Source organism: Budorcas taxicolor, chromosome 3, assembly GCF_023091745.1.
Source record: "Budorcas taxicolor isolate Tak-1 chromosome 3, Takin1.1, whole genome shotgun sequence".
Taxonomy (NCBI): Eukaryota; Metazoa; Chordata; class Mammalia; order Artiodactyla; family Bovidae; genus Budorcas; species Budorcas taxicolor.
The window spans coordinates 43,805,157-43,949,335 of NC_068912.1; the positions used below are offsets into that span (position 1 = coordinate 43,805,157).

The 144,179-nt window shown below is 38.4% G+C and overlaps 2 protein-coding genes across 2 annotated transcripts; one reads left to right on the plus strand and one right to left on the minus strand.

The window, feature by feature from the left end:
* Nucleotides 1–4,956: 4,956 nt before the first annotated feature.
* Nucleotides 4,957–44,181, plus strand: FRRS1 (ferric chelate reductase 1). Its single transcript, XM_052637867.1, has 15 exons — nt 4,957–5,152; nt 6,162–6,298; nt 7,571–7,665; nt 9,735–9,882; nt 13,120–13,302; nt 18,816–18,914; nt 20,318–20,465; nt 31,510–31,623; nt 33,762–33,874; nt 36,616–36,702; nt 41,150–41,247; nt 41,493–41,551; nt 42,684–42,827; nt 43,943–44,004; nt 44,089–44,181. Exons 1-15 carry the CDS (start codon nt 4,957–4,959, stop codon nt 44,179–44,181), a joined length of 1,776 nt encoding a protein of 591 aa, XP_052493827.1.
* Nucleotides 44,182–57,417: 13,236 nt separating this feature from the next.
* On the minus strand, nt 57,418–116,706 carry PALMD (palmdelphin). The gene is made up of 8 exons (XM_052637419.1): nt 116,438–116,706; nt 91,397–91,477; nt 85,676–85,800; nt 65,467–65,581; nt 65,295–65,328; nt 65,063–65,176; nt 62,204–63,298; nt 57,418–57,793 (listed from the first exon to the last, which is right to left on the minus strand). The coding sequence occupies exons 1-8, from the start codon at nt 116,480–116,482 to the stop codon at nt 57,750–57,752; spliced, it is 1,653 nt and encodes a 550-aa protein (XP_052493379.1). The 5' UTR covers nt 116,483–116,706; the 3' UTR covers nt 57,418–57,749.
* Between the last annotated feature and the right edge of the window lie 27,473 nt (nt 116,707–144,179).

Genomic DNA, 144,179 nt, shown 5'->3' on the forward strand with positions numbered 1-144,179 from the left:
TTTTACTTCATATCTAGGCTTTAATTAAGACTCTCAGTGCCTGCACTCATTTCCTGTTTGATGTGGAGTAGGTGTTACTGGCGACTTCCCACAATTTTTTGTGTCTGTGTTAACTTTTGAACTCCTTTGATGCTTTCATTGAAAATAAGTGACTGGTAATAAAAGCTAGAGCTTTAATGAAATATAACTAGGCTTGATTAGTTATTTGCTAGCTTACTCATCTCACATGGTTTTCAAAGATGTGCTTTCCTCCCTATTTCTTTTTTCTCACATGTTCTTGGAGTAACACAATTAAAAGATGTTTAATGACTGCTTTATTTAAAAGTATCCTTAATTAACACATAATACTTTTTTTACATGTATTTTCAAATGAATTCTCATTTTATCTGAATTTTACTTTGTTGTAATAAATATGTTGTCTTGATTAATCTCTGTAGTTCACAGTCACAATAATAATAATTACATATTCATCCAGGTACAAGAGCTTAGTATTTAAATAATAAAGTTTATTTTCATGTGAGATGTACGTAGAGTGTGGTAAGTGTTAGCTGCTCAGTCATGTCCAACTCTTTGCAGCCCCATGAACTGTAGCCTGCTGGGCTCCTTTGTTCATGGAATTCTTCAGGCAGAGATGCTAGAGTGGGTAGCCAGTCCCTTCTCCAGGGGATCTTCCTGACCCAGGGATCAAACCCAGGTTTCCTGCACACTAGACAGATTCTTTACTGCTGAGCCAACTGAGAAGCCCAGAGCATGTAAAGGCAGTCATTATACCTTTTTACTAAGTACCTGTCTTCCGGGCAAGAAAGAAAACTGTATAAATCTCATCAGGTTTGGTAATTTTGCAGTTAGAGAATCAGGATAATCTCTCTTTTAACCTTTTAAACGAAGAGGTCTGTCGTCTTGGGATGACAAGATCCAAGCTCTGGTATCTTTCCTTTTGTTCTCTATATCATACTTATGGTAGAATGTGAATATTAAAAACCTGTAAGAATCGTACAAAATTGGTGGGAGTTTTTCCAGTGCTTGAAGGGCGGTCTTGTAATATTATCCACCTTCCACAGTTTTAGCTTAAATGTTTCCACGTATAACTCTTTATTCTTTTTCATAACTATGCAGTCTTGTTAGCATAGATTGGTTAATGAATTAACATTATTTTTAAAAGCTGTTCCTTAAATCATTAATTGGAAAATTATCATTGCCCATTGGAATGAAAATAGACTTTACCTTGAATGGTCAGTATCTGACCAAGGACAAAGAAATTGTTGTTTTCTATTCCTGTCTGACCTTGTTATATTTTCCAAATGAATGACAGTAGTGAATGGTGTCTTAGTCACTTCCCTTTCTCATCTTATATAGCGTGCTCTGATAATTCCTAGTATGCTTTTCCACTTTGCTTTCCTAAAATTGTAATGTTAGGATTGGACCTGGATTTATCCCAGTTCACTTGTTGTGTTTTGCAAATGAAGAAACTGGAACAGAGATTAAATGAACTGATTGATGTTATTCAGCTACTAAACGCATGTGTGCTGTTGCTCAGTCATGTCTGACCGTTTGCGACCCCAGGGACTGTAGCCTGCCAGACTCCTCTGTCCATGGAATTTTCCAGGAAAGGATATTGGAGTGGGTTGCCATTTCCTCTTCCAGGAGATCTTCTCCACCAAGGGATCAAACCTGAGTCTCTTAGGTCTCCTGCACTGACAGGTGGATTCACAGCAGAGACTAAAAGTCTTGTTTCCACTTTCACCTGACACAAAATCAATGACAAATAAATATTAGTTAGATCAAACGATTCACTATAGCGAATATATTCACAATATTCACAAACTTTTCACTATACTATTCTTTAGGTGAGGCACATTTCTGCATTTAATTTTCATAATAACTTGGCCAAGATCACATGGTTAAAATAATGACCTTGATCCTCTCCAGTAAATCTTGTATGGCCTTAAAAGGTGGTCTGCCCTAAAAAAGGATCTGGAAGCCATGTTTGAATATAAAATTTTTCTATTGCTCCAGCAGTTATTTTCTTAAATATTGCTTCCTATAGTAATTAACTATTTTCAGAGTTACTGCAGAGGATGACTGTAGCCATGAAATTAACAGACTCTTGCTCCTTGGAAGGAAAGCTATGACCAACCTAGAGAATATATTAAAAACCAGAGACATTACTTTGCCAACAAAGGTCTGTCTAGTCAAAGCTATGGTTTTTCCAGTAGTCATGTATGGATGTGAGAGCTGGATCATAAAGAAAGCTGAGCACCAAAGAATTGATGCTTTGGAACTGTGGTGTTGAAGACTCTTGAGTATCCCTTGAACTGCAAGGAGATCAAACCAGTCAATTCTAAAGGAAATCAATCCTGAATATTCATTGGAAGGCCTGACGCTAAAGCTGAAACTCCAATACTTTGGCTACCTGATATGAAAAACTGACTCATTAGAAATGACCCTGATGCTGGGAAAGATTGAAGACAGAGGAGAAGGGGATGACGGAAGATGAGATGGCTGGATGGCATTACTGACTTGATGGACATGAGTTTGAACAAGCTCCGGGAGTTGGTGATGGACAGAAAAGCCTGGTGTGCTGCAGTCCATGTGGTCGCAGAGTCGAACATGACTGAGCGACTGAACTGAACTGATTTTCAGAGTTATGCTTTTCCTCTGAGTCTACAGAGAAATCTTTGCTGTTGTTGTTTAGTTGTTAAGTCGTGTCTGACTCTTTGCAACCCCATGGACTGCAGCATGTCAGGCTTCTCTGTCCTTCATTATCTCCCGGAGTTTTCTCAAATTCATATCCATTGAGTCAGTGATGCTACCTAACCATCTCATACTTTGCTGTCCCCTTCCCCTTTTGGCTTCAATCTTTCCCAGCATCAGGGTCTTTTCCAGTGAGTCAGCTTGTCACATCAGGTGGCCAAAGTATTGGAGCTTCAGCATCAGTCCTTCCAGTGAATATTCAGGGATGATTTTCTTTAAGATTGACTGGTTTGCTCTCCTTGCGGTCCAAGGAGCTCTCAAGTGTCTTCTCCAGTGCCACAATTTGAAAGCATAAATTCTTCAGCACTCAGCCTTCTTTATGGTCCAGCTCTCACATCTGTGCATGCCTATGGGAAAAACCATGGCTTTGACTATTTGGACCTTTGTGGGCAAAGAGGTGTCTCTGCTTTTTAATATGCAGTCTAGGTATATACTTCTCTTATGATACAGAATTTTTCAGAAGCTTTTGATTGGTTCATTTGTCCTTTTAGCTTATCTTCAAATGAGAATAATTCTACCTAGCTTGAATGTGTGATAAAAGATAGGGGTATAGAATTGGTTGCCAAGCTACCTAGTTGGTTGCCACTGGTGTAACATGTAGGGCCAGTTAAAGAGTGTAGCTCCAACACGATTTCTTGTGTCTAGTAGGAATTTCTGTAGTTTAGCTCTGGTCCAGCGTGTGGTTGTAATTTACGTGATTATAAAAGGAGAATTTGTTCTAGTGATTGTAAGGGAGTTTTTATTTTATGACCAAAGTTACCGTATAGAAAGCTCCCATTTCTATGGAGGATGCACTGTGTCTTGAGCGCTTTTCATCTGTAGCCTGTCTACTCTGTGCACTTGGCTGCCCTATAACATTTCCTACCCATTTACCTCTGTTGTGTTGTGCTGTGCTTAGTCGCTCAGTCATGTCTGACTCACTGGGATCCCATGGACTGCAGTCTGCCAGGCTCCTTTGTCCATGGGGATTCTGCAGGTAAGAACACTAGAGTGGGTTGCCATGCCCTCCTCTAGGGGATTTTCCCAATCCAGGGATCGAACCCAGGTCTCCCACATTACAGGTGGTTTCTTTACTGACTGAGACATCCAGGGAAGCCTAAGAATACTGGAGTGGGTAGCCTATCCCTTCTCCAGGGGATCTTCCTGACCCAGGAATCGAACAGGGTCTCCTGCATTGCAGGTGGATTCTTTACCAGCTGGGCTACCAGAGAAGCCCCCCTGTCTACCTCTAGTCTTATTAAATACTTGGATTTGCAGGTTCTGAATGTATGCACAAAGTGAGTGATTGCTGTGGACTAGACAAGGATGGGACTGGTTTTCTGTTAAGCAGGTGGTAAGAGGCAGATAAATTGGATGAGAGAAGAAAATTTCGTTGGCTAACAATTCAGAAGTATCTGGACTATTGTTTAGTTGCTAAGCTGTTTACTGCTCTTTTGTGACCCCATGGACTGTAGCCTGCCAGGCATCTCTATCTATGGAATTTACCAAGCAAGAATACTGGAGTGGGTTGCCATTTCCTTCTCCAGGAGATCTTCCCAATCCAGGGACTGAACCTGAGTCTCCTGCATTGGCAGGTGGATTCTTTCCCACTGACTCACCAGGGAAGCCCATTTGAGGGATAGGTAATAGAAACACTGTCTCTTGCAATTGGTTGTTATCCTCAGTTTTCAGTGCTACAAATAAAATTCCCATTATGAGTAGCTTAATGGGAAGTTAGGAGAACTCATATCAAAGATTTATTCAGATTATGATATTTAAATTCAGAAGAAACAGTTCTTTATTGTTTAAATTTTCTAGTATGAAATGGAGCAAAACCTTTTGCTTTTATAGGATTATTTTATTATTTCCCGGTCATGCTAATGAAAGCTAATATTTATTATCTTCCTTTTCAGACTTTTGGTTGTATCTATTATAGATTTTATTAAAATAGTTTTGAAACGAGAGTTTTCATTTCCGTATTTTTCAGGTAAGAAAGGAGGCTTAAGTGATTGACCTTAAGTTTCACAGTTAGTAATTAGAAAAGCTGAGATTCAAATCCAGGTCAAGCTTCATACATCCCATTCTTTATATTACATACTTTTGAGAATGTGGTTAAATGATTATTGAAAGCAAATAGTTGTCTAGAACTTACTGTCCTGTGATATGAAAGCTCTTGTATTTAGTTACCTTTGAAAATAATGTACTTTTAATCTTCTTTTTAAGATGACAGCTCCTGGATTTACCGTCAGTGCCTTCATCCTTCTGTTGCATGTTAGTTTTGTGGCTAATTATCCCAGCGGAAAAGTAACAAAGTCATGCCGTGGAATGATTCCTGAGCATGGTCATACCCCACAGTATCATCCTGTTCACCACATTTCAGTGAGTCAGGTGACATTCAGGCCAGGAGATCAAATCAAAGGTATTGTGCTGGTATTAACAGTTTGCATTTTTCATTTTGCCTTTTTTTTTTACTGTACATTGAATCTTTATTACTGTTGGATTGATATAGTTTCATTTAATCTGTTCATCTGCTTTCATTAGATACCATGATCTTACACTTCTCATTTTTGTGTTTAACTACTACTGATGACTATATTACATAAGCAGTATATTTACTATCCATTCAGACTAGGCTTTTTTTTTTTTTTTTTTGACCACACTACAAAGCTTGCAGGGTCTTAGTTCACCAACCAGGAACTGAACCCAGAGCTGCAGTGAAAGTGCTAAATGCTAACCGCTGGACCTCCAGGGAATTCCGCAGAATAGATTTTAAAATATTTTTGTCATTATTTAATATATCTTCATTAACAGTACTATTTACTCAGTAGAAGAGGAAAATAAAGCTTATTTTATCCGGCTTAAGGTATTAAACCCTTATCCTACTTAATATTGTTTAATTTCATATGTTTCCCTAATTCTTCTGGCACAAAGTAGGCTGAAACTTAAGGATGTTTCTATAATAGCATTTTACAAACTCTATTTTCTGTAATGTTAGAAATGCAAAATATTAATAGATATTTTCTAACAAAAAGAGTTTATGGAAAAAATAAATTTAGAACACTCTATGCATTACATGGATTCTATTTCTTAGAGCTTTATAGGATACAGTAGGTTGTTAAAACCCTGAGGGATCTGCAATCAAGACACAAGTGTACTTTTAATCAGCATTTTTCAAGCTACTTTGGCCCCGTGAACCACACTCTGACCATAACCAACCTTGTCTTGCCTGTGGAATAACTATTACACCTCATGGAATAATGTCCTGTGCAACATGGTTTAGAATTTCTTTGACTATGAGATGACTTCTACTGTTTTCTCTCCTAGAGTAGTTTTGTATGTGTACACCTGATTTTGTGACATGTTTCCTCTAACAGTCTTTTTGGGGGATGTTGCTAAACTCTTAACTTACCTTTTAATTTGTTTCTCAGTTACTTTGTCAGGGCCACCATTTAAAGGCTTTCTCTTAGAAGCACGTGACGCTGAGAATTTGAGTGGCCCTCCTGTTGGCTCCTTCACATTGATTGACAGTCACGTGTCACAGCTTCTGACTTGTGAAGATGTACAGGTTTGTGTTTCATTTGAAACTGATTTCTATCAGTTTCCATGGGTCTTTTCACTGGAGTGGTGTTTGCAAGATAAACGATGATATTACCTATGTATTGCAAACATCTGAATAGAGTCACAATGAGCAAAGTTTCCACCTAATTTTTCTACTGGCAATATGTTTTTATACATCAACATCCTAGAAAAGGTAAGGCTCATAGTTTTAAGAGTTAATAGCTTTTGATATTTTATCAAAATATTGTTTCTTACTGTACTGAATTTTGAAGGGTGTTGATATTGAAGATAGAGCTCTAGAGTGAAACAGAGGTCTGACTTTTGTAATTAATTAATTAATTAAATGAACATTTACTATACCAGGAACTTTCCTGCAAGGGATATAGTGATGAACAAGATTTGTTATTTGATGAGTTCAGAGCCTTACCCATAAGCAAAGCATATGGACACATGCTATATGACACATAAGCAGAACAAATGGATATAGGACAGACGCATTAGTAGAATAGTATGATGGCTCAGATTAGAACCATACACAGGGTGGGTGAGAAGCATGGCAGAAATGCCACACTGACTGGAGGGAATTGAGTGAGTGCATTTTGAAAGAGCTTATCTAAGCTAGCCTTCAAAGGATGAATATCCAGATAAATGAAAGTGGGAAACAAGATTGTTCAAGAGAAAGGAATTACTAAAAGATAATACTACATATTTGGAGGCAGGAATTTTTTCTTTTGATGAATATTCTGCATTCTGTTTGTAGATATTAATAGAGAACCAGAAGCTTACAGTATAAATGAAATAATGCTTCTGCTGCTGCTTAGTCACTTACTTCAGTCATGTCCTACTCTGTGCAACCCTATGGGCTGCAGCCTGCCAGGGTCCTCTGTCCATGGGATTCTCTAGGCAAGAGTACTGGAGTGGGTTGCCACGTCCTCCTTCAGGGGATCTTCCCGACCCAGGGATCGAACCCAGGTCTCCTGCATTGCAGGCAGATTCTTTACCACTAAGCCACCAGGAAAGCCCCACATAAATGAAATAATGAGCAGACTCTATACAGCATCAACACACCCAATATTTGTAACTCTCTTCAGTTCTTACATTTCAGCTGACTCTAGGGCCAGCTACTAATTTGGTGTCAACCAATCAACATGTATTTATTGAGCACCCGAGTCCTCGTGTTTAACAGAATACCAGGGTTGTACAGTGATAAATGGTTGTAGTTCCAGCTATATTGAGCTATTGAGTAACTGAATGGTAGTTCTTTTCCATTTTCTTTCAGGGATCAGCTGTAAGTCATAGAAGTCCATCAAAGAAAACAGAAATCAAGGTCTATTGGGATGCTCCAAGCAGTGCCCCAAATCACATAATCTTCCTGTGAGTAGAAGAATTTGCAACTCTATAACTAGTATAATTGAAATAATGAGAGACTGCATCATTTTTTTATAACTACTGAACATTTACCAGTATGTCAGAGGTTTGGTATAGAAACGACACCAGTTCACTGATGTAAGTGGTGGTTTTATTTGTTTTTTCCAGCAGTATATACTGAGTACCTAGCACAGGACCGAGGACCTAATAGACACTTAATGGACATTTGTTGAGTGAATGAAGAATGGTAGTGCCTTCAAACTAATAAGAGCCATCAGTTAATAACTTGAGTCTGTATAGTGTATGGATGAATACTTTTTAAAGTTTTGTTCCTGCATTAGTATGAGAATATGAAAAAAAGCAGTCCTGAAATTTGAATGACTTTTCTTTCCATGGTTACTACTTGCAGATTAGATTGTCAGAAAAGTAAGATCTTGTGTGTTCCTCAGAATTATGAAATTCAGTAGAATTAGAACAGTACTTCTCTCTTAATCTTACATGCAGTGAGGAAATGGCATGTCATAAAGGGGGATGCCATGAATGCCATTTAAGGGGAGAATTGCTCTCCTACCCCGTCTCTATTTTCTGCTTCACTTCGTACACAGTGTACACTTTGTACATTGATCTACGTATACCTGTGTGTTGAGCAGAATGTGAAAAAGGATATTTGACCCCAGTAAGAGCTGATGGTTGCTTGTGCAGCCTCTGTATAGCTTTTCTCTGAAGCTACTTATTGCTGCTGCTAAGTCCCTTCAGCCGTGTCCGACTCTGTGCGACCCCGTAGACGGCAGGCCACCAGGCTCCCCCGTCCCTGGGATTCTCCAGACAAGAACACTGGAGTGGGTTGCCATTTCCTTCTCCAAAGCATGAAAGTGAAAAGTGAAAGTGAAGTCGCTCAATCGTGTCCGACTCTTAGCGACCCCATGGACTGCAGCCTACCAGGCTCCTCTGTCCATGGGATTTTCCAGGCAAGAATACTGGAGTGGGGTGCCATCGCCTTCTCCATAAGCTGCTTATTACACATGCCTTTTGGAATAATTTTAATGACCACTGTGAAAAGTGTAGTAGTAATATGTCATGTACATGTCAGGAGTAGAAGTCTGTGTACTTCAGTCCCCGGGTCTGGCATTCATAGCTGCTGTGAATACGCCAAAAGAACAGATAAGACAAGAGAGAGAGAACAGTCAAAGTTCATTTAGCAATGAGGTTGAAGAGAGTCATTAGAGATTTGCCTCCTACAAAATTCTGTCAGGTAGTATAGGCATTGTTGTTTTATTGCACTTTGCTTTATTTGACTTCACAGATAGTTTGTTTTGTACAAATTGGTTTGTGGCAGTCCTGCATTAAATGAGTCTATGGGAGCCATTTTTCCAACACATTTTCTCAGTTTGTGTCTCTGTGCCACATTTTGTTAATTATCGTAACATTTCAAGCTTTTCCATCAATATTATGTTTGTTATGGTGATCATTGATCATTGATCAGTGGTCAGTGATCATTGATGTTGCTACCATAATTTGCTGATGTCTTTGATGATGGTTAGTATTTTTTTAGCAAGAAGGTATTTTAAAATTGGGCTTCCCTGGTGGTTCAGTGGTAAAGAATCTGCCTGCCAATGCAGGAGATATGAGTTTGGTCCCTGGGTCAGGAAGATTCCCTGCAGAAGGAAATGGCAACCCATTCCAGAATTCTTGTCTAGGAAATCCCATGGACAGAGGAGCTGGTGGGTTAGAGTCCATTGGGTCGCAAAAGAGTGAGACACAACTTAGCAAATAAAACAATTTTAAAATTAAGATGCAGATATTGTTTTTAAGATGTAGTGCTATTGCAACACTTAATAGACTACAGTGTAGTGTAAACACAACTTTTATATGCATTTGGAAAGCCCACAGTTCTGTGACTCACTTTATCATAATATGTGCTTCGTTGTGGTTGTCTGGAACTGAACCCTCAATATATCCAGGAAATATCTGTATTAGGTTGTATGTCCCTAGTTAGTTATCTTTTTTTGTTGTTGTTCGCTTTATGATGAGCCACAATCATGGTTCTTTCTAAGCTCGCTGGTACTGCATTTCAGAGCCACAGTTGTTGAGAAGTACAAAATCTATTGGGTGAAGATTCCTGGTCCTATAATTTCACAACCAAATGTACTTCCTTTTACAACACCTGAAGCTACAATAGCACCAATGCCAACGGTACCTTCAGTCTCCCATTTAACAAGATCAGTAAGTAGAGTTTTTATAGTTTCATCAAATACAATCTAAAAGAACAGCTTCCTTAGAAATTGTGGTTCTGTGCTTGAGGATGTTTGTAAAGGAGTAGCTGTCCTGGGTTATGGTAGCAGGTTTTTGAATGCCTGTCAGGAAATCAGGAGGGAGTCTTCACTGCAAATTTTTGACTTATAGGTTAGAATAAGAGGAGTGCAGGACCCTACATGTTCAAGGTGTGGTTGTGACATTCACATGTAGTCTATACTAGCAGCGGATATGCTTTCATTTGAAAATAAATCTAAAGCAGCAGGGTTTAATTTCTTTTTTAAAATACAGCCAAATAGCAAACCTGAAGAGGGAGTTTAAAGCTGAAGCTAAATTTAGGTTTCAGCTAAACTGGGAGGGGTGTGGGGGTAGAATCTTGAAATGGTGATATAATTCATTACTCTTATTTCAACTAAGGCCAATGAGTACTGCAGAATTCTATAGGTTGAACTCTTGCAAGCTCATCATCTAGAATTCTATTTAGGCCCTCTGATTCAAAAGAAGTACAGTTAAAAAAACACATCTTGGTTATTCATGTTACAAACATTGGAAAGGCTTTACTGAAAGCAATTCTGATGAATTAGACTTCTCAGTTCAGAAGTGACTATAACAAAAAATGTCTTAAGGAAGGTTATTACAGTCAGAAGAACAAATTTGGGCCTGAATTCTGATTCGTCTAATTTCTGTTTGAGTTTGGACAAATTACTTAAATCTTAAAGTCTCAGTTTCTTCACCTATAAATGAGAAATAATAATATCTAGTTCTTATAGAATCTTATATTACTGTGAGAACTGAGTAGAATGAATATAAAATTTCTGATTGATTTGTACTTAATAGGTATTTAGTAAATACTAGTTCATTTTTTCTCTTCCTTCCACTTTCTTGTCTCTTTATAGCTCTTTTTTCTCATAGGGAAGGCTAAATCTCCTATGCTCCTATATAGTGTCTTGTTTTATTTACCTTCTTTTCCACATTATGCAATATGTGATGAGCCATTTGATTACATTATTATGAACTTTTGTTTGACCAAACAATTCGATTTGTTGTTTGCAGTAATTCTCAGTTTGTTTAGTCTCAATGTTTATTTATTTTAAAGTTGCTTTAGGGCATTCCCAGTCAGTCTGGATCTGAGCTTCCCAGGAGGAATCTATTAACAATCTAAAAAAAGATTGTTATCTTTTCTCATATTCATATAAAAAGGCATTAGTTCTTGTTGGAGATTTCTTATTGTATCTCTGTACCGAGCTTATCATCTCCAATTATGGAGAGATTCATTCAGAATCACAGGATGTTGGCACTTGTAGAGAGCTAGAGGAGACCCCGAGAGAGAAATTCTTTAGCAAACACAATGGAACGGTGGAATAAAGGAGAGGACGGAGACAAGCTAATCCCATGCTTCCAGGCTTCTAGTGGCTTATTCTCTCCACTCTACTATACTTTCTCTTTAAGTTCCTGTGAAATAATAAGCAAAAATTATATGTATATATAGGCCTCTGCTTGGTTTCTGTTAATAGTTGGCCTTTTGACCCTAGTTCCTGATACAGAGCTGCTAAATCCTTTGGGATTTCCTGAATGATGGGGTATCTTTTGTTCTAGGTGACTCTTGGTGGCCTCCTATATGGGGGCTGGTCCCCCAAAACACTGATCCATGATTAGAAGCTTGCTGCTTTCAGCCCACTGACCCCATTCTCCAGAGAAGGGAGAGAGGCTGAAAACTGAGCTAATAATCCTTCATCCCACATGATAGTGGTGGTGGTTTAGTCGCTAAGTTATGTCCGACTCTTGTGACCCCATGGACTGTAGCCTGTCAGGCTCCTCTGTCCATGAGATTCTCCAGGCAAGAATACTGGAGTGGGTTACCATTTTCTTCTCCATCCCACATGATGGAGCCTCCATAAAAGTTCCAAAAGTGTAGGTTTCGGAGAGTTTCTGGGTTGCTGACCACACGGAGGTGCGGGGAGGCTGGTGCCTCAGAGGGATCATGGGAGCTCTGCACCTGCCCCTTCCTGCATGCCTTACTCTACACATCTCTTCCATCTGGCCATTTGGGGGTTGTTATCCTTTTATAATATACTGGTAATGTAGTAAGTTAACTATTTTCCCAAGTTCTGTGAGACATCTTTATAAACTACCTAACTCAAGCAGGAGGTGCTGGGAACCTCCAGTTTATGGCCAACAATTCAGAAGTCCAGGTGGCAACCTGGGGCTTGTGATGGGCATCTGTGATGGGCATCTGAAGTGGGTGCAGTCTTGTGGGACTGAACCCTCAGCCTGTGGGATCTGACACCAATTTCAGGCAGATAGTGTCAGAGTAGAGTTGAACTGTAGCACACTAAGTTATGTCATCAGAGAATTGCAGAATTGCTTATTGTGGAAAATGCCCACACCTGTTTGGTGGCCAGAAATATTGCTAGAGTAGAAGAAGAGAGGAGAGTTTTTCTGTACAGTTCCCATTAAATCTAGTTACTTAAACTCATGTTTAGCTCTCTTCTGAAATGTGGTGTCACACCTCATTCTAACTCAGTATGACTGCTTGTTTGCTCTGTCAAATGGTAGAGCTGTCATTTTTCAATAGTCTTTCTTATTTGCAATACCAAGAAGCTCTGAATTAAATCGTCATAGATTGTTTTTGCTTCTTCTCCACTAAATTGTTATTATTATTATTGGAGCGGTGGTATATATGGGAGTAACCATTTTTTCCTTACATTATTTTAATGTCAAACTGAACTTGAATTCTAGAGGCAGAGTCCAGGATCTAAATATAAAAACTTGCTAATGGTTTGTTTGTTTAGTTTTAAAAATTCCATCTTTGAAAGCTAGAGGATATCCTTTAGGCAAGAATGTCAATGTGGACTTAAATATTCCCTAAGAAATTTCTCAAAGTTTACTCAAAACTTTGCTCCAGACATAATTAATGTGAAGTATTCTCTGTATTAAAGGGATCTTAATACTCATGTGTGATTATAGTCCAATTAATGTTGTGTCTTCCAAATTTTAATTAATATTAATTAAATTTAAAAGTTTACAACCTAACTACTGCTTTGATAATTTTTAATTTGGGATGTGGTCTTTTTCCCCTTGTTTGAATCCTTATTATGAAAATATAATCTTGTTAAAACCCATACTTCAAGGTAGCAGCTCTTCTGTCATTGGAGATGAATTGCCTGTTTGATAATTAAGAGTCTTCCCCCCCTGTCATTTTTCTAGTTCAGTGCTTCAGACTGTGGGAACAAGAAGTTCTGTATCAGGAGTCCTTTGAACTGTGACCCAGAGAAGGAGCGTGCCTGTGTCTTCTTGTCCTTCACACGAGATGACCAATCAGTGATGGTTGAAATGAGCGGTCCCAGTAGAGGCTATTTATCCTTCGCATTTTCTCATGACCAATGGATGGTTTGTACCTCTCACTTACATCGGTGGTGGTGAAAGGAGAGTCACTGGAGTGAGTGATAATCAACAGCAGTTTAGCATTTGTTCCAGGGTCAGATTCTCACACTTTAGGGAGGAATGGGAAGGGAGGGCAGAGAAACTAACTTGGATTCTCAGTTAAGCAGCGTTGAGTTGAGCCATCCCATATTAATGTCTCTAAGGACAAGGCTGTCCTGAGGAAAGTCAGGAAAAGCATTTTGTTTCCGTCGGATTTGCCACTTTATCTGTCTACCTCTGTCTCTGCGATAAAGCAGGAAGTGCAGTTAAGAAAAAGTTGCTCTTCATAAAGTCTCATGTTGTTTGTGATGCTCTTCAACTCCTAGTTTCCTCAAGTGACTACAGCCTGGATTGCTGCTCTTGTTGTCCCCATTTTGATGGTCATGGCACATTTCCCTAACAGGGAATTAAACCTAGTGTCTCCAGGCATAAATGGCTTCTTTACTGGGTCTACAAAATGTCCCACTCTCCTTGGATAGTGCTGAACAGATTAAGAGATTCTGTAGGTGGCAGCCTTGTGCTGTGGTGTGGAAGAACAGAGTCCTACACTAGCATTCTGATTTCCCAGGAGAGGAAGAAGGCTATAAAGGCCAGGACATGTGTCTATCCTGTTTCAGCAGAGCTGACTGTGGAGGGGGTTGGCTGCAAATGGAGAAAGCCTCTCTCATTTCCACATTAACAAATGCAAGGAGTCTTTTCTTGAGAGTTTTCTTCCTGTTAGGTTTTAAACTGAACATCACTTTTTAAGGAAATCATTATTTTTTAAAAAAGAAAAGGAACTCTGATTTCCATATTAACAAATGCAAGGAGTCTTTTTTTTTTTTTTTTGGCAAGGAGTCTTTTCTTGAGAGTTTTCTTCCTGTTAGGTTTTAAACATCACTTTTTAAGGAAATCATTATTTTTTTAAGAAAGAAAAGGAACTCTGAGATTCTGTGATAGAAGAACAATTATTTTCCTTCAAAGTGCATGCTAATTGCAGTAATCCTTGTTATGCTGGCTGCAAATATTTCAGGGAGCCAGGTGTGACTTTTTTGGGGGTGGATGACATTGCAACATGTGATATGACCTTTATATTTTAAAATGTAGTTTCACAATGCACTCATTATCTTTTTTCATTCAATACAGGTTGTACCTTAAACCTATGAGATAGAAGATATTTAATAGGCTTCTAAAAATACCATAAAAAAAATTGTGACTCTTTCCCCTTTAAAGTTGCTTTTATGGGAAATTTTGTACTTGATCAAATGATGTTGCAATTCTTCAAAAGATTTTCCCCATTTTTCTTTTTGTGATTACCATTATACGTACAGCATATCCTTTTGTCCTCAATTTTGGCAAAAATGAACCTTATTCATATGGTGCATGAGGAGGCTGGGTTAAAAATAAATGTGACTGTAAAGCTATAAGGAAAGATGGTGATAGTGCCTGTTATGTGAATGGAACTGGCTATGAAGGAAACTCTGAAGATGAGTCCAGCAGGAGTTAACAATGATAGCCTTGTTGGAATAAGTGTAGGTTTATTAAGGTGCATGTGTAAGGTAGAGTACACATTTGGATATGTATTCTAGTCACTTAAATAAAAGAATTCTAGACAAACTCCCTGCTGCTGCTACTGCTAAGTCACTTCAGTCGTGTCCGACTCTGTGTGACCCCATAGACGGCAGCCCAGCAGGCTCCCCCATCCCTGGGATTCTCCAGGCAAGAACACTGGAGTGGGTTGCCATTGCCTTCTCCAATGCATGAAAGTGAAAAGTGAAAGTGAAGTCGCGCAGTCGTGTCCGACTCTTAGCGACCCCATGGGTTGCAGCCTACCAGGCCCCTCTGTCCATGGGATTTTCCAGGCAAGAGTACTGGAGTGGGGTGCCATGGCCTTCTCCGAAACTCCCTGCAGTAGTACACTAACATGTTTCCTTTTCTGGTCACATAAAATCTGTCAGCCAGAGGAAAAGGCACTATTGTTACAGAGACTGTTGTGATGAGGAGCCTACAAGTAGAACAATTAATTCTGTTCTAAGTTGTAGGCGTAGATGACACAAAAATGTTTACCTCTAATTCAAGATATATTTATCTTACTTCGAAATCTTATGTTTCTAGTATAGTACTCATCAAACATGTTTATAAAAAGACTTAATTATACAGGTGCAGTTAATTTATGGAGCAAGCCTATTTGATGATTAAAATCGTCTGTACACCTGTTTGCCTAAATTGGGGGAAATAAATCATCACCAAAAATATTTGTAAAGTGGTTGTTTCTATTTTTGATTAATTTAAAATTCTTAGGATATTTTTATGACCTGCGATTTCTTATCAGTATGTCATATAAGTTCAAATACCAAAAGTATCTGATGTTATGAATACTGATTAGATATGCTAAATTATACCTTTTTTCAATTTGGTTTGTACATTAATGATAGCAGTTCTGTTTTGCTATTAGACCTCATTACTAAAATTGAAAGTACAACTTTCCAAATTTTTTCTAACAGAATTTGCTAATATCTGAATTTTAACTGAAATTCAGAATATACACGTCTCCCTCATCTTAGATTTTTTTTTTGTTCTCTGAGATAAAGCATTCAAGTATACACACTGTACTAGCTGCTGTTCTCTGTTTTCCCTTGCGCAGTATTGTCTTATTCTGTACGTAATTTCTTAACACTCAAATTCCAGAATGCTCCCAGTGCTGGGTGCTCCCTCTCTTGTGTGTCCAGTTTGAAAATTCCAGCTTCTGGGTGGTTACTTCCAGATGAGTGTTCTGGACAACACAGGCCATCATCTACAAACTGAATTTATTATCTACCCTTCTAACATCCTTTTGTGTTTCCCATTCTTGGTGATCAACAACAATAGTAAAAAAGTAACTACTATTATTGATATCTTGCTTCTTTTCAGAAACTGTCTGGGAAACTTATGGGCTGATCATCTCATTCACTGCTGCCACCATCTTCTCTGGTGTTCAAGAAAACTTTTGACTTAGATTCCTCTCTTTTACTCACCTCTCAGGTTCTTTTACCCACCATAACTTTTTGTTTTGAAAAGTTTTAAACCTATGTGAAAGTTTAGAGACTAGTATAATGAACACCAGTAAACCCTTCACCTGCATTTGTCACTCTCTCTCTCTTTCCCTGTATGTGTATGTGTGTGTGTGTGTGTGTGTGTGTAGATTAACTTTTTCACTGTATATTAACACACATTTTTTTCCCTGCACTATTTGAAAATTAATTTACTATCATGACATTTTATGTTTCCTTTTCAGCATGTATCTCCAAAGAAGGATATTCTCCTACAATTATCGTAATATCACCATCAAATATATAATAATTTTATTCAGTATAATGTATATTCAAATTTCCCTAATTGTCCCAATAAAGTCAAGTATACATATATATATAAAATCTCTAATCCAGACTAATCAGTTATCACTCAGTGCATTTAATTGTTATATCTCTTTAATCTCCTTTTCTTTAGAATGTTTACCCTACCTTTTTTCTTGATTTTTTTCCTGGCTGGTTGTTTTGTAGAATGTCTCACAATTTTTACAATAGATTCAGGTTATGATTTTAGACCATATTTGAGGTAACCTCAATCCTAGCTCCCAAAGCATTGGTGAACCTTTAGTAGTTACAGGAAAATATTGTTTTCTTTAACATATTTTCAAAACTTTTCAAAGTCCTTGTTGGTATTTCTGGCCTTGTCCTGTATATGTTTTAGCTTTGTGTTACCTGTTTCCTGAAGTTTCCATATACTTTTTATATTTCTATATCTTTGGTCCTAGAAGTTCCCTTCCCCTTAATTGCAGCTCTACCTTATCCGCGTGTATTTTTTTATTCTCCGAAGCATGGTTAATGCTATCTTTTCTGATAAGCCTTTTCCAATCCTTTGACCCTACCTAATTTGTCTTTCTATAGCACTTTGTTTAAATCTCTATTTTATCATATTTCACATACTATTTTAATTGTCTCCTCTATTAAAACACAGTCTTTGATCATAAGTACTATGTTGTCATCTTTGTTTCTCTCACTTGATATTTTCTTATAGAGTGCATTCTAAATGCTGGAACTGAGAGGAGCAAACAGGGGTAGGAGGTTCTGTCTAATTCTGGGGTTTGGTTGGAACTTCTCATGTGTGTTCTACCATGCTCCAAATTTGGGGTTTCTACAGCTGCCTAGAGCATAAGGTTGTCATAACACCTTCTCTTCCCCTCACTGTAGAGCCATGAAAACCGAGAGTTACCTCTCCTTCATCCTCATGTCCTCACCAGTATTTGAGAGGTTTGCCTTAATGACTTAGTTGACTTACCCTCAGTTTGCCTCAAAATCAACCATTTTGCTGTATTAAATTTTGGTTGAAATAACAAGAAAATTCTATTGTTTCATTGATGATAAACATTCTAGAAAATACACATTGTTTGTTTAAATCAGAGATCAGCCAACTTTTTCTGCAGAAGGTTAGATAGGAATGACTTCAGAATCTGTGGGCCGCATGGTCTCTTTGTAGTTACTCAGCTCTTTTATAGTGCTAAAGCAGCCACAGACTGCTGTAAATTAGTATGTGTGGCTGTGTTCCAGTCAAACTTTATTTATAGGCACTGAAATTTGGATTTAATGTATTTTCACTTATCATGAAATATCATTCTTAAAAAACCATTTAGATATGTAAACACCATCCTCAGCTTGTGGCCTGTACAAGAACAGGCATCAGGCTAAAGTTGGTCTGTGTGCCATAGTGTGTAGTGATTTAAATTATGACAACTCCAAATTTCTTGAGTTGCACCAATTCTGATTTGAGTAGAAGATGTGTAACAGGGAACTGCTTTGCTAATGTTATGTACTTGTATGTAAAAACTGGAACTTTTTACAAGAAATTTAAAATTTTTTGTAAATTTTACAAATGTTAGAAAATCGTATTGGTATTTTTAACAAGACTTTAATTATAGCTTGTTAGTCTTGGGTCTTGTTTAAGGAATTTAGTGACAAAAGCTGATTAAAGACCTTGTTAGATAGTTTATGGAGAACAATTTAGAATAGATGAAAGAACCAAAACTATACACAAGAACTTAAAATCCATATTATTTTTTTGGTGGTGGTAGTGGTGTTTATCGCTAAGTCATGTCCAACTCTTTGTGACCCCATGGACTGTAGCCTACCAGTCTCCTTGTCCATGAGATTCTCCAGGCAAGAATACTGGAGTGGGTTGCTATTTCATTCTCCAGGGGATCTTCCCGACCCAGAGATTGAATCCACGTCTCCTGCATTGGGAGGTGGATTCCTTAACCACTGAACCACGAGAGAAGCCCTGTCATTCATTCGTACCATAACTTAAATGCACTTTAAGGATGCAGTCTGCTGTCTGATAATCACTTTAAGTAAGATTTAATTTTTAGGAATATTGGAGATTAAAGGAAAGATAAGAATTCGACTGACAAAGAATGCTCCCTTGTTGAAATTCCCTTGACCTTTTTTTCATTTGTCATTGTTTTTCAGGGTGACGATGATGCTTATGTGTGTATTCTTGAAGATCAGATTGTCCACATACAACCTTCCCATTTGACAGGGCGAAGTCACCCTATAATGGATTCTGGGGTAGGTATGAAGATTCTGGAACTGTCCACCTGTTGGTCTGTCTTCTGGCTATATGGCTGACAGTGCCATGGCTGTGGTGCAAAATAGCTTCCAAACCTGCAGCTAGCAGCAAAGACCAAACAGGGTTCTGGTAGCAGAGTTCCTATCTTACAGTCTGGGAGATACCTTTTTGCATTTTATTATATATATGTGTAAATTGTTTCATTTTAAGGTGTATAGCATGATGTTTTTATACCCCTCTCCATAGTGAAATGATTGCTAAAATCAGGCTAAACAATATATCCATTGCCTCAGTTACCTTTTTCTTTTTTTGTGATGAGAACAGCTGAAATCTACTCTCTTAGCAGATTTCCAGTATACAGTCCAGTAATGTAAACTACAGTTACCGTACCCCTTTTCTATGCTTTAGAAAGCACAGGAAAGTTTTCTTTTTTAGTAAAAGATGAATTCTTGTTTGTTTCACTTAAATTCTTTTCTATTGCATCTGTTAAAAATATTTTATCATTTGTTAAGAAGGTCAAAAAAGCTTGTAGACAGATTTTTAAGAGGTTTGTTCAGTTCAGTTCAGTTCAGTTCAGTCGCTCAGTCGTGTCTGACTCTTTGCGACCCCATGAATCGTAGCATGCCAGGCCTCCCTGTCCATTACCAACTCCCGGAGTTCACTCAGACTCACGTTCATCGAGTCAGTGATGCCATCCAGCCATCTCATCCTCTGTCGTCCCCTTCTTCTCCTGCCCCCAACCCCTCCCAGCATCAGAGTCTTTTCCAATGAGTCAACTCTTGGCATGAGGTGGCCAAAGTACTGGAGTTTCAGCTTTAGGATCATTAGTGACACAGAATTTCTTGACTGATGAGAAAGAGGTGGATATACGGTAGGTGCTGGTTCAGTGCCTTGGGCAATTGTCTCAAGTGTCCGATGTTGACATCTGTGCCACATGTGGCCTATTTCTGGTAGAGAAGTGTCATTTTGACACGGCAATTGACAAGCAAATGAATTCCGAAGGGGCAGTAGCTACCACCTAGTGACATGTTCTCTGCATAGCTTCCTTGTGAGGTTACAGCTTCTCACAAGTTGCATTTTGGGTACCAGTGTATTACTTGCTAAGTATTTCTTTAGTGTTGTTGATTGTATATTAGGGGCCAGATGGAGTTAGTGCATCTGCCAAAGTTTCTAGCCTCGGTAGTAAAAATACTACTTTTGCCAAGTGGGATAAACACAAATACTGGGAGAATGTGTTTCTTGTACTCTTCAAAGAGGAAGTGGAAAAACAATGACACTGCAGACAAAACATGCACAGAGGATCTTAGAGAAAGGAAATTGAACAGGTCCAGGATTTTGATCACATCTTATTTTTAGCAAATATTTGGAATGTGCTGAGAAGACCCATTGTATGTGTTTGCAGGATCCTCTTGAGGACATGGCTTGGAGGTTGGCGGATGGTGTTATGCAGTGTTCTTTCAGAAGAAACATTACCCTTCCTGGGGTTAAGAATAGATTTGATCTAAATGCAAGCTACTACATATTTATAGCAGATGGTGCAGCTGCTGATGGTAAGTATATTGATAAAAAACTATCTTTTTAAGGTTTGTCTCTCATTTTTTTTTCCTTTCCCTCTTTTTTTTGGAGAGACTATGGTAATTGCTCTTTTTTTGAGATATGCATTTGTGGATAAAGAGTTATCAAACTCGTTTCCATCTTTGCCTGACAGTTTGACTTCAGTTGACCTTCTAGCTTTGTTTCCCTGGAAACTAGGTAAAGGTAGTGTCAACTATGTTATAAGGCAACACAATAAAAGTGATTTCTGGCTGGTAAACTGCATTTGGACCAGGAAAAACTATAAATACCTGATCAACAGCTGGATCTTTGAGCTTCCTTGGATATAGTGACTTTGGCAGTTTCCTTGCAGGGACCCTAAAGGCAGGACTATGTGGGGGTTTTGCAGGAGATATTGGCTCTTGTGGATGACCTGTCCAATATGAATCTCATCTCCTTGGACCTGAGCTTTCTCCAGGGTGGAAGAGAGGGGTAAAGGGAATAACTCCTTAACAGCTGAGTAAGCTTCTACAGGAACTCCCTTTGAAAAAGGATGCCTCATGGTGCCCTGCAGGTGTACTGTGTTTCCTGTCTCACAGCCTTCTAAGTCAGTCTGATGCCAGGTATAGCTCAAGGAAGTTTTATGAGTTTGAATGTTTAGTTTATCTTTAATACAGCCCTGGTAGGTATTGAAACACATTAAAAAGAATAAATAGATTTTGTTTAAGGTCTTAGCTAATGATATTCTGAAGAATTGCAGGAAATGCCAAGGTAATGTTGTAGTTAATGACTCATCTCCCAAACTTAATATCCCCAAACTTGGAGCATATGGCCTACTCTGAAAGTGGTGAGGCACTGAGCGCATAGAATGGAAGAATGGGGGTAAAAGAGGAGGAGGAACAGAAATGTGGTGTGGGCAAAACTGTGAAAAGCCTTGCTTGCATAGTCTATCATGTGGTTATTTATTTTTAATTGAAATACAGTTGATTTACAGTGTTGTGTTAGTTTCTAGTGTACAGCAAAGTGATTCAGATATATATTTGAAACTATACATGTATTTCTGAAAAAAATATATTCTTTTTTAGATTCTTTCCACTATAGTTTATTATAAGATATTAAATATAGTTCCCTGTGCTATACAGTTGGACCTTGTTAATTATCTGTTTTGTATATAGTAGTTTATATTCTATCATGTTGTTTAGACTTTATACTATAGGTAAAGTAGAGGTTCGAAAGGTTTTAAAGCAGGATGAAATATCTACTCAGTGTTAGAGAAAATTTAGGAACATTTGCAGGTTTAGTTGTGGGTGATATGTTTGGTTGTCTTAGGCAAATCGTGTATTCTTACTTGCACCAACAATAGCAAATGTAGCTTGAAAATAACTTTGGTTAAATGATAATAATGGGTAAAATTACCTAGTACTTAATGAGGCCAGTTGTTGGCTTAGCACTACCATTAAGGTTTTCATTTTCTCTTCATAGAAACCTACACAAGATATGCATTATTATTATTCCTGTTTTACCTGGAAAGAGACAGGCTTCGAGAGGTTAGGTCATTTGCCCAGACAAGTAAACAGTGGAGTTGGAATATGAACCTAAACTCTTTGAGCTCACAGCCTCAGTGTTCAATACCTTCTAACATGGGAAATGTAGGAAATGAATTTTTAATGAGGAAAAACTCAAATATTTGCATTTTAAAACATATTACTAAAGTGCAGGTAATTGTATTATTGTTATCCGCAGCTGTCACTTACAATAAATTGTATGTATCTTGTTATTTCTTAGAGAAGTTTTTTTTTAAACTATACAGTTTAAGAAATACAATTTATTAAAACTTTCTTTTAAGGTTTCTGTGTTATTTTAATTTTTGTTTATTTATTTGCTGACTGTGCTGGGTCTTCCTTGCTGCGTGGGCTTTTCTCCAGCTGTGATGAGTGGGGGCTACTCTCCCTTTGTGGTGTGCAGGGTTCTCACTGGGGTGTCTTCTCGGGTTGCAGAGCATGGGCTCAAGGGTGTGAAGGCTTCAGTAGCTGCAGCGCAAGGGCTCAGTAGTTGTGGTCCTGGGCTCTAGAGCACAGGCTCAATAGTTGTGGTGCCCAGGCTTAATTGCCCTGCAGCATGTGAAATCTGGGATTGAAGCCTGCATTGGCAGGTGGATTCTTTACCACTGAGCCACCAGGGAAGCCCTCACAGAGATCTTATGACTAGATATTATATTGCCCGTTTGTAGAGATGAGAGAACTAGAGCCTAGAAAGGTGAAGCGATTTGTTCAAAATCACGCAAGTAGCAGACTCAGGAGTTAAACCCAAGTTGATTCCAATTACAGATGCTGTGCCCTTTTCCTCATATCCAGCTACTTCCTTTGGTGCCCAGAATGTCATAGGTACTCCAAAAATGATTATCAACTTGAATGGGTGCCTTAAATTGCTAGAAGATTTAACAGTTTGCATTTTTTAAAAATTCATACTTTAAAAGAAAAAGTATCATTTATTTTTAAAAATTTCTTTATTTTTAATTGAAGAATAATTGCTTTACAATATTGTGTTGGTTTCTGTCATACATCAGCATGAATCAGTCATAGGTATACGTATTTGCCCTTCCTCTTGAATCTTCCTCCCACCTCCCACCCCTTTAGGTAGTCACAGAGCACCATTTTGAACTTCCTGAGTCATACAACTAATTCTCACTGGCTATTTTACATATTGTAGTGTATATGTTTCCCTGCTACTCTCTCCATTTGTCCCACCCTCTCCTTCCTCCCTGCATCACCCTGTGTCCATAAGTCTGTCCTCTATGTCTGCATCTCCATTGTTGCTTTGCAAATAGATTCAGCAGTACCATCTTTCTAGATTTCACACATATGCACTAATATATGAGTATGTTTTTCTCTTTCTGACTTACTTCACTCTGTATAATAGGCTCTAAATTCACTCACCTCATTAGAACTGACTCACATGCATTCCTTTTTATGGCTGAGTAATATTCCATTGTACACATGTACCACACAAGTGACAGATAGCATACACAAGCGAAGTCGCTCAGTTGTGTCTGACTCTTTGTGACCCCATGGACTATAGCCCACCAGGCTCCTCTATCCATGGGATTCTCCAGGCAAGAATACTGGGGTGGGTTGCCATTTCCTTCTCCAGGGGATCTTCCTGACCCAGGGATTGAACCCAGGTCTCCTGCATTGCAGGCAGACGCTTTAACCTCTGAGCCACCAGGGAAGCAGGTACATTTAAATAGGTGATTCCATTGTACTATAAGTTATGGGTGTTTTTGGGTGTATGGTGATGACAACTGTTTCTTCTTAGTCCAGCATTGTAGAAATTAGAATGCATTTTCTGATAGAAACAGTATTTTAATTAATTAGTATTTTCCTGGAAAAACCGAGTTCATGGATGATACATTTGCAGAATAGAGGATTGTTTTATCTCCCTCTTCTGCTGGTGTTGCTATGGTCATGGCATGGTAGGGAGTCTCTACCATGTTTTGTGGTATTTTCCAAAGTGTGAGGATCAAATAACCTGCTTCAAAACCACCTGGAAGGACTGCTCAAATGCACATTCCTGAGCTCCATCCCAGACTCACTGAATCTCTGTTGTTTATGCTTGGAATCTGCATTTTAACAAGCATTTCACGTGATTGTTCTGTATACCGTGGTTTGATAACTTAGTGCTCTAGGACAGTGTTCTTCCAATGAAGGTGTACATATTGTAAGATAGTCCAGGGGATACAGAAAACAATGTTAGAACTTTCTATTTAGATTTATTTTATCTCACTAAAAATTTCTATTTTAATAGTGTTCACAATGTACAATAGTACAATGAATATGTTTATTAACAAACATATACATAAATCACAGACATTTCTTTTTTTAACTGGTAGAGTGCAAAGCAACCAAACAAAACTGCAAAACTAAACATGTCAACCTGGACATTATCAGTTCAGGGATTTCATTTTTTAGTTCCTTTGTATTGGGGAACAACATACAGTTGCCCCATAGGTCATTGTTGCTTTCATTATTTTTGTTGTTGTTTAGTAGCTCAGTTGTGTCCGACTCTGCGACCCCATGGACTGCAGCACGCCAGGCTTCCCTGTCCTTCAGCATCTCCTGGAGTTTGCGCAAACTCATGTCCATTGAGTCAGTGATGCCATCCAACCATCTCATCCTCTGTCATCCCCTTCTCCTCCTGCCCTCAATCTTTCCCAGCATCAGGGTCTTTTCAAATAAGTCAGTTCTTTGCATCAAGTTGACAAAGTATTGGAGCTTCAGCTTCAGCATCAGTCCTTCCAATAAATATTTAGGGTTGATTTTCTTCAGGACTGACTGGTTGATCTTCATGCTGTCAGGGGACTCTCAGGAGTCTTCTTCAACACCACAATTCGAAAGCATCGGTTCTTTGATGCTCAGCTTTCTTTATGGTCCATCTCTCATCTCCATACATTACTACTGAAAAAACCGTAGCTTTGACTATGTGGACCTTTGTCAGCTAAGTGATGTTTTTGCTTTTTAATATGTTGTCTAGTTTTATCATAGCTTTCCTTCCAACAGGTAAGCATCTTTTAATTTCATGGCTGCAGTCACCGTCCTCAGTGGTCTGGAGTCCAAGAAAATAAAGTCTATCACTTTTTCCACTTTTTCTATATCTGCTTGCCATGAAATGATGGGAGCAGATGCCATGATCTTAGTTTTTTGAATGTTAAGAATGTTAAGCCAGCTTTTTCACTCTCCTCTTTCATCCTTATCAAGAGGCCCTTTAGTTCCTCTTTACTTTCTGCCATTGGAGTGGTATCATCTGCATATCGGAGGTCATTGATATTTCTGATGGCAATCTTGATTCCAGCTTGTGATTCATCCAGCCTGCCATTTTACATAATGTACTCTGCATATAAGTAAAATAATAAGCAGGGTGACAAGATACAGCCTTGATGTTCTCCTTTCCCAATTTTGAACCAGTCCATTGTTCCAGTTCATTTGTTGTCTGGTCATATGTATGTGGATCACTTATATGCTGCACTCTGCTTAAAAACAGTGAGACTTTGTGAGGCTGAAACCATTTTTCAGGGCAATCATATCTCTGTAACCCATGTACACATGAATAGAACAAGGTCATACTGGGCAAATTTGACAAGCTCAGGAGACATTGTTTAGTAATGCAGACTGAAGGTCAGAGGGAATGTGATGCTGAATCAGAAGCTTCTGATGATTTTTACAGACTATGCTAAGCTCCAAAGGATACTATGTTATTAGTAAAAACAGAAAAATTAACCAGTTTCTTCATCCAAATATGCAACAGTGATTCAGCAAAAGTGATCAATATTAATATACAGATGAAATTGCTTAATGTTTTCAGATTTTAGATAAGTTTTCAGATTTTCATTTTCTACTATTTTTTCTTGTTATCCTTATATTTGGTGTTAAGCTGGCATATAGCTATCTTTCTGTTCTTTTTCTAACTGCTGAGTTGTTTTATGTTTTTACCTTTTCACAGGAAATTTAATTCTCTTCTCTGGGTATAAACAGTGATTGTAGATTAGAATTTGAAACATTCAGAAAGCAGATACCTGAATATTGTCACATTTCTTTACATCATGTTGTCCAGTTGCTAAGTCAAACCATAGCTTTGACTATATGGACCTTTGTCAGCCAAATGATGTCTTTGCTTTTTAATACCCCGTCTAGGTTTGTCATAGCTATTCTTCCAAGTTACCAAATCATGATGATTACATGACTATTAAACATTCATGTCTACTAAATGCAGTGAACAAAATGGTATAAATGTTTACCCAATTCACTTGTAAACAAGGTTGTTTTGTACAGTATTAACAAATGGAATTAATGTATAACACAATGCCAGTGAGGAAAAACACCTTCTGTGTAAATAAATTATTCTATTTATATAAATATATTCTGATTTTTTTCAGCACACATTTACAAACTGAATCAATGAAAAGAAACAAGGCACTGGCATGACCCAGAGGGATGGTACGAGGAGGGAGGTGGGAGTGGGATTCAGGATGGGGAACACGTGTACACCCGTGGTGGATTCATGTTGATGTATGGCAAAACCAATACAATATTGTAAAGTAATTAGCCTCCAATTAAAATAAGTAAATTTATATTAAAAAAAGAGAAAAATTTGAGAAATGACCCTCAATGGGAGAAATCACCTAGGAAAAGGGGTCAGAAGCAAACAAAAGATAATTGAGAATTAAAAGCATTGTCATATTTAGTAAAACCCATTTAAAACCTTGTTCCAACTGCTATTTTACCCCCAGAAAGCTTTGTCTTATTGTGAAATAAGCCATCAAGCGAAATGCTGAGTCTGAACTGAAAGACAGAACTCATCTGCGTGAATAAGTTATTCACAATTAGAAAATCTACCAACTTAGATAATTAATGAAGTAGAGACCCCATTATCACGTGACCTGTTATTTTGGCAAGTTAGGAATAACACTGTAGGAAGTGAAGTGAAAGCATTGTATGCATGTGCTCAGTTGCGTCTGTCTCTTTGTGACCCTATGGACTGTGGACCGCCAGGCTCCTCTGTCCATGGGATTATCCAGGCAAGAATTCTCAAGTGAGTTGCCATTTCCTTCTCCAGGGGATCTTCCTGACCCAGGGATTGAACTTGCATCTTCTGCACTGCAGGCAGATTCTTAACCGTTGAGCCATCATGGTGCTAAACATGAACTCAATGTCCCTTAAAGCAAAACACCAAATTTATAATGGAGCCATGCAATGGAACACCAAAATTATATGGATTTCTGCTTTAATGAAGGTTAAGTTCATGTTAGTCCATGGCTCCATGGTACTTCAGTTTAAAAACACTTTTCTTCCAACTTGACTCTTAGGCTGTTAAGAATGTGGTCTGGTTTTTATTACTACCACTGTACTAATGCAATATTTTTAGATTCTTCAAAGCCTTCCTTGTAATTTTCAATGGTTTTTTTTCATTATCTTCTATTTGACATTTTTGTAACTTCTGATAGCTATTGTCTCCTTTTTCTTGACACTAGCCACTAGGTATTCACTATAAAAACTTCTCATTTTCTGCTTTATCTCTAATTTTCTCTGGTATAACAAGACATGATATAATTGTATTCACCAAATGAATAACCAGGTGTCCAAACACTAGTTTTTGAACAGTCCATTTCTTCTCTACTGTTTCTAAAGGCTGTTTATCATACACTAAAATCTGTCAGTAAATCATATTATTTCTAATTTATTCTTCCATTGATTCATTTGTCTATTACTGTACTGTTTGAATAAAACTTACTGGTTGTAAGTTTTGATAAAGCATGATTCCCCTCCTAGCCTTCTTTTTTTTCAGAAATTCTTGCCTCCTCTTTGTGTATCTGCTCTTCTAGATAAAGTTTAGAAATGATTTGTTAAGTTTCATTAAAAATCTTACTGGGTTTATGATTGGAATTGAAATTTTAGATTAATTTGTGGGATAATCAGCATCTTTGAGTCTTCCTATCCAGGAATATATTGAGAAATTGCATTGATTCAGATCCTGAGATTTTCTTCATGTTTTCCTATAGGGCTTACTTATTTTTGTTACCTTGTTCCTAGGCATTTAATAAATTTCTATTACATACTATTGTGAGTAGAATTTTTTTTCTAACGTTTTCTCAATTTGTTTATATTTAGGAAAGTTATTGATATTTGAATGCTTATCTTGAAAGTAGCCAGCTAGTTTTCCAAATGAATATCTTGGATTTTCTAGATAAAACATTGTGTTTTGTGCAAATAATGACATTCAGTTCAGTTCAGTTCATTTCAGTCGCTCGGATGTGTCGGACTCTTTGCGACCCCATGAATTGCAGCACGCCAGGCCTCCCTGTCCATCACCAACTCTTGGAGTTCACTCAGACTCACATCCATCGAGTCGGTGATGCCATCTAGCCATCTCATCCTTGGTCGTCTCCTTCTCCTCCTGCCTCCAATCCCTCCCAGCTTCAGAGTCTTTTCCAATGAGTCAACTCATTGTATGAGGTGGCCAAAGTACTGGAGTTTTAGCTTTAGCACCATTCCTTCCAAAGAACACCGATGACTGATCTTTAGAATGGACTGGTTGGATCTCCTTGAAGTCCAAGGGACTCTCAAGAGTCTTCTCCAACACCATAGTTCAAAAGCATCAATTATTCAGCACTCAGCTTTCTTCACAGTCCAACTCTCACATCCATACATGACTACTGGAAAAACCATAGCCTTGACTAGACGGACCTTTGTTGGCAAAGTAACGTCTCTGCTTTTGAATATACTATCTAGGTTGGTCATAACTTTCCTTCCAAGGAGTAAGCATCTTATAATTTCATGGCTGCAATCACCATCTGCAGTGATTTTGGATCCCAGAAAAATAAAGTCTGACACTGTTTCTACTTTTCCCCATCTATTTCCCATGAAGTGATGGGACCAGATGCTATGATCTTTGTTTTCTGAATGTTGAGCTTAAAGCCAACTTTTTCACTCTTCTTTTTCACTTTCATCAAGAGGCTTTTTAGTTGCTCTTCGGTTTCTGCCATAAGGGTGGTATCATCTGCATATCTGAGGTTATTGATATTTCTCCCTGAAATCTTGATTCCAGCTTGTGCTTCTTCCAGCCCAGCGTTTATCATGATGTACTCTGCATAGAAGTTAAATAAGCAGGGTGACAATATACAGCCTTGATGTACTCCTTTTCCTGTTTGGAACCAGTGTGTTGTTCCATGTCCAGTTCTAACTGTTGCTTCCTGTCCTGCATACAGATTTCTCAAGAGGCAGGACAGGTGGTCTGGTATTCCCATCTCTTTCAGAATTTTCCACAGTTTATTGTGATCCACACAGTCAAAGGCTTTGGCCTAGTCAATAAAGCAGAAATAGATGTTTTTCTGGAACTCTCTTGCTTTTTTGATGATCCAGCAGATGTTGGCAATTTGATCTCTGGTTCTTCTGCTTTTTCTAAAACCAGCTTGAACATCTGGAAGTTCACGGTTCATGTATTGCTGAAGCCTGGCTTGGAGAATTTTGAGCATTACTTTACTAGCGTGTGAGATGAGTGCAATTGTGCGGTAGTTTGGGCATTCTTTGGCATTGCCTTTCTTTGGGATTGGAATGAAAACTGACCTTTTCCAGTCCTGGGGCCACTGCTGAGTTTTCCAAATTTGCTGGCATATTGTAGCCCTCATTTTCTTTCTTTTCTTGTTTCACTGCATTTCTTACTTATCCCAGAAAAGTATGAATGATAGTGTAATATGGCAAATATTCTTGTCTTATTCCTGACTTTTATGGGATTGCTTCTAATATTCAGTGTTGTATCACGTTTATTGTATTTTTCTGGGGAATATATTTTATTGTGTTTAGAAAATATTCTGTTCCTACCTTTACAAAGAGTTCTTGTCATGGGTGTGTGCTGAATTTCATCTACTGTCTTTTAGGCAGCAACTGAGATGATAGTTGATTGTTACTTTTGTATGTTTCTGAACAGTGAACAATTCTCACTTTCCTGGGATGAAAGTGCTTGATCATGTCTTATTATTCCCTTAATGCAGATTAATATAATTCACTAATATTTTATTTAAGCTTTTTGCATCTATATTCATAAATGTTTTTGATGTATGGTTGTGGGATGTGTGTGTTTTTGTGTGTGTGCATGCCTGCCTCATGTTGGTTTCAGTGTTATGCTAATCTTATAGAAAGAACTCAAGAAGAGTTTAAATAAATATGAATTTTTGAAGTTAAAAATTTTTAAAAATTTTATGATAGAACTCATTCACATAACAGCCTGAGACATAGGGATGGAAATATTTGATTAATTCAATAAAATTTTATTGTTACTATTCTCCAGATTTGCTACTACTTTGATCAATTTTTGTAATTCTAGATTTTCTCAGATATTCATCCACTTCAGTTAGATTTTGAAATATTTTTGGCTGACTTAAAGTTGTATATAGCATTTTTATATAATTTTAAGGAATATCTTCATATCAGTAGCTATGTCACTGTTTTCATTTCTAATATTGTTTGTGATTTTTTTTTTATCTTGTGGTCAGATTTACCAAAAACTCAATTTTATTGGCTTTTACAGAATTAATTTTTTCTCATTTTTAGACTTACTAGTTTATTAACTTCATTCGTTTATTTTTAATCCATCTTGTTTTCTGGTGTCCTAGGTTATGTTTTGTAGTTTTAAATGCATCTTTAAATAAATTATTTACTTCAAAGTCTTCTTAAATTTTTTAAAGAAAATGCTTTAGAATGGTTAAAAACTTTTGAATAGTACCTTAATTATATCACCTGTGTTTTGACATAAAGGTCCTTCATTGTTATTTGTTTAAAAAGGTTTGTAATTTTAGTTTTGACTTCCTATGTATCCTAAGGATTATTTAGAAGAGTTTTATAAATATCTAGCTGGACCACTTTTTCCTAGCTTTCTTTTGTTAATTTTTATTTTGCTTAATTTTAGTTAGATAAATAACCTGTATACATATTTTTTTTGGGAAGTCATCGAAATAATGTAGTCTGTGGTCTAATACTTACTTGAGACAAAGATTCACACCATATCAAATTTCTTAATTATTTTTGACACTTCTATTCTAAAATTTATGTATGTTCCATAATTTGTTTACTCATCCTTCTAATGATGGACATTTAGCTTGACTGAATTTGTTTGGCCAGTGTAAAGAAATGTTTCTATGAACATTCTTGTATATATATCTTTGGTTAAAAAGGGAATATTTCTGTAGGATAGATTCCCAGAATGGACACACATGCATTCACAGTGACATAAACAAACTAGCTGGAATAGTTCTATACATTATAGATTTTATTTTATAAGTAATGAATATTATTATAATATATTAAGACTATATATTAATATTATATTAACACATGTTGCATATTTATAATACATGTTGCATTAATATAATGTCAGTATATAATATTATATATCATCTCTACTGAAATTTATTTTTTATTACCTTAAGAAATTTTGTTTTCAAGCCATGTCATTGTGTCTCCATTCCTTCTCTCCTGAGAAAGTAATTCATCTTCATTTAAAAAAAAATTTCAGGTCGAATTCATAAGCATTCTCAGCAACCTTTGATTACATATGAAAGATACAATGTGACAGGTGATCCAAAAAACATAGGAGGATCCCGTTCTTTACTCCTTCTGAAGGTTCATGGTAAGTTACATGTATAATATTATCACTACTTTGTGGAATAAACTTAACTTTGTGGGATAAATTTAATGCTGTTTAGATTGAGAATGATAACAGGCACAATTTAGCAAATATCCATAAATCTTCTAAGTTTAGGCAACAACATTTGCAGGTAGCATTATCTATCTTAATGTTTGCTATTTTTTCACAAAAAGAGAGTAGGGGTATTTCAGTGGTTTTAACCTTGACTTATATTAAAATCACCAGGGGAGCTTTTAAGATATTTATCAATAGAATTTTTAAAAAGTACACTTCACTTCACTTCAGTCGCTCAGTTGCGTCCGACTCTTTGCGACCCCATGAATCGCAGCACGCCAGGCCTCCCTGTCCATCACCAACTCCCGGAGTTCACTCAGATTCACGTCCATCGAGTCCGTGATGCCATCCAGCAATCTCATCCTTGGTTGTCCCCTTCTCCTCCTGCCTCCAATTCCTCCCAGCATCAGAGTCTTTTCCAATGAGTCAACTCTTCGCATGAGGTGGCCAAAGTATTGGAGTTTCAGCTTTAGCATCATTCCTTCCAAAGAAATCCCAGGGCTGATCTCCTTCAGAATGGACTGGTTGGATCTCCTTGAAGTCCAAGGGACTCTCAAGAGTCTTCTCCAACACCACAGTGTTCTTCGGCTCTCAGCCTTCTTCACAGTCCAACTCTCACATCCATACATGGCTACTGGAAAAACCATAGCCTTGACTAGACAGACCTTAGTCGGCAAAGTAATGTCTCTGCATTTGAATATGCTATCTAGGTTGGTCATAACTTTTCTTCCAAGGAGTAAGCGTCTTTTAATTTCATGGCTGCAATCACCATTGGCAGTGATTTTGGAGCCCAAAAAGTTGTTTCTAATTGCAGCCAGGATTGAGTTTTATTGGGTGAATTAACTTTTATGAGACTTTAATTATGCCATTTATTAAAATAAATGGTAATAAATTAGTAGTTTGTGATTGTGATTGTTTAATTATAACAGTAGTTCAGTTTCAAAGCTTCCCTGGTGGCTTATATGATAAATAATTTGTCTGCAATACTGGAGACCCAAGTTTGATTCCTGGGTTGGGAAGACCCCCTGGAGAAGGGAATGGCAACCCACTCCAGTGTTCTTGCCTGGAGAATCCCATGGACAGAGGAGCCTGGTAGGTTATAGTCCGTGGAGTCGTGAAAAGTCAGATACAACTGAGCAACTAACACTTTCACTTGGTTTCAAAGATGTAATTTTTGTTGTTGTTGTTGAAGAACTGGTCAATGTACAAGTATTTGAGGGTATACAAAGTAACTCAGTGCTATCATTATGTATCACATACTTAAAATAAAGGGAATCAAGTAGGAAGAGCAGTAGCCTAGAAATAAGGCTCTGATGTACTCTGGTTGTACAAGTAAAAATTGATTCCATTTGAAAAGCAGTCCAGTTATTGTTGAAAAATGAGGTTAAAAATAGGAGAATAGTATAAGTGTATACTGTACTATACTGTACTTTTATAAAATATTAATACTAGCAGGGAACTTTCCTTAATTGGTGTATTACCTTTATATACTGCAGAATTATCCATTCTAGTGGGAGTTTCAGTAAAACTTGAAAATATCTTTCTTGTTGTTATTTCACTTCTACTAGTAGCTCTAGTTGAGCAGTAATTGGATTCAGAAATAATATGCCAGTTTGTTTTCCATTATTTTTAGGAGTAAAATGTGAGACGATTCTGATAAAGCTATAGGTAGGCTGTATTAATGTAATGATTAACAGCACAATTAATTTAAAAAGACTGGATTCAAATTCTGACTTATAACCTTGGGCAAGTTACTTAACTTCTCTATGCTTTCCTTCAAAACTGGAATAATAATTGTAAATATTTTATAGGAATTGTTGTTAGGATCAGTTAGATTAATATGCATAAAGTACTTGGAGACAGTGCCTGGCATGAAATAAGAGCTTTGAAAGTGTTGGCTATTAGAAGTAGTAGTGGTGGTAAAAGCATTAATATTTAGGTTGTATTAATTATGTTAGCTGAATGTCTTTTGTTGATTGTTTACATTTTCTAAGCATTTGGATTGGTCATTTAAGAAATAGCTTTATTAGACTGTATTGTCAACCATTGCATTTTCTCACCTGTAGGTGCCTTAATGTTTGTGGCATGGATGACCACTGTTAGTGTAGGTGTACTGATTGCCCGGTTCTTCAAACCTGTTTGGTCAAAGGCTTTATTTGGTGATGCAGCTTGGTTTCAGGTAGGTGGAGAAATAGTTTAATGCAGTTTCCATATTACTTGAATGTTGCAACATGAAAACATATGAATTAAGTGGATTTTTGCGTGGTTATAGTTGTAATTTTGGAATCCTTGTAATCTCTTTTTGCCGTTTGGTTTCCTAACCAACTGAGAATAGACACAAGATACTTGATGGAGATAAAAGTAAAGACAGCTTTATGAAGGATCAGGCTGAGTTGGAGCATGTATTATCACCATGTGTATTTCTTTGGAACACAGTCCTTGGGTTCATTTAACATGATCTTGAGTTACATGTCTAGTTGCAAAAGAAGATTAGAAGAGCGTTCACCCACTGCACTGAGTACAGATGGGGCCAAGAAGGCACTGCATGCATGTTCAGTCGTGTCTGACTTTCTGCGACCCCATAGGCTGGTAGCCCACCAGGCTCTTCTGTCCATGGGGATTCTCCAGGCAAGAAAATTGGAGCGGGTTATCATTTCCTTCTCCAGGGGATCTTCTAGACTCAGGGATCAAACCTGCATCTCTTGTGTCTCCTGCATTGACAGCTGAGCAATCAGGAAAGCCCAGGAAGGCAGCAAAGCAGAAGAAAGAAACAGTGGCTGCTCACTATGCTGCAAAGCAGCAGTCTGTCCTCTGGTTGATGGGCTAGTGAATGTTAGGCAATCCCTCACTCATCAGTCAGTTCAGTTCAGTCACTCAGTCATGTCTGACTCTTTGTGACCCCATGGACTGGAGCACACCAGGCCTCCCTGTCCATCACCAACTCCCGGAGTTTACTCAAGCTCATGTCCATCAAGTCGGTGATGCCATCCAACCATCTCATCTTCTGTCGTCCCCTTCTCCTCCCACCTTCAATCTTTCCCAGCATCAGGGTCTTTTCAAATGAGTCAGCTCTTCGCATCAGGTGGGCAAAATATTGGAGTTTCAGCTTCAACATCAGTCCTTCCAATGAACATCCAGGACAGATCTTTAGCATGGACTGGTTGGATCTCCTTGCAGTCCAAGGGACTCTCAAGAGTCTTCTCCAACACCACAGTGCAAAAGCATCAATTCTTCAGCTCTCAGCTTTCTTTATGGTCCAACACTCACATCCATACCTGACTACTGGGAAAACCATAGCTTTGACTAGGTGGGCCTTTGTTGGCAAAGTAATGTCTCTGCATTTTAATATGCTGTCTAGGTTGGTCATAACTTTTCTTCTAAGGAGCAAGCATCTTTTAATTTCATGGCTGCAGTCACCATCTGCAGTGATTTTGGAGCCCCCCAAAAATAAAGTCTATCACTGTTTCTACCGTTTCCCCATCTATTTGCAATGAAGTGATGGGACTAGATGCCAAGATCTTAATTTTCTGAATGTTGAGTTTTAAGCCAACTTTTTCACTTTCTCTTTCACTTTCATCATGAGGCTCTTTAGTTCATTTTCACTTTCTGCCATAAGGGTGGTGTCATCTGCATATCTAAGGTTATTGATACTTCTCCCAGCAATCTTGATTCCAGCTTGTGCTTCATCTGGCCCAGCGTTTCTCATGATGTACTCTGCATATAAGTTAAATAAGCAGAGTCACAATATACAGCCTCGACTTGTCAGTCAAGATTATGTATTTCCTGTGTAGGTAGGAAGAGAAATTGAAAGTGTCCTTTTTCATGCTGTCCTTTCCCTGGCGGATGAGGAGGCAGTCTTTTAATAGAAACACGGGCAAAGGTCAGTAAATACCCCTCAAAACAAAATAAAACAAACCTCACCTTTCATTTGTCATGGAGTATGGATATTTGCGTATACAGTGAAAGATCAACAAATATGTGTTGAGATAGAGTGTGCATGTCTGCTTGTAGAAAAAAATATCGCTATTGTAACAGTTTTGACTTCAGAAGAAGGTTTTCTTGAAACTTCATATAAATTTGTAGCTTTTAAGATTGACTTTGTCTAACATCACTTCTCAGCTTTGGCTGTCAGTGTTAGTCTGTTTTATTTGTTCTCACTACTGATTGTTGTATGCCTTGCTCCTGTCTGTCTCTGCCTTTGATTGTTCGCTCTCTTTTTCCTCTTCTCATGTGGATATTCCCAACTGGAAAACTCTTTGTCTCCCTTTCAACCAATTGAAGTCCTCCACTGTCTTCAAAGCTATAATATCTGCACATATTGCCTGACTATAGGTCCTACTTTCTGGTGACTATATATGTGTGTATATCTATATTATATTTAGTGACCATAGGTCCTACAATCTCTGGGGTAGTTTTGGTTTGCACCAGTTATCCTGGCATAATCCACTATCAGTGCCCATTTTCACTCTCAGTATTCTCCTTGTTTTAATAATGAATTATACATTTCAAATATGTTTCTCTTATCTGTGGAATTAAACCCCAAGCTCCGCAGGAAACAGTATTTTCTATTTCCTTGCAGTTTCATTGTATGTAACCAGTGTGCTTGGTGGTGGAACTTAATAAATGTGTTTGGAAGGAAATGAGTTTGGCAAGTAAGTGCTCTCTGTGTGTGAAAATATCCATTCCCACTGTTCTGTGCAGATGAAGTCTTGGCAGATGCTTTTGAGTGATGAGGTTGGCAGCTTAGACTTTTCTTTAAAGTTCAATGGTATAGTAAGTTTTTTTTTAACTGACAACAAATTGTGGTTAGATGTCAGTTGAATGGATAACTTCTGTGGTATCCATTCATCTTCATGGTTACACCAGCTTCTTTCTCTTTTGTGGTTCTCTCTCTTCTCATTTGTCATTTCACTCTTGCAGGTGCATCGAACTCTCATGCTCACTACTTCTGCCCTCACCTTTATTGCTTTCCTTCTGCCTTTTATTTACAGAGGAGGCTGGAACTGGGTAAGTAGATCTTAAAGAGAATGTTTTTTTTTATTATATTTATATGTTTAAAATTCATTTTGATGCCAAAGGAGGTTGCTGCTTTTTTTCTCAAATGGTGCATAAAAAGATATATCTTCATGTCACTCTTTCTCTCCTTTTTGAATCATCTGATGAATGTTTCACATGGTTGGTGTCAGGGATGGAGTTAGAATGTTAGTGCAGATTACTTGGTAGTGGAATGTATTTTTAGACAATCTCAAATTTTAACTATATATGTAGCATTAATGAATTTTCTCACTATAGAATGGTGAAAGTTGAAAGCATGATAGCTAAGGAACATGAACACTTTAAGTGGTTTTCTCTAATACTGTGACTATCACTGTTAATATTAGTTGTATTCCTACTATGTGAGCAGCCATGCTAAGTGCTTTACATGTGCTCTCAAATTTAAACCTCAAACAAAGTCATTACTGATGATAATCCCGTGTCATTAAAGTAGAAATGGAGGCTTATTCTCAAATGTGGATCTCAAGTTTAGACCTTTACCCTGGCTTGGAGACTCACACATCCAGCTGGCTACTCAGAAACTCAATTTGCGTGTCCAAGACATCTCAAGCAGTGTTCCCTTCTTGGGCCAAAACTTTGGAATTATTCTTAACTCTGCTCTTTTGCACACCCTGTGTCAATTCCATCAGGGAATCCCATTGGCAATACATGTCAAATAACAGCACTTTTAACCAACACTGGTACTACTCTGTGGATTTGAGCCAACATCATCTTTTTGCCTAAATTGTTACAATAGGTACCTAATTGGTCTCTCTACTTCAGCCCTTGCCTATGTGCAATCTCTTTTCAATCAAGAAGCAGAGTGATTTTTAAAAAATGTAAATCAGATTATATCATTCCTATGCCCCAAACTGGTTTCTCTAATGTCTCAATTTTACCCCAAGTTAAAGCTGAAGTCCTCCATGACTGGTTGCCAGTTACTCTCTGGATTGGTCTCCTTTTCCTTTCCTCACCCATAGCTCATTTAATTTCACATTTGGCTAATTCTCAGCATGTTACTGATTTGTAGTCTTTACAAAGATTCTTTCTTTTTCCTAGGTCGTGTGTCCTCTACTCCCTTACCTTCTGCAAGTCTTTGCTTAAATGATAGTTTCTCAAAGAGCCCTGCCGTGCTCTATTTTTTTTTTTCTAAAGAAATGTTTACCTTATGTCATTTAATATAATTTACTTAAATAATGTATTTTTTCTTTTGTCGTCTCACACTAGCATGTGAACTCTATGAGAGATGGGGTATTTATGGGTATGTTTGCTAGTGTATCTGTAACACTCAGATCAGATTCTGGTACTTGACATGTCAGTAAATATTTATCAAATGAATGCATGAGGCTTATTGAGAATCAGAGATGTACCTAAACTGAGTTTCCAGTATACTCTTCTAGTTTAACAGCCAGTCGAATTTGATATCAAAATTTAATATTTCAATTTGGGCTGTTGCTATAAGGGTAAATATGGATGAATCTTGGGTAATAGATATTACTAGGAAACTTCCTTTATGCTTTTTAAGTATTTTTAGACTGGTCAACCTATTTTTTAAAGGAAATTATGGAGATTTTCTGATATGACTTGAGACATTGGGACTTTATTTTCTCCAGGTACTTTCGACAAGTGTAATGCTTACTTTATAAACTTCATAGCTTGTAGTCTTTGTAGTTGTGACAAGGGTGGTAAGAAGCATAATTCTATAGCTGGACCCTTGGATTTGAATCCTCATGTCATCACTGATTACCTGCGATACCTTGGGCAAGTTGCTTAACTTCTCTGTCCCTCAGTTTACTCAAATGAAGATAGTAGAGTATCTATCTCATAGGCTTTCTGAGGGTTGATAGTTAATTAACTGAATGCACTTAAAACAGTTCCTGGCACATTCTAAACATAAAAGAATTTTGTTGCTGCTGTTACTATTTTTTATTAGATAGGGACATTTTCCATCTCCAGAGTCTAGGTTGTAACTTATCTGCATAACTGAGTCCACAGTTTGAAAGTTTTATAGTGCTCGTCTGTCAACTTTTAGTTACTAATTTGCAGAAGCTTCCTATCTTGGCTTAGAAACCATATGGCCTTGTTCTAGGTCACAGATTTTAGAGCCTACCCAAACATGGTAGTCAGTGACAATAGACTGAGATATCCTTCTATCTAAATGTATTATGGATTAGAGCATCTTTGTAATCCTTCTCTTAAGTTTTTAAATGCCATAATTGTGCAAAGTGGTCTAATCCCACTCTGTTTTGAGCCGACACACATCACTGAGGGAGGGGTGTAGCTGAAACTATCAAGATGTTGCCTTGATGATTTTTCTTGGCTGAGACCTTTGAGTGACTAGGCTCTGTTAAGCCACATGAGTTGCTCATGCTGGTAAGTTGCTTCAGTTGTATCTGACTCTTTGCGACCTCATGGACTGTAGCCTGCCAGGCTCCTCTGTCCATGGCATTCTCCAGGCAAGAATACTGGAGGGGGTTACCATGCCCTCCTCCAGGGGATCTTTCCGACCCAGGGATAGAACCTGCATCTCTTATGTCGTCTGCATTGGCAGGTGTGTTCCTTACCACTAGTGCCACCTGGGAAGCCCAAGCCACATGGGTTACAAGGAATCACATAGAATCTTTGGCCCCGGGAAACATAGAGGTCTGAACAAATAATTACGATACACTGGGTTGATTGTTCCTTAAATGCAGATACTAACTAGTCTTCAGTTCAGTTCAATTCAGTCGCTCAGTTGTGTCTGACTCTTTGTGACCCCATGAACTGCAGCACTCCAGGCCTCCCTGTCCATCACCAACTCCCGGAGTTTACCCAAACTCATGTACATTTAGTTGGTGATGCCATCTAATCATCTCATCCTCCATCATCCCCTTCTCCTCCTGCCCGCAATCTTTCCCAGCATCACGGTCTTTTCCAATGAGTCGGCTCTTCGCATCAGGTGGGCAAAGTATTCAGCTTCAACGTCAATCTTTCCAATGAACTCCTAGGACTGATTTTTAGGATGGACTGGTTGGATCTTTGCAATCCAAGGGATTCTCAAGAGTCTTCTCCAGTACCACAGTGCAAAAGCATTAGTTTTTCAGCACTCAGCTTTCTTTATAGTCCAACTCTCACACTCATACATGACCTACTGGAAAAATCATAGCCTTGACTAGATGGACCTTTGTTGGCAAAGTAATGTCTCTGCTTTTGAATATACTGTCTAGGTTGGTCATACCTTTCCTTCCAAGGAGGAAGCATCTTTTAATTTCATGGCTGCTGTCACCATCTGCAGTGATTTTGGAGCCCCCCCCAAATAAAGTCAGCCATGGTTTCCACTGTTTCCCCATCTATTTGCAATGAAGTGGTGGGACCAGATGCCATGATCTTCATTTTCTGAATGTTGAGCTTTAAGCCAACTTTTCCTCTCTCCTCTTTCACTTTCATCAAGAGACTTTTTAGTTCCTCTTCAGTTTCTGCCATAAGGGTGGTGTCATCTGCATATCTGAGGTTATTGATATTTCTCCCAGCAATCTTGATTCCAACTTGTGTTTCTTCCAGCCCAGTGTTTCTCATGATGTATTCTGCATAGAAGTTAAACAAGCAGGGTGACAATATACAGCCTTGACGTACTCCTTTTCCTATTTGGAACCAGTCTGTTGTTTCATGTCCGGTTCTAACTGTTGCTTCCTGACCTGCATACAGATTTCTCAAGAGGCAGGTTAGGTGGTCTGGTATTCCCATCTCTCTCAGAATTTTCCATAGTTTATTGTGATCCACACAGTCAAAGGTTTTGGCATAGTCAATAAAGCAAAAATAGATATTTTCCTGGAACTCTCTTGTTTTTTCGATGATCCAGTGGATGCTGGCAATTTGATCTCTGGTTCCTCTGCCTTTTCTAAAACCAGCTTGAACATCTGGAAGTTCAAGTTTCATGTATCTGGCTTGGAGAATTTTGAGCATTACTTTACTAGCATGTGAGATGAGTGTAATTGTGCAGTAGTTTGAGCATTCTTTGGCATTGCCTTTCTTTGGGATTGGAATGAAAACTAGTCTTCGGTGGGCTTCAAATGGCTATGCTGGTGTTAGTGGTCATCTAACATACTGGTGGAAGGGGGCAGCATTCTGTGATTGGATTCCATCACAACCATTTATGCACTGTGTGGACCTGGGTGCATTACACACTACCTCTGAGCCTCAATTCCCTCGTTTGTGGAAGTGGGATATTGATAACTAACCATTAGGCATCAGAGTAAGCATTAGTGATGATGTGTATAAAGTATGTGCCTGGCATAGACACTCAGTGAACAGTGTTTATTATTATTATTAAATGTTTACAGCTAGAGAAAATCCCTAAGAAACTGCTTCTGTGTGTATTATTTTTAATTTGTGGATTTGATGGGCAAGATTAATATCATTAAAATGATATAACTTTGTTCAGCACGCAGGTTATCACCCATACCTTGGTTTTTTAGTGATGGCTTTAGCAGTTCTTCAGCTTCTTTTGGCAGCTTTCAGACCACCTTTACATGACCCAAGGTACTTGTAGTCTTTATTTATAAATGCTCTTAAGGTAGATATCATTAATTGGCTAGCCAATTCCTTTTTTTTTTTTGCATTTTATAAAATTCAGTGATAAATTATATTTACTTAAAAAGGTTTTAAAATGTATTTCAGATAGCTGATGCCTAAGCAATAAGGGAAATTACGTGCTTTTTATTCTCTTGGGAATTTATTGTAGTTCCATCACTTTAAAGAATACTGACTGGTTCTTTATTTGGTAGAAGGAAAATGTTTAACTGGACTCATTGGAGTATGGGAACAGCTGCTAGGATAATAGCAGGTAAGTAATTGTGATGCCACTTATTCATATATAATTGAAAGTTGTTTATACTGCAAGTTGTAATTTGGCTTAAATGATTTTTAGATGCATTAGTAACTGGAGTAATTGGTTGTTGAGGAGAAATCAGTCTTAAGCATTGAAATCCAGAAAGTAATTTCTAGAGGTAACTATTTAAGCTATTATTTCAGTTTCAAGGTTTTAAAAATGACTTTAAAACCCTCCTTTTAAGACTTCTTTTTAGCATTTGCCTTTGCCAGCAGAATAAGCTATGCTGATGACCAAACATATAAGCAGCTCAGCTTGAGGGTCTGTCATGGATTGGGCTGAAATGAGCTTGGGGACCCAGCCCTCTGTCTCCAGGTTTTCTCCTTGGGAATGGTACCTTCCAAGGCAAGGTGTTTTTTAAACATCAAGTATGATTCTGTAGTATTTTTTAAATTAATTTTAATGGAGGATAATTACTTTACAATATCATGATGGTTTTTACCATACATCAACATGAATTGGCCACCTGTATATATGTGTTCCCCTCCCCCGATCCTGAACCCCCTCTCCCAGGTCCCTCCCCACTCTACTCTTCTGGGTTGTCACAGAGTGCTGGCTTTGGGTGCCCTGCTTCATGCATCACACTTGCACTGGCCATCTATTTACATATGATAATGTATATGTTTTAATACTATTCTCTCAAATCATCCCACCCTCCCCTTCTCCCTCTGAGTCCAAAAGTCTGTTCTTTACATCTATGTCTCCTTGTGATGCTTTATGTGATAAATACCTAAGCTGATCTCCTGCCCTCACATTTCTACGTTCTATAGAAATCGTGGAAGAGGAGGTATAGTCAGAAATGGCTTCCATACTTTTCCCCCCTTCTACATTGCAGACTTAAAACATTTTTAAAAGTTTGGGCACCTCTTTCTTAACAATTGGTAGATTGTAATTATAATTTCCCATCTTAGCCTTTCTAGTCTTACAAGAAAAACTAAATTAACTACTTGGTCTTAGTTATTAATCTAACTCATCTCATAAACTCTTTTAGTATATTTCACTTGATATAATTCACACATGTATGCACACACATATATAGTTACCTCTTGAATTGTATTTGAATATGTGTATTTTCTTATAAATGTAGTGGCAGCAATGTTCCTGGGAATGGATTTGCCAGGACTGAATCTTCCTGGCCCATGGAAAACCTATGCAATGATTGGATTTGTAGCCTGGCACGTTGGGACAGAGATTATTCTGGAGATACACGCTTACCGACTCTCTAGAAAAGGTAACCTGCTCAAAGAGCAGTGTTGTAGAATCACTTTATACAAACCGTTGGAATATAATTAGTTTCTCAACACTAATGGTTGACTCTTACATAGTACCTTACTAAATTTTGTTTCCATCACTAAGTCTATGATAAAAATAGTGGAAATTTTCTGCCTTCGTTTTTTATATTCATTAGTATTAGAATTTGTGAGCAAAATGCAAGGGAAAGATGGAAGCTTTTAGGGAAGATGCCTTCTTTGTAAGTACTTTTTTACTTTGCATGCTGGTCTGACATGGGGATAGAATGAACTGAGAGCCCTGAATGACTGGAGCTGAGAGACCCCTGAGAAGGAGGAAGAAGAGATTCTCATCCATAGTTAACACAGGGTAAAGCTGCAGATGAATTTTACCTATTGAACAGACTTCCTGTGTGCTATCACTTATGTTGCCATCTGCATTATATATAGCTAGCTAACCAGCATGCTACATAAGAAGGACTTAATACTTTGCCAGTTCTCTCTAGTGGTAAGGTCCATTTCGGCCCCAGTGCCAGGCAGGGTAAGATACCTGTAGCCATTAGGAGTGGAGAGATTAGTGGAGAATCAGTGACATGTTAGCCTGGTTTCTAGGCTAACTGTCCTTTGTGTCCTAAGGTGGCCTTCTAAAAACAAAACCTCTTTGTTGTCTAGTGTGTGTGCGCAGCAGCTTTTTTGGAACTGAGTAGTAAAAACTGTCCTACCATTTTCTGGCTCTTGATAGGGTAACATACATAGGATTTGAATCTTTTTTTTTTTAATAGTATAGTTGATTTACAATGTTGTGTGGGTTTGACCCCTAAAGGGACTTTTGATAAACACTAGATTATGGCTTGTTATTTAAAAAATATATATGTATTTAACACTTGGATTGTTAGAACTCTGACTAGAAGAAAGTCGTTTCACATGTATCCTGTAGCCAGCTTGTCCTGACTTGTAAGAGTCTTAAATATGCAAGAAGTTTGCAACGTTTGGTCTCTTGAAATGCAAGAATGTACATCTTGGAAATCGGCCAATGCTCCAAATCAGGGCTTTCTTTGAGAATGAGTTTACCTGCATACTCACTGGCCTTACAAACCTTTATTCTTGTTCTTGACAGTTGAAATACTGGATGATGATAGAATTCAGATCCTCCAGTCGTTTACTGCAGCTGAAGCAGAAGTAAGTTCTTTCTTCTTATTTATTGGCACAAACCTTAGTGATTGGAGTTTCCTTTTTTCATATCTCATTTTTTTTTTCTTTTAGGGTTATGTTTTTAAAAAGGTGGTGTTAGCAATTTATGTTTGTGGGAATTTGACTTTTCTCACTATGTTCTTATCTGCAATCAACCGTCTATGAGCGAGCGAACACCTTGGCTTTTGCAGACCAGGTGATAATTACCATCAAGCCAAAAACCGTGATGCCTGTCCTGACTGCCTGGAATGTATTCATGAATTCTAATTAGGGAAGATCAGATCATGTCTATAGAGAAATTCTGAAATCTGGTCTTTAGAGATCCAACATTCAGTAGGGTCCTATGGACTATAAACTGATATAAAGTTTTATATATTATTCTGAGTCTTAATGGGAAGATTGTGTTTGAGGAGAAATAATTCAAATATTTTTTATGCTGCAATTTTAATAATGTTAGCATTTAAGAAAATAACTGTTTTAGAAAAACAAAAGGATGTCATTAGGATAAAATGGAGACTGTATTAAGGTAAATATCTTTTGGACTTAAAGGTGCTGTTGTACTTTAAAGAAAACATTTATTTTTTACTAGTTTCTATGAATGGTCTTTCTTAGGACTTTTTCCCTTTCCCCTTTCCTAAGAATTTTTGAGAAACGTGTTTTTCAGCCTAGTTTTTTAGACATGTCCTTTGTTTTATGTATTTTGTTACTTCCCTGATAAAGGTAAAAGTGGGGTTAACACCATTTCATTAACATTTGAATATATTATTAATATTATAATTTCTTTCTTAACAGTGAAATGCACGTGTGCATCTTTGATTCAGTGTCTTCATATATTTAGCTACAGAGCTAAAATGACATTTTATATGTTAATTGTTTTGACTATGAGATAAAGTCTTAGTCTTTGGAGATTGTAGATTTGCATTTCAAAATTAATAAAATTCATTCTTGTGAGCATTTTAAGAGTTACTCTCTTCTTTTGTGCTAATAAAATAATATGGATGATTCTGTTTTGTTAGAAGTTTCTGATACTACAATGAATTAGAATCATCAGTATTATTTTCCTTCCTATTTCAATAATTTCTCTTTTATGATTGGCTCTCAATTTGCTATGGGGATTTCTAGCCAGTGGGTGGCACCGTAACACTACTACTTTGCTCCTGTTTCCTTGTGCTGATTCATTTTCAGTATTTAATATCTTGGGGTGGCATACTCCTTAAAATTCACTAGCTCTTAATATTTATTTGAAAAATTTCTGCCTTTGAGGGAATGATCACAGTTATAGGTTAGAACTGAAATTAGGGACCAATGTTGTTATTTTTTGGTTCTATCTGTTTTCTAACCATGTTATTTAATAAACCATTGTTTGATACTTCTGTTTACATTTCTGTGACCTGGTAACAAATGAACACAACTATCTTAGATAGATAAAACAAGCAAAACTATATTCTTACAATAAAAAGTTTAGGGAAGCATCACTTCAGTTCAGTTCAGTCGCTCAGTCGTATCTGACTCTTTGTGACTCCATGAATCGCAGCACACCAGGCCTCCCTGTCCATCACCATCTCCCGGAGTTCACTCAGACTCATGTCCATCGAGTCCGTGATGCCATCCAGCCATCTCATCCTCGGTTGTCCCTTTCTCCTCCTGCCCCCAATCCCTCCCAGCATCAGAGTCTTTTCCAATGAGTCAACTCTTCGCATGAAGTGTCCAAAGTACTGGAGCTTCAGCTTTAGCATCATTCCTTCCAAAGAAATCCCAGGGCTGATCTCCTTCAGAATGGACTGGTTGGATCTCCAAGGGACTCTCAAGAGTCTTCTCCAACAGCACAGTTGAAAAGCATCAATTCTTCGGTGCTCAGCCTTCTTCACAGTCCACCTCTCACATCCATTCATGACCACAGGAAAAACCATAGCCTTGACTAGACGGACCTTAGTCGGCAAAGTAATGTCTCTGCTTTTGAATATGCTATCTAGGTTGGTCATAACTTTTCTTCCAAGGAGTAAGCGGCTTTTAATTTCATGGCTGCAGTCAACATCTGCAGTGATTTTGGAGCCCCAAAAAATAAAGTCTGACACTGTTTCTACTGTTTCCCCATCTGTTTCCCATGAAGTGATGGGACCAGATGCCATGATCTTCGTTTTCTGAATGTTGAGCTTCAAGCCAATTTTTTCACTCTCCTCTTTCACTTTCATCAAGAGGCTTTTTAGCTCCTCTTCACTTTCTGCCATAAGGGTGGTGTCATCTGCATATCTGAGGTTATTGATATTTCTCCCGGCAATCTTGATTCCAGCTTGTGTTTCTTCCAGTCCAGCGTTTCTCATGATGTACTCTGCATAGAAGTTAAATAAGCAGGGTAACAATATACAGCCTTGACGAACTCCTTTTCCTATTTGGAACCAGTCTGTTGTTGGAACCAGTCTGTTGTTCTATGTCCAGTTCTAACTGTTGCTTCCTGACCTGCATACAGATTTCTCAAGAGGCAGGTTAGGTGGTCTGGTATTCCCATCTCTCTCAGAATTTTCCACAGTTTATTGTGATCCACACAGTCAAAGGCTTTGGCATAGTCAATAAAGCAGAAATAGATGTTTTTCTGGAACTCTCTTGCTTTTTCGATGATCCAGCGGATGTTGGCAATTTGATCTCTGGTTCCTCTGCCTTTTCTAAAACCAGCTTGAATATCAGGGAGCTCATGGTTCACGTATTGCTGAAGCCTGGCTTGGAGAATTTTGAGCATTACTTTACTAGAGTGTGAGATGAGTGCAATTGTGCGGTAGTTTGAGCATTCTTTGGCATTGCCTTTCTTTGGGATTGAATGAAAACTGACCTTTTCCAGTCCTGTGGCCACTGCTGAGTTTTCCAAATTTGCTGGCATATTGAGTGCAGCACTTTCACAGCATCTTTCAGGATTTGAAATAGCTCAACTGGAATTCCATCACCTCCACTAGCTTTGTTTGTAGTGATGCTTTCAAAGGCCCACTTGACTTCACATTCCAAGATGTCTGGCTCTAGATTAGTGATCACATCATCATGATTATCTGGATCATGAAGATCTTTTTTGTACAGTTCTTCCATGTATTCTTGCCACCTCTTCTTAATATCTTCTGTTTCTGTTAGGTCCATACCATTTCTGTCCTTTATCGAGCCCATCTTTGCATGAAATGTTCCCTTGGTATCTCTAATTTTCTTGAAGAGATCTCTAGTCTTTCCCATTCTGTTGTTTTCCTCTATTTCTTTGCATTGATCACTGAAGAAGGCTTTCTTATCTCTTCTTGCTATTCTTTGGAACTCTGCATTCAGATGCTTATATCTTTCCTTTTCTCCTTTGTTTTTTGCTTCTCTTCTTTTCACAGCTATTTGTAAGGCCTCCCCAGACAGCCATTTTGCTTTTTTGCATTTCTTTTCCATGGAGATGGTCTTGATCCCTGTCTCCTGTACAATGTCAGGAACCTCATTCCATAGTTCATCAGGCACTCTATCTATCAGTTCTAGGCCCTTAAATCTATTTCTTACTTTCTAAACTTTTTTATGTTAAAAAAAAATACGATTAGTTCAAGGACCTAAATTCTATCTGGTATAAGTAATAGCCTCAGTGATGTATCTTACACCTTTTTCTGGGTAAAATGATATGTTTTTGTCCTTTTTGTAGGTGTTTGTCATAAGTAGCTTAGGGTTTGAGATGTGATGTTTACGTGTTCATGTTCTATAAGTGCCAGGCTACTTACAGTCTAAGCTTTCTTTTTGAATGTCTTTATATAAAAGCATAGGGCTTCCCAGGTGACTCAGTGGTAAAGAATCTGCATGCAGTGCAGGAGATACAAGAGACTTGCATCTGACCCCTGGGTTGGAAGATCCCCTGGAGTTAAAAAAATGGCAATCCACTCCGGTATTCTTGCCTAGAGAATTCTGTGGGCAGAAGAGCCTGGTGGGCTATAGTCCATGGGACTGCAAAGAGCTGGACACGACTGAGTGAGCATCCCTTTTTATTGGCTCAGTGGTAAGGAATTTGCCTGCAATGCAGGAGATTTAGGTTTGATTCCTGGGTCAGGAAGATCCCCAGGAGGAGGAATGGCAACCCACTCCAATATTCTTGTCTGGAAAATCCCATGGACAGAAGAGCCTGGTGGGCTACTGTCCATATGGTTGCAGAGTTGGACATGACTAAAGTGACTGAGCACGCATGCATACACATTTAAAGCATTAAAAAAATATATAGATCACAGAGTTGGACACGACTGAGCAACTGAGCGCACACACATAGAAAGCTAAATGTATGCTAAAATGTTTTCCTGTAATTTTCAATTATGAGGGGCTTAAAGGTTAATAAATGACATTTGACAAGGAAAGATTTGTTTAAGGAAAAGATGAACCTTGGTGTGTTTGGTTTTCAACTACATAATCTTACTGGATTTCCATTGCTGAGGGTAACCTGTTTTACTTTTCTTTTGCACTAATTTTGTCTGTTGACCCTGGATATATCAATTGATAAACAGAGTTGTCCAAAGAAGTCTTTATCATTTAATTTTAGTAGACCAACAAACCTTTTCATTAATATCAAATTTATGATTCTTCTGCTTATGAATGGTTGATATCTACAAATTGAAAATGCCTATTCTTTTTTTTTTTTAAGTAAGTATGGCATCCTTGTGTTCCAATAATCTAACACATATTATTTTTATTTATTTATTTATTTGGGTGCACAGGGTCTTTGTTGTAGCACACAGGATTTTGATCTTCATTGTGGAATGGGGGATTTTTTTTTTTTTTTTTTTAGTTGTGGCATGAGGGATATAGCTCCCTGACCAGGGATTGAACGTGGGGCCCCTACTTCAGGAGCATAAAGTCTTAGCCACCAAGGAAGTCTCCAAAATGCCTAATCTTTACTTCTCTCAATTTTCCTTCATGTTTTTATAATAAACAATCTGTTTTTTAAAAAAAGATATCTTTTTATAGGAGTGATTATTAAACTAAATGCCTTTGTATCTTAAACTATGTTGCCCCTAACAGCAAAGCCTGAATTTTGTTCTTCAAGATGGATTCTTCTATAAAATAAAAATAAGGTATTTTTTTAAGAAACAAATTCTGGAATGTTGTGGTTGGGGTAACATTCATAACTGATACTATTTTTTTTTTATTGCTTTCCTATCTTTGAAAATCATTCTTGGGGACATAGGTAACCTATGGCATAAGTTTTTGAATAAATGATTCAAACTCACTGTAATTCCTACTTGGTTATCAGGATTTTGGCTCAAACGTGTGTTAAGTGATATTTGTCCCACCCACCTCCTGCCCCAGTACCGGCTGCAGTGGGAGAAGGCAGATGCAGCAGATGCCAGCTAGGAAGCCCTGGGGGCATGGAATTTCTGACTGAAGTTCTATGTATTTGTATTCTGGTGAAACAAGAAAAAACAAAACAAAGGTCCTTATTTAAGATAATCCGTTGTAGATGGGAATGAAAGAAAGATTTCTTCTAAACTCTTTTCAAATCAGATTAGGTTACATCCTGTCACTCTGCATATCCTGTTTCTTTCCTCCTTGCCCAATATCCACCGGGCTCATCTCTACACCCAGGTCAGATGGCCACCTGCCTGGAATGCCCCTTCTGTTCCCCTCTTCCTAGAAAAAACTAATTTATTAACTTGTGGCTCAAAATCTTTCTTGTTTTTGGAGCCTTCTTGACTGTTTCTTCTATATAGATCTCTCCTGACCATCCTTATAAAGGGTGGGTTGGAAGGCAGCTAATCCTGTAACTACAAAGGACTGGGAGTTTGGGAGTGGAATTGGAAGACCTGAATATATACGTTTGGTTTATGGGACTCATGTCGTTGAGGAAGTCACTCATCTCTGAGCCTCATGCCTTCATCTGCAAGGCCCATCTCACAGGGAAGTTGTGAGGAAGAAATAAAGTGGTGCCAGCAAAAGATACTTTGAACAGATTGTTGATGATGTCATTGCTATTGATTACAGTGTTAAACTTTGGTAGCTTTTAAGCTATGAAATGTGTAGTTTTTATTTGGTAAAAGATTTGATGTTTACCTTGAAAGCATAATGCTAAGTGAAATAGCCAGACAAGAAAGGACAGCTATTATGTAATTTATTTACTTGGAGTATCTAGACTAATCATATTCATAGAGATATAAAGTAGAATGGTGACTGCCAAGGGCTGGGTTGTGGGGACGGAGGAAAGGGGACTTATTGTTTAATGGATACAGATTTTCTGTTGATGATGAAATTGTTTTGGAGATTTACGGCGATGATGCTTACTTGTGATGATGACATTGTGAATAGTATCCATGCAAGTAGTTAAAATGGAAAACTTTGTGTTACATATATATTTTATCACAATAAAAAAATTGATGTTTATAGGAATGCTATTCATAATTGTCAAATGATAAAAACAGCCCATCTGGGGATAAATGAACAAGGAAGTTGTGATACATACATTCAAAGAAATAGTATTCAGCCATAAAAAATATATGAAATACTGATGTGTGCTGTCACATGGATGAACCCTCAAAACATATGCTTCTCCATGGCTACCAGAGACATCGAAGGACTAGAATAAAAGGAACAACAAACAAACAAATATGCTAAGTGAATCAGACACAAAATGTCACATATTATGATTGTATGAAATATCCAGAACAGGTAAATGCATGGAGACGGCAGAGTAGTGATGGCCAGGGCCTTGAAGGGAGGGAATAGAGGAGGAAGTGGGAGTAAATGCCTAATGGATATAAGGTTTTATTTTGGGGTGAGGAAAAGGTTTTGGAGATAGATAGAGGTGGTGGTTGTACAACATTGTGAATATAAGAAATGCTACTTTAAAATGCTTACTCTATCTTTTGTGAATTTCTCCCCAGTAAAACAGATAATTTATCTAATTACAACTCTTGGATTATACCTTTTGCTGGCCTTAAATTTGGTATCAGCTTAATTTCTTATTTCATTATCAAAGAAGTTAATGTAATTTTATATTGTGCCTGGTTATATAGCTTTAGTTTAAAGGAGAGGTAGTTCCTAGAACATATCTTTAGAAGTATATTGTCTTCATATGATATTCTTCTTATTCACGTGTAAAAGAAATTCATATTACATTCACATGTAAAAGAATTCACATTAATATGTCTTCTTATTCACATGTAAAATAAATTGTACTGTACTCTGGGTTTCTGAGTTGGTGATGGACAGGGAAGCCTGGTGGGCTGCAGTCCATGGGGTCGCAAAGAGTTGGACACAACTGAGCCACTGAACTGAACTGAACTGGATTTCTTGCAAGAACCTAAAGAAATTTTTTGATTCCCAGTCAGATGCTAAGACATAGTAATCAAGTTCTGGGAATAAGAATTTCCTGAACCCATATATTCTAAGTATGTGATTTCTACTGCCAGTAATGGCTAAGATCCTGCAAAATAGACTCTCCTTCAGAAAACTAGGGTAAACTTCAAAAAGCAGCTATCTAAAAGCCCCAGGGAGTGGTGAGACGTAGGAAGATTTGGATGAGGTGTCCACACTCGGAGGAGGAGAATTGTCTGGAGTTTCCTGTTTTCACTGTTTCTAGCCTTAGAACAGTTGAAGTCAGTTGTGTGTGTGGTGTTGAATGGCAGGGGAAACCACAGAGTCCCTGGCATAGAAATCCAGAGGATTGATGGCTGGCCCAGTTGTAGCTGTCAGGGAGTGGGGTGAGAGGAGGAGGGCTCCTTTCCTGAAAAGGAAAACGCTAGAGAGGGAATCCCAAACCCTGTTTGCCCACAGCGCCGATGAATCCTTGAGTATGTTCATGTGCATAAAGCCGATGCAAAGCTGCTAGATCAGATGGGAAAGGCTGACGAGACTGGAGCTGTAACGCAAGTAGCAAGAATGTGCAGTCCAACCCAGCTATTGCCTGCTAAACAAAGAAGCAACTTTCACTGGGGAAAAATAAAGAGGATCCAGAATTTTATTTTATGATATACAGATAATCCAAAGTTACCTGATATAAGAAGAATCAAGAAACTCTGGCCCATTCTCCAAAGAAAGGGTTTTGCTAACTTTTTCTTTAAGCGGATTGATAGAAAATATTCTGGGTTTTGCGGCCCACCTATGGTCTCTGTAGCATAAGCATTTTTTTTTTTTTTTAAACAGTCCTTCAAAAAATGTGAGAAATCGTTTTTAGTTTCTGGGCCATACAAAAACAAGTTGTGGGATGGACTTAGCCTTTGGGCCATAGTTTGTCAACCCTTGCTCTAAAGAAAGAGCAATCAATGGAGACCAATTTTTGATATTCCTTACATGATTAGTTTCAGGAGATAAGAACTTTAATGTATGTATTATAACTACTCTCAGGCTATCTAAAAAGAAACTTGTTTGCTATAAATAAAAATCCATAGAAATAGAAACAATACAAAAGGACCATATGAAAATAGAGAAGCTAAAAATTTACAGTATTTGAAATAGTTCAGGAGAGAATGTTAGAATGAAGATGTCAGGAAATAAGAGCCAATGAACTTGAAGATAGATCAATGGAAATTAATGGAATAAGGAAAAATTTTTGAAAGAGAAATGGCCAGAATACCAAGGCCTGTTAATGATAGCATCTTTAGTATTCTCTCAGGAGAGGAGAATCCAAGTTAATAATGACTGGAAAATCCCCAAATTTACTAAAGGCCTAACTTTACTGGTTCATGATGCAGGAAAACAACTCAAGCAGGAGAATGTTGACAGTCATGCTTATACAAGTCATAGTCAAACTCTTGAAAGCAAAAATTACAGAGCAAGTCTAGAAAGCAGAGAGAGAAAAATTAAGCATTCCAGAAAGGGGAACAATGATTTGGTTAGCATTTGAATTCCCTGGTGCTCAGACGGTGAAGAATCTTCCTGCAATGCAGGGGACCTGGGTTCAGTCCCTGGGTTGGGAAGATCCCCTGGAGGAGAGCATGGGAACCCACTCCAGTATTCTTGCCTGGAGAATCCATGGACAGAAGTGCCTGGTGGGCTACAGTCCGTGGGGTCACAAAGAGCTGGACACAACTGAGCAACTAAGCACAAACACAGCACAGGGATCTTATGGAGCCCAGACAGTGTGGAATAACATCCAAAAGAGAAAAAGAGTAAGAATTCTAGTTGCAGAAAAAATATCCTTCAAGAATGAAATAGAAATGAGACGACATTTAAGAGAATTTGTTAGCACGTATGCACTACAAGATGCCAAAGGTTCTTCAGACTGAAGAGAAATGACAGCTGGATCCTGGGAAAGAAATGAAGAAAACTCAAAATGATAAACAGTTAGTAAATAAAAAGTCCCTTTTGGACTTTTACAACCTAAGTTCTTTATGAAAAATATGTCAGATTAAAGCAAAAAACAGAGTCTACATTGTTTTGTGGGGTTTATAATGTATGCAGATATAATGCATATAACAAGTTCATAAAGGATGGCAAGAGATAATGGCCTCATACAGTTGAAAGGTGTCTGCATTTTATATGAAGTTATACAATGTTAGTTCTAAGTGAAAAGTTCAAGATGTATATTGTAATTCTTACAGAAATAAAAAATAAGACATATATAAGAAGCCAGCAGAAAGAATGATATAAAATCTTAAAATTATTTGCTGCTGCTAAGTCACTTCAGTCATGTCTGACTCTGTGCGACCCCAGAGACGGCAGCCTACCAGGCTCCTCTGTCCCTGGGATTCTCCAGGTAAGAACACTGGAGTGGGTTTCCATCCCCTTCTCCAATGCATGAGAGTGAAAAGTGAGAGTGAAAAGTGAAATTGAAGTCGCTCAGTTGTGTCTGACTCTTCGGGACCCCGTGGGCTGCAGCCCACCAGCCTTCTCCGTCCATGGGATTTTCCAGGCAGGAGTACTGGAGTGGGTTGCCATTTCCTTCTCCATAAGACAATTTAATTTAAAGGCTAGAAAAGAAAAATACAAGAGCAAAAAAGCAAAAACAAAACAAAACAACATAGTGAGGATAAAGAGAGAACAAATAATAATATTGTAGGCCAAAACTCAACCACATTAATAATTACATTAAATGTTAATGGACTAAAAACTCCAGTTAAAGCAGAGAAGGTCAGATGGATAAAAAAGTAAAACCCATGATATGATTTATTAAAATATAAAGGGACGAATAGGTTGAAAGTAAAGAAATGGAAAAAAAGCATAGCATGAAATAATAATCTTGAGAAGGAAGAATGTCTGTTTTCAGCCAAAGAGTAGCATCAGAGATAGACTTTACTTTTTTTTTTTTTGAGATAGACTCTTCTTAATTGATTATAGCATTAATATGTTGAGAACTCAATAAGTAACTCGAGTAGTGTAAACATCCATGAGCCCATATTGATTTAAATTAATGATTGAATAAATCAACAAATGAAGGAGAACAGACAAATCTATACAGAAGAATTTGAAATAACTAATACAGATACTTTGTCCTCAAGGAAAGTGAGCCTAACTTCCTATTACTTAAGTGTGGGCTCTGCGTAGTGACTTCCTGCCAATGCAGACAGCAAAAAAGAATGATTTTACAGTGAAGAAATCTGACTAAATTATATTAGCCAGTTTATCAAGGTCAACATTAACAGTGATAAATCATGTTGAAAGTATGTATCATTGATATGATCTGATAAAAATGGCACTTTACCTCTTTAGTCTTCCTTTCACAAACTTATGACCTCAGTTTAATCAGGAAAGTAACATCAGACCATTTGCGGTAGAGAGACATCTTATACAATACCTGGTTGGCAATTTTCAAAATTGTTAAACTTATCAAAAACAAGGAAAGTCTGAGAAACAGTCATAGCCAAGTGGAGCCTAAGGAGATATGACAACTAAAAGTAATGTGGTTTTCCATATACGGTCCTGGAACTGAGAAAGTACATTAGGTAAAAACTATGGAAATCTGAATAAATTATGCTGCTGCTGCTAAGTCACTTCAGTCGTGTCTGACTCTGTGTGACCCCATAGACTGCAGCCCACCAGGCTCCCCCATCCCTGGGATTCTCCAGGCAAGAACACTGGAGTGGGTTGCCACTGCCTTCTCCAATGCATGAAAGTGAAAAGTGAAAGTGAAGTCACTTAGTCGTGTCCGACTCTTCATGACTCCATGGACTGCAGCCTACCAGGCTCCTCCGTCCATGGGATTTTCCAGGCAAGAGTACTGGAGTGGGTCGCCATTGCCTCCTCCGGAATAAACTATGAGACCTTAATGAATAATAATGTATCGTTTTTGGTTCATTAATTATAATAAATGTACCATACGAATGTAGGATGTTAATAATAGGGGAAACTGGGTGAGGAGTATATGGGAACTTTATATTATCCTCTGAATTTTTCTCTTAATCCAAAGCTGTTCTTTGAAATAATGTTGAATATGGTTGACTGTAGATAAAACAACTCGAGCATGTGTCTCCTCATCTCGGGGAGAAGGTGAGCTCTTTGTATAAAGGATAACTGCCTCTTATTAGATGGAAACAGTTGTCTTTCTAGTTGCTTGAATGGTTGAATACGTGTAGAAGGATAAATATGGAAGCTGAATAGAAAAATGGCTGGATGGTGCCAGTTTAATGCCTCATCTTTATTTTCATCATTTCATGCCTCATCTCCACATCCACCTTCTTTGTCTTGCTTTGTTATGTAAGCATTTCTCCTTTGCTAGCTGAAGCAATTGTAGAAGGCGTGAAAATGTTAGTCGCTCAGTCGTGTCTGACGCGTTGCTACCCTATGGACTGTAGTGCCCCAGGCTCTTCTGTCCAAGGGATTTTCTAGGCAAGAGCACTGGAGTGGGTTGCCGTTCTCTTCCCCAGGGGATCTTCCCAACCCAGGGATTGAACTTGAGTCACCTGCATTGCAGGCAGATTCCTTGTTGTCTGAGCCACCAGGGCAGCCCAATATTACACTTTGTCAATAGAGAGTACTGGAGGGATGCTGCAAGGGCAAGAAGGCACCTCACTTCCATTTTCCAGCTTTCCTTCCTTCTCACTGAGTACAGGGACCAGTGGATTGGTATGTGAATGGCCCAGTCTCACCTCAGCAGCTCTGACCGACTAGCTCCAGGTTTGCACTCAAGCCCCATCCTGCTCACCTGGCAGCCAGTTTCACAGCAGCTCCAGCTTCATCCCCAGGCCAAAGGCCAGCTCCTGCCTCCCACACCTTCTGGCTATGCTGGGCCACTTCTACATACAAGCCCTGGTCCATGACTCACGGTGAGTGGCTAGATGATCTGCCAGTCAGATTCTGGCTCATGTTGCCTGTGACCAACTGGTGTTACAAAGCCTCCCTTGGAGATTACATCTTTCCCCTTCTGAACTATTTACTCATTCATTTGTTTGTTGACCACTTCCTTGGTGCTAAGCACTGTTCTAATAAATTTTTGTGTATAAAAGCAAAACCCAGTGATTTATTCACGAGGATGACAGAGCTACAAAAGAATGTGCAGATTTGACAGGTTATTTATGGTAAAGCCAAAGGCATGAAAGAGAGGGAATGGTACCCTTGGACCTGGGATAGGGGTGTTTCTGTGAAAGTGCTTCTGAAATTTGACCCTTCAGGTTTCCCAGAACATTTCAGGCCAGCTGAGGAGCTCTCTCCTCTTAGAGAAAAACTGCCCTTTGCAAACAAATCATCTGAGGCTGATGCTCCCCAGGTAAATTCTTGTCCTCATCAGGATCTGCTTCTTTTACTGCTCATTACCTCCACATCAGTAGCTCAGATAATTTCATCATGGACTTACCAGGGAAATTCAGTGTTTTCCCTGAGAGAGAAAAACAGACTATTCACTGAAAGACTTGGCAGGACCTGGGTAATTTGCACTGGCAATCCAAGGGAAGATGTGTTTGAGTGGATTTTGGAGGCTTGTTGGATGGAAGACAGAATAAGAAGGTAGAGTAGGAGAGAACAGTTATGGGAGTATCCTCCAAATCATGATTTAACATCTTGGCAAAAATACTTTCTAATTAAGTGTTGTACACTTTATTAGTAAGTCTTAGCATTAGGATTCTGACTTATTTATAAGAACTGGTCGAACATTAAACCAGATTTGTGTTGAGAATTTAAGAAGTCCTCCATACAACAGCCTTGGGCCATAATCAGTCACTGTACCCTGGAATTCACATCAAAATGAATGAAAGAAGATATTTCAAGAAGAATAAACATATTGGTTATCAACTTTAAAGTCATGTACACGAATAAGATAATCCAAGTCCAGTCCCCAAATAAGAGGATAATTATTGCATGCAGCTTTGAAATGTATGAAAAGAACTTTAAGTCTCAATTGAATTGTTCCTTGACAGGGGATGTAGTTGCCTGAGTCCTTGTTGACTTGGGATGGCATGATTACTTGTCAGAGTTGAAGATGAATATTTCTGTGATAAGGCACAGTGACCTCCTATAATCCCTCAGTCTTTTTGTTAGCAAAATTACAATGTCAATTAATAAAATATAGTTGGGCTATTTTAAATAACTTTATTTGTAAATTTAACAAGCTCTTATTAGAAATGCTTTGGTATCAATACAATAGAAATATGTTGGTTTCCCCTCCACTGAATCATATCAAGTAACTGGAAAAGTTAAGCTTTTGTTCTCCCCAGCATTTTTTGGAATTTTTTCAAATAATGACTTCTGCTTATCCACATGGCATAATATGGCTATAATTATAATTTTTTGTATCTTAGGAAAAAGAAACAAAATATCCAGAAGAGAAATCTGCAAATGTTTCTTAGTTTCTTCTTCAGTGGATGTTTATGTAGATGGTACACCTCTTAGATAACCTTTTTCCCCAGCTTTGCCATTCTCATCCTTAATGCTGTAAAATAAAGAAAAAAATAGAGAGTTATAAAAAGCTTTAATTTTCACTCTAAATGACCATTTCATAGATTGCAGGAAAGTTTGAAACATACCTCAGATGATTTTATCCAACAATGTGAGCATTGTTTTAGTAGCATAAAAAGATAGTAGAAATAATAAGCTATGGTTAACTTAGGGAAGAAGCAGGTTCAGAACTAGAAGGAACCTATTTCTACAAATATTAATAAAGCAAACACAGCATAAACTGAGTAAATACAGGACTAGTGCACATTAATACTATTAGCCATAGATAAATAGCTATGGGTCAACAACTGTGTTTTGTGCATCTGAGCTATGTACTACTAAAGAGAAAAAAGCATTGATATAAGCCCTAATTCATGATGGGTGGGTTGTTTTTTAACTTATCAAATCTAGTTGTCGAAAGGGGCTTCATCCTTAGGTATAGAATGGCAAGAACAAATTTTTTAAATAATGAAACAATGTGAACTAGTTAATTAGGAGTTGGAGTCATTATGAAATGTCTTTGTCAAGATATAAGTACTTTCAAATGGCAAATTTATCTTTTTGAGAATATTTCACTGTTAATGATGTATTAGATATACAAGCCATTTAAAAAATATAAGATTTAAAATTCATAACACTGCTCTTAATAGTTAAGACCTGACTATAGCTGCCTCAGTCATGTTCCAAAAGTTGAGAGATGCTTTCAAGGCACCAATCATTACATTCATGTGTAATATTGCCCAAGAACCAGGTATTTAGCTGTTTGAAAATTTTTGTTTAATAAAAAAAAGCAAAAAGGAAATCATATTCTCTCATTTCACAGTTATATATTAGTTCTGTATTGAAAAATGAAGTGACCCTACTTCTAAGAAGCTCTTTTTCACAAATACGGGAAAGTTCGGGATCCAACACTATAAGGAGACCATGGTCAATTTTGTTGTCGCTATACTCATATGAAATGTTGTCATTAAATGAAGCCAAAGAGCTTTATTTGCCTGGGAACTTTAAGGGAAAGGATTATTTTCAGTGGCAGGATCAAGAATATTTCCTTGACTTTAGGACCAGCTGAGATAATTTTCCTTTGCTCTGTAGCCAGGAAGATGGTCCCAATTGCTGGGAGATGTTGGATGGTGAAACCTAATGACAGGAGTGTACCTCCACATCAAGAAGCAAACTGAAGGCAGAAGGCAAGTCTTTATAGTGTTTACTCTGAGTCTTTGGGCCATTACCTCTCCTGTACCATTACCTTTCCCGAACCAAAATAAGAGCAGGGGCAAAGTCCATTTTAAGGGACTTTTTGAAGGTCTCTTTTAAGGCAAGGGCAAAGTCTCCTCCCTACAACTACTACTCAACTTAGATTCAGTAAAGCAGGCCTACCCAGTTGCTACAGACCTTCAATGAATTGTGAAAGGACATCCTGGATGTCTGCATTCTCAGGAGTGAAACAATCCAGTAGCTCACTGTCCCATTTCTTAAGGTTAAAAAAAAGAATTCTAGATTGTTAGAGTCTGCTATTTCTTTCTTTAGGCTATGGTTAGTAGACGGTGTGAGTTCCAAGTAGCTGTGTGGGGACAGGCAATGAGAAAGCCCAATGGTATAGCAGCTAAAAAACCTGAGTTATCACCTCTCTTTTTACTTTTCCTTTCTATTCTTCTCTGATCTCTATTTCCTCTCCCTATGGCAATCCAGACACAGTTTTGATTGTTTTTAACTTGACAGAGGAGAGCTTGCTTCCTTACTTTCAGTATCCCTTGGCTTCTGATCGTTGCCACAGGTTGGCAATTCTGGCACCAATAGCTTGTGAATCCCCTGGAGCTGAGGTTCCCTACCTATTTATTCTGAAATGCCACTGACATCTATAAGAGGGGAGAACAGAGCTAGAAGTACAAAAGTAGGTAGGTGAGGATTACCAAAGGGAGCCAGTTGTCCAGTTGGTGGGGATAGTAATAAAGCCCCAGCAAAGCGGTACATGGCCACACATTGGTGGATGTATCTGGCATTGAACCAGATATTTTGAACATGACCCTGTTATACTTACTTTAGCAAATGGACGTAACTTTTCCTAAATTTTCTTGTCATGTCTCATCCTGTTCAAAGTTTTAACTAAATCGGGTCTTTAGAATCCCCGGGTTCCACTTTTCTCCATCTTTCTTTCTCCTTCATGCTCTTTCCAAGTTAAAAATTAGATAAGACTTTGATAATAATATTTGCACAAATGAAAGAGACTTATAGTTCTTAACTATTACTGTGCCTGCTAGGAATGTTTATATTTAGTAGGGCACCTATACCATAAATAAAGGAATTGAATTAAATGGTGGATTTCCAAGTATCAATATGCATTTTGGGGGAAGGGGGATAGAGAGAAGCTTAAACTACTTGGTGCTTGTGAAATTAAAATGCATGGGTGGCTATAAATTCTATGTATATGGATGATCCTGAGGTCAATATGATATACTTATTTTTAACACCCATTTAAAAATATCAGTTCTGTAATCCACACGCTGAATTAGAAAACAAGAATGTAAAACAGTATTATGATAGAAAGCAAGGAATTTGGAGGATTCTGTTTATAAGATGCTTTGATTGATAGAACATAACTTTGTATTGTTACTTTGTCTGGAAAAGTCTTCCTGTTTTCATTATTTTAGCTCCGCGGCATGATTAGTGTTGTCTGGAAACATTAGTCACTTCCTATATTTTTCTCTGTGGTAAATGTGTTGACACGAGTAGGGGAGAAGGAATAAGGGTGTTCAGGAGGAGCTGGCTAACATCCAAGTTAAAAAATAGGAGGTTTTATAGTGGGTAATGCCACTGCTCTTGACCATAAAGAGTGTGTGCCTCTTTTCTAAGTTTTCTGTGTTATTCTTGAAAAAATGGATTTAAGATGCAAAATGTGATCAATAAACAAAGCTCATTCTCAAAACAGAGGAACTTTTAGTTTTAGTAGGTTTCTTTTGTGGGGACACACCATTAAACTCTGATTTAGGTAGATAATGTAAAAGGAAAGGAAAGTGAAGTAGCTCAGTCGTGTCCGACTCTTTGCGACCCCATGGACTGTAGCCTACCAGGCTCCTCTGTCCATGGGGTTTTCCAGGCAATAGTACTGGAGTGGATTGCCATTTCCTTCTCCAGCAGATCTTCCTGACCCAGGGCTGAAACCCAGGTCTCCCACATTGTAGACAGACGCTTTACTGTCTGAGCCACCATGGAAGTCAGATAATGTAAGTGTACACTTACCAATAGGTTAGAAATTCTTCAGATAATCAAATTTACAATTGGTATGCCTAATTTAACTACTTAATAGAAAGGGAAGAGGTCCATTTTATTGTATCATTGGCAACCTAAGACTAGGTTGCTGGGTTACAGAGGAAAAATCCTTTCTGAATTGTCCTACCAATTAATTGTATCACAGTTCTACCAGATTATCAGGTTCTTTGATTGCTGGAGAAGCTGGGACTTAATAGTTACTGCTTTTTAATGAGAATACTCTCATTAGAACATTTAAAATGACTATCCCTTTCACAGATCCAGTACTTACGTCTGGATAATTTGATTTATGTCTTTAGGCATGGTAAGTACAGCTTTTATAATTAGTTTGATTATGTTTTTATTTATTGTTCATAAATAAGTAGAATACAATATTCAAGTGATAATAAAGAATATAAAATTGATGAGCTATCACTTTTGTAGAAAAAGTGTTATTTTCTATTCAATACTAAAAAAATTAGATAGCTATAAAACTTTACAGGGAATGAGAACGTATGGAATGCAAATATTTAGAAAATAAAAAAATAAAATGTCTAAGTTAGGGAAGATTATGTGACATAAATATTATAATGTAGAATAAACTGATACCTTTTGTGAAATGTAGAAAAATGAAGGACATAAAGTTCTTAAAATTATAAAAGTGTAGAGAAACAAGATATAGCAAAGTAATAAAATATCACGCTAAAAATAAAATTTGTTTTGTGTTTTTTCTTGCAAAATTAAGGCAATTTGTTAACTTAAGTAGGAAATCTAAACCACGAAGAGGCACAAAAAAAGGGCTGGCTTCATTTCTTCTGGGAAAAGATCTAATATTGATGACAATGTGATAGTGATTCAAACACATCCATACACAGTACCATACCATGGCAGAAGGCGAATTTCAAGTTACTAAGGTCAATCAATGCAATCCCTAAATAAGGCAACAGATTCTTGTTTCACTTTCTTTCTCTTTTGAAGTGACTTATTCACTTCGCTTATGATGATAATAACTCATATCAACATTAATTAAAAAAAATCTTAGCATCTGCTAGTCTATGAAGCATCAGAAAAAGCTGAGAGCAAGAAGGCTTGGTAACGACACAAAGAAAAGATTGTCACATGACTAAACAGCAGTGACAAGCCTTGTCATGTTTGTTACCTGTTAAGGATGGATCCTCAGTCCCGTCGCCTGCTATTTGAACGTCCAGTGGAGAATGATGGATGGGGCTCCCTAAGCTTTCTTCTTGTTCCTTCAGAGATATGGAGTTTTTATGGGGAGATTTATGGTTTGTGTTTTCATGAGGATTGACTTCTGGTCTCTTTCTCGGGAGCGGTGTTGGCTTGGCAGGCTGGAAAACCTGACTGTGGGGAGCTATGGGATGGTAGGCTGGTTTCTCAGCTTCTCCTTCACCCTCCTCCTCGTCATCAATCACAACCAGCTCAGCATGGATGATCCCATCATACCCAGTCAGAAGCTTCTTTTCTTCCTCATTGTCTTCTGCTTGCTGATACCCCATGAAAATCATTGTCACGGGCTCTTTCTCATCCAGGTCAGAAGGCAGGGAATGAACAATGTTATATCTAATGTCTTTCTCATCCTCCTGGCAAGGGGGTGAAGAACCCTGGCGTTCTGACTTCTCAACTAGCTCTCTGCTGGGACTCAGTCCTGCCTTTGGAGAGGGAGTATACCTGTCCTGCATTACATTTGGATCTTCCCAAGGAGCCCTCAGCCTCTTTTGTTGGATGTGGGGCATCTCCTCCGCTTGTTGAATCATTGATCGGGGATGAGGTATCGGCCGAACTGGGCTGATGTGATTGACATTGTTACCTCTCTCCTCTGCAAGTCCATTGTCCATGTTGTGTATGGATCCATTCACATCATTACCCAGTCCATTCGCTTTAATTTTTATCCTTTCTTGAAAGTTTGGTCCAGGAGTCACCTTCTCTCTCTGCGGAGTTGTAGGTCTGCAAAATGGATTGGCATATACAGGTTCGTGGTACTCTGTTGGGGATTTAGAATTTCTCTCTGAAGCCTGTCTTAAAAGTTCCTCCACTTCAACTGGTGCCAGGCCATCGGTGCCATTGTATGCTGCACTGTGATTAGAGCTTACTGCATAGACTGACTTTTGCCCGTCATCATAAACTTTTATCCCTGTACCTTTAAAGTCATCTGATGGGAGAGGTATTGAAGACAGGACTGTACTTTCTCCGGTCTTCAAGTCTTTTTCAACTTTGATTTCCATGGCATACAAAGCTGTTGAAAGACAGATTTGATCTCCAATTTAGTCAATTTTTCCTATTGTAAAGTAACTTGCTTTCATAGTGTTTATGTCCAGTATACATGTTGACATTCTTTTATGAGAAATCTTTTTAAAATTTCTGATTTATTCATTAAATATATAAAGACTAAAACTTTAATGACATGGAATTTTGTGCAAGGATGTATGAAATTACTAAAAAATGGGAAAGACTGAAGAAGGGAAGCTGATTGTTCCAAATGATAAGGATTTTCACTAGGAAACCAAAAGATGTTCCCTTTCTAATGAGAAAATCTGACACAACAGATTTACATTCTTTTATATTGCTCAGTAGGAAGAATCAGAGTTTTCTTTTTAGTAAGGAAGAATATGTTACTCTGTGCATTACTGTTGGTAAAGGCTGAGCAAGGTATATTTTATTATGCTACATCCTTGCTGTACAGCCCTGCAATGTGTTGAAATTAGAGAGGTGTGTTCTAAAGTTTTCATAGCTGGGAGGTGGTTAAATGTTGAACTGGTACTGAAGAGGCAAGAAGAAGGCTAGAATCACATGCCTTATGCTTGTTTCTTTTCATTTTCACTCCCACTTTTAAGAAGGGCTACAAATAGAGCAGTATCAGCTGTATTAAAACAACTGAACTGGGGGGAAATGGTTGTTTGGGGGAAGCTGCAATCTGTTTCATGGCCCTGGCAATATCTCGATGCACGTATACATGCTCAGTTGCTCAGCTATGCTGACTTTCAGTGATCCCATGGACGGCAGCCCACCAGGCTCCTTCTCCATGGGATTATCCAGGCAAGAATACTAGAGCGGGTTGCCGTTTCCTCCTTCAGGGAGGATCCTAATGGCCAGGATCGTGACTGGCAGAGTAAAGCTAATGGGATCCTGGGCAACATTACAATGTGGCACTGACTGTTTTTGTGTCCCCCATCTTCCTCTTTGGAGACATCTTGCATTTCATCTCTCCCCCCAGCCTGGTGGTTCTTGGCCTTCCCTGGCTACCCAACTAAAATTGTAATACACTCACCCACATGTGCCCTTTCCCCCTTCTCTGCATTATTCTTCTCTTTAGCATTTTTGCTTCCTAATATATTTCATTTATTTACCTAATTTTTAACCTATTGTCTCCCTTACAATGTCAGCTTTTATTCTCCCTTAGAATGAGGGCAGAGATTTTTGCTGTTTTATTCACTACTGTATTCCCAGTGTGAAAACTGAGCTTGGTATTGAACTTGGCACTGAGTATTTGTTGAATGAATGAATGATTGCTCCCTGAAGGTAAAGTATCACTTCTCTTTCACTCTAAAATTCAAAGGTTCGCTCTCTGCCCCTATACAAGCCTTAATTTTCCCGGGGCCATTGACATTAGTTTCACGCAACCATTCTCACATAGGGGTAAATAATGCCTGACCTCAGGGAGAATACTTTTGTTCATTCATCTAATCTTATTCTAATGTCTACTACACAGAATATGTTGGGAGAAATATTTTTGAGCAAGAGAGCTTTGTTTCAAGAGCTTCTTGTCTCCTTTAGGTCTTTATCTTCCCTGTCCTTACCTAGTTTGCTGAGGAATAAAATGCATGGAAGAAATACTGTAACCCCATTGTTGCTACTAATACAAGTGACTTACCTCATGGAACTTTGTAAAATGGACCATTACTTAACCTGGAAGGATAGGATATTACAGCAAGTTGCTAATATTTGATATTGTAAAATATGAATTTGAGAACCTACCATTGAAGACAAAGTTTTTATATACCTTTTCTGTTTTGTTCATCATCTTCTATTCTTTCATTTCTTTCCTTCCTTAACCTGGAAGGTATGTAGGATTTTGGAAGATCGGGGATATTAGCATAGATGTCTTCAATCGACTCTGTAAAATTCATATTAATTCAAAATACATTTAAAGTATACTTACAATAGAGAAAAGTTTCGGCAGGCTAATCAAAAAATATCTTAGTTTGACATAACATAGACTGTTCAAGACATACCTCCTGATGTTTCTTCCTTTTCCACCTTCACAGACTATAAGAGAAAAGAATTCTCCATGATTAATACAGTTTAAAAATAAATTCTAAATGTGAATATACTTTGAAGAATTATATACTATTTGTGGAATCATTTTGGGAGGGAGTCATAATTTTCAAATCAGCTAATGCTCACCCTTATTATGTCTTCTGTCGTCCTCTCAACTGATTTCAGTTTCTTTAAAATTGCTTCTTCATTGGTTGAGATTTGCAGTTCAGCCTTTTCAAGATCTTGGATCTCTTTCTCAAGTCTGAATAAAGATATACTTTATATTGTTTAAAACAATACAAATACGAAGCCCTCAAGGATATAGTTCCCATATATCAACTTTACTTGGACTATTGCATGTAAGTATCCAGATACCATATAAGAACTTAGCATTATACCAAACATCACATTAAGTACATAGAAGATACCCAATACCTGACTTTGACTTACTTTTCAAGTTGTTTGTTTTTGACAGGGGGGATTCTCAGGTAAAATATTTGACCCTTGGTCCCATTTTCTTCATTACAACTACTAACGTTACTTCCAAATGAAATCGAGAGATTTCTCTTACAAAGAGACATAAGTTTAAAGTTGGACCTGGCTATTATAAACAATTAGCCAGGACATGGAAGCACATGTACCCCAATGTTCATCGCAGCACTGTTTATAATAGCCAGGACATGGAAACAACCTAGATGTCCATCAGCAGATGAATGGATGAGAAAGCTGTGGTACATATACACAATGGAGTATTACTCAGCCGTTAAAAAGAATACATTTGAATCGGTTCTAATGAGGTGGATGAAATGGAGCCTATTATACAAAGTAAGTCAGAAAGAAAAACATCAATACAGTATACTAACACATATATATGGAATTTAGAAAGATGGCAATGATGACCCTGTATGCAAGACAGCAAAAAAGACAGATGTGTATAGCGGACTTTTGGACTCAGAGGGAGAGGGAGAGGGTGGGATGATTTGGGAGAATGGCATTGAAACATGTATACTATCATGTAAGAATCGAATCGCCAGTCTATGTCCGATGCAGGATACAGCATGCTTGGGGCTGGTGCACGGGGATGACCCAGAGGGATGTTGTGGGGAGGGAGGTGAGAGGGGGGTTCATGTTTGGGATCGCATGTATACCCGTGGTGGATTCATGTCAATGTATGGCAAAACCAATACAGTATTGTAAAGTAAAATAAAGTAAAAATTAAAAAAAAAAAAAATAAAGTTGGACCAAAAGGAATGGTCCATCTGTCATTAATACTGTAGATTGCCAATTTTTCTTACCCAAGTTTTCATAGAAATTACTTGGAGAAACATTGTAATTTTATTTTCTTGCCAAGCAACACTTTATAACATTATAATCATTATATTTGATTTAAAAATCGTAACTATTTAACACTTAAAAGCCCTGCATATCCTAACACTGAAAATAACACTTCATTTTAATTTTGGTTTTCTAAAAGTTGCTGTATTATAGTGAGTAGTGTTCTATTATAGTGAGTGAAGAGGTGAGAAATGGACAAAATCTAATACAGTGGCTTCAGTTGCTGTTGTTTATAGAGGCTACGTTTCCTAGATTAAAAAAAATAAATTATCACATGATCTAACAAAGTGTAAGGGAACTCATAGGGACAGAAACAGACATTTGAAATTGGATTGTCACATCCTGAGCTGGTATCTTGACTAGTTTAGAGCTGTGTGTCAGATTCAAGTTAATTCCAGGGTGTGGCATCATGACCTCTCTCCGGAATAAAAGGACACTAGCACTGGCATTCACAAAGTTAGGAAAGCTGGCCCTTGGCATCCATGAAACATACATAATTTCTCAGGCAAATACTCTGAGCTCTAAAATCAGCTGCCTCAATGGATGGCTGCTTAGACACAGCAGCTAGTTCAGGAGACGACAGCTGTGGGTATTAGTGTCAGCTAGGATAATTGTCAGTTTTCTTGACTTCTTTCTTTAAGATGATCATGCATCTGGCAGCTCAAAATCCCTGTCCTATTGTCACACCAATAAAAGTCCAAGATATGGTCAAGCAGATCATTCTACTTATTGCTTTCATTTCAAAGTTCTGACTTGCCTGCTGCCTATAACTGTTGGTAGTTGGCTGTTTATAGCTGAGGTGCTCTTGCATATCATAAAACTCCAAGTAAAATGCAGTACTTCTGGTTTCTTAGAAGTCAGTAATGTGTGATGCCAATCTCTTAAAATCCCTCCATGTCCACAGTAGTACAGTTGCCCTTCGGTAGAGTTGTGGGGCTATATGTTGGTTGCTAGCATGGAAAGTTGAATACTACAAGTGATAGATCTGGACTGTTCTGTCTCTGCTACTCACTACTTGTAAAAGCCAATTCTTTAAACTTTCCTGAAACTCAGTTTTGCAATATGTACAATGAGGATATAGTATATACCTTACTTGATGCAGAAACTTGGTAAAGCTAAGAAGAGGTGATGTCTTTGAAAGCACATTAAACATAGTTGAGGGACATCCCTGATGGTCCAGTGGCTAAGACTCTGTGCTCCAGTCTGGAGTTCAATCCTTGCTCAGGGAACTGGATCTATATGCCACGACTAAAGATCTTGCATGCCATAATAAAGATGGAAGATCCCATATGTCGCAATGAAGTCCCACAGGCAAATAAATATTTAAAAGTAAATATAATTGATATCAGATGTAAATGTTATTTTGGTGTAATTATCAAAGTTTTTCTGCAATACATCATGTCTCTCTTCCGTTGTCTTGTTCTGCAGGTTCCTTTCTCTGATAGCATGTTAGAGATAATCTAATGGGGAGCCTTTGGGTAGAAAAGAAGAAGGCTCAAGTCATTGCTGCATAAAGCTCTCAGGCTCCAGCTGTGGAATCAGGTGGACCTGGGCTTGAATTCTGGTTCATCTATCAAGTTCCTGGGTGACCCTGGACAAGTCACCAGACCTCACTAAGGCTCATTGTTTCCATTCTTTTAAAAATGTTTGTTTAGCATTTACTTTGTACCAGGCACCATCCTGCATGCTGAGACGTAATGGTGAACACAGCGGTTCCTGCCCTCAAGGACTACATTCTAGTGGATAGTATATGAATACAGGAGCTGGCAACCTTTTCCTGTGAAGGCCGGATAGTAAATACTTTAGGTTTTGCAGGCCACATATGGTTTATATTGCTTATTCATCTTTATTTTTTTTTTACTTTTATAATATTTTAATAGTGTAAAAACCATTTCTAGCTCATGGCTATACAAAAAGTTGGCCATGGCTAAATTTGCTAACTCATTAAAATGTATATATGTATGGCCCCGGATTAAATCTAGCCCTGAACTTTACACACACACACACACCCCTCATATATTTACTTACAAATATACATATACACATATATATATATACATAATAAACAAATGTGTATATATACACACATACATTTATTTATAAAGAAAAATATTTCCTTGAAAAAAGAAGCTAAGGGTTATAAACAGAAGAATATAAGAGACAGAGGGTGCCTAGGAAGGGTGTTCTATTTTAGATAGTGTGGTGATGGAGAATCTCTGACAAGGTGTCATTTGGGCAGAGACATAAAGGAAATGAGGGAGAGACACACAGGAGTGTTAAAGGGAGTGTACTTCACAGAGAGGAAAAGTCACTTCAAAACTTGAAATAATAGCTGAGGGATTAAGGAGGCAAATGATGAGAAATGAAGTCAGAGATGGGGTGGCCACCAGATCATACAGGGTTTTCTGCATGGTAATGCCTTTGGGAATTCTGAGAAGAGGAAAAACCTGCCAGGACTTGAAATTTAAACAATTATATTGGCTGCTGTGTGGAGAATAAACTGGAGCAAGCAAACATGGAGGTCTCAGTTGTAATAATTCAGATAAAGATGGCTTAATCCAGGGTCCTTGCTGGTTGAAGAGTGAAAAGTAATTGGATTCTGGAAACATTTCAAGGAAAGAACTGCCAGGATATGTTGATAGATTACATGTGAGATGTGAAAAAAGAGAAATGTCCAGAGTGATTGGAATGTTTATGATCTGAAAAATTGGAAAACTGTGAATGCAAGTAGTCAAATAGTAATCTGGGAAGGAGAAGGAAGGAGATTGGTGGGGGATGTGTTAAATTTGAGACAGTCAAATGGTGACATGGAGAAGACAGGTATAAAAGTTGGGAGGTTAACTAAGCCTGGGTTTGAAGATATAAATTTAGGAGTTGGTATTTATAGCCATAGGAGTGGATGAAATCTTCTAGAAAGTCAGGGATTCCAAGGACTGAATCCTGGGGCAATTAAACATTTAGCCACCTGGGCAATGTTAAGTAGGGTTCGTGTGTGTGTGTGTGTGTTAGTCATTCAGTCATGTCCAATTCTTTGTGACCGCATGGACTGTAGCCTACCAGACTCTTCTGTCCATGGAATTCTCTGGGCAAGAATATTAGAGTGGATTGCCTTGTCCTTTTCTAGGGGATCTTCCCAACCCAGGGATTGAACCTGGATCTCCTGCATTGCAGGCAGATTTGTAGGGTTTAATAAGGAATAAAAGAAATAGTGAACACTTGGCTAATGCTAGTTTTCTCCTGTCATTGTTCCTTTATATTCCTGGGGTACAGAGATAGAGCTCTCGCTCTGCCTGTGCAGTTACATCTCAGGGGAGTATGAAAGGCACTGGTGTTTGTAGTTGCTTTCCTCTGTAAAGAGGCCCATGGATAATGTAATGTCAGGCAGTACTCATGAATATCTTTATTTTTATTTTTTTTTCTTTTATTTATTTATTTATTTATTTATTTATTTTTAATTTTAAAATCTTTAATTCTTACATGTGTTCCCAAACATGAACCCCCCTCCTCATGAATATCTTTAGATTAATACGGTAAGAATATGAGGTTGAAAGCCTGTCAGCATCATCAGAATAACTGCTAATGAATGTTTCTGGAGGTTTTCAAGTCTTTGGTAAAAACTGAATTAATATGAGGCTGCTGTCAAATGACACATCACGATGCATGAGTGAAAACAAAATAGATGCAAACACACACACTTTTCTCTCCTTTATCACTTAGCTACAACCAACTCTCTGTAAATAGAATAATAAGGAAGCATCTTGGTGCTAATTACTTGGAATTGCAAAATCCTGTAGTAGATGCTTACTTTTACAGAAAATTTCTTAAAATTCTCACTTTAATATTTTATTTTTATATGTTGATCTGACACTTCTGTATATTATTTGTGGACAACATAAATATAAAAGGGATAAATGTTAGAGTTTTTTTCCTTTCGAAACAGCTTTCTAAAAGATTAGGATGTCAGTGGGAGTAATGGGAGGCCCAGGGTAGGAAACTGGCTTCTCTCCCATGGTTCTTTTCACAAGATCAGAGCTCTGAGGGGCAGGTGCTGCAGTAGCCCAGCAGTAGAAGAGGAGGTCTCACAAGCTCCATATCAGATAATGGATCAAGCTTTTGAGGAATGAGGATTCTTAAGGAATATACAAATTACAACTGGTAGGTAGGTGCTATTTTGTATAGCCAGTACAGTGGGTCTCAACTGAGGGCGATTTCTTTCCTGAGGTCATTTGGCAATGTCTGGAGACAGTTTTGGTTCTCACAACTTAGGAAGTGCTACTGGCATCTAGTGAGTAGAGGCTGGGGATGCTGCTGAACATCCTATAATACAGGGCACAGACCCCCCACAACAAGGACTTATCTCATTCAGATTGTCAGTAGTGTTGAGGTAGACAAGCCTATGACACCTAATACATTGCCTAGTCTAGTATAGGTGCTTGATACATGCTTTATAAAGGATGTTGAAGTATTTGTCTTTGGGATATTTTTACTTTTTCCTCACTATTTTTCTCTTCCACTTAGCCATAATATAGGATCCAAATTTATTACTTGTTGAAAAGAATTTGATCATCCTATTTTTATTTAAAATTATTAATTGGGTTAACTTGCTTTTCAAGTCTCTTTCTGTCTATATATATAAATTAGTCTGTGTGTTTGTGCTCAGTCGTGTCTGACTTTTTGCAGCCCCATGGACTGTAGCCTGCCAGGTTCCTCTGCCCTCTAGGCCACTTTGTCCATGGAATTTTCCAGACAAGAATACTGGAGTGGGTTTCCATTTTCCACTCCAATATATATATATATATGTACATATAAATATATACTTATTTATTTCCTGACTCAGTGACTATTCATAATTAAGTGGATACTTAACTCTGATTTGAAGCTCCAAAAATGCAAGGCTTACATTAGGGCCTCACATCCAATACTTTCCCAAAGATTTTGGTGGAGAGAAAATTTAGCAAGTATAAGTGAAGTAGTGGAGTAATATATGTGTCTATATCTGTATGTATGTGTAGATACATTTGTATATGGACATTTATGTGTACATCTATGTCTGTATTTTTTATGTGTGCATACAATTTTAGTTTTACATGTAAATATAAATCTATAGTATATACACATGTATATGTAAAACTAATTTTTTTTTTGACTTGGGGGGGATAACTCTAACCTTCACTGGCTTATCTTTCAGCTGATGGGTTAGAATTTCCATAAGCGCTGCCATTCCCATCTTTAGAAGGTATTACTTTTCTCAGTGGGAACTGAGTTCCTAGAAATGCTGATTCAGTTTGGTGAGAAACAGGAAGCAGAGAAAGAGAAATGTTCTTCCTGGTCCTCCTGGGCTGTTAGGTGGGGTCTGATGGATGAGTTAGTACCTTTCTCCCTCAGTTTCTGAGAGATGTTAAGCAGGTATCCTGTGCCAGTTTAGATAAGCAAACTACCCAAAAAAGGATTTGTAATGCTATCCATTATTGGAATTTTTCCTCTCCCTATTTGTTGGAGAAAAATAGGGTTATTTTCAAGAACTCCCTAGGTGAAAGCAGGTAGCTTTTGTTTCATGCACTGTTCTAGTAATAACTTCCCTTAATCATCGTGAGATAATGTCCCCAGTCCAGTTCCAATGTGCAATTTTTTTGTCTTAGAAAAAGGACAGCACAGAAATGCTAGATGCGCCAAGAAAGGGTTATTTCAGAGGGCAATTTTTTCTGCTGCTAAGGAGTCCATTATCTCTTTCAGTTTTTGGTGGCATTAGCAAGGACTAACAACCTGATAGAGTTTGCTATTAGGGGCCAAAGGAGAATTCAGAGAAAAAAAATTTTAAGAATCTGTGCCCTACCTTACAGCACTTCACTTGTTAGTAATTATAATAACATTTAATATGTATTGAGTATTTATACTTTACCAGGCACTGGCCTAATTAGTCCTCATAACAGCCCCCATGAGTACTGTTATTAGTTCCATTTGACAGATGAGCAAGCTGAGCCTCTAGAAAGGCAATTGATCGTTTCAGACAGCCTGTGGCAGGATGGAATTTGCAATCAAGTCTCTGCCAGTAGAGCCTGAGCTCTTAACTCCTTGCTAATTAGCCACTGTGGGAACAAAACTTTTAAAAAAATGGATTCTTATGAACTTACAAGCAACATTCATTTGCTAATCAGTATGAAAGGATTTTTTACTTTTCATAATAATAAAGTGAGGATTGAAATGCTAGCTGGAGTCTACCAACATGTAACAATGTTGACTCATTACCTCTAAAGGTAATATGTCTTTCCTGATCTTCATTAGAATGATTTTGCTGTGCTGAGAATGTCTCTGCTTAGTGGTCCAGTCAGTACAACCAGGATTAAAGTCCAGGCTTCATCATTTTTCTCTTTGGTTGCTTGAGTTTGGTTTTTGGTAACAGTGCTTAGAATATCCTTTTTCAAAGAGTCTGAGGTTTCATAAACTAGTTCTACTTTATAGAGATACTTTATTTGCTTGGTCATAAGATTATTGTTCAAAGTAATGGAAGCTTTAGGTCTTAAATATAAAACCAGTTATGCAATTTGATTATAATACCACAGTTTGAATGTAATCACCAATGCTATGTTTGAGATTAAATTTATGACTGGCTTTAGCTATTTACTTTGAAAGGACTGATGAATTACCTGTGTCTTGGTATCACAAGCTCTATTATTAAAGGTAGGACTATATCCAAAGAGAGGTCCCAATTTACACTTCTCTGGGATGGCCTGAGCCAGCAGGTCTTAGATCCAGGCCAGGCCACCACTGATGTACCTCTGAGAATAGCTGATAGAAGTGCTAGGACCACCTCTCCAACCCTACCCCAAGCTGGATAAGGAAGAATCTAGTTTCTCTGGAGAGTCACAGGCTCTCAGATAAGTTTGCCTCCAACAAGGTATTGAATTCAGTGAGGAGTGGTGAGCAATTTTAACCATTGACTCTTCCGTTGGGCCATAGGTTCTTTCCTTTCCTCCGCACTGAATCTTGGGAAAACAGGAGGTGGCTGCTGGTTTACCTACGCTGTGGAGTTTTTTGTGTGTGAAGGTCCACTTTTTCTCTTCCAGCCCTACTCATGGAAATGGAAAGTGAGCTTTTATCAAAACTAACACACTTGGCTTAAATATTAAACCCCTCCAAACTTCAGTTTTCTCATTTGGGGAATAATAATAGTATGCACAAAGGGTTGTCTTAAGGACGTAAATGAGATAATGTCTGTAAGTTTTCAGCACAGGGCTTGGCATAGAGAAGTTCCTCAATAGGGCCTCAGATGGCGCTTGTGGTAAAGAACCTGCCTGCCAGTTTAGGAGATGTAAAAGACGCAGGATTGATCCCTCGGTGGGGAAGACCCCCTGGAAGAAGGCATGGCAAGCTACTTCAGAATTCTTGTCTGGAGGATCCCACGGACAAAAGAGCCAGGCGGGAAACAGTCCGTAGGTTCGCGAAGAGTCAGACATGACTGAAGTGACTTAGCAACAGCAGCAGCAGCAGCACAGGGTTTGACATAGAGAAATTCTTCAATAAGGGTTAGTTACCCCTGGCTCCTCCTCAGTTTTCTAAGGAGAGGAGGGCCATCTCTGACAAATCTAGTGAAAGAGAAAATCTACCAGGTCCGTTTTTAGATTTGATCTTCAACCTTAATATCAATTATTTTAGAGCAAGCATTGTGCTACTATAGCTTCAGGGACACATCCATTCTTGAAAATACGGTTCTAGTCAGAAAACAATAACAGTGCTTCAGCATTCTTAGAATATTCATAATATTTATGAGATAGTGTCTGTTTAATAAATGATGTCTAATTCATGAAAGAATGTGCTAGTCTGCCTTGACAACCTGCTGATTCCATACGCTCACCCCAAGTCCATTCCTCCTGTTCTTTTTAGTAATAAAACTCCCGGAGTTTTATTTGTCTCTCTGCTGCTCTGCTGCAGATTATATTTCCCATTCTTTGCATTTAAATGATATCATGTGACTAAATGCTGGCCAATAAGATACTAGCAGGAGTGACCTCTGCAATTTTCAGGTCATATCCTTAAAATAGAGCTGTTTGCCCTCCATTTATCTTCCCCTTCCTAAGCTGAAATGCAGACGTGGTGAGGTCAGCTTCCTTTGATCTTGACCAAGGGCATCTCTTAGATGGTAGCAAAACAACAAGACAGAAAGAAACAGGGTTTCTTGATCATCTTATGTAACGTTGCTGCTCCCCTCCCTTGAATTTCTCCCAGCTAGGATCGGTATGTGTAGGAGGAAAATGAACCTTTCTAATATTGTTTAAGCCACTGTTCTTCTAGAGTCTTTTAAGCAATAAAACCAGTGTGCAAATTATTACATAACCTTATGGAGGATGAATCTTGATGTGACAAATTTTATGAATTTTTTTTCAGAACTTTTTTGTTGATTTGCAGAATTAGTCATTAGTATATTATGCTTTAGGTAGTTTACCAGTAAAAATAGAAAATAAATCAGTTTTTGCTCCTGGTAGTTAAAGAATTTATGTGTTTCTAAATGACACATCAAATCTAACATGGTTTGTGTTGGCAATAACTAGTTAATACTGAAAGGCTAAGGTTTGCAATGAAAAAAGGAAATCTTATTTTATCTTTTAATCATAACTGATCTAAAAATAGCTCAAATTGCAATGGATACTGTTGAGTACATACAGCTGATGACTTCAGTCAGATATTCTTGACTATAGTATGTTGATCACATATCATGGGCAGCTACATTGTTATAATGGGTCAGAGATTATAGATATTTTATCTGTATAGATAATGTGGCCAATGAGAATGTCAAGCTGTATTTTCTCAATAAAATTAAAGGTATGTCATCCAGATGAATATAGGCTGTTTTATTTTTAAAGTTGAGGTCCAATAAATTTCATCAAACATTTAACAAACTTTTAAATGTCAGGCACATTTTATTCACCAAGCTGAAACAAAAATATATCAAAAAAGATGGAGATTACCCCTCTGCATGGACATAGGAGAAGAATTGCCTTACAATCAGCCCCTGCTCAAGAGCATGGGTATAACAAGAAAGCTCTAACTCACCAGTGCAAATAATCACATGCCATGGGTAAGTCTGCCAGAGAATTAAAGGGCATTTGGCATACAGCAAACACTGTTTTCCCCAAGCCAGATCTACTGCCTCTAATCCTGAGCACTGAAGAACAGGACGAGCAAATACAGCACAATAGCTTCAAGATAACTCCAGGCGGAGAGCTGGGCTGACAGGGACATTGAAACAAGTGTCAGTTTGCTCTGATAATTGGGAACAGAGTAGATATTTAGAAAAACTGAATAACTTATACTTACATGGGGGCAGTTTTTGCATGGGTGAATATTATCTCCTAATATAACTTTATAAATATTAACAATTATCTTATGGGCAGACAATACTCCCATGATTTGAAACTGCCTGGTAGGCAGGTAATGTCAAAAGAGAATGACTTAGCAGAAAAGCAAACCCTCTTACTCAGAGTATTTTGTAAATTAAGGGTTGCGTGTGCCATGAAAAACAAGACACCAAACTGGTTTTCAGAGAATCAGGTGCTTTTATGTCCAAGTTACAAATGGAATTTTCAAATGAATGCAAATAAACCCACACCCTGGATGTTGGTGTGATATGGCAAATTGGCTACTTTTGAGCTTCTCAAATGTTCTGCCAGACAGAAGCAGAGTGTGTGGTTTTAATTAGAGCCTGGAGAGAACCTTGCAGGACATGCCAAACACTTATTAAGAGCTGAATAACTATAATAATAATTCAAATTGACCTCTACATAGGTGGCATGAATTTCCTGAGTGACCTTCAAATACTGTTGTAGCTAGGTCATGGGAAGTTAACTGCAGATACACTTATCCATGATTTTGGAAAGTTTTTTTCCTTAAAAAAATAAGTCATAAGGGAAAAATATTTTAGTGAATATACTACTTGTATATTACAAAATAACAAAACATATTCAGTGATATATACAGCCAGTGACTGTCTCCATTCAGAAATAATTACTGGCTTTGTGTCTTGTAACCCTTAACATTTATCTCTAAAAGTATTATAGAGAAGGCACTGTATTTTTCACTTCTATTCACTTCATTTTTACTTTGCTCCTAGTGTTAATTGTTCATACTTGATGCCAAGAACAGGACTCTTATTATTTGAGCACCAAAAATATAAAACCCAAGCTCAATATAACATAGAATAACCAACAAAGACCAGTTAGCCTTGGGTGGTCTAAATGAACTAAGTGACATTTGCTTTATGTCAGACAAAACAGGCATTGCAAGGGGGTGGTGTGGAAGTTTTCCGAGCTGTAAATTTAGTCTCTGGGGACTCTCCTGGGGAATGGGGAGGCCTAGGCCCCGTGGTAACATAGAGCCTTTCTCTCACATGAGTCTCTGCTTCTGAGCCTTCTTTCCTCATGCCCACCACCTGGAAGGTGGATAACTGAAACAAACGCTCTTCCCACTTTCCGGATTGTTCAGTTGTTTGTTCTTTCTTTACTCACAGTCATAGTTCTATGACATCCCTGATAACAGCCTTAAATTTGTGTTTCAAGTTACTGAAAATTATTTTGAATGGGATAATTAATGTCAGAGTTCTTTGAAAAGTTAAAGAATGTAAACAGAGGTAAACACACATAAAGATTTGCTTTGAGGAGTTTATGATTCTTGAATTGCTTCTGGAAGAATAAAGACATATGCGGCAGGTTTTTAATAAATGCTCATTATTTATTAAATAAGGAATAAGCAGTGTGAAACATGATGGACAAGGTCTGGAGTCAGAAAGATCTGTGTGTGACTGTATGAGACTTCTAGGTCATCTGTTATAAGGTTCATGGCTTTCTGTGCTTTAGTGATCTTATGTGTAAAACAAGCTTAATTAGATTTCCCCCAAAGAATTGTCATTCTCAAAATAATGCTTATTATGTAATATGTACTCCGTAAAGGATAGTTGTTATTATTGAATTGCAATCGGGTGATGGGAGCAGTCTCAGAGGTGACTCTAATCTGCCTTTTAGCCTACCATTGTTGTCGGGGAGTGTTTATTTTAGGTGAACATTTAAATTCTTATTTCTACTAACATATACATGAGATTGGCAAGTATGAGCAAAAGAGAATGCTGGGAAGTGAATATAAGAAAAAGGCGCATTAAAAAGGGGGAAAGGTTAGAAGGTAAAATGATGACAAGATGGTAAAACATGCCATCAACAAGGGTCTCAGATCCAAGGACACTATTTTTTTTTAATTCAAAGCTTTCCTTTTTAGTTTATTGATGTCCAAGTTATTGTCTAGTCTTGAGATGGTCTTCTCATATATGTAGTATTTTCAAGTCCATCCATCCATCCCTCATCCATCATTCCTTCATTAAGCTATGTAGTCATAGCTAGGAGTTGTACTTTTTTGTGGGAGAGATAGATTTTTCCCTCTTTTTTTTTTTGCTGAAAATTTGGTTAATAGCTTCTTTTGTTAAATTTAAAAAGCTTTTGAGTTAAAAATAATCAGAATATCCGGGAAATTGAAAACAACAACAGATGAACTATTACAAATCTGTAAGCCAGTTAGTCAAATATGCGGAGTGAAAAACATGCTTGGAATGATTTCAACTCAAATAATTGCCTCAGAATAATTTCTTGAGTGTTTCCAGGCTACAGCAAATTTAAGAAGAAACAAATGGTGGGGATTTTTTTCCTCCCTTTTTGCCAATTTTTTCTCTTTAATTTTGCTCTTATGTTGTCACAGAAGAGCGGCTTGTCTGTCTCCCTGCACTGTGATGTTAGATGTGGCTGGCTAGGTCAGAGCAGGAAGGCAGAGATATTTAGCAGGCAATATTTTCCATGTAGCATGTATCAGTATGTTGATGAGACATTCATTTCATTAAGGGATAACTGGTTTGCACAGGGAAACAAGAGCATTAGGTAGGGGTTAAATTTGGATAGAAATAATAATGAGCTCAGCTTTGATAAACCATAACCAGCAACATTTGCACTCATCTCATACACTAGTAAAATAATGCTCAAAATTCTCCAAGCCAGGCTTCTACAGTATGTGAACTATGAACTTCCAGATGTTCAAGCTGGATTTAGAAAAGGCAGAGGAACCAGAGATCAAATTGCCAACATTTGCTGGATCATTGAAAAAGCAAGAGTTCCAGAAAAACATCTACTTCTGCTTTATTAACTATGTCAAAGCCTTTGACTGTGTGGACCACAACAAATTGTGGAAAATTCTGAAAGAGATGGGAATACCAGACCACCTGACGTGCCTCTTGAGAAATCTGTATGCAGGTCAGGAAGCATCAGTTAGAACTGGACATGGAACAATAGACTGATTCTAAATCGGGAAAGAATCACGTCAAGGCTATATATTGTCACTTATATGCAGAGTACATCATGAGAAACGCTGGGCTGGATGAAGCACAGGCTGGAATCAAGATTGCTGGGAGAAATATCAATAACCTCAGATATGCAGATGACACCACCCTTATGGCAGAAAGTGAAGAAGAACTAAAGAGCTTCTTGATGAAAGTGAAAGAGGAGAGTGAAAAAGTTGGCTTAAAGCTCAACATTCAGAAAACTAAGATCATGGCATCGGTCCCATCACTTCATGATAAATAGATGGGGAAACAATGTAAACAGTGTCAGACTTTATTTTTTGGGGCTCCCAAATCACTGCAGATGGTGACTGCAGCCATGAAATTAAAAGATGCTTACTCCTTGGAAGGAAAGTTATGACCAACCTAGACAGCATATTCAAAAGCAGAGACATTACTTTGCCAACAAACATCCATCTAGTCAAAGTTATGGTTTCTCCAGTAGTCATCTGTGGATGTGAGAGTTGGACCATAAAGAAAGCTCAGCACCGAAGAATTGATGCTTTTAAATTGTGGTGTTGGAGAAGAGTCTCAAGAGTCCCTTGGATTGCAAGGAGATCCAACCTGTCTATCCTAAAGGGAATCAGTCCTGAATATTCTTTGGAAGGACTGATGCTGAAGCTGAAACTCCAGTACTTTGGCCACTCCAATACTTTGAGTCAGATGTGAAGAACTGACTCTTTGGAAAAGACCCTGATGCTGGGAAAGGTTGAAGGCAGGAGGAGAAGGGGACGGCAGAGGATGAGACGGTTGGATGGCATCACTGACTCAATGGACATGAGTTTGAGTAAACTTTGGGAGTTGGTGATGGACAAGGAGGCCTGGCGAGCTGCAGTCCATGGGGTCCCAAAAAGTCGGACATGACAGAGTGACTGAACTGAACTGAACTGAACCAGCAACAAAGCCATTTAACTTATATTACTGCATTAATGCTTGGGTTCCTTTTGAAACTGAATCTCACCTGCCATCTTTTGAGTTAACTGAGTAGATTATTGCTTTATATACTGTTGAGCAGAATGCATTTTCTACTATTCTGTCTCCACTTGTGGAAGAATTCTTCTTACGGAAAAAAGACTTCTTGTGGAAGTCATGTGGGATGCCTATAGCTACTGTAACAGCCTGCTTTCCAGGTTTTCTCATGATATGCAATCCCATAGAAATCCAGTGCTTCACATGCACCTTCCTATCAGTACTATACATGGAAGGCAGTTTCTATCTATTTGGAGACAAATGAAAGTGCATTAAGGAAAGGCAGAAGGTCAGAAGGGTACTTTGGAATATCAAAACAAAAATTCTTACTCAGGAACATTTAATCACAAGTAGATAATCTTTCTCAAAGGGAATGCAATGTATTTGTATCATTTTCCTTGACAGTTAACCTTTTGCATTTTATGCTTATGACATTTCTGTCAGGCACTCTGTGTGCTCCAGTTGAAGTCAGGAGTCTTTGGACACAGTTCAGAAAATAGCTAGTGTCTGGTAGGGAGCTTCGTGCAAGGCAGTTTGGCAGAGGGAGTCCTGGAGAACCTCAGGGTAGCCGGATAGCAAAGAAGAACCTGGCAAGTGAATGACATAGTTCCTGTGGACTCTTTTTGGTGCTTGTGTTGTCTTTTGGCTGTAGGTATTTTATGGAGGAAAGCAGCAGAAGTGACAAAACAGGATTTCTAAGCCACCAACAATCTGTGCACATGGATGTTTGGATTGAGAAGTCAGTGCTGGACTTGCACCTGTGCCTACCGTCAGGAAGTAAATGGTTCAGTGGTCACCCTAAGGGCTCATTAGGGAGGCAAATTGAAACCCTAATTTGAACAAAGTGATTCAGAAGATGTTCAATATAGTTTTTCTCCTGGGAACACTTCCTCCTGAGGTATTAATCAGGGCACCAGGCAGAGTGCTCATGAATATTGTTCCAGAGCTGAAGTGTGACTCAGAAACAAAAACCATGGAAACCCACTTAGTTTCTGAAATGTTGCCTCTCTCTGAAAGGAAAAGCAAGAGGATAAATGTGCAGACATACTTTACTTAAAGGTTATGTGTGAGTCAGGGAACCTATGAGTGTTTTTAATATGATAAAATCATATAAATCTCTATAAAATGATGCATATATGAGTGAAGTCATAGCATGGATTGGAAATTAATTCTGTGCATGTGTGCTAAATTGCTTCAGTCATGTCCAACTCTTTGCGACCTTATGGACTGTAGCCTGCTTGTCCATGGGATTCTCCAGGCAGTAATACTGGAGTGGGTTGCTGTGCCCTTCTCCAGGGGATCTTCCTGACCCAGGGATCGAACCTATGCCTCATTAGGTTTCCTGCATTGGCAGGCGGGCTCTTTACTACTGCTAACATCACCTGAGAAGACCAAAAATACTACAGAGAATAGCTTTTACAGGATTTAACTTTTGGAAAATTTCGCTGTGGATCCTGAACACCGTTTGTTTTTATGATTAGGACTGTTAATTTGATTTTATATTCTGGCTCTTAAATTTTTAGCTGTATGACATGGAGCAAGCTAACCTCTATAAATCTCACCTGTTAAATGTTATCTGTCTCATAAAATGATTGTGAGAATCCATGAAATAATATAAATGAAGTGCATAGTACAGTGCCTAGTCTACAACAAATGTACTGTAAAAATTATCTGATATTAATATTTTAGTCTTCAAACCGTAAAGAAAACCAATTAATTATTTTCCAAATGGAAAGAATCGTAGTTGGGGGATAACCTTAGACTACTCAAAGAAAAAGATTCTTTGTCTTAGCATAAAGAAAGGTGTGGGTTGCCATTTCCTTCTCCAGGGGATCTTCCTGACCCAGGGATTGAACCCAAGTCTCCTGCATTGCACTGAGCCACCAGCAAAGTGCAAAGAAATAAGTCTTGGCCGTAAGATGAAAATCTCCAATGCTCCAGGCACTGTCCTTATTTAAATTATTTTTTTTCCTAGTGAGAAATAGTATCTAATGTTTTTTGCACGCCTACCATGAATCAGGCACTCTTGAAGTTGCTTCATTCACCCCAGCCCTGTGAAGTGGCTTATGATGGTCTGCTATTACAGAAGAGGAAACTGAGGCCTGAAGGGATGAAAGAACGTGGCCAGGCTTGTGAACTATGGTTGGCAGAACAGGGATTTGAATGTCAAAGACCATGCTTTTTCAGCTGATCTCATGAAACCATGGATGTAAAACAAATGCACACTTCATGGGTAGTTTGGCTTTGCTACAGTCTCTGAGGTAATAGCAACATTTCTATTTTGATGTTCCTATTAAAATCTTATCCTGTAGCCGAGAGGCAGATGGCAAATGTTACCCTTAAGCAGGCACCTAAGTTAGTGATAAATCACATCCAGGGATGGAGATACCTCCTCTGCTTAAGGAAAGAAGACGGCTCTGCCTAGTTCAGCCTCATCAGTTGGTTGCCATTCAGAGCTTACAGGAAAATGTACTGTATTTAGCAGTAATAAAAGCTCCTTAAGTACTGTGGGTGGTTGTTTCTGAAAAAGAATGAATTTTAAAACATGCACCTGATTATTTAGCAGCTTTGGAAATATCTGTGAAGAAATTGTTCAGTTACCAGGTAAAGCTGCTTTGGAACGTGATTTCTATAATGCTGGGCAGTAGCGGAGGCTGCTTAATACTGTCAAAGCACAGATAGGTATTTTTTGTCTCTGTATGTTGCCTTAGAACGTTCTGTTCCCTGAAGATTTTAAATAAGATAGACATGCCATTATGAGTCACAACGATGTAAATTCATTACTAGATCATTGCAAATACATCTTTTTAAGCCTATTCCTTAAACAATGCAGTCTGCTGTTAGGTGTTTTACTGCTTTCTGAGCATTTATTCCTACAGCTCCCTATTAATTTTGCAGCTGGAGAGCATTGAACCCGACTTGTATTGAGACCCAAATCTATCCTCTACTGGCTCTGTGATCTTAAAGAAGTCCCTTATCCTCTCTGAGCCTATTTCCTAATCTAGTAAATGGAGGTGTTGATGCTTTCATTCTAGGATTGCTGTGGATATTAAATGACTTAATGGAAGTCCAACTGCTTTATAAATTACACAAGGCTATTTAAGAACCAACAATTACTGCTATTATTATTTATACTTGAGGATTAAAATCATTTGGTGTTAATAAAGGAGCTGCTGCTGTTACTGCTGCTATGTTGCTTCAGTCGTGTCCGACTCTGTGCGACCCCATAGATGGCAGCCCACCAGGCTCCCCCATCCCTGGGATTCTCCAGGCAAGAACACTGGAGTGGGCTGCCATTTCCCTCTCCAATGCATGAAAGTGGAAAGTGAAAGTGAAGTTGCTCAGTCGTGTCTGACTCTTAGTGACCTCATGGACTGCAGTCCACCAGGCTCCTCTGTCCATGGGATTTTCCAGGCAAGAGTACTGGAGTGGGTTGCCATTGCCTTCTCCAATAAAGGAGCACTGATGGGTTAATGACATTCTAAAGATCTAAAATAAAGCCTCAATGAGATGCCAGAAATTGGATAATAAACAGACATTTAATTGGTAATTCAACAAAAACATTAACTGGGTGCAGAAGAAGGTCCCAAGTGTTGTAAAGGCTTTGTAGAGAAAGGAGAACCAAGGGACATTACATGCTTCAAAAACTTCCAATAAGATCACGGCTTTTCAGTTCACAGAGGTTGCTGTGTGCCATTATCTTATAGGCAGCACTGGATGGTTTCTTATTTTGCCACTTCCTAACAGTGTGAGTTCTTTAGTCTCTCTTTAAAAAGTGAAGATTATAATACCTGCCTTACAGGGTTATAAGAATTAAATGGGATGATATATACAAAGGGCCTGGTGCATAATATGACTCAGCAAAAACATTTTCCTTCTCATGCCTCTCAGTTCTCTCCCTCTTCCTTCTTTTTCTTATTTTTTCCTTCCTTTCTCCCTCTTCTCCCTTCTCTCCACTTCCTTCTTTCCTTATTTGGTCACATAGGAGCTGTAACTGGGCAAGTCGCTACCAAAACTACTAGAAGCTTATGTGCTTCTCAGAGCATTCAGGCAAGGCCTGAAAGCAATCAGGAGAGTCCTAGTAAATTCTCTGGGATTACTCAGAAAGCAGCCAAACTTGTTAATGGAGTTTGAGTATACGTAGCCACTTCAATTTCATCAGATGCAGAGAAAGTTGGAGGTGTTCAGTATGTGGAAAGACTTCAAAGAAGCGGCTCTGAGGGAAAGCAAGAATGTATCTGTACAGGATGAGGGTTTACGGGGATTAAATTCAGGGTTCCTTCAGAGATAAGAATTGTGTATGGAGGAATGAGGAAAGCAATCATCAGCGAAACCAGACTTTGTTAGGAAGCTTTTGCTAAGAGATGCTTTATGAATAATCAAGTTTTCCTAACTGTAGAATTCATTTATTGAATTATTTTTTGAAGTATATCCTATCTGCCATTTAGAAGCAGATGTATCTTTGAACAAACAGCTAAGAGGTTTATAAATATAAACATTTCAGTGACAAGATATAACTTTAAAAGAATTTTTAATTTAAAAAACATCTGAATAAGAATGAACTGTAAATGATTTTAGCTATTAAACTCACAAGTGTATGAAATTAAGCTAGTAAAATAAAAATCAGTTGAGAAAAGAAAGTCCTTTTCCATGTTGTCAGTTTTAGGCCTAATGCAATCTGATTGCACAGTGTGGTGCGTTTGGACAAAAAGTGGTTATAGCACAAATACTGGATATTTTTATTTTCTAGATCTTTCCTATGGTCCTCACTAAAGATAACAAATTTGTAGCGAGTAAAGTTTTGAAAGTTACTTATGTTTTAAAGATGTCCAGGCTTTAAATTATTGTCATTATTATACCACCAAAAAAATTCCATCTTTTTTTCTATGTGTGGGTTAAAAAATGATTTTTGACATTTCTTACATCTCTTTCCTTTATCTTATTTATATTTTTTAATAATATTAATAATCCCATCTTTTATTTGAGCTCTCCAGTTTTTTTCATGTCCAACACCTCATTTGAAACCATGCCAATTAAAAACTTTATTCGCTATATCGGAAGTTGCTGACACTTTACTATTGATAATTGTAAATTATGGGCAGGGAAAGACATTGAGAAGTGAAGTCAAGCCCCATGACCAACCAGGGAAGTAGAAGAGAGAAAACGGTAGTGAAGTAGTCTTGTAGTCTCTTCTCTTCCAAAGTAGCATGGTTGTGACTGGGGAGGGCCTGGGAAGAGGTGATAAGGCGGAGCGTGTCTGCACACGCCTTTATAACCATCACCTATCCTAAGGTGAGAGAGAAAGAAGGTTGAGGCTGTGAAGAATTGTTTTTTGATCTTTTGCTGAATTCAAGTAGCTGCTAATAGTTTAGCACATGCATTTTTCATCTGTTCAATACTTCTGAAAGATAGATGTCATTAATACCATTTTGTAGATGACAAAATGGGCTGAGAGCTATGAGTAAGTCACCCATATGTATTTAAAAAATAAGTTTCGTGGTCTTATGTGTTGGGGACATTTACAGCAAAATATATGTTGTTGCTCTGTGGTGTGTTTTCATAGTCTTTATCAGAATTTCAATTGGAAGATCTGATTATGTGCCTACAAAAGAGAATGGCTTTTATACATTCAATCTGGGACAAAGTCAAGTTAAAGGTAGTTGTGGAGAATCTCAGAGAGGGCCATACCTGAGGATACTTTGTTCTAGAATCTGGATCTGGTGCTGGTCTTGTTGATTTTGCTTCTTCATCTCTTCCTGCTCTTTTCCACTGCTGATTCCATCTAGAAGCCATTTCTCCCTCAAAGCCTTTTTCTGATATCAGGAAACATAAAGAAATGTTCTTATATCAATCAAACATTCCAAATCTCCAAAAGCAAATTCCAAATGCTTTCAAACTTATTATTTTTAATAGTGGAAATATTAAAGAGAATTTTTTTCTCTCACTGCCTTGCCTGAATAAATCTGATAGTTTCCTACTTTGCACCCTTCTTGATCCTCTTATAAAGCCAGTGTTTATATATCTAAGTCCTATGCATATTCTAAGGTCTAGCTCAGGTCCTATTTCTTTATGGAGCTCTCTTTTCTACCCCTGCATCCCTCCCTCTCTGACAGACCCACTTCACCCTCAGAGAACTCTTTCTTCAGAATCACATGCTGCTGCTGCTGATGCTGCTAAGTCGCTTCAGTCGTGTCCGACTCTGTGCGACCCCATAGACGGCAGACCACCAGGCTCCCCCGTCCCTGGGATTCTCCAGGCAAGAACACTGGAGTGGGTTGCCATTTCTTCTCCAATGCAGGAAAGTGAAAAGTGAAAGTGAAGTTGCTCAGTCGTGTCCAACTCTTAGCAACTCCATGGACTGCAGCCTGCCAGGCTCCTCCGTCCACAGGATTTTCCAGGCAAGAGTACTGGAGTGGAGTGCCATTGCCTTCTCCAATATTTACATCTACTCTATGTTTACTGTGTGTTTAACATTATATAGGAAACTTATCATGGTAGTGCCTTAATATTATTTGTTGGGTTGATGGATGCATATCTGATGTCAAAGTAACAAGTTCCTTGAAGCCATTTGCTATGTATCCCAGTGACAACACACAGTGACTGTTCAAAAAAAAAACAAACAAACAAACAAAAAAAACTTTTGTGGAATTAATTTAATTGGTGGGCAAAACAAGAGATGGCTTTGTATCTTAAAAGGACTTCCCTGGTGGCTCAAACGGTAAAGTATCTGCCTGCAATGTAGGAGACCTGGGTTCAATCCCTGGGTTGGGAAGATCCCCTGGAGAAGGAAATGGCAACCCACTCCAGTACTCTTGCCTGGAAAATTCCATGGATTGAGGAGCCTGGTAGGCTACAGTCCATGGGGTGGCAAAGAGTCGGACATGACTGAGTGATTTCAGTTTCCTTTCCTTTATTGTATCTTAAACTAATTCAGTGATAGTCTCTGTGGTTGACATTTATTGTTTTACCTACCCAGCATCCTTTTTTTTTTTTTCTGAGAACCTCTTTAGGTTCTAGATATCCCTTCAGTTCAGCCCCCTACTTGTCCCAATAATATAATCCACAAAATTCATCAATATGTTTAAATATTGGTGAGTTGAACTCCTGTCAACTTGAACAAAACAAAAAAGATTTATGTTTCATCAGATGGAAAAAAGTCTCCTTGAATTTTCATGAAAGAATTACATTCCTGGACTTGAGCTTCAGAAGACAAAGCAAATGAAGAAGACCTATACATTTCAGAGAAGTTTTAGCTAGCTTCTTGTCCATGTCTCAAGCAAAAACTGTTAAATATTATTTTCAAAGAGTTTCAGTTTCTCTTTTTCTCCCTGAAGAAAAGTGTTATCACTATATATCTAATCCACTTTAAAATTATTTGTTCAATGATTGTTCCCTGGGCACGTACTGTGTCTAAAATGGTGAGGAGAGAAAAATGAGAATTTTCCTTATTATTTTGAGACTTCTTTCTCTAACACCACGATTAGAATGAAAGCAAGTAAGAATAATTTTTTTTAATACTAGAATTAATACAACTGGATTACAAATATCTCTGAATTTAAAAGAAAGTTAAACAAGTCGATTGGGTTATATAGTTACCAAAGGACATTAAAAAATTGTACTGATTGCAAATACATATTATTTGGAATTACAATTTATAGAGTAGATGAAATGTGGTCTGTTCTAGTTGAAACAGTGAGAGGGCCTGGAAGCCTATAGAAGTTCTAATAGCCTATAGAGCCTATTATTAAATCAATAATAACCTCACCCCAGATCATCATATTTGTGTTGGCTTTTTCAAAGTTTCAAGCAATTGCATGTGGACAGCACACCCTGTAAGAGCAGTTTGTATTATTGCAATTTGTAGCCAGATTCTTTCTCCCAATGTTATCTTTTCCCTTAATTATAGTTGTTTAGTTGTTTATAAAAATATGTTCCCACAGACACAGTAAGTATTATTAATAAAGGTCAAGATTTATCTCCTGATAATATGTCAAGAAAATCTGAGTATATAAGCACTTAAGAATTTACCTTGATTTTAGTTTATTTTTATTTGATGAAGTATGATAATAGCTAATGCACAGTAAAGAAGATAGATGACAACCATCAAAGTAAATTACAGTTCTTACAAACCACCTATAAGGATAGTTTCAGTCAATTACCTCCACATCACTATAAGAAATACTCAGATGGGATGGTCTCATGATGCCAAGTTACAGTGGGTGGTGAATGGTTCCTGTGACAGAATTAGGTTATCTTGGGCTTCATTCATGGTTCTCAGTCTGGATAGGACTAAAAGTAATTTTAATTTTACCCTTAAAAACTTCATTCATAATTCAGGATTTATTTAACTCTGGCAGAGAATTTTTTGCATCTAAATATAAAATATGTAATTTGGATGGGCAATCAACATGATATGATACAAATTGTAATCACAACAGTTTTTTTTTCTTTTATGTCACAATTTAGACTTACACTTCAGTCTGTGAGGCTGATGAATAGAATAGAATCTATTTCACAGCAATGACATTCAGGATCAAAATCTATAGCAACTAAATGAAAATATAAGTGACATACATGTAGTAAATCTTTTGGCAATTTTTTCCCAGCACTTCTATATTCTACACAGCAGTTACAGAGACTTTAGGAATAAATTAGTTTTTTATACCATGATTTAAATAGACTTCCAGATAAGAAAAGTTTTCTAGGTTGAGTATGCTTAGGTTAGTGTATTTCTAGGTGGCATGAGATTGTGATCATGATACTAAGCTCTGATGATACATAGTGAACAAGCCTCAGGAGTGTTTGAATGTGAGAATGCTGCTAATGGCCCTGGAAACTCCTTTCCAAGAAAGTCATTGGTATGAATGTCAAGTTCCAGACCTATAGGATATTAGAGTGAATTCCCACAACTCTTTTGAAGTGTGTGTGTGCTGTTGATACAGAAGGAGCACTTTGGAAATATTTACATCTGTCTTTTTTAAAATGGGTTGCTGAAGTCTAATGAAATAATTTGCAACCAGGAAAGTGCTGAGGATGGTCACTGGAATGGAGACAAGTAGATGAAGAAGAAAACGAAAGATGTAATTGCAGAAGCCAACAGAGCTTTTTTGACTTGGTGAACATATTTTAGAATCAATTTTTAAAATACTTCTGCACATTTTTGAATCCTGTTGTGGAATTATGCCTAGTTGCTCTTTGGAATAGCCAACCATTTTCTGCAGAACTTGGAAGAATATGATTACTGGAACAGCCACTCTCTCTATGTTCCCTTTGCAGTTGATGCCTCAAATATAGTGCTCATCACAGTATAAATGATAAATGTCATTATCAGTTCAGGTGTCTGTTACCATTTTAAGGGTGCAGATCAAACATATTTTATATTCTTACTGCTCAGCTTAGTGCTTTGCACATAATAGGTGCTTGTTTAATAAATGCTTATTGACCAAAAGACTTTTTATTTATCTGTTAAGACTCAGGTTAAATCCCATACCTTTAACAGAACATTTTTTGACCACCCCAGATTAAAAAAATTGCTGTTTATACTTATGTTTAAATTTTAAAAAACATCATTTAACTTGTCCTAATTATTTATTTAACCTGGAGTTTCCCACTAAGTTGCAAGCAGAAGGGCTGAAACTCTCAGGGCCACTGTGTTCTCTAAGGCATGAACATGCAAATTAGGAGATGGTACAGCTCCCCACTCCTCCCTGGCCAGGTCAGTGCACGGCTTGGGAAGGTGGACTGCAGTTTTGTGCAGAGAGAAAGAAACTTCGCCCAGACAGAAGCAGCCCTATCCTAGGGTGCACAGTTCCAAGGAACTGTGCAGGATTTCAGCACCCCCGTCTCTCGGGTATCTTTACGCAGTATACAATCTGCACAGCTGTGTACTGCAGTCCAAAGCATAAAACATGCTTTGATGACTGAATTGTATTAGAGGAGATCTCCTGGGTTCCAGAAGGCAAACCTATAGAGAAGATTATAGATTACTTTTCAGACTTTTTTTGGGGGAGGGTTAAGTATTGAAATGAAGCATCAGCTCAGAAATGGACCTCTCAGTGTGTTAGAATTTTCCTGTGTGCAGTTTACTTCCTACAATGAACAGAGGAGATATATTAACCTTTTCTCCTAATGTGAACTCTTCTGATGTTTGGCTACCCATTCTGCAAGGATAGAAATTACTCAGAAATGGTAATTAGTTCACTGTAAGATACAAAATACATGTGTGTGTGTGTGTTTGAGAGAGAGAGAGAGAGAGAGAGAAAGGGAGAGAGAGAGGAAAAAAGATTTTGCAGTTAGAAATTGCCTATTTCAAATATTGTTGTATATATGTTTTCGACTTCATTTGACTTGTACCAAGATAACTTGGTAAAATCTGTTATTTCATTGATTTTTCTGGGAGTACACATTGAATTTCTTGACTATATCTCCTACTCAGGTAAATTCAGTGTGTTATACTGTAAGGATAGCAGGCTGACTATACTTTGAAATTATTCATCAAACATTGGAAATGTTAATTTGAATAGGAGTGAAGAAGCGAACAGAATCCAGAGAAATGAAGCTAACTGGAATCTTAAATTGTATCTCTTCTCTCAAGAGGTGATTACTTGATCCATCAGAAAGATGGATTTAGCAGAATTCAACAAGCTTAGCAAAAGACTGTAGACCCCATGAATATGTGGCACTGTTTCATTGAGGGACTTACGTCCACTGATAGAAGTCCTGCCAGATAAATAGTTTCCTGCTTAGGCCTGTTCACAAGGAGCTCCTGTTTGTCATTGGGTTGCATCCTGTGACTAAGCTACATAATAAAATGTTGAGACTCAATGTGCTTTTATTACAAAATGACCACACCCATGAAAGATGTAAGGTCTGATTTTAAAAATGGAGATTTATTTTTGGTTATGATCTCATGTTTTGTCAAAACAAAATAAACAGTACCTTGAACCACATTCAGACAACACTGAGTCCTCTGCACTGAACTCTTAAATGTGAATGTCTTTGAGCAGGCCAGACAGTTATTCTTTACACCCCCTGGGTAAAGGCTGGCCTTTCATTGATTTCAAAAGGAACTTCCCAGCTGGATCCACTCCCAATGGATAATAAGTAAGACTGTACTTAGGGCCAAAGTGTTAAGACTGAATTCTTCAGGTTACCAAGAAAATGAGGAAATGCAGTAATAAAGGATAAAAGTAATAAAGCCATATTTTCAATTTTCCACGTTTGCCAGAAGGTGTTAGTCTCCTATGCAAATAATACTAGCTTGTTATTCTTCCCCTATGGTTCTTAAGATGTTAGTATAAGTCTGTTGGGATTTTTTTCCTTCTTTAAAGCATCTTTACTATTGAAATTTGAGTGCAATTAGAATATTTGAATCAGAATCACTGAAATGAAGTTAAAGTCATGGGTTACCTTCAAATGCTGGTGCTTTAATTTTTCTTCCTCTATTTTCAGACGCTTCTGTGAGATTTCTTCCTGTATTTTTCTTTTATCCTGAAATAAAAAATATTCCAGCATGATCAGTTTTTCTAATTTGCTTAAGTATGTTTCCTGGGGATGCTGTCATTATTGAATGGCTGGCCAGTGGTATGCTCTTGGCATTGGTATGAAGCAGCTTTGGAAACCCTTATTTCAAAGCAAAAGAAAGTGAAGTGGGATATGCAAAGCATCTTACTGATGGAAAATGATATAAAGAGCTTTTTCAAAGAGAATTTAAAAATATTTTAATGACTTTCCTTCCCCCTTCATCTTTTCTATCTTCCCCATTGAGTCTAGCAAGATTGAGCTACTGAATGATGCAATGGAAACTGTGAATTTTAAGGTGGGAGTTTTGAAATAAGCTTGAGGAAATATTGTGAGGAGAGAGAGTGTTTTTGGCGCAAGACTGAAGAAGCTGCTGGGTAAAAGAGCTGCTTATGTGTGAAAACAGGATAGCCTACAGAGCATTAGAACACTAGGGAGCTAGAAAATGTGACGGTTTCCTCCTGTAAACGTTGCTATGGGAAGAGAGAGAAAAAAAGATCAGATAATGCATGTTAACACTAAGAGGACTTCTAGCAGAGGCCAAAAAAATTCATGGAGAGATATAGTATCTTTTTATTATTTTATTATTAGTTTATTTAGTATTTATTTTATTTATTGGTTTATTATTTTTAATTTTTATTGGGTATAATTGATGTACAGTGTTGTGTTAGTTTCATGGGTACAGCAAAGTGAATCTGTTATATATGGATATGTATATGCCCACTCTTTTGTTTTTTAGATTCTTTTCCTATGTAGATCATTACAGAGTATTCAACAGAGTTTCTTGTGCTACACAGTAGATCCCTTATTAGTTATCTGTTTTATATATAGTTGTGTGTATGTGTCAATCCCAATCCCAAAGGAGAGTTTGTCCCTACTTACTTATACCTGGTAACCATAAGATTATTTTCTACATCTGTACCTCTATTTGTGTTTTGTAGATAAGTTCTTCTGTAGGCTTATTTTAGACTCCGCATACAAGCAATATCATATGTTTATTTCTCTATCTGTCTTACTTTGCTCAGTATAACAGTGTCTAGGTCCATCCATGTTGCAGCAAATGGCATTATAATGCTCCTTTTACTAGCTGAGTAATATTCCGTTGTATGTATGTACCACATCTTCTTTATCCATTTCTCTGCTAATGGACATTTAGGTTGCTTCTATAGCCTTGCTATTGTAAATAGTGCTGCAATGAACACTGGGGTGCATGTATGTTTTTAAATTATGATTTTCTCCAGATACATGCCCAGGAGTGACATTGCTGGGTCATATGGTAGCTCTTTTTAGTTTTTTAAGGAACCTCCATACTGTTTTGGTGTATGGTGGCTGTACCAGTTTAGAACATACCCTAACATCATACTGGAGAAGGCAATGGCAACCCACTCCAGTACTCTTGCCTGGAAAATCCCATGGATGGAGGAGCCTGGTAGGTTGCAGTCCATGAGGTCGCGAAGTCGGGCATGACTGAGCGACTTGACTTTCACTTTTCACTTTCATGCATTGGAGAAGGAAATGGCAACCCACTCCAGTGTTCTTGCCTGGAGAATCCCAGGGATGGGGGAGCCTGGTGGGCTGCAGTCTATGGGGTCACACAGAGTTGGACACGACTGAAGCGACTTATTGGCAGCAGCAGCAATATCATACACAAAATAAACTCAAAATGGATTAAAGATATAAAGGTAAGACCATAAAAACTATTAGAGGAAAGCATAGGTAGAACGCTGTATAAATCACAGCATGATCTTTTTTGATCCCCCTCTTAAAGTACTACAAATAAAACCACACAAATGGGACCTAATTAAACTTAAAAGCTTTTGCACAGTAAAGGAAATAATAAATAAAACAAATAGACAGCCCTTAGAATGGGAGAAACTATTTGCAAACAAAGCAACCAACAAAGAACTAATCTCCAAAATATACAAAACAGCTAATGCGGTATCAAAAAAAACAAACAACCCAACCGAAACATGGGCAGATCTAAATAGATATTTCTCCAAAGCAGCCACACAGATGGTTAAAAAGCACATGAAAAGATGCTCAACATCTCTAATTATTAGAGAAATGCAAGTCACAAGTTTAAACTACAATACCTTAAAACCCCAGGGGGCAAAACTGTTGATATACAGAAGTTGTACTTTTTAATAGATATAGCCTGATACTAAGTAGAAAGCCTGGCTTCAGTTTCTGGCTCTGCCATTTACTGGCTATGCATCCTGGGACGAAATCCTTAACTTAGTGCCTCACTACCTTTATCTGTAAAATGGAGGCAGTGAGGGTACCTACGGCCTAGACATGAGCCTTAATGGAGCGAATATATGCGAAAGCTCCAAGAACAATGCTTGACGCATAGTGTTCCATAAGTATTTGTTTAATAAAATTAAGTAAATAAGCACATAACCTATTAATCACACAGAAAGCAACACATTAACTCTGATAATGGTTCCACTGGTTTGAAATGCTTTAGAACTTTCCTGTCTGGAATTGTTTGAGACATTTTACAGGCCATGCAAAAAGGCCAGCATTTCCTTATTTTTTGACCAGAGGTGACATTATCCTCCATCTTACTTATAAAAATTGGTGCTAAATCTGCTTTCAAATTGGAAAACTCCCAAAGGTAAACATTTGTTGCCAATAAAGACCTCTAAAGGAATTTGAAACAGGCTGAGAAGGTAATTTAGAAAGAGCTCCAAAAATATTTGGCAGCAATATGGAAACAAGTGCATGGCTTCCTGGTGTAACTCCTTTGAAGATAAAAACTCCTTTTTGGTGTATAAATTCAGGTACATTTATTGAATGTAACAGAATTCATTTGAATGTACATTGCTGTCCAAATATATGTCATGTTTCTCTTTGTGTGTAAGAAGCGTATATGACCTTAACAGTATTTTTTTTTTTTTAAATTTCATGAACAGTTCTTTTGAAGGAAAAAAAAGAGCTTGGCAACAAGCCTGGGTTTTCAGATTCACTTGTTTATTTGGATGAAATCTGGTTGTTTAGGAGTAAAAACTGTGAAGATCTCTTTGAGTCAATTCTTCACTATATCTTGAAACTGTTATTGAGCAAATCTTAGTAATATTTTAAACTTATTGTGCTAAACATTTGGGTAAGTATTTTTCAGGCACTATTTCACTTAATAGTCATAATAAGAGAGATATAATAATATTACACTTACTAGTTATGATAACAAAGACATAGTGTAATAATTTTCATTTTATAGAAGAGGAAATGGAAGTTTCCAGAGATTAATTAACCAATCCAAGTTCTCACAGCTGGTGCCTGGTGGCTCAGTGGTAAAGAATCTGCCTGCCAATGCAGGAGATGCAGGTTTGATCCCTGGGTGGGGAAGATCCCCTGGAGAAGGAAATGGCAACCTACTGCAGTATTTTTGCTGGGAATCCCTTCCACAGAAGAAACTGGCAAGCTACAGTCCGTGCCGTCACAAAGAGCTGGACATGACTTAATGACTAAAAATACCACCGTGGCAGAGCCAGGATTTGAACCCAGGCAATTTAGAGTTCAGCCTCTTAGCTAATTCGCTACATTATTTCCCTGAGTGGGAAATTAGTCAGCTTCCCCGGTTGTCCTGCCTATTGTGAACCACTAAGGTGTGTTGGCAGTGCCAGGACAGCCAGTCCTGGAGGGGCTTCTCATTAGAAAGGCGTACATACACTTTCAGTTCCCTGCGTGCTGGTGTGGAGCTGTCCCCCTCTCTCCACGGACAGCCCTAGAGAAGAGCACACTATGTATGTGTGACCATGACTACTGAACCCAGCAATGATTGCCCACCCCTGCTGGTAGCCAGTTTGTGCTGGTCGTTTCATCCTGGGTTAGTAATAACATAATGAAAGCTGTGTGTAGAGACAGGGCATCTGAAGTGTTTTGGCAACAGGATGCTTATAGAAGGGTTGCTAAGGAATCCCAATGTTTTGTCACTCAGAGATAATGTGATGCCTTTCTCAGGTCAGCGTAGGTAGTTAAGAAGGTAATTTTCTAATGTTATAGGCATGATTCTATTTTAAGATATGAGTACATTTTCCTCGTAAGATATTCATCAACTGCAAATTATTGTCCTTTTGCCAAATTTCATGAAGATCTATAAGCATTACTGAAAACTAATGGTAACAGTTTAGTTTTATTATGGCAGGGTAAACTATAATACCAGACCACCTGACCTTCCTCTTGAGAAACCTACATGCAGGTCAGGAAGCAACAGTTAGAACTGTACATGGAACAACTGACTGGTTCCAAATAGGAAAAGGAGAACATCAGGGCTGTATATTGTCACCCTGCTTGTTTAACCTATATGCAGAGTACATTATGAGAAATGCTGGGCTGGATGAAGCACAAGCTGGAATCAAGACTGCTAGGAGAAACATCAATAACCTCAGATATGCAGATGACACCACCCTTATGGCAGAAAGTGAAGAACTAAAGAGCCTCTTGATGAAAGTGAAAGAGGGGAGTGAAAAAGTTGGCTTAAAACTCAACATTCAGAAAACTAAGATCATGGCGTGCGGTCCCATCACTTCATGGAAAATAGATGGAAAACAGTGGAAACAGTGGCTGACTTCATTTTGGGGGGCTCCAAAATCACTGCAGATGGTGATTGCAGCCATGAAATTAAAAGATGCATACTCCTTGGAAGGAAATTTATGACCACCCTAGACAGCATATTCAAAAGCAGAGACATTACTTTGTCAACAAAGGTCCATCTAGTCAAAGCTATGGTTTTTCCAGTGGTCATGTATAGATGTGAGAGTTGGACTATGAAGAAAACTGAGCACTGAAGAATTGATGCTTTTGAACCATGGTGTTGGAGAAGACTCATGAGAGTCCCTTGGTCTGCAAGGAGATCCAAACAGTCCATCCTAAAGGAGATCAGTACTGGGTGTTCATTGGAAGGACTGAAGTTGAAGCTGAAACTCCAATACTTGGCCTACTTGATGCGAAGAACTGACTCATTTGAAAAACCCTGATGCTGGGAAAGATTGAGGGCAGGAGGAGAAGGGGACGACAGAGGATAAGATGGTCGGATGGCATCACCAACTCAATGGAGATGAGTTTGCATAAACTCTGGGAGTTGGTGATGGACAGGGTGGCCTGGCATGCTGCGGTTCATGGGGTCACAGAGTCTGCCATGACTGAGTGACTGAACTGAACTGAACTGAAACTATAAGTTAAGCTTAAGATGTCATGTAGTTTTATTGTTAGTATACCAAAATTTATTACAGTCAGCCAATTACTTCTCAGATTATCATGGAACAAACATTAATAGATGTGAAATGCCATCTGCTTCCAAGAATTTCCCCAGAAACTTAAGCATCTCTATATACACCTATCATAATCCAACACATCAATATTTATTGATGTTAACCAATATGAATAACTTATATTACTGTTTACTTCTCCAGTGTTCAACTAATAAAGACATTTGTTCAATGACCAATTGCCTAGATGTTCAGCTGTCTAAACTGGAATATTTTAGCAGCTGACACCCACAAATTTTAAATCTATAAAGGCCTACATCTTAACTGTTTTGAAAATTTATTTAGCGTGTACAGCTATATAGCTGTTGCAACCGTCTATGATGCATTGATATTATTGCAATCACATACTTGATAAAAGTATCCTGATACATAAGAGTGTGAGTATTTTAGAAGTATTACTGGTTAACAATTAGCTAATATTCAAAAATGCTTGAATCTATCAAGATGGCAGGATTGGTCCTGAGTTATTAAATTTTTAATTTATTCAATAGTTAGTGACTTCTGTACAAATCCTTTTGTCAAGGCAATGCAAGAGTTGTTCAATGTTTGAAGATTACTCAGAAGTAAATACTTTCACCAAGGAAGTTACTTGTTCTAAAGAAGGAAAATCATTTGTGCAGGGACCTATAAGAAATAAAGTGATAAATGTCATCACTAAGGCACAAGTGAGGTATGGTGAGAGTCGAGGTGAGACAAGAAATGATGCTATCTAGATGCACTCTAGATCATGCTATCTAGATCATGATATGGTTAGAAGAGGCTTTGAAGAAGCATCCAAATAAAATAATACTTTGGGTAGTTGCCAGGGCACTGGAGGGCGGGGAGGAAAGGCATTCAAGCTCATTGTGAGCAAAGGCCTGATGTAGAAAATTGGGACATTATTCGAAATAAAAAGTCTGGAATCTAAATTGCTGAACAGAGAGTAGTGGGAAATACAATAAGAAAATGACATGAAGATAAATCCTCAATAGTAAATACTGAAAGGCAGGGCATGAAGTTTAGGGTTAATTTACATGTTGAGATAGAGAGTAATGAAAGATTTTCAGAGGGAGAGGAATAATAGAGTTTAAACTACATTTTAAGAAGTTTAAAATAGCCTGATTGTGTAGATATTGAAGGAGGACAACTTGAAGGGGATAATCATTTACAACTCATACATAAAATCAAGAGGGCTGGAACAAGAGGTAACAGGAGGTGTGGATGTCAGAGATACCAAGGAGTTAAAATTAGCAGGACTTGGCAACTGATAATGCATGGATGCAGGAGAGGAAGAGGTCAAATGGGAGTACAAGTCTTTGATGCCCAGGTGACTGAGAGGAGAGTAGAATCATTAACTGAAATAGGTACTTCCGGAAAAGAGAGTTTGGGAGGAAAGATGGTGCTTCACAGCAAGTATGAGGTGTCTTTGGGAAAACTAGGTGGAGTAATATGGCTGGTAGTTGAAATGTTAGATGAAGAGAGATCAGAAGTGAGAAATGGAGATAAATATGCCAGAGTTTTGGAAGGGATAGCTGAGACTAGGAGACTATCTCAAAGCATGACAAGAGATATATTTATGAAAAGTAAGGGACAGCTAAAGACAGAACCTTATGAAGCATCTACATTTAGGGGTATTGGAGGAATGGAATCCATATGGAAGTTTATTTGGGGACCAATGAGATATTATTGATAATAGAACTTGGCGAATTGGGCCAATTCAGTTAGGCAAATGGTTTCAGATACATTCTGGTAGCAGTATCTTATAACTTCATGACTATCTTTGCTGATATTTTCATTGTTTAAGGTCTCAAAGAACAATAATAGAAGCTAATTGTTTGGATTTAAATACTATCAACAATGCAGAACTTACTGGTGAAGTGCAGATAATAGTAACCTTGAAGGAAAGGGATGCCCTAACCCAATATTCACAGAAAAGAATACTGGGTATAGTTACAGGTTTACTACACTTCAGTGAAAGTAGATTTTTAAAAATCTTGAAAAAAATTCTTGAAAAACTGTTGTAAATATTTGTTGAAAAAGAGTCAAACATTTCAGGAGGAGCCATAGACCATGAAGCCTAGGCAATTTACAAATGGAAATATTGATACACAATTAAAAATGATCTCAAGTAGAAAGAAAACTAAACAAAACCAAATACTTTTTTTACTGGGAGTTCCCCAAAGTTCATGAAACCAAGAATACAGATGAACAGGTGGTTACCCATTTGTAACAGTGTAAATAAGGTTCAGATGCAGGGGGATGAGAAGATGTGAAGCATGTGGGAAACACTAAGGGTACAGAAAGCATGTGTGTAAAAATAAATTATATAAAAAGTTATGTTGAGAGCAAAAAGACTACTGCTGAGATACACAGTGTAATATTAGCAAGACGGAGATAAACTAGAACTACTTCACTCCTATTTTACTACTTTTTTTTTTTTTGACTAAGGAGAATAATCTTGATCCTGAAAATTGTAGAATAAATATGCTTAAAGGAAACTCAAAGCCCAAGAGGAAATAAACCACTGAAGACACAGCTGCTCAGATTCTGATGGGTTTCAATTCAAGGAGCAGAAACATTTATAGACACAACAGGAAAATGTCAAATAGTCTTGGAATATAGGTGAAGTGAAGAGACATCAGAAGGCTGAAGGTGGCATATGACCTATTTTTTCCCCCAAACATATTTATTTTTAATTGAAGGAAAATTGTATCACAATATTATGTTGGCCTATGCCATACATCAACATGAGTTAGTCATAGGCATACATGACTCAGTTTTTTGAACAGAGACAAAGGTGAATTGAGTGAGTGAGTGAGTGAAGTCGCTCAGTCGTGTCCGACTCTTTGCGACCCTAGGGACTGTAGCCTACCAAGCTCCTCTGTCCATGGGATTTTCCAGGCAATAGTACTGGAGTGGATTGCCATTTCCTTCTTCAAAAGGTGAATTAGGAATATTTAAAGACTGTTAAATGTATTGATTAATCCTTTTTCAAAGTTGTAGAATGAATTATTAAACAGTCTTGTATTTAGACAAGGAACATCTAAGAGATAATATTTGATTATTAAAAAAACATTTAAAAGTATTTCTTTTGCTTAAATTTTTAAGATCTGCAGATGATGATGATTAGCTGTTTATTGAGTTTTAAGCCAACTTTTTCACTCTCCTCTTTCACTTTCTTCAAGAGGCTCTTTAGTTCTTCTTCACTTTCTGCCATAAGGGTAGTGTCATCTGCATATCTGAGGTTATTGATATTTCTCTCAGCAATCTTGATTCCAGCTTGTGCTTCCTCCAGCTCAGCATTTCTCGTGATGTACTGTGCATATAAGTTAAATAAGCAAGGTGACAGAAAGTGAAGAAGAACTAAAGAGCTTCTTGATGAGAGTGAAAGAGGAGAGTGAAAAGTTGTCTTAAATCTCAACATTCAGAAAGCTAAGATCATGACATCCGGTCCCATCACTTCATGCCAATACATGGGGAAACAGTGGAAACAGTGGCTGACTTTATTTTGCTGCTGCTAAGTCACTTCAGTCATGTCCAACTCTGTGCAACCCCATAGACGGCAGCCCACCAGGCTCCCCCGTCCCTGGGATTCTCCAGGCAAGAACACTGGAGTGGGTTGCCATTTCCTTCTCCAATGCGTGGAAGTGAAAAGTGAAAGTGAAGTCGCTCAGTCGTGTCCGACTCTTAATGACCCCATGGACTACAGTCTACCAGGCTCCTCTGTCCACAGGATTTTCCAGGCAAGAGTACTGGAGTGGGGTACCACTGACTTTATTAGACAGCATATTCAAAAGCAGAGACATTACTTTGTCAACAAAGGTCCATCTAGTCAAGGCTATGGTTTTTCCAGTATAATTTTCCCTAAGTTTCCAGGAAGTAGGGACCATGTTTATTTCTGTTATGCAGGTAAAGCAACTGAGGAGCATAGATATCTAGACCATGAGAATTCAGTATATCTTGGTTTCAGCATGACTTTGGACAATATATCTTATTTTTTCCTTTGCTAAAATTGTGTAAATGTGAACAGAGAGAAATACTTATTTGAAAGTGATTGTCCTAACATTTTTTTTTAAACTACAGAGATAGAAAAATAAAACCAAGCCCAATAAGCAAGTAAACATAAACATATTAAGCTAATTTTCTCAGCCAGAGATTTCAAGTGGGGGTGCACTGGATAACTTGTTGCTAAAAACTGCTCCAGATGACTTTAACGAACAACCAGGTTTGGGAAGAAATGAAATAAAAGATGACCAAGGCAAGATTTCCAACATCTTGTCTGTTAGGAACGAGGAATCCAAATTAATGATTAATTTTATTATTAATAAAGGTGATCTATGAAACTTCTAGGATGTTAATTGCATGTTTGAATGTTTGAAAAATCTAGACAACTTTAAAGAAAAATATAAAAATCTCCCATAATCCCACTACTTTAGAAATAACTACTATCTACGTTTTGGTATATCTTATTCCAATATTTTTTCAATAACTGTGTTTATAAAAACACATGCACAAACCACACAAGGAGGCCCCTATGCAGTTTTTTTTTTTTTTTTACCTTTTGCACCTAATACTGTGTCATGAACATTTCTCATGTAATTGAATTTTATTAATAAAATAACTCAGCTTTATTCAGAAGAGCATAACTTGCTTAATCAGTTTCCCTTTTCCCGCCCATTAGGTTGTTTTTAATCGTTTGCTGTTATAAGTAGCTGTATGATGAAATTCCTTGTTTATAAAATTTCGACCACTTTTGTCTAGTTATTTCCTCAGAATAGGTCCCTAGAATGTAGTTACCTAGTCAAAGGGTATGGATGTTTCCAGATTGGTAAAAAGCTTCAGTGAAAAGTTATTTTAAGTTACATTTCTGCAAAGTGGTTGTAAATTACCTCACTCTTATTAAGTAGGAATATTATATGTAAAAGATCCTTAAGCAGGATAAATAGAGAAAAATTAGTTTAATTTTGATCTCTTAATGAGATTTATAAGACTACTGTGGTCAAATATTATATTGTGTATAATTTTCTTGGCTATATGTATTAATTATGTAAAAACTTTTTGTGATGACTACCTGGCAATGATGGTTTAGTTGCTAAGTCATGTCTGACCCTTTTGCAACCCCAGGGACTATAGCCCACCAGGTTCCTCTGTGGGATATCCCAGGAAAGAATACTGGAGTGGGTTGCCAGTTCCTTCTTCAGGGGATCATCTTGACCCAGGGATCCAACCCACATTTCTCACATTGCAGGCTGATTCTTCCCACCAGGGAAGCCGTGGTGTCCACCTATTTTTTGGTAAAGTGAAAGTGAAAGTCCCTCTGTCGTGTCGGACTCTTTGCAATCCCATGGATAGTCCATGGCATTCTTCAGGCCAGAGTACTGGAGTGGAAAGCCATTGCCTTTGCCAGGAGATCTTCCCAACCCAGGGATCGAACCTAGGTGCCCCACATTGCAGGCGGATTCTTTACCAACTAAGCCACCAGGGAAGCCCAAGAATACTTCTCCAGTGGATCTTCCTGACCCAGGAATCAAACTGGAGTCTCCCGCATTGGAAGCGGATTCTTTACCAGCTGAGCTACTAGGGAAGTCCATTTTTTTGGTAAAGCTTATTAATTTTTTAATTAACAATTTGAAAGAGTTCTTTGGGAGAAGGAAAAGGCAACCCAACCCAATATTCTTGCCTGAAGAATCCTATGGACTGAGGAGCTTAGCAGGCTACAGTCTATAGCATCACAAAGAGTCTGAAGTGACTGAACACACACACACACACTCACACACGGGTTCTTTGAATTAAGAATAGCAGCCTTTTGTTTGCCATCTCTTGCCTCTCCTGCATTGGCAGGCAGATTCTTCACCACTGGCACCACCTGGGAAGCCCTCTTTGTTTGCCATACTTAGTTGTAAATAATGTCACCTAGCTTCCTTTAATTTAAAAAAAAATTTATGTTGTTTCTAGAAGTACTGAAAGTTATTTTTCCTATGCGCTGTGCTGTGCTGTGCTAAGTCATTTCAGTCCTGTCCAACTCCTTGAGACCCTATGCACCGTAGCCTGCCAGGCTCCTCTGTCCGTGGGGATTCTCCAGGCAAGAATACTGGAGTGTGTTGCCATGCCCCGATCCTCGGGATCTTCCTGAGCCAGGGATGAACCCTTGTCCCTATGTCTCCTTCATTGGCAGGTGGGTGCTTTATCACTAGTGTCACCTGGGAAGCTCCTCCTTTTTTTTCTTCTAGTTTTCTAAAGAGTTTTTTAAACACTCTTAAATCCGGCTGAATTGATTTTGACTTATGGTAAATGCTGAGGGTCTAATTATTTCCCCCCAAATTTTAACTAAATTTGAAGCTTAATCAAATAATTCTTTCTTATTGGTTTACTTTTTTATTTGCTAATTTTATCATTTACATTTAATTTGTACACTAGGGTCTGGCTCCAGTTTATCTGTGTGTGTGTGTTTAGTTACAGATTTTGGTACTAATACTATGTACCACCAATGAGATAAATTAACATTTTATTGGACAAGTTTTGCTTCATTGCTTTTCTCTAAAATGTCTTGATTAGTAGCAGTACTTTATTTTTCCCATTGAGTTTTGCAATCATTTTGTTAAATTCTGATAGAAACTAAATGGAAAATTCAGCTGGTTCCTTATGCTTCATCACTTTCTATCAAACCAAAATTACCAACCAACAAACTAGCCAACCAAGCAAACAGCCAAAGAAGCAAATAAAAACTCACATACACTGGTAGAATTTTAAAAGTTACTCCTAATAATAACTATCATGATCCAGAGATAATCAGAGATTGATACTGTTATATATGGTTTACATCTGCATGATATGTTATACCTCATATAAAGCTGGGATTGTTTGTTACACATTTTGTAATCTTATTTCTCTTAATATATCATGAAATGATGATATACCATGTCATTAGTCTTCTAAATTATTTTTGATGGATACTTATTATTCCATCGTATATATATATATATATATATATATATATACACACATATGCAAGTATATTTACAAACCTGTATATGTGCACTGTATTTATTCAGCTAATCCCTACTTTTGAACATTGAACTGGATTCCACTTTTTACTAAATACTCTAAGAAATGGTTTTGCTATCTTATGAATGTCTTAAGAATACATCTTGTATGCATCTCTTATTTTTCTTTAGTATTTGTATGTTTCCTTGTTAATAATATTCTTGGTCAAATGGTAAAATAGTTTCTGAGTTTTCTTTTACTGATTGCTGAATTATCCTGTTTTAACAATTTCATGGTGCCACCAGAAGTGAATAAGAATGCCTCCTTAGAGATTTTGGTTGGAATTGCATTAAACTTAAAATAAATTTGAAAATATGTGACAACACTTTTTGTCTTCAGACTTTACCTCAAGAAACAGTGTGTCTCTCTAGGCATATATATCACTTAGTAAAATTTCATTATATATATCCTGCACAGTTCCTTAGTAGGTATAAAACATAAAGATTTCTTCATATAAATTCTTCACATTTCTTAAATAAAATTATTTTTAGGCTTTAACTGTTTTTTTATTTTTTTTTAATGTAGCTATCAAGAATGGATTACTTTCACATTACATCATGCATGCTTGGTCATGTCTTACTTTTTTACATTACAATTTCTGACTGTTGTTTTTCAAGAAATTTTGACTTTTGTATATTCATTGTATATTTGAATATTGAGTTTTCAATTTAATTGCTATTAATTTTAGAGACACTGATGCGAGGACCAGAGAGTTTATCAGTGTCCCCAAATCATAAGGTTGGTCTAATGTTGGAATTGGTATCAAGCCTAATTTTCTATAAATTCCAAAGATAATGCTTTTTATAACACCCCATATCACTTCCCAAATATATCTGTAGAAATTCAATTCGCCAAACAAGGGAGATTATATACAGCATTAAACGCTTTGTACAGGTCAGTGTTCTAGTCAACGCTCAGCCCCAAATTTTAAGAGTGACATGGACTGGTAAATAATCTGCCTGCAATGCTGAGGAATTGGGTTTGATCCCTAGGTTGGGAAGATCCCCTGGAGAAGGGAAAGGCTCTCCCACTCCAGTGTTCTGGCCTGGAGAATTCCATGGACTATACAGACCATGGGGTCGCAAAGAGTTGGACATGACTGAGCAACATTCACTTTCACTTTCTAGAATGAGCCTGTGATATGAGGAATGATTGAAATCAAGAAAATGAAGGTATACAGCGACTAGAGTCAAGATGATTGGGAAGAAGTTAAAGGAAACTGGATTCTGGCACATATGTCAGAACACAGCACAGAGAGTTTTTCTTAAATGGAATAGGATATTTTGAGAGATATTAATCTGCCTGATTTTGGAAGTGCTCAAGGAGAAGCTGGATGAGCATGTCTTGAGCATGTTGTAATGGGGATGGGAATGTGGACCAAGAAATCCCTAAGTTTTCTCCTGGTCCTGTGATTATTTCTGAATTTACTTTGAAAAACCCTAACTCTTATGTTAGCCATGGGATTTGGATCATTACTACTCATGTGGTGAATTAAAAACCACAAAATTTCCAAACCTCATTTCATTTAGTAATCTTATTCTTGTTTCCCGGCTTTACAACAAATTCTGACAGATCTCAAGTAGAATCCAGTTAAAGTTCTACTCTTTTATTCATTTGTCTATCTTTTCCTGTTTGTTCTAGTGAATAGTGACAAAATAAAATAAGAATACACAACAAACACAAAATAAGCCCCTGAATAATCAAAGGGTGTGACCATGTCTTCAATAAAAACAATCTGTTAGCTGCGCAGGCAATCATTAGGTTTCTCCCCCCTTTTCAGCCTGACGATCTTTATTCACTCACTTATTCATTCATGATGGTTTTTTGTGCTTCCGCTAGTGTTGAGGGGCTATGAGAGATGCAACAGTGTCTTTGCCTTAAGAAATCCTGGTTGGAAGGGAAGAGACTACGTTACGACAGTGGGGTGGGGAGAAAGTAACAGAGGCTTAGAATATGAGGTACTCTGAAAAGTGGTTCTTCTCAACACTGTTTAAGTGATAACAAATGCTTCTGAAATGGCATTACATTCTTTCCTTTCCCACTTCTAATAGCTTGGGGACGAGGATAAGAGACTGTAGGATTGGGTTAAAAACTGTGATTGAGTGGAGAAAGTTTTGGTTAGAAAATGTGATTGAATGAAGAAGAACCTACAAAGATTCTTCTCTTTGCTCCATTTCAAACTTTTATTAAGAGTGAATACAGAGGGAGTTCTGAACAAGGTTGAAGATTGTGGTTTTGATGTTTTTTAGAATTTATTGTGATGTTATGAGCAGAGACTCTGCTATTTTCCACTATTTAACTAATTGCTTAACTTTCCTCGAGCTTAGGTTTTTCACCTATAAAATGGAGATGGTAACATCTACTTTTGAAAATATTCATAGGACTGTTTGGACAAATGAGATAATGAATATGAATATTTTATCTTTATTTTTTAAGCCTAAATGGTATACAAGAATAGGTGCTGTTATTGTTATTTTATCTTTTTAAAATTTAAGTATAGTTAATTAACAATGCTGTGTTAGTTTCAAGTATACAGCAAAGTGATTCAATTATATACGTATATATGTTATACATATAAAGTTATATATATATACATATCCATGTATATGTATATGCATTCTATTTCATATTCTTTTCCATTATAGGCTGTTACAAGGTATGGAGTATAGTTCCCTGTGCTATACAGTAAGTCTTTGTTGTTTATTTATTTTCTATATAGTAGTATGTATATATTAATCCCCAAAGCTATTATTTTTTCCATTAAAAAAAAAATTGAAGTATAGTTGATTCGCAAAGTTGTGTTAATTTCTGGTGTACAGCAAGGAGATTCAGTTATACAAACATGTATACATTTTAAAAATATTCTTTTCTATCATGGTTTATCTCAGGATATTGAATGCAGTACTCTGTGCTATACAGTAAGACCTGGTTGCTTATCCACTCTATATGTAATAGTTTTCATCTACTAACCCCGAACTCTCAAAACTATATAATCAAAAAGATAAAAAAATAAAGATACATGCACCCCATGTTCATTGTTGTTTAGTCAATGTCATTCTGACTCTCTTTTGTGACCCATGGACTGTAGCCTACCAGGCACCTCTGTCCATGAGATTTCCCAGGCAAGAATATTGGAGTGGGTTGCCATTTCCTTCTCCAGGGGATCTTCCTGACTTAGGAATTGAACCAGTGTCTCCTGCATTGGCAGGTGGGTTAGTTACCACCGAGCCACCAGAGAAGGCCATGTTCAGAGCAGCACTATTCACAATAGCTAAGACATAGAAGCAACCTAAGTGTCCATTGACAGATGAATGAATAAAGAAATGTGGTATATACAGATACTTAGCCGTAAAAAGGAATGAAAAAATGCCATTTGCAGCAACATGGATATACCTAGAGATTATCACACAAAGTGAAGTAAGTCAGGAAGAGAAAGACAATACCATATGGTACCACTCATTTGCAGAATCTAAAATATGACACAAATGAAAACAGAAATAGGCTCACAATATAGAAAACAGACTTGTGGCTGCCAAGAGGGGTTGGGTAGAGAAGAGATGGACTCGGAGTTTGGTGTTATTATTATTTTTAATTGCAGAATTCTTGTACTTGAGATGTCTTTATATCTAGATTTGGTAGCATAGATTGATTTTGAGTAGCTGTTATATCTCCTTTTAACATATTGTATCACTCCATGTCAATTATTGATGCAGTTACACATTGAAAACTTCATGCTTAAGACAGAAGCTAGAGGTTCAGAAAATTACCTGGCTCTATGTCTAAAATGGTTTGAGTGAATTTCACTCAGTCACTGGGATTTTACATAAAAAAACTGTAAGTATGGATCTCATTCAAATTATTCCTATGGCGTCTTAGGAAAGTTGACATATCACAGGGCTCCTGGTGAGGAAACTTCTTGAGTTTCCCAGAATAACACCACTGCCATTTAAATAAGTTGAATAAATTAAAATATTCTTATCTTATTTTTATGACCAACCTAGATAGTATATTCAAAAGCAGAGACATTACTTTGCTGACTAAAGTCCATCTAGTCAAGGCTATGATTTTTCCAGTAGTCATGTATGGATGTGAGAGTTGGACTGTGAAGAAGGCTGAGCGCCGAAGAATTGATGCTTTTGAACTGTGGTGTTGGAGAAGACTCATGAGAGTCCCTTGGACTGCAAGGGGATACAACCAGTCCATTCTGAAGGAGATTAGCCCTGGGATTTCTTTGGAAGGAATGATGCTAAAGCTGAAGCTCCAGTACTTTGGCCACCTCATGCGAAGAGTTGACTCATTGGAAAAGACCCTGATGCTAGAAGGGATTGGGGGCAGGAGGAGAAGGGGACGACAGAGGATGAGATGGCTGGATGGCATCATGGACTCGATGGACGTGAGTCTGAGTGAACTCCGGGAGTTGGTGATGGACAGGGAGGCCTGGTGTGCTGCGATTCATGGGGTCGCAAAGAGCCGGACACGACTGAGTGACTGAACTGAACTGAGGTAGTTTGTCTGTAGATTAGGAAGTGGAAACGCTGCCTTGGTTCTAGCCTGAACTACACTGTATTGTTTAGACTCTTGTTAGATTTAGTCACCTAGTCTCTGGCTTGTTTTAATCACAGTTTTCTAAAGAAGCAAATGTTGAGGAAGTTCGTGGGGATCCTTGTCAGTAGAGGGCTTGGCGGAGTAGCATTATCACTCCACAGCACACTGGAAAAACCATCCCTGATTATCAAAAAGTAGTTTCCTTTACAAGGCATCAAAATTATTATACCTCATCACACAGTCTCCTTTGTGGGTGGGCTATTGTGTTTGGCAAAGAGATGTGGCATAGCACTTTTGTTTTAAGAAACCTTTCCCTCTCTGGAAGAAACATGTAATCTTAGCATAGCACTGTGGAAAATTGTGCAGAGGCTTTATACTGAATATACTGGCATAGGACGTCTTTGCTTAGGAGATTCCTACATCTCCACGTACCATCTTTATGTGAATATCTTCGGATGGTCATGACAAATTGGGAGTTCTTTCCATAGGTGTCTTAACCATGAGGTGCAGTGAAACAATGGTTCACTATGCTTCTTTTAGTCATTATTACTTTAAGGTGTCCTTAGAATTCTAAGCAACACAATGATTCAAATACATGTTAAGGTCTAACTTCTGTTGAGATCCAGGCTGGTTTGCACTTGTTTTCAAGCTCTCAATTGTACAGAATGAATGAATAGGAGAGAGATGTCCATGGCAGGACTGGGCTTCTTGGACATGTCACCTGGGAAGTCAGACATGGCAGCACCACTCTCAGAGGGGCCTAGAGCTTCATGTGAATGCTTTTAAACTTCTACTGTTACCACCTTGAAATTCTGAATACTTTTTGAACAAGGGTCCCCACATGTTCATTTTGTATTGGGCCTCACAAATTAGGTGGTAGATCCTGCTTTGAGGTCATTAACTGTCATATTAACTGTTAGAAAATAACAGATATTGGGAAAAAGGTGAATGTGATGAGGTGGAGTGTCCAGTGAGAGGAAGCATGTGCTAAAGAAGTAACTAGAGGGACTTCCCTGGTGGTCCAGTGGTTAAGAATCTGCCTGCTAATGCAGGGGACACAGGCTTGATCCCTGACCTGGAAGGATCCCACATGCCAAGGAGTAACTAAGCCCGTGTGCCACAACCACTGAGCCTAAGCTCTATAGTCAAGAGCCTAAACACTAAGCCCATGTGCTGCAACTAGAGAAAGTCCAAAGGTAGCAACAATGCCCAGCATAGCCAAAAACAGAATCAATGAATTAAAAAAGAGAAGTAACTAGAATCTCTGTGTATTTATCTTACTTTAATAGTGATCTTTGTATTGACTCCTGGAGAAGGAAATGGCAACCCACTCCAGTACTCTTGCCTAGAAAATCCCATAGACAGAGGAGCCTGGTGTCCATGGGGTTGCAAAGAGTCGGACACAACTTAGCGACTTCACTTTCACTTGTATTGACTAGATTTCTGTTTTATACAAAGAACTTTCTGCCTCCTACATTCCTATGTTTACAAGTCTAGAAAAAATTCCTTGGGAGTGGAACAAAATAGGGAGTGGATCTGGGGAAATGTAGAGCTCTTGATTATTTTGCGGCATGAGCAGCTTTGGCTGGCAAATCTGGCTCTGTTGCTCAAATTCCAGTGTCAGGACTTTATATGGCTCATTACAAAATGGAGTCAGTCCTAGGCAGGTGCTTGTTCTTGTGATTATTGCCATTGTCTAACTTTTGACAAGCTCACCTCCTTCATCCATGTTCAAATGTCACCCTCTCCTTGAGGCCCTTCCTGACCATTTTACTACAAATTGAAACCCATCCCATCCTACTTCTTACACTCCTGAAAGTGAAAGTGCAAATCGCTCATTTGTGTCCAACTCTTTGCGACCCCGTGGGCTATATACTTCATGGAATTCTCCAGGCCAGAATACTGGAGTGGGTAGCCTTTCCCTTCTACAGGCTATCTTCCTGACCCAGGAATATAACCGGGGTCTCCTGCACTGCAGGCAGATTCTTTACCAACTCAGCTATCAGGGAAGCCCCTCTGACACTCCTAATTCCTCTTATTTCACTTCTTTTCATTTAAAAGCATGAGACTTAAATAAATATTGCATGTTGTCGAGGGTTTTCCAGGTGGCTCAGTGGTAAAGAATCCCGCCTGCCAATGCAAGAGCCACAAGAGATGTGGGTTTGATAAATGGGTTGGGAAGATCCCCTGGAAGAGGAAATATTCATGCTGAGATAATCCTGCAGATAGAGGAGTCTGGCAGGCTCCAGTTCATGGGGTTGCAAAGAGTCAGACATGGCTAAGAGACTGAGTACATATATTGTTGAAGTGAAAAATGAATGAGGTTTGGCACTTAGTATAACCTTTAATTGAAAAAAGGAATGAGAGAATGAGTGGATAATGTGTATTTCTAACAGCTAAAAGTTAAACCTGGATGAAAGTAAAAATGTCAGTAATGAAAGTAAATGAAAGTAAAAATGAAAGTGAATGAAAGTAAAAATGTTATTCTTACTCATTTTCTCCTTAGCTGGGTTTGTTCTCTATATATTGATTCTAGTTCTCAGGATTTGTTTGAGCTCACTAACTGTCACCCCCACCCCGGCCCAAAAGTACTACTTTTGAGATCAGCCCTGGGATTTCTTTGGAAGGAACGATGCTAAAGCTGAAACTCCAGTACTTTGGCCACCTCATGCGAAGAGTTGACTCATTGGAAAAGACTGTGATGCTGGGAGGGACTGGGGGCAGGAGGAGAAGGGGACGACCGAGGATGAGATGGCTGGATGGCATCACGGACTCGATGGACGTGAGTCTGAGTGAACTCCGGGAGTTGGTGATGGACAGGGAGGCCTGGCGTGCTGCGATTCATGGGGTCGCAAAGAGTCGGACACGACTGAGCGACTGAATTGGACTGAACTGAACTGAACTGATGATCTCCTGCAGTTTAAGATCCATGAATTCTCCAGCCTGAGTATCCCCTGTTATTTAGTAACAGTATTTTCCTAACGCCACCATGGGAATGGAAATAAGAAAATGTGTTGCTTGGGAAGGAGGGTATGAAAAGTATGTAGGATATTACTGATTATCGGAAGATATTTCTGTTTTTGTGGGAAATTCCACTTGGGCCATTTCATCATTCTTTGATGTGTACCATATCTACTTCCAGAGAGGGACTCTGTAGACATAACTCAGTCCTTCAGGTCATTCTTTCAGAGAACACTGGAGACATTGGTAGCCTCAGTTCTGATAATATTTAAAGTGCATTTCTATTTGCTAGCCTACTTTAATAGTTCTCCTTTTGTATAAAAATCAGCTATTTGTTAAAATACTGTGTACTAACTTAAGCCTCAAGAGACGTTTTAATCAATATTATATTTACTTAGCTTGAAATATTCTGTTTTCCACTTATAATTGAAAACTTAAACTCTTTGGCTAAGAGATACTAAGAGATTAATTAACTTATTAATTTAGTAAGTTAAGAGTTGGCACAGATGCACCTCGTTTTATTGTGCTTCACTTTTATTTCACTAGATATATAGTATTTATTTCCATAGATACTGCTTTTTTAAAATAGTTTGACAGTTTGTGACAACTCTGCACAGAGTAAGTCTATTGGCACCATTTTTTTTTAAAACAGCATTTGATCACTTTTACATTTTGGTAATTCTTGCCATATTTCAATGGCAACCCACTCCAGTATTCTTGCCTGGAAAATTCTATGGATGGAGGAGCCTGGTAGGCTATAGTCCATGGGATCATGAAGAGTCAGACACAACTAAGCAAATTCACTTGTTGCCATATTTCAGACTTTTTCATTATTATATTTGTTATGGTGATGTATGATTGGTGATCTTTGTTCTTGTTTTTTTCCCTTTGTGAGCAGTCTTTTTTTTTTTTGTTAAATTGAGGTATAGTGACTTGAGGGCTGCCCTGGTGGCTCAGTGGTGAAGAATTATGCCTGATAATGCAGGAGACACAGGAGATGCCTGTGTCTGGGAAGATCTCCTGGAGAAGGAAATGGCAGCCCACTCCAATGTTCTTGCCTGGGAAATCCCATGGACAGAGAAGCCTGGTGGGCTAGGTCAATGGGTCACAAAAGAGTTGGATACAAATTAATGACTAAGCAACAACAACATAGTTAGCCTACAATATTATATTAGTTTCAGGCGTACAACCTAGCAATTCAATATTTTTATAGACTGTACTCCATGCAGAGGTATATAAAATATTGACTATGTTCCTTGTGCTGTACATTATGTCCTTATAACATTTATTTTATAATTAATAGTTTGTACCTTTAATCCCCTTTACTTACTTTGCCCCTGAGTGAGTGAAGTCGCTCAGTCGTGTCCGACTCTTTGAGACCCCATGGACTGTAGCCTACCAGGCTCCTCCCTCCATGGGATTCTCCAGGCAAGAGTACTGGAGTGGGTTGCCCCCTACCCCACCCCTTTCCCTATTCTGGTAACCACTAGTTTTTCCTCTGTATCTGTGAATCTGCTTCTGCTATGTTATAATTGTTCATTTGCTTTATTTTTTTAGGCTTCACATACAAGTGAGAACATACACTGTTTGTCTTTGTAATCAGTGATCTTTGATGCTACTACTGCAAAAAGATTACAACTCTCAGAAGACTCAGATGATGGTTAGCATTTTTTAGCAGTAAAGTATTTCTTAAATTGTGGACTTCCCAGCTGGTGCTTAGTGGTAAAGATCCTGCCTCCCAATGCAGGAAGCTTAAGAGATGTGGCTTCGATCCCTGGGTCAGGAAGATCTAGACGAGGGGATGGCAATCCACTCTAGTATTCTTGCCTGGAGAATCGCATGGACAGAGGAGCCTGGAGTTCATAGGGTAGAAGAGAGTAGGACATGATGGAAGAAACTTAGCACTCACGCATATGTGTTATTTTTTAGACATAGTAATATTGCATTATATTACATAGTTGAAACATAAATTTTGTCTGCACTGAGAACTGAAAAATTCATGTGACTCACTTTATTGTGATATTTGCTTTATCAAAGTGATCTAGGATCAAATCTGCAGTATCTCTGAGGTATGTCTGTACCTGGATAAGGTAACAAAGGAGAAACATGAGAGTAAGTATACAAAATAGAATCCATACTTGGTATACTCAAATGGGGTGTATGTTCAGTTGCTCAGTTGTGTTGGATTATTTGTGATCCCCCCGGATTTCAGCCCTCCAGGCTCCTCTGTCCATGAAATTTTCCAGAAAAAATACTGGACTGGGTTGCTCTTTCCTTTTCCAACCAAATGAAGTACCCTATTTAAACAATTGTTTCTGTGTACTTTCATAATTTTTTCTTTTATTCCCTTTAAGTATTTGAGAAGCCTTCTGAATAATCTAAAATGCAACTTACTGGTATGAGAAGTAAAGGCACCATCACAGTAATTTAGTTTTCAATTTTGAGAGTCTAATGTCACATTCCATCTACTTGCTGTGTTTAATCTGTTTCTTTTCAAAAGAGGGAGAAGACTGGCACTTGGTTTTACTAAGTTTTAGGCATATACATTTATTTTTTAAATTTCTTGCAGTAGAAATAATGACTTTTTGGACCCTCAAAATCATGTGGAATAAATAATACAGTGAAGATTATTTCATTTCTCAGCTAGGAATTAGAGGAATAAATTTTAGTATGAAAATCAAATAGATCTTAGAATGTTGAAAGTTTTGTTTTCTAATAAAGTGAAGTCTCTGAATCACTGTGTTTGGTTACATTGGGCAACTGTCTTTTGATTTTGTTCTTAAAGTATAAAATTTTGTTCTTAAAATATAAAACGTATTTCAGTGTAGGGAAATAGAATGAAAACAGTTAAAATGAGATTATTGTCTCTGAGTTTTGGTCTAGGTCTGAGAGTCTGAAGATTTTAAGTGCTTCTAAAAGCAAGACAATCCCTGAAAACTCTCTGGACACTGTGTGTTTTCATTTCTCTAGGGGGAAGGGGAATAGTTGAGGTGGCTTCCTGGGTAAGGCAAGGGTGGAGAGAGCTGGCATTTCCCAGGGCGTCCGGGAGGGAGATGAGTGGATGTGTTGTTTCCATGGACACACTAATGCTCCATTTTTTCATCTTCAGTGGTGACCTATGTGACTGGACTTGGTCCAGTGAGATATAGACTAGGAGAAATTTGTCCCCATAAACTTTTCTCAATTTTTTCTCTACAATTTTATATATACAAAATATAATTATTTTGTAATTTTACTTCCTAGATATGCTTATTCTTTCTAATGGGATGTAGTTAAGCTAATGAAATAATCCAAAAACTAGTTGTTATTATTATTATTTTTTAATCATCATAAAAGTACACACCAGCATATTCAGGAACCTATTTACTCTCTGGTCTGCTTGTAAGATATTTAAAGCATTATGACTTTTGTCCTAGTTTTATTTGAAGTTGGAACCCTCAGTGAAAATGCCTAGTTTTCCTGAGTGCGGTCTTACCCTTAGAACATGCGCTGCTTCAGTATGAGTTATAAAGTGCAGCACGTGTAATAAGGGCTGAAGTAAGGGTAGGCTGCGATTCAAAAAGGAAAATGTGGAAGAAGGAGCTACGGGTGGATTTCATTGGCTATATGATTTAATTTAGTTAATTAGGAGACAGAAGGGTCAGGAAAAGCAGAGCTTGTGCCCACACAACTCACACAGCCTGATAAAGTAACCTTTAGACAACAGCTGTAATGTAAAAAGCCCACGCCAAAAACAACAGAGCAGGGCCCAGTTCCTGTCCCTTAAAGCAAGACAGCTGAAACAGTGGCTGAGTATAACAACGAAAAGAACAAAGCAAAACAAACAATAATCCAAACCAAGGTTTTCTGAAGAAAGGAAAATGTACTAATTAGGAGTTGGACATTTCGAGAGCACTGCCTTATGGAAAAGTGCCAACTTTATCTGTGGACTTTTGGTTCCTAAACCATTGGCTGAGAAAATATTTCAAGTTACTGAATGCTTTCTGGGGGGAACTGAAACTTTGTATCTGTTTAATAAAAATTCTAAATTGGGCTTGGCATAATAATAATTTATGCTATGAGAATTTGAAGAGCAAAGAATAATATCTTTCTATTCACTCTAGTTTTGCATCAGTTTTCTTTTCACAAGACAGTAAAGAGTTATTTTTATCAATAGTAATGTCCAACATATATTTAAATTAATAAACCCACATCTGTGATATTATGCATCAGTTTTTAAACAGTACTCTTGACAGCTAATTTCAGTGTCAGAAAATGCTGAAAAAATGGAATGTTGATTTCTAAAGTGTTTTTTCTTTAAAAAAAAAATTATATGGTAAGTTGTAGCCAATGATAAATGATTGTGCCAGAGATTTCCAGGTGACTGCCAAATAGAGGACTTTGTAAAATTGAAAAAAAGCTGGATCACTTAAGGAAAGTAATTCATTTCATACTTTGACTCTTTCCCAGAACAAACATAAAAAATGCACTATTCTCCTTCCTGGTATTAACAAAATATTTTCCAAATCCATTGCATTGCATGCATTACATTCCTTTATCAGGATCTTATTCAGTTTGTGACTCTGCTGGAAACTGATATCTTAGAATTAATCTGATATGTGCTTTTACCTACTTTTCTCTTGTTTAATCCTTAGCTAAAGTACAACGACATTCATTTTAATTCTGAAGGCTTTGTGGAACACACTACCACAACTACAAATAAAAAGCTTCGAGTTGTTTTCTTAATTTCTTTTTTCTTCTTCTTTTAAAAGATTTTCACTTTTTGGTGAGTTAATTGTTTTAAGAAGTTTCCAAGTTGAAGATCAGTTTCTTGATCTAGTATAAATGTAAGGAAAATCTATGTTTTTCAGGTACATGGTAGTGTAACCCAACTGCCTTTAAAGCTTCTGACTGCTATTTAAAACATAGGTACAGTTTTTGTGAAAAAATCAAGAACATTTGCTCTCTACTTAGGTTCGGAAGCCCAAGAGTTACAGAGGGTCACCAGGGTTAAGACAGCGGCAGAGACTTGCCCATGAAAGGTGACAGTTCTGTTTTTTCACTAACGGGGCTCAGCAGCAGGGGCAGCAAGCAACGTGTCTGTCGTCCCTGTAAGCAAGCACCTCCATGAGTTATAACTAGGCAGACTTACTGTGATGGCCTGGAGTCTCTCCTTCACCAGCTCAGCTTCTTCCATTCTAGAAGTCGGGGACAGGCTGCCAGTGAGGGAAGTCCAAAGCTACCATAAAGCAGGAGCCTCCTTGGGGAGAGGAGGGGAGGTGACAGAAGAGAAGCCAGGAGAGACCCACTCCTGCACCGGTGGAGAAGAGCAGAAATCCCCGACTCGGCAGGAGTGTCTCTGAGCAGATGCACAGATCAGCCCAGACAGACACATGTAATGAGGGTGTGCCGGGGAGGCAGACGCTGAGGCTGCTGGCACAGGCTGACTGACAAGTTTGAACGGCAGCGGCACAAGCCCTTTTCCTTCAGGAGCTGCCAGCTCTTTGTTGCAATGTGCACAGTGAGCAAGGCACATTTTCTTATTAACTGTTCCTTACCCAATTCATTCTTCTCTAGGAGTAGCACCGGGAGCCCACGCTCTGTGTTTCACCAGCCTCTGCTCTGGCCACACACAACCAGACCTCTATGTGTGTTTGTACAAAGTTGTTGACCCCTACTCTCTCTCTACCAGACAGAGCCTTACCTTGACTGGGCCAAGTCACTTGCTTGCTTTTCTTCCTTTGATTGCTTTCAGATAATAATACAAAATTCTGGAGCAACTTTAGAATTTAATCTAGTGGTAAATTTACATCAGGCTGTCCTCACCTCTTCCTTCTCCTCCTACTCCAGCAGTTTGTTTCAAAGTTTGGAACCTTTAGGTCACGGAGAAATTAAAGACAGTGACGTGACTCTGTTAAGAACTTGGTCCATCAGCTGTGTTCAGTGTGGTTTAAATGTCAAGACCACTCTCTGTTATTTCTGTCTTGGACTTCTATGGGATGCATTTCTTTCTTGCACCTTGTTCAGCAATGACACTCAGGAAGGTAGCCATTTTGACCTCACCAGTTACACAGGAGAAAGGAGTGTGGAGACTTTGAAAGTGTGATGAGACATTCTGTAACTCGTGTAGTCTGACACCATGTGAGAGTTCCCTGGCCCTTTGGAAAATAGAAGTCAAGCCCGGTGAAACTCTTAGCTCAAAGCAATCTTGGAAGCTTTATGATTGACTTTGTCTGTCTTCTTTCCCCTACCCTTTCTTTAATTAAATTTTGATGCAATAAATCCTAATTACCATCTACCTCATTGTTATATGTGTAGATGCTGTCAAGCACTTTCATATTAACATTCAGCTAAAGAAATTAAAAGGACAACCCAAACATTGAACAAATGGTTTACTTTCCTTTGCCTTATTGATATCAGTAATAATAATGGCTAATATTTGTTGAGTACCCTCCATAGGCAAATGCTTTACATTAGATTTATATTACAAGAGGCTGGAAGATTTTAGCCCTATTTTAAAAATGAGGGAGCTGAGGATCAGAGAGGTCATTTGCCATACAGATAATAAGCAGCAAAGCCAGGATTGGAACCTGGATTTTCTAACAGTCATTCATCAGGTCTGCCCAAGAAATAGCCCCCAGCCTCCTCCTCCATCTAGCTTCCAGAACACTTAGAGCTAGGCTTAAACCCCTTAGCTGGAACCCTGTAGGGATCTCCTTAAGTAAACTTAGTGGCCCCAGTGAGAAAAGACTTCTCCATATTGTCATTTAAAGCCATCCCACCATAGAACCCTGTTTCCAGAATCTGGAGTTATATTTGAGAATAGTTTGTCCTTACTCATCCATCTTCAAGAGACATTTAGGGAGACTAGAGAATGGGAGAAATGATCAGGTATGGACCAAGTTTGATTGCTATTGGATGAATATTTAACCATCAAAAATTTCAATTTTGTTTATCTGCAGATTCTGGCTGAAATTAAAGAAGAGAATGATAAATATCTCAGTCAAAATTGCATATTGGCTTCCCAGGACAGATGGCAGTCATCCAATTATTAACCTGGATCTTTGCCTAAAAACAATTTACCTCTCAAATCTCATTTCTGTAATGGGAAAACCCAAGTATTTTCTAGTGTAAGGGAAGGGCTAGATTAAATAAGAGGATCAGGGAACTGAGGAGGGAGCAAAGTTGTGATAACTGATTGGGATCGTCATGTGTTTATTCAGTTATTTCACTGATAATATGAATTTGCTAATTTGCTAATTGTAAGCCTTTGCTGTCCATTTATTCTGCACATATTTGTTGAACACCAACAATGTACCAGGCATTCTACTAGACGTTTGACATACATGGATAAACAAAATTCCTGCTCTGCTGGAACTTACATTCTAATGGGCAGTAAAACATAAAATATAATAAACAAGCAAAACATAGGACGTGAGAAGATGACTATGTTGGTCTGAGTCCAAATGCCAAGATGGATTAAATATGTTTGATTTTATTAGGAGACTGACAGTGTGAGAGAGAATGGGGAGGTAGACTGGAGGTAGACAAAGGCTGGAGATGGGAAGGTCTGGGAGAGTGGTCAGAACATGGTGCAAATCTGACTAGAGTGAAGGTAAGAGTGAAGGAAAATCAGGTGGAAACAGCCCAATTTATCGTGCAGTTCAAGGAAGATTGGCAAGTCCATCAGAGAGCACTGGAGCCAAAGTCAGCCACCAAGGTGTCCTGTGTCTCCCAGGAATGAGCCTACTTTAGCATTCTTGCCAGATTCAATCAACGGCTGTGAGTAAGGCATGGTCTTAGAGCAAATACAGGGATGGATTTCAGAGTACAACAGCTGGGACCCTGTGGTCAATTATTTTCCAATAGTTGGATGTCTTATAGGCACATTCTCACGACAGCCACTGTGATAAATGCTGTGGAAAGCAAATAGAGCAAAGGAGGAGAATGACGATCTCTAATGGCTGACACCAAAACCTTTGACTGTGTGGATCACAACAAACTGTGGAAAATTCTGAAAGAGATGGGAATACCAGACCACCTGACCTGTCTCCTGAGAAATCTGTATGCAGATCAAGAAGCAACAGTTAGAACTGGACATGGAACAGCAGACTGATTCCGAATAAGGAAAGGAGTACGTCAAGGCTGTATATTGTCACCCTGCTTATTTAACTTAAATGCAGAGTATATCATGTGAAATGCCAGGCTGGATGAAGGACAAGCTGGAATCAGATTGCCGAAAGAAATATCAATAACCTCAGATATGCAGATGACACCATTCTCATGGAAGAAAGCAAAGAAGAACTAAAGAGGCTTTTGATGAAAGTGAAAGAGGAGAGTGAAAAAGTTGACATAAAACTCAGCACTCAGAAAACTAAGATCATAACATCCTGTCCCATCTTCATGGCAAATAGACGAGGAACAATGGAAACAGTGAGAGACTTTATTTTTTTGGGCTCCAAAACCACTGCAGATGGTGACTGCAGCCATGAAATTAGAAGACACTTTCTCCTTGGAAGAAAAGCTAAGACTAACCTGCTAAGCTGCAAAGTAGCTTCAGTCACGTCTGACTCTGTGCAACCGTATAGATGGCAGCCCACCAGGCTCCCCTGTCCCTGGGATTTTCCAGGCAAGAACACTGGAGACCAACCTAGACAGCATATTAAAAAGCAGAGACATTACTTTGCCAACAAAAGTCTGTCTAGTCCAAGCTCTGGTTTTTCCAGCAGTCATGTATTGATGTGAGAGTTGGACTATAAAGAAAGCTGAGCAGCAAAGAATTGATGTTTTTGAACTGTGTTGTTGGAGAAGACTCTTGAGAGTCCCTTGGACTGCAAGGAGATCCAACCAGTCCATCCTAAAGGAAATCAGTCCTGAAGGAAGGACTGATGCCGAAGCTGAAATGCCAATACTTTGGTCACGTGATGTGAAGAACTGACTCATTGGAAAAGACCCTGACGCTGACAAAGATTGAAGGTGGGAGGAGAAGGGGATGACAGAAGATGAGCTGATTGGATGGAATCACCGACTTGATGGTCGTGTTTTTGAGTACACTCTGGGAGTTGGTGATGGACAGGAAAGCCTGGCCTGCTGTAGTCCATGGGGTCACAAAGAGTCAGACACGACTGATTGACTGAACTGGACTGATATCCAAACTGCTGTTTGAAAACTCTTTATTTCTGGTAGAATCATTAAAAGCATCTTGGCCCTCAGATTTATTATGTGATCAGTTCAGTTCAGTTCAGTTCAGTTGCTCAGTTGTTTCCACTCTTTGTGACCCTATGGACCAGTCCATTTCTATTCTTCTTGCTCTTGACGCTTACTCTCCCATATCACTGGGCCATGTGAGTTTTTTCACATCCTTTCAGTCTCTAATATGGGGTGGGATTTAATTGCTATACACAAGTAAGAAACAGGCATGTATTAAGGGCTTCCCAAGTGGTGCTAGTGGTAAAGAACCTGCCTGCCAATGCAGAAGATGCAAGAGATGTGATTTGATCCCTGGGTCAGGAAGATCCCCTGGAGGAGGGCATGGCAACCCACTCCAGTATTCTTGCCTGGAGAATCCCATGTTCAGAGGAGCCTAGTGGGCTACAGTCCATGGGACCACATAGAATCAGACACTACAGAAGTGACTTAGCACACAAACATGTGTTAATAAATGGGGTGATCATATAAATTCCAAAGATTCCGGATACTACTTTATAGTCATGCTAGGATTTTCTATATAGTTGAGTTGACAATATGCCTATTTCTTTGATAGGTAATTTGAGCTTTATGATTTAGAGGCTGAGTGAGGGAAATACAATAGGCTTTAAGACCATCTAAAGGGTAGATGTTGAAGAAGACTCTTGAGGGTCCCTTGAACTGCAAGGAGATCCAACAAGTCCATTCTGAAGGAGATCAACCCTGGGATTTCTTTGGAAGGAATGATGCTAAAGCTGAAGCTCCAGTACTTTGGACACCTCATGCGAGGAGCTGACTCATTGGAAAAGACTCTGATGCTGGGAGAGATTGGGGGCAGGAGGAGAAGGGGACGATCAAGGATGAGATGGTTGGATGGCATCATGGACTCGATGGACGTGAGTCTGAGTGAACTCCGGGAGATGGTGATGGACAGGGAGGCCTGGCGTGCTGCGATTTATGGGGTCGCAAAGAGTTGGACACGACTGAGTGACTGAACTGAAAGGGTAGGTGTTCATCTTACCTGAACTATTCATGTCATTGGGCAGAGTTGATTCCTCTTTCTGTCTTTCTTCACTTGGCCTCCAGGATATGCGCTCTCTTGATTTTACTCCTACCTTACTGGTCTCTCCTTCTTAGCCTTCTTGCAGATTCTTTCTCTTTTCCCCAACCTGAACACCAGGGTCCTGTTGTTGGTGCTTTTTCCTTTTCTATTATTCTCTACTCACTCCCTAGGGATCTCATTTCATCTCATTCTAATGCCATTTATATGCCAAGACTGCATTTATTTATAGGGCTTCCCAGGTGGCTCAGTGGGTAAAGAATCTGCCTGCCAATGCAGGAGACACAGGAGATGTACGTTCGATCTCTGGGTTGGAAAGATCCACTGGAGGAGGGCATGACCATCCACTCCAGTGTTCCAGCCTGGAGAACCCCATGGACACCTAGAGGAGCCTGGTGGGCTACAGTCCATAGGGTCACAAAGAGTCAGACATGGCTAAAGTGACTGAGCATGCATGCATGCATGCGTTTATTTGTATCTACAGCTTAAACTCTCCCCTTCTGCCCTAGGCTCTTAGGAACTCACTTACTCCAAATACCTATATGGCTTATTCTCTCACCTTCTTTTAAGTCTTTGCCAAGATATCACCTTCTCAATGAGGTCTCCCCTGACCATACTATCAGTTCAGTTCAGTTCAGTCACTCAGTTGTGTCTGACTCTTTGCGACCCCATGAATTGTAGAACACCAGGCCTCTCTATCCATCACCAACTCCCAGAGTTCACTCAGATTCACATCCATTGAGTCAGTGATGCCATCCTGCCATCTCATCCTCTGTTGTCCCTTTCTCCTCCTGCCCCCAATCCCTCCCAGCATCAGAGTCTTTTCCAATGAGTCAACTCTTCGCATGAGGTGGCCAAAGTACTGGAGCTTCAGCTTTAGCATCATTCCTTCCAAAGAAATCCCAGGGCTGATCTCCTTCAGAATGGACTGGTTGGATCTCCTTGCAGTCCAAGGGACTCTCAAGAGTCTTCTCCAACACCACACTTCAAAAGCATCAATTCTTCGGCGCTCAGCCTTCTTCACAGTCCAACTCTCACATCCATACATGACCACAGGAAAAACCATAGCTTTGACTAGATGGACCTTAGTCGGCAAAGTAATGTCTCTGCTTTTGAATATGCTATCTAGGTTGGTCATAACTTTTCTTCCAAGGAGAAAGCGTCTTTTAATTTCATGGGTGCAGTCACCATCTGCAATGATTTTGGAGCCCAAAAAAATAAAGTCTGACACTGTTTCTACTGTTTCCCCATCTATTTCCCATGAAGTCATGGGACCAGATGCCATGATCTTCGTTTTCTCAATGTTGAGCTTTAAGCCAGCTTTTTCGCTCTCCTCTTTCACTTTCATCAAGAGGCTTTTGAGTTCCTCTTCACTTTCTGCCATAAGGGTGCTGTCATCTGCATATCTGAGGTTATTGATATTTCTTCTGGCAATCTTGATTCCAGCTTGTGTTTCTTCCAGTCCAGTGTTTCTCATGATGTACTCTGCATAGAAGTTAAATAAGCAGGGTGACAATATACAGCCTTGATGTACTCCTTTTCCTATTTGGAACCAGTCTGTTGTTCCATGTCCAGTTCTAACTGTTGCTTTCTGACCTGTATACCAGTTTCTCAAGAGGCAGGTCAGGTGGTCTGGTATTCCCATCTCTTTCAGCATTTTCCACAGTGTATTGTGATCCACACAGTCAAAGGCTTTGGCATAGTCAATAAAGCAGAAATAGATGTTTTTATGGAACTCTCTTGCTTTTTCGATGATCCAGCAGATGTTGGCAATTTGATCTCTGGTTCCTCTGATCTCTTTTCTAAAACCAGCTTGAACATCAGGAAGTTCATGGTTCATGTATTGCTGAAGCCTGGCTTGGAGAATTTTGAGCATTACTTTATTAGCGTGTGAGATGAGTGCAATTGTGTGGTAGTTTGAGATTCTTTGGCATTGCCTTTCTTTGGGATTGGAATGAAAACTGACCTTTTCCAGTCCTGTGGCCACTGCTGAGTTTTCCCAATTTGCTGGTATCTTGAGTGCAGCACTTTCACAGCATCATCTTTCAGGATTTGAAATAACTCCACTGGAATTCCATCACCTCCACTAGCTTTGTTTATAGTGATGCTTTCTAAGGCCCACTTGACTTCACATTCCAGGATGTCTGGCTCTAGATGAGTGATCACACCATCGTGATCATCTGGGTCATGAAGATCTTTTTTGTACAGTTCTTCTGTATATTCTTGCCATCTCTTCTTAATATCTTCTGTTTCTGTTAGGTCTAGACCATTTCTGTCCTTTATCGAGCCCATCTTTGCATGAAATGTTCCCTTGGTATCTCTAATTTTCTTGAAGAGCTCTCTAGTCTTTCCTATTCTGTTGTTTTCCTCTATTTCTTTGCATTGATCACTGAAGAAGGCTTGCTTATCTCTTCTTGCTATTCTTTGGAACTCTGCATTCAGATGCTTATCTCTTTCCTTTTCTCCTTTGCTTTTTGCCTCTCTTCTTTTCACAGCTATTTGTAAGGCCTCCCCAGACAGCCATTTTGTTTTTTTGCATTTCTTTTCCATGGAGATGGTCTTGATCCCTGTCTCCTGTACAATGTCATGAACCTCATTCTGTAGTTCATCAGGCACTCTATCTATCAGTCCTAGGCCCTTAAATCTATTTCTCACTTCCACTGTATAACCATCAGGTATTTGATTTAGGTCGCACCTGAATGGTCTAGTGGTTTTCTCTACTTTCTTCAATTTCAGTCTGAATTTGGCAATAAGGAGTTCATGATCTGAGCCACAGTCAGCTCCTAGGCTTGTTTTTGTTGACAGTATAGAGCTTCTCCATCTTTGGCTGCAAAGAATATAATCAATCTGATTTCGGTGTTGACCATCTGGTGATGTCCATGTGTAGAGTCTTCTCTTGTGTTGTTGGAAGAGGGTGTTTGCTATGACCAGTGCGTTCTCTTGGCAGAACTCTATTAGTCTTCACCCTGCTTCATTCCGCATTCCAAGGCCAAATTTGCCTGTTACTCCAAGTGTTTCTTGACTTCCTACTTTTGCATTCCAGTCCCCTATAATGAAAAGGACATCTTTTTTGGGTGTTAGTTCTAGAAGGTCTTGTAGGTCTTCATAGAACCGTTCAACTTCAGCTTCTTCAGCATTACTGGTTGGGGCATAGACTTGGATTACCCTGATATTGAATGGTTTGCCTTGGAAACGAACAGAGATCATTCTGTCGCTTTTGAGACTGCATCCAAGTACTGCATTTCGGACTCTTTTGTTGACCATGATGGCTACTCCATTTCTTCTGAGGGATTCCTGCCTGCAGTAGTAGATATAATGGTCATCTGAGTTAAATTCACCCATTCCAGTCCATTTTAGTTTGCTGATTCCTAGAATGTTGACGTTCACTCTTGCCATCTCTGTTTGACCACTACCAATTTGCCTTGATTCATGGACCTGACATTCCAGGTTGCTATGCAATGTTGCTCTTTACAGCATTGGACCTTGCTTCTATCACCAGTCACATCCACAGCTGGGTATTGTTTTTGCTTTGGCTGCATCCCTTTATTCTTTCTGGAGTTACTTCTCCACTGATCTCCGGGAGCATATTGGGCACCTACTGACCTGGGGAGTTCCTCTTTCAGTATCCTATCATTTTGCCTTTTCATACTGTTCATGGGGTTCTCAAGGCAAGATATTTGGAAAACCACACACCTCTCTCTCTGATTCTAGCAACCCCCCTCACCTTGCTCTATTTTTTTTGCTGTGTATTTTTTGCTCAGTCGTGTTCAGCTCTTTGCAACCCCATGGACTTTTGCCCTCCAGGCCTCTCTGTCCATGGGATCTAGGGAAGAATACTGGAATGGATTGCCATTTCCTTCTCTAGGATTTTTTGCCATAGCCCTTATCATTTTTACAATGCTATATAATGCACTCTTTTTGATTGTTGGCTGGTTGGATTATTGTCTTCTTTCACAAGAGGTGCAACTCCCACATAGTGAAGGGTTTTGTCTGTATTTGGACATCAACATTAGAAAAGATTCAGTAACCTATCAGGGAATCACATATTCAGTGTGCAGTGAGACCAGGATTTAAATCTGGGCTTGTCTAGACCCATAGTTCCACCCCAGCCCATTACATCATCCTACCTCTATTTTCCCTCAGTTGTAATGAGACACCATAACACCACGTTTAACTACATATATTAATACATGCCTAGAATAGCATACTATGCATGACAAGCCAACTCAATCATTTTGGTAATTTGAGGAACTGAGTTTTTAAAACTGCACACAGTTTATAACTATTATTCCTTAGGAATTTGTTTACAGATTGCAACTTTTCTGTAAGTGAAGTATTCAGAGGTATCAGTTCAGTTCAGTCACTCAGCCACATCCGACTCTTTGTGACCCCATGAATCGAAGCACACCAGAGGTATACTTGTACCAAAATTCTACTAGTGGATATTCGAAGAGTGTGTGTGGTTAAGCATTCTGTTTTCTCTTTGAGCAACTTAAAGTTCTTTCACGCTGAGTTTCCTAGAATTAAAACAACTACTTAATTTAGTGAGAAAGAATATTTAGAATAATTGTTGGGCTTTTTGGAGATGAAGAAAATATGCATTTTCTGAACTCAGCTTCAGTTATCTGATAGCCTGTCCAAAATAGCCACAGGAAAACAAACAAACCTATTAACAAATGAAACATACATAGTAAAATAATTTCCCAAGCACCCATCAAACAAAATTCCAGTGTTCCATAATTTATTTCTTTTCTCATGTGCACATAAAATGAGAAGTTAATGTTTAACATATTTAGAATCTTATATTTTAGTTTCCTTTGATTCAGTTTACAAATAGACATGAATATAATTAGCATTGTAAAAAAGTGTTAGCATGATTTAAATCATAGGAAAGCAAGAGTCTAGAGTCTACAATTACTGTTCCATCATGATCAAGGGCTATAGGTGTCTCAACAAAATAAATTCAATTCACCACTCACACATCCAGACCTAGTGGCTTTCATAACCGTGTACAGTGTGCACCATAGAAAGGATAAAAGGACCATCTGAGTTGAACTCTGAGAGTATTGTTTTGAGTCAGAGCTTTTGGTGAGGACATTTACCTTATTCATTTTCCTGCCTTTGTTAACAGTGTAAGGAAGCTGCCCTTCCCTTGGCATTGTTTTCGGGATTGGGTGTTTTCAAACGTGCTGTTCCACTGTGATACCTTTGCTTGAGGCTTTCATTTTCAGTCAATTCAAGACAATATTTAAAATATTTGGATCAAGAATGTTCTTGAAGTTGTAAGTATTTTGAATGGTGTCCACAATATGTGATACTACACATACTGAACTGGATACTGAAACTGTCTAGTTTGCCTCTGTGTGTACTTAGCTACTCTTTAAACTTGAAAAGTTTGAACTGTTTTGTTTTGAAAAATTATTTTGTAGTTTTTCCTCAATTTTGTGATTTTAGTTTAGAGAGTGATTGCAAGTTTTAACATTTGTGTAGTTGGAAGTTTTTGTTTTAGATTTGCACAAAGAATTATTGAATGGGGGCCCTTCAAAGGAGTGGGTAGTCATTCTCTTCTCCAGGGGATCTTCCTGACCCAAGTACTAACCCCTGGCCTCCTGCATTGCAGGCAGATTCTTTACCGTTTGAGCCACCAGGGAAGCTACCATCTGGCCTCAGAATTTTTGTATTACCTTCTTTCTTTCTCTTTAAGTTTGAATCTCAGGTTTTGTTGGTATAGCAAAATGAATAGCCTTATATCTATATTGGGATCATAATTACAAATGGAGAAATTGAAATTGATCGTTGAGGAACTATCTTCCCCATTAAGGAGCCACTGATTCCATCATTCTGTTAGACTGTTGCATTCAGACAGGGGAATTCTCGGTTTTCATATTTAAATCTTAAATACCTGTATTCCCTAAAAGTTTCAGAGATCAGTTTGGCTATCACAGGAATCAATTATGGAACTGGATATGAAATTGTAAAGGGGTGTCACTGCTACATGGAAGCCCAAGTACCCTGAGTTCTGATCATTTGTTCATTCTCCTATCCATACATCACACATTGGTTAAACATCTACTGACTATGTAAGTAACTTCATGCTATTTGCTAGAGTCAGAGATGAATAAGACAATGAGCTCTTTTCAGTGGAGAAGACAGGAGGTAAACAAAAGACAAGTAAACACTGTGTGAAAAGTGCTGGGTCACCAAAGTCAGACACTGGACAAAGGGGAGGCCAGAGTTCAGCCAAGTCATCCTAGCAAATGTGAGAGCTGAGCCAAATGTTTGACTCTTTTAGATTTAGACAATTGGAGTTAATTAATCAAGAGAATGTGTCAGGTTGGAGGGTGGGAAGGTAAAAGGGAAACTGTACAGTAAACAGTCCTTGATTTTCTAGATCATCATAGACAAACTGAATATTCTCCCCAGATATTGATTCCTTAGCAGATGATGGAATGACTTACTTCCCAAATTGTCCACATACAGGCTTATAAGACCCCAGTTTATTATGTAAGGTATGCGGTATTCAAAGGCTATGCATATTTATACACATGTTATAAATATGTTTGTTTACATATATACAAATATATTATAAATATTAGGGCTTCCCTGGTAGCTCAGATGGTAAAGAATTTGCCTGCAATGCAGGAGACCTGGATTCAGTCCCTGGGTTGGGAAGATCTCCTGGAGAAGGGAATGGCTACCCACCGCCAATATTCTTGCCTGGAGAATTCCATGGACAGAGGAGCCTGGGCGGGCTACAGTCCATGGGGTCAATAAGAGACAGACTCAACGGTGTGACTAACACTTTCACTTTCATTATAAATGTTAATGATCCTTAACTAATTCATATACATTAAAATCTTGATATCCTAATTAGAAAGTTAATAAATATAGGTGGTTTAGGAATCAGAGAGACTTGGGCTTATTTCCAACTTTTCTACTTACTAGATAAGTGAACCTGGAAAAATCACCATCTCAGAGAGTCTATTTCTTCAGGTGTAAACTGATGGTAATAATAGTTCTCATAAATTTTTTTATCAAGGTTAAATGAATATTTAGTTAAATATGATCATGGAGCATAATAGTTATTTAACAAATGGCAACTGTTGGTATGAATTTCTTATTGTTCAAGTCAGTTTCTTAGACAGGCTTACTAAATCTTATAGGCACAGTATTATTTCTTTCAGTGCTTCCACATAACTGCATCTTTCTCAACACATAACCTAGTACTGTGATTGACTTGTTTAGGAGAAAGACCAGAGTCTCATCCTTCTCTGTGAGCCAAGAAGCTATCAGATGGGTTCATTTCTAACATGGGGAAACTGAGGCTTAAATGGACTGACTAATTTGAGTAGGGAGCCTGTTCACTAAATGGTAGCACTATCTGTCCAATAGTCTTTCCATTAGGCTGTCTATGGAAATCTTGGAGGTCTTGGTCTGATTCTTTGTTGTAATGGAAATATGTTATAAGCTTATCCAATTAGATTGGCTACTAGGCAGAGCCATCACTCTGAAAGCTAGGGTGCGAGCCAGTTATGTTAAAGAGGATTTGCATGGCAAAGCAAGAAAGGAGCCAGCTGTCAGTGTGTTTACCCATCAGTCCATTTTGCTATTAAGAGTGAAGGCTCTGAGGCTTTTACTGACATATTGGATTCCAGACAATGGTAATTCTAGCCTGAAGATTTTTGGAAAAAAGTGTTTTGAAAGATGCCAACTGAAAGTTTACTTCTAAAATATTTAATGGGTCTCTCTTTGGAGAGATGGATGTTATGTAAGGGCCAGTGATTACTGCATGCCTTAGACAGGCCTTTAAAAAAAGAACCTAAACCAAACCAAACCGAACCAAAAAATCCCCAAACCTTTTCATTTAGGAGGTTTACTCTATTTTAGCACAGTATGAAGAATTGCAGTTTTGTGATTAGATCTGTTATCATTAGATTTTCTCCTCTCATCCCTCTTCTCCTCTTTCCCTCTTTCGACTTCTCTCTGGTGAGATTCTAACTGTAGGAGTTAGATTGCTTAATGCCCGCCCAGGGCAAAGACTGAAAGAATTGCGGTATGCAGTCATGCAGTGGTGTGGGTGGGGTGAGAATTTAAGAGAACATTAGGTTCCAAGAAATATAGTTGCCACAAACAGATCTGTAGGACCTCTCTTAGAGCTGGTTAATTAGAATCCTTATTTCCTATGAAATTTGAAGTTCTAAGAGTTTAGTCCAAATAGTGACAGAGATAGCTGCCACGTTATACCTACACCAATTGTCCAACAGCCACTTTTTTTTAAAAAAAAGATCTAAGCAACAAAAATATCCCTCTGTATATATCTGATTTTATTTTAAAATGTATTTGATTGAAGTGTAGTTGACAACAATATATATCATTTAGTTTTAATCTTATTCTATAAAAAATATTTTCAGAAGAGAAATTTAAAAGCAAATTACATAAAAATTTTCCTTCATAGTGAAATCCCAAAGGGCAGTTCACTCTGTTCCTGAAAGACTGGAATTCTTAAAAATGAAACTCTAAGCCATTATGGTACCACAATAGCAACCAGCCCTCTAAAGGCAGCCCCTGAATAGGAGAAGAATAGTAATTCAGTTGGGAAAGAAAGGTCAAGCCAGATGAGTATCTCTAGTTAACTTTGTCCAAGGCTTTATTAACTTACTATGGTTTGCCCATTTGACATTTGATTTTTTATCAAGTTATATTCTTATCTGCCTCTTTTATTTCCATATCTTTTTTGGAAATGGATATAAATGAAATAAAAATCACATCCTTTTGGGGTATGTGGCAGAGCCATTTTCCTTTGTTTGAATTTACCAAATCTCCATGTGTGAAGAAGACAGAAATGCATTTTATGACGGTCTAATGAAATAAGCATTATGTTTCCTAGAGCTAGTAGTCAGCTCACTTCCAACTGTGAGATGTAAACACTTTCAATTTTGTGTCAAGCTTTGGATGATTGCTGGTCTCTCTCTTCCCACAAATCTCCCAAGTGCAAATGCACATGCTGATGAATGGAATGCAGAGAAATGGTGTGCCATGGGTACCCAGTGGGTGAAACATGCAGAGAAGCACTAAGGGCATTACAAACAGTAGCCCCCAATGGCAAGTTATTGACTTCCTAACATAGGGCTCAAACTAAAGACGGGTTTGTCCACAAAAAAGAATGTGGTGATTCAGTTTTGTGCATTTGTTTACTGATGATCACTTTTTCCCCTTACGTCTTGACATTCCACCAAAGCAAATTGCATGATCTTCCCCTTGGGAACTAATCCAGAGCTTAGCTTTATTTACAAGTTTCATTACACTAAAGAGCACAATGTTCTCGCTGATTGAATAGCTATCACATCGCAGCCCACTCATTTCTCTATTTGGGAGAAATATTTGACTCCTATAGAGAAGTCCTAAATGTTAGCTAATTCACAGTTAGTTTTGTTTTTATACTTATTGCAGCCCAAACCACCACATTTCCTTCTTTCCTTCCTTTCTTCCTCTCTCCTTCCCTCCCTCCCTTCTTTCCTTCCCTTCTTCTTTTTCTTTTCTTTCTCTCTCTCCCTTCCTTCCTTCTTTTCTTTCTTTTCAGTTTTGTGTTTCATACTTCAGGGATCCAAGAGGATGAGAAGGATTTCGACTTTGGGGAGTGGAGTGACATCACAGGTCAAAAATCATTGCAATGCCTACTATATCCTTGATAGTCACCCTGGCTCTCTAGGACAGACGTGGCCTGGGGAAGATCTTTTAGCACACAGTGGTTATTCCAATATCAAAATGTAAATTCAACACTCTACAGAAAAAACATTTTTGAAAAGAGACTAGGATTTTTCCAAAGTCACTTTGCTAAGGTATTGCAATACTAGTTGAGAATCCTTGCTTCTCACAACACTTTTACTGCAGCTTTTATTACTGCTTCTGTCAATAGCCCTTGGTTCATTCCACCAAACAAACAAGTGCTAGCTCATTTGAAGCTTATAGCCAACATTGTGATTCAAGCAGCATGTGGAATTAATCTCATAGCATGGCCAGAATTACTTTCTCTCTCTCATCCAGGTATGCACAGAGCTCTTGATTATTACCTGTATCCTCAAAGTTCGTCTGTCCCTCTCTCTTTCTCCTTCCTCCCTTTTAACCATAGCATTGTTATTTGTAGGTAAAACATAACTAAATGGGCCTAGGTATGTTTATGAATTTACCACCCCTCAAAGTGTTTTGGTCAATCCGAATGATATATTTAGGGATGAAAACACTTCCCATAGTCTAAAAGGAATGCGAACTTAAGCATTCATGTTTTACTGAGTGGTCAACTCATGTACAGAAAGAAGTAATCCTTCAACTTGCTGGACATCAGTAGGATCTTTATGCGAATTACAGCCTGCATATCACCTCTGTGTGTCAGCTGGTGTTGTATCAGTGCCTCTGTGGTGAGTTGGAAAGATGAATCACTTGGAATGACAAATAAAATCCTCGTTCAAACATGTAGATGGAAATCAAATGATGACTAAAAATCTTTTGAGTTTTAAAAGTCTGTTCAAGTGTGAACCTTTTCAATGCTATACACCTTAGGGAAATGACTGTTGTGGCATGGTTAAATTCATGTGCTCAGCCAGTATTTGTTGTGTATTTGCCGAGACTTGGGCACTGTACATGTGGCTGGCAAGAGGGTTCTATGTATCACTGACGCTGTCTCTGCTTTCTTGAGCCTTTCATTTCAGTGGTGAAAACAGACACGAGAAAAGTAAACATGGTTTACCTTTATCTAAAAGCACAGTTTGATATAGTGTCAAGTTCTATAGAGAAAACAACTCAGGGCTTTCGGTAAAGTTACTGATTGGGGTTAGCAGCAATGGTAGGTGTATCTGACTTTGTGGTCCCACGGCCTGTAGCCCCCAAGGTTCCTCTGTCCATGGGCTTTCCCAGATAAGAATACTGGAGTGGGTTGCCGGTTTCTTCTCCAGGGCATCTTCCCAACCCAAGGATCGATCCCCTCTCTTGTGCCTCCTGCACTGGCAAGCAGGTTCTTAAGGGGAAGTCATAGGGTATTTATCTAATTTAGACTGAGCTGTCAAGCAAGGCCTCTCTGAGGAGATAATATTTAAATTGTCTTAAGTTGAAAACTCAGGGATCTGTTTGAATTAGATCCCTCTCCTCATAGTTCTGGATCAATGATGCCTTACCTTGTGGGCAGGTAGCAGTCAACTGCTGTCTTTAAGGTCCTTCCTATGATGTTTCAGAAGACATCCATTAGGGATAAGAGCTATGAGTTTATTTCCACTAGAGGCTTCCTCTGGAGGCCACCCAGTCCTGATCATTCTCCTTACTGAATTAAATAAAAATATAGGTCTAAAACATGAAAATTTTAGAAACACTTTCAAAAGTTTATAAAAGATAGTATTTGAATGAGACACAGGTGTATAATTGTACGGCTCAATTATGACTCATTCTTTCCCAGATATTTATAGAGAGGGAGCATGAGTAGGTGGGGGAACAGACTGTGGTACAGGTCTGCCACCTGTGAAAGGGGATGGGGAAGGAAAGGATTGTGTAGAAAGACTTCAGAGCTCACTGCAATTTTGAAAGAGTCTTGGATAGGCTGATGGGGAGTTCTTGGGTCAAGGGAGTCCCATGCCAAAATAGCCTGCATTTGATCAGTCAGTCCATGTCTCTGCGGGGGAGCCCCAAGGTGGAGACAGAGCTGATTTAAAAGAGCTCCATGGTGCATGATGGAGAAGGCAATGGTACCCCACTCCAGTATTCTTGCCTGGAAAATCCCATGGATGGAGGAGCCTGGTGGGCTGCAGTCCATGGAGTCGCTACGAATCGTACACAACTGGGCGACTTCACTTTCACTTTTCACTTTCATGCATTGGAGAAGGAAATGGCAACCCACTCCAGTGGTCTTGCCTGGAGAATCCCAGGGATGGGGGAGCCTGGTGGGCTGCTGTCTATGGGGTTGCACAGAGTCAGACACGACTGAAGCGACTTAGCAGCAGCAGTAGAAGCATGGTGCTATGACAGGCTTCCCAGGTGATGCAGTGCTAAAGAATCTGCCTGCTAATGCAGGAGACCAAGAGACTCGGGTTCCATCCCTGGATTGGAAAGATTTCCTGGAGTATGAAATGGCAACCTACTCTAGTATTCTTGCCTGGAAAATTCCATGGATAGAGAAGCCTGGCAGGCTGCATGTAGTCCAGGGGGTTGCAAGAGCTGGATACGACTGAACATACACGCACATTCAGATGGTGTAGGCTTCCCTGGTGGCTCAGACGGTAAAGCATTTGCTTACAATGTGGGAGACCTGGGTTCAATTCCTGGGTCCGGAAGATCTCCTGGAGAAGGAAATGGCAACCCACTCCAGTATTCTTGCCTGGAAAATCCCACTGACGGAGGAGCCTGGTAGGCTACAGTCCACGGGGTCGCAAAGAGTCAAACACTGAGTGACTTCACTTTTCACTAGGTCAAATTCCAAGAGAGATAAAGCTCCTTTTAATGTTTTCCAAAAGTTTCTTTCCTGGAATTTATTTTAATTCTGTCCTCCAGCTGGGCAAAGCCCACCAAAACCTGTTTGAAATTTCTTTTTTTCTAAAACAACTTTATGGAGATATAAGTCACATATCATATAATTTACCCATTAAAGAGAATTTTTAGTATATTCACCGTTGTTTATCCATCACCACAACCAATTTTAGAACATATTTATTACTTCAAAAAGAAACCCATGCCCTTTATTCATCACCCTCAGTCTTCTTGTATGTGTAGCCCTAGGCAACCACTGATAAAATTTCTGTCTCTATAGATTTGCCTGTTCTGGACATTTTCTGTAAATGGAAGTATGAAATACATGGCCTTTTGTTTCTGACTTTTCTTTAGCAAAATGTTAAGTTTATTCATGCTGTAGCATATATCAGGACTTCATATATTTTTGTGGTCAAATAATATTCCATTGTTTGAACATACCATATTTTATTTATCTATTCATCAGTTGATGGATATTTCAGTTGTTTCCACTTTTAGTTATTAAAAATAATGCTGGTGTGAATATCACTCAAAATTTCTACTCCATCTTTTCATTTTTCTTCCCAGAGCTTCTTCTTCCTCATATCTAAGTCCGGAGATTGGAAAACATGAGAATAGTCTAATGATTACAATTCATACTCAGGGATAGATAACTGAGGCACTAGATGCATTTTAAAAGAGGAGCATTTATGACTCAAGTAAGTTTTGAATTAAAGAGGTAGGTGCAGATAGTTCTTTCTGAGAAATGGAATCTTCCTAGTGCCCCTTTCTCACACTGGCTGCCACCTGTCACTGTTCTCTCCACACCCACAAAATTCCCAGAGAAGCAGTTTAGCAGTCGTTTCTGAAAAGCTGCAGATTCTTTCAACAGTTCTGCGTTTAATCCTTTCTTATTTTCTTCTAGTCACATCCTATTTTTCTTCTCTATAGTAATTTTTTCTAGGTGAATAAAAAGATTATTATTCTGAATCTTGTCATTACCCATGATTGTAATGTTTTCATCATCTCTTCCCCCTCTATGACCATTACTTCCTATCTTCTACCTCCCTCCTTCTGGAACTGTGATTCCAACAATTTGATTTTACCTAGATCTGCAATCCGTGGATCTCACTAACTTTTTCACTGTCACCCTCTCTATGACCTCTCTTCACTCTTGATCAAGCTTGAATTCCATTTGCAAACAGGATATCACACCTGTGTTTATTTCCCTGCCTGTTTTGATTTCAGTGTTCTTCCTCATAAAAGCCTCTAAATCCGTTTGTCTCTTACATACTTACACCAATGAATCAACAGGACAAGAGAAGAAAAAAATACCTTGCCTCATTATATCATTTGCACTGATTTGGCCCACTGTAAATTGACTGTCTGCTTCACGTGGGCCTCTGATGCTTGATATTTCCTGGAAATGGAATGATTCCTGGAAATGGTTTTCCTAGTCTACTGGCTATCCCAGTTTTCTAACTATTTTCTTTTCATATCTCTCCTCAAACCTCAAATACCTCCCCCATCATCCTCAGTCACATCTGAAGGGAAGTTCTCCAGCCTCTAACCCCCAGTTATATCTGTCTGCAGCATCTGCCTTCTGTAGCTTGACCCTATACGTGTGTTTCTATTGTTTCTCCTTAGACAGAAAGCTAGTCTTCCCGTTTGTGTGATGGATCCCGTCTTTTTTTCCTGCCAAAGATCATTCTGTTATTGTTGTTCAGTCACCAACTCATGTCTGGCCCTTTGAGACCCCATGGACTGCAACACTCCAAAGATCAGAGTCCCCACAATTTTTCCCTCTCACTCTCTCTGCTTCCTCAGTTTTCCACTTTCTTAGAACAGTATTACCAATATACAAATATTCTATTTATTATATTTTGTATCTTAAAACAAATAATGAAAACCAAAGCTTTCTACTCAGTCCGCTCTTCTTGCTAGTTACCACTCCATTTCTTTGCTTTCTTTTGCAGCAAAACTCTTTGAAATAGTTGCCTCTATTTGCTGCCTTCTTGAAATCTCCACTCAAAGAGCTAATCAATATCACAAACAATATATCCAAAATTGAATATCTGGTCTTCACTCCTGCAATACTTTTCCATTTGTCTCCTTCTCAGTCAATGGAAACATCACTGTTTTAACTCCTCGTTCTGAGCAGTTAAAAGGGATACCCTTGATCTTTTTCTCTCTTGCCCTATATCCAATCAGTTGGAAAATCTCGTTTGCCCTATGTTTAAATTTTGTGCTTTATCTGATCAATTATTATCATCTCTATCATTGGCACCCCAGTACAAGCCCTCTGTTGTCTCTCACCCCACATTGGTCTCCCCGTTTCCATTCTTGCTTCTTACCATTTGTTTCAACATGGATTGATCCTTGTAAAGCATAAGGCAAATCATGTCACTTTTCTGCATATAACCTTCAGTGTAAAAGCCAAAATACTAACAACAGCCTACACACCCCTGCATGAATTGAGCCTTTAATAATCTCTGACCTCATCTTCTCCTTTTCCCCACCTACTTACACAGCTGATGTGCCCTACCTCAGGACCTTTATACAGGCCTCTGCCTGGAATTCTCTTTCTCTAGAAATCCACATGGCCAGCTGTTTCACTTCTGGGAGTCTTTCAAACATCACTTTCTCAATTACGTACACCTAGGTTCCTCTATTTAAAATTGTAAAGCATCTCCACTCTGATTGTCTCACCCTGTTCTATTTTTACACAGTGTTTGCCACCTTCTTACTTCTATATATTATATAATTTCACTGTTTTTAATTTAATTATTTGATTTTAAACATTTTTAATTATTATTTTTGTCTGTGTTGTGTGTAGCACTCAGGATCTTAGTTTCCCACCTAGGGATTGAACCTGTGCCCCCTGTCTTGGGAGCATTGAGCCTTAACAGTGGATTGGCAGAGAAGTCCCTAAATGTCTGTTTTTTAATTTTTTTTTTTTTTTTTAATTGTCTATCTTTTTCTACTAGAATGTAAGCTCCATGAAGTCTGGGATTTTTGACTGATTTATTCATAAGCATTTAGATGCTCAATTATTATTGGATCAATATTTGATCATAAATTATTCTGGGAAGTTGAGAAATTTAGTATAGCCTATTAAATTTAGTATAGCCTATTAAATTTAGTGATCAAATTGCTCTATTATGTGAACTATCAATTTTTCTTTGAAAGTTTGGTGCAGGAATCACATATTAAATCTGAAGCTTATTTTTAAAAGATGTATGTAAATATACATATTATATTTATCACCCACATTGCCACCTCTGCCATAAGCTTTCATTGAAATGGTTGCTGTTTCCAGTTTGCTATAGAAAAATATTTGTTTTAACTTACATTATATTTAAAAGCAGTATTCGTTTGATAACTGAAACCTAAAATCATGCATTTGTTTTAAAAAGAGAAGTTTAAAACAGTGGTATTAGCTTTGTGTCCTGGAATTTGGCATTGAGGACTCCCTGGAATTCTCCAACTGCTGAGACCTAGCTGAGAGCTAAGAATAGTGCAGAGCATTAACCTCTATAGAGGCAACTGTGAAAGGAATTTTTAGAAGCAGTGTGAGACTGTAGCCTTGTCAAAGAGTTTGGAAAATGGCAGACTTTAATTGTCAAATAGAACATATTTTTAGTTTTATATTTTATAATCCTAAATTTGTAAGGAAATTTGTGGAAAGCTTGTAGAACCCTGTCTCCCAGTTTTATTAATTCTCTATTCATTCACATTTTGTTTAACATTATTATGAGGGAACATAGGGCCAAATCTATATTTGGCAAAAGGCATATACTTATTGCCACATTTTACGGAGTACCTTCCGGGTTCCCCAGAAATGCCTGTGGCAATTTTATTTGACATTGGATTATAGTTTGTTGAATTCACTTTAGACCTGGTATCCTCATTTTTGTTTGTTACCTTCCAGGCTAGATTCAAGGAAAGTCTAGCAGAATCTGGGAAATGAAATGATACTGATTTGGTTTCCTTCCATCTGCCCTTCCACTATTCTTATTTTCTCTTTCAGCATCTTGATCCCTGTGGCCAGTTTCATCATGAAAGAATCCCACAAAGCTCTGGTCTCCCCAGAAAATGTTTGTGTCCTGGTCCTACTTGCCTCTTTCCCCTTCAGCGGAAATCTTTCTTCTTCTTCTTTTTTTAATAATGTATTTCATTTCTGGTTGCCCTGGGTCTTCGTTGCTGGAGCAGGCTTTCTCTAGTTACCATGAGCAGGGGCTGCTCTTCCTTGTGCTTCCTGGGTGTCTCACTGAAGTGGCTGCCCTGTTGCAGAGCTCAGGCTGTAGGCACACACACTCAGTCGTTATAAGCACGGGCTTTACTCGCTCTGCGATGTAGAATCTTCCCAGACCAGAGATCAGACCTGTTTTTGCTGCACTGGCAGGAGGATTTCTATCCACTGTATACCACCAGGGAAGTCCAGAAATGTGTTCTTCATGGGCTGATAGTTGGTGGGGGGCGGGGAGGGGGGAGTTAGTTTACATTTTTGTTTTGGTAAAATAAGGAAATTGGTCTAGATGCTAACCAAGACCCCTTCCTGCTCTAAAACCCTGTGACTCTGTGATCCTTTCTTTTCTGTTCACAGTCAAAACTACTGATAATAAACTTTCCTGAGAAAACTGCCATTTTCACCATGTTTGTGAAATTATCTTTTTGTTTTGTTGCTCTCTCTCTCTCAGGAATATTATTTGGATCTAAAAGAGTATTCTGCTGATATCACATTTCATAGAAGACTGGTCAGTCCCAGGCCTGGTTTCTAGGTGTTTGGATTTCGAGCTTATAACTGGGACTGCTGGGCAGTGTGGTGCATTTATCACTCTTGGTAAAGGCTCTGTTTTAAAGCCACTCTGCATGTGCTTCTCCATTTTTAGACTTAGCATGGTCGACTGAGTGATCGATAGAATCGTTTATTAGAAGGTGCAGTATTGCTACTACTATGATGGTTTTCTAAGCTTGGTTCTTGCAAGCAGTTCACGTGAGTGCACACCATAGACTTAGAAAGAAGTATATGAGAGGCATTGTCCATGCTGAAACTCACAGGCCTCTGGTGAGATTAATTGTCGGCAAACTCCCCTTAGGATCCATGAATATAAAGTACTCTAGAGAATGCAAAAGATTACAGTCGTTACCCCGATGAAAAGCTGAGCTAATTTTGCCTGGCTCTGGCCCTCCGGTTTCAGGGAGTCTAGCTATTCCAAACCCGTTGCTTAAAGGACACACCATGATGACGACATCCAGAGTGTGATCAGCTGCTCATCAGATGCTGGGCCTCTCAGCGTTTCCTTTCCAGCTCACAGATATTCCTCTGGAATTTAAAACACCTTCTGAAACAGGAACCTTCCATCTCTTGTCAGTCATCCCTGCTTTGTAGCTGGTCAGTGGCTGTCCCCGGAGGGTGGAAAGACATACAGCCTCAGACACATGAATCCACAGTGAGCCCTGTGGAGCCACAGGGGTAGAGGAAAGGGCAACAGGTGCTGGCACCCAGGGCACAGGCAGAAATGTGCTGTCACAGTGAGGGATTCGGGGTTTGCAGGCAGACTACCTGCCGAGCAAACTCATTAAGTTTCATGTTCTTTTCCAGAGCTTTCTTCTTTTGTTTCTGTATGACTGGCAGACACCCACAGTCACGCTTGATTGTAGTATTACTTTCTTTGTTACCAAGGCAGCTTTATCACTGAAACCCAGTGAAATATTATAAAGAAAATAGTCGTGATGTGTCACTAAGGAGCCCCAATGAAGGAAAATAAATTCTTAATAAAAGAGAGGTGATGATTTAGGTCAAAGTTTAACACTAGATACTGCTGTCTTTGGGATACAGAATGAAATTGGAAGGCAGTGGGGAAAGGATTTGGAATACAATGTTTTAGTTAAACTATTGTTTCAGTGCAAGGATAAAAGTGGGGAGTTGAGGTTAACCAGAACTTGAATGACTGGCAGTATTCACTTAGGTAATACCTGTTAAAGGGCCTAGCATTTCCTGAAGAGGAGGAGGAGAAAAAGGGCTAATAGTTCCTAAAATCCTCCCTGCCTCCGAATGGTTAATCCTCAGGAAGCAGCTTCCTTGGGTCATTACTGCTCTGAGTGAGAGGGTAATTTACAAATAACGAAGGTCTGGTTCAAAGGCAGCGTGTATAGCACAGCTCGGTAGCCCTGAGTGCTCACCCATCAAGGTTTCTTTGAGGAAACTTGCCCCATCTGAGTCCTGTTCATGATTCCTAATGACAGAGATACTTGGTATATTCCTAGAGGAGTTTAGTTTCACTGGTGTACACTAATGTGCAAAACTTGAGTGAAGTTTGGAAGATGAGATAGGAAAAGGGACTTATATGTTCAAGGATCAGTACAGAAAATCCATGTAGTATATTAATTGTATTTTATTCTTCATAAAGTGATTCCATCCTACACTCTACAACTTTTTTTTTTCTTTAAAAACACAATTCTTTTTCTTAACTAAAGTTGCCTTGCTGTGACCTGCTCACTCCATTAGAGAAAGCCTATTTATAACACATATAGCTTAGTGTGGATTGGAAATTCTGACTCATCCATTCTCATTTTTAATGATTACCTAGACTGAATATTTGCCTACTGGCAGCGCTCAATCTTTGCTATGGAAAAGGGACAGTGACCAAATTTTGGTTCTAAGGCATTAATAAGAGCTAGAAATCACTTTTTTTTTTTTTTAGAAATCATTTTGTAAACAATATTATGCTTAGCCTGTATCTCTAAGATGTTTTCCACCCTCTTGAGATGTAGTCTTGAATGTAATAATAGTGATAATAACATTCAGTGAGAACTTGCTTTGTACCAGATGGTATAAATTCTTTACATATGTTGACACACTTAATTTTCAGAACAACCCAGTGAGCTAAGTCTTATTAGAAAGACCTCAAGGGAAGGGCTGAATGGCTCTTGCTCTGGGTTTAATAGATGGATCAAGTGTTAAAGGAGGACAGATTGATGCTGAGTGTCAGGTGGTGGATGCCTTTTCAGATCTAGTTGCCCTGGCACAAGGTTCTGCTCTTGGGACAATGGCTAAGCATGTGAGGATTAAAGAGGTATAATATTGAGATGCAAGTGTGGGAAACACTGTGGCCATGACTGAAATCTGGTCCAGTATGGATGTCACTGACCCCACATTAATTAATTAATAAAATAAAATAAATTAAATGCTCACCGCACTGATATTTGTCCTTTTTTATTTAATTTTCTTGGCTACACCACACAGCATGTGGGAACTTAGTTCTCAGACCAGGGATCAAACCCAAACCCCTTCCACTGGTCAGAATCTTCACCACTGGCCTGCCAGGGAAGTCCCTGATACTCATCTTTTAGATAGTTCAGGGATTCTGTGACAGTGAACTCAGTTATAGGCCTAGTAGATTGATGGGTCTTTCCATTCTCGCCTTCTCCTAGCATTTAGGAGAACAAATGACCCCCGAACTGAACTGTGAAAGCCCTTAGAATTCTTGGATAATTCAGGGTTAGGATGGGATGCCATTTTTAGGAGAGAGATGCTAGACTTCCTGCTAAGGCAGATACAGTTTCTATCAACAAATTGAAAAGGTAAAATAAGTCTGACTATATTTATGCCAGAGGCTGGATTTTCCTCTATGAATATCCATTTCTATGGGTCAATGCCTTGTCTAGAAATCTCCAATGACCTTCTGTTACATATGGTATCAAACTTAAATTCCTCCCACCAGCCACCAGAGTACTTTGCCTCTAGTTGTTCTTTTGGGATGCAGTATGGATATTCTGTTGAATCCAAGTACAGATCTTCCACTATTATGGGGTTACGATAAACTCATGGTCAATAGAAAATATTGTAAGTTGAAAATGGATTTAATACCCTAACCTACCAAACATCATAGCTTAACCGAGCCTACCTTAAATGTACTCAGAATAATTTTACTAGTCTACTTTTCACTGAAATCATCTAACACAAAGCCAATTTTTAGTAAAATGTTACTATCTCATGAAATTTGTTGAATTACTGTACTGAAAGTGAGAAACAGAATGGTTGTATGGGTGCAGAATGGTGGTAACTGTGTTGGTTGTTTATTCTTATGATCATGGGGCTGACTGACAGCTGTGTCTCACTGACGCTGCCTAGTAACAGGAGGGGGTATCTACTGTATATCGCTAGTGTGGAAAAAGAGCAAATTTCACAATTTGAAATGTGGTTTCTATTGAATTCATATCACTTTTGCACCATCACAAAGTTGAAAAATTGTCAAGTAGAACCACCGTTAGGGCCTATAGTCTCATTTCTGTTTGCAAAATATGCTGTGCTTCCTGACTTGAAACTTTGCTCATGATTTTTTCTGTATCTTCAAAAGGAACAGTTCCTCCTTCTCTCATAATCCATATTAAACTCCTCCACTAAAACCCCCTGTCCTTGGTGAAGTTTTTCTCTACTGCAAGCAAATTTCTTCCATCTCTAAATGTCTATGGCCTTTACTATCCACACTGGTCCTTTGTTTCCATGAGAATCAAGTGCTAGCTATCATTAATGACCTACTTTCTTTATATATTTTCGTTTAAAATTTTTATTTATTTATTTACTTTATTTTTGGCTGTGCTGGGTCTTTTCTCGTGCTTTGCTCTAGTTGCAGAGAGCAGGGTGGGGTGGAGTTGGATGAGGGGGTAGGGGTGGGGTGTAGGGGGACTACTCTCTAGTTGTGCTACCGGGGTTTCTCATCTTGGTAGCTTCCCTTGTTACAGAGCATGGGCTCTAGGGCGCTCAGGCTTCAGCAGTTGTGCCTCCTGGGCTCTGGAGCACAGGATCAGTAGTTGTGGCTTAGTTGCTCCATGTCATGTGGGATCCCCGGATCCAGGATTGAACCCTTGTTTCCTGCATTGGCAGGCAGATTCTTCTACTATGGAGCCATCGGGGAGCCCTTTATCTTTTCTTTTTAACAAAGCTTTAAATTCTGAGAGGACAAGACTACAGAACTAACATTTCTTTTGTATTCTCCAAGTGGCAACTTGATCAGAGGGAGGAAAGCTATGCATTGAACCAGAAGATCTGCATTCCAGCGATGCCTCTGCCGTTTCCTATTGCGAGCTTAGGTGACTTTTTCAAGCCTCAGCTTCTTCATCTATAAAATGGACTTAATAGTCACTCTCTGATAGGGTTACTCTGAAAATGAAACATGATAGGGTATCTGAAAGTAACTGTGCAAGAACCAGGCACATGTAAATTATTAAGAATGTGTGATCATAAAATCTTTTGAAAATGAATGGCTATTATGCAGTCATATTTCCTTTTCTATTTAGTTAAATAATTTGGCTGCTCCAAGTCTTAGTGGCAACATGTGGGTTCTAGTCCCTAGATCACACCTGGGGCCCCTGCATTGGGGTCATGGAGTCTTAGCCACTGGACCACCAGGGAAGTCCCCAACCATACTTTTCTAACTGCAAGAATTTATGCCGTTTCAATATCTTTATTAGGGATAGCAGAATATCTTAGAATACTTTGTCTTCATTTTAAACTTCCCAGTGAAAAAACCATGACCTTCCTTTAAGCATCATTTGTTTTCTTGAGCAGCCTGGCCCCTGTGGTTAGTCACACTAGAGGTGTCCTATCTATCATCTTCAAGTTCTTTGCCCTGCTGATCACCTACATTTCCAATTTTGCTGTGTTTGTTCTCTATTGCTGCATAATAAATCACTCCAAAATGTGGTGCCTTGAAATATTAAGAATCATTTATTATCCCTCATTGTTTTGTGGAATTTAGTGGGATAGGAGCCTGGGGCTTCAAATGGAGGAGGATGATTCACAGGACAGTAAGAAAAGCACATTTGGTAATTGGGTATTTGTCTGGCCACCCAGATAGGTCACTCAGATAAGACATTCTGTCTGGTGATACTGTCCCCTGGAGAAGGAAATGCCAACCTGCTTCAGTATTCTTGGCTGGGAAACCCCATGGACAGAGGAGCCTGGTGGGCTACTCAACTTAGTGACTAAACAACAACAACAACAACTGGTAATGCTGTAGCTCTCTTTCTGGGCTAGGTCCTTATCTAAACTGTCCACTTGTCAAAGTGGCATATTTCGGGGAGGCTGATTCTGAACCCCTTCAATATCTCACACTGTTCCTCTAGATCTGAAAACCTATGAACAAGTTTTCTGTCC

What these genes read in the sequence shown, in the direction of transcription:
- FRRS1 (XM_052637867.1), top strand. Translation starts at nt 4,957, where the DNA reads ATGACAGCTCCTGGATTTACCGTCAGTGCCTTCATCCTTCTGTTGCAT. An exon ending in TCTCCCATTTAACAAGATCA is followed by an intron (nt 9,883 to 13,119) that starts GTAAGTAGAGTT and finishes TCATTTTTCTAG; the next exon opens with TTCAGTGCTTCAGACTGTGG. An exon ending in ACCCTATAATGGATTCTGGG is followed by an intron (nt 18,915 to 20,317) that starts GTAGGTATGAAG and finishes ATGTGTTTGCAG; the next exon opens with GATCCTCTTGAGGACATGGC.
- PALMD (XM_052637419.1), bottom strand. Translation starts at nt 116,482, where the DNA reads ATGGAAGAAGCTGAGCTGGTGAAGGAGAGACTCCAGGCCATCACA. An exon ending in AAAGGAAGAAACATCAGGAG is followed by an intron (nt 65,177 to 65,294) that starts GTATGTCTTGAA and finishes TGAATTTTACAG; the next exon opens with AGTCGATTGAAGACATCTAT. An exon ending in TGAGGATCCATCCTTAACAG is followed by an intron (nt 57,794 to 62,203) that starts GTAACAAACATG and finishes TTTATTTTACAG; the next exon opens with CATTAAGGATGAGAATGGCA.